A 106,639-nucleotide genomic window follows, 5' to 3' on the forward strand; every position below is an offset into this window, starting at 1 on the left:
GATACTTTTTTCTGCTAGCTGTTTTCAGCAATAATAGTCGCAGGTAGTAACATAATTATAGTGGGTACAAAATTTTCAGACAGAAATGGAATTTTCAGTTTGTTGGCATCCCTTTCAGCTGAAACCTCGTTTCCATTATTGTCTAGAGAATTTAGTACAAATAAACTGTACTCATTCACTACTATGAGGTTTTGGTACAAATGAACAGCAGGGGAGAAGGAGGGCACTTGGCTACACATGTTAAGGACAGAGATTAAGGCTTAATATTGAATTACTTGTTTTTTGTCACTATCCACAACTGTGATTTAAATATAGTTTTCTGTATTGACTTTCCTTTGTTTTGGGAAAAAAGGGGCAAAAATTAATCTTTAAACACTTACTCTAATGTGTCTTATTCACTAAAGAGACCATAATGCATAGCTAGGCCCAAAAATTCTGTGTGACTGACTTCTGCTATATGGTTGAATGAACTGGTACAGATAAAATAAGAATTGACTCAAATATTATTTTAGAGATTGTAAAAGTTCCTCACTTGTCCCACCTTCCCTTGTATTTTTCATTGTCATACTTCTTTGCATTTTTTGGTTTTAAGTGGACATAAAGTTCTGAAATACAAGGACACCTGTTATCAGAGTATTTCCAGACTGAATTAAAGACTGTATTATTGGAAATCTCACAAGCCAGCATATTTTCATGCTATCTTCATACCAGTTTTGCTTATCAAAGAGATTTGGCTAGTTTGGATGAACAACCAGTGAGCTTCCCAACTCTTCCAGGTTCACCCATCAGCTAATTATTTATTTGAGAAACCTTTTAACAATCAAGTGTTGGAGAACAAACATAAATTGTGAAAGGACAGCCTCTTATCTGGCAGCTTAGCGCCTAGTTGGTTGAACTCAACCTTCTGCATTAATGGGCTATCCTTTTACTAGTCAGAATAGAAAACACAAAAGATGCACAGTATATTAAGATCTACCTGAGAGAAATTTCAGTGACTGAAGATCCAGTTTAAACTTCAGAGAAGGGAATTTTGGAAATCTCTGCAGATAACCCATGCATCAACATAGGGTCTTATCTACTTTCAGGAGCCTTGACCACATAACTCCTAACCTCTTCCTTAAATTATCTCATATAACAGTAATGCCTGTGTTATCATTGAATTTGGGCAGGGAAGATGTCACTTGCATTTCTAAAGCAAAGATGGAAGAAAATAATTGGATATTATCCACAATAGAAAAGTAGCAAGAGGCACTGTCAAGATGTAATGGAGCTAGAATTCGGAATCTTATATTACTGTACCAAGAGGTACTGGTCACCATTCAGTTTGGCAGGAAAGTGGTGTATTTCTTTATGCTAGAGATCTTTCAGGATAAAAGTGACATTTATTCATCTTTTAATCATACCTGACAACTCATCCTTTGATGAACAAAACTCCTCCTTTTATGGGACTTATGTAGGATACTAGAATCCTAAAGTATGTAGGCCAAGATTTGCAAAAATAAGAGCCAGAAGGTAGGAAAATTAAGGAAAAATTCTACTGACTTCAGCCATTTCCCATGTACAAATAATATGTTATAAACTTATCCAGTGCACATATGCCAACAGTGTATAAATATTAATATTCCTGAGGGTGGAGTTAGTTTTTCATTACAACTTGAGTTAGAGGAATTTAGTGTCTGTTTTGTGTTTCTTTATATGTTGTGAGGTGCAAAGGAGGCTCCTTGAAGAGAGGAAGAATGTGTCAAAGTGGGTAATGTAGGCATGTGTCTGAGTGTATTTGAATATCCAGCATCTTTTTACTGTTGATTATCATACTTTGAAAGGCTTAGTTAAATTTTAAACTGTAACATTCCACTGTTATAGTCATAGTACTAACCTTAAATTAAAGTTAACAAAATTATTTACCTGTTATAGTGAGCAAATGATTAGTTGTTTCAAAGTTAACTTGAGGTAAGGTGTGTTATTTTCTATACATTTTGAACAGTAATTTCAAGGAGTAATGGTAGCTTTACATAGGAAATACACATTACAATGTTGATATTCTGATATTTTTATAGTCTTTTTATTTTATTTTATTTTTGTTCATTTTGAAAATGTTGCTTTGGGGCCTGCCTTTCTTTTATTACGCCTCTGCTTCTCATACTTCAGATCTGTGTCCCACTCTGGGAACTGGACCCCTATAAATAATTGTTCAAGGCAATTTTAAATCTTTTGAGTCAATTCATGGCACAGAATGTAATCCTTGCTTGGAGAATTTTTTCATCAGATGCTTGTTCTTTGCCCTGTTTGATTAGGGGAAACAACAGAAGATGCTGTTCGAAGAGAAGTAGAGGAGGAAAGTGTAGTCAAAACTGGCCATGTTCAGTATGTCTCTTGTCAACCATGGCCAATGCCCTCCTCCCTAATGATTGGTTGCTTAGCTGTTGCAGTGTCTACAGAAATTAGAGTCGACAAGAATGAAATAGAGGATGCCCGTTGGGTCACTAGAGAACAGGTAAAGTTCATTTCTTTCTCTCATTGATTGTTCTGTGCCTGTATCGGTTCTGGTGTACAATAGGAATGCACCCTTTTTCAGCAAGTTAAATAGGTGTTTATACGCACCACATCATACAGTGATTACATTGTAATTGTAAATTACACATCGCCAGAGAGAGAGAGCTACTTATAAAAGACTTTGTGATGAATGCTGTGCCCACTGCAAGCCCATTTCAAGACATTGTTGCCATGCTTAACTATTCAGTGCTTCTCTTTGGGCAGTATCTATTGTTAGTTATTCTAATACCTTTCTATTTACTTCCTTGAGTTTTGTTTGGATCTAGACAAGAGAACTGTTAAGTAGCATTAGTTTTTGAGCTTTTTCTAAAAAAACAAAATTTAGAAATACTTGTACTCTTCTTTTTTTTAGAGATTTAAAAAAGAGTTATTTTTTTGGCTTTTTTTCATACAGTTGTAGGGCTCAGTCATCCAATTCACTGTGCATGGGCATGCCCTGTGTACTGTGCAGAACACTCCAGGATCAGAGTCTAAATGGGGAAAACTAGAAAACTAATGAAAATCACAATGGATGGAATTTTAAATATAACTATTAAACAAATTACATGAGGCTTTTTTGTTCTTGCTGAATTCCTTCTGCCACCTTTTCTGTCGGTTAGCATTTACATTGTTATATAAACTTTAAATGGCAAGTACTTTGCAGTCGGGTCCTTATTGTCTTATACAAGTAAAGCAAATGTGTGTCTATACATTTGTATAAATAACAAACTACATTCAGCAATAGTGAAGGTGGCATCAGGCCGTATCCCTCCACCTAAAACCTTAAAAGCATGGAAATAAGTTAAGGGGAAAGATATGTGCATTCTTTTCCACCTTCATATTGCTTTCACTTCCACCTCCTACAGATCTCTGCTCTGTTTTTATTATGGAATTCTTCCTTATCTGAAGTAAGGAGGAGTCAGTGTGTAGCATCAGGGCAGCATTTATATGCTAACAGTCATGTGTTTTATTAGCATATTAAAACAGGACCGGGTGTGGGGTGAAGAGGGGCTATATCCTGTATGGTCATGATAGAAATTAAAATAAAGTTTATTGAAAAACACATGTATGCATCCAGTGCAGTCTGAGTAATACAACAGTACTTCAGTTATCTGAATCACCTACTCATCTCCATTTCAGTTTGAATAATCATAAATTTAGTATATTGGGATTCTCCTGTCTTCAGACTGTAAATTTCCTTGCTGGTTTCAGTCTTCTGTATTACCTAAGTTGTGCAGGAGTGAAACATGCAGCTCCAGTCCCCATGTACTGAAATTGTATGTGAACCTCCATTTTTTACAAGGCAACATGCCGTAGTTTAGTGAATAGGCAAGTTAGGGTTATCAGAGTTCAGTAAATTAGAATTCTACTCTACATAGGGCCTAAACCTAGCCTTCCTGTGCATTGCTTTCTTTTGTTTCTCTTTCTACATTTGTAATGGAAATGGAGAATAATTTATTTTCAATTTTTTTTCAAAAGGGAGTGTCTAAAATTAGGTTCTTAAACCTGTATGTAGGCACTGAATAAGAGTGGCCTGATTTTCAGACGTGCTGAGCTCCCACAAATTTTATGAAAGTCAAGTGCTCAGCACCTTTGAAAATCAGGCCACTTTTGTTTAGAAGCCTAACTTCAGATGTCTGTTTGCCAATTATTTTCATAAAACAGAAAGTAGGATGAACCGGATACTTTAAATACAATAGTGATTTCTCAAAAGATGATTGAAAGATTATGGGGCAACTGTAAACTTTCAGTGAAGTTTCACAGCCTTACACCAGTTCTGAATTTGGCTTTACATGTCAGAGATTTGTGTATTATAAATAAGGTTAAGATTTTGTCACAATTATGTTTTGTAACAGTAAACAGTGACCTTTTACTAAAAATAACGGGGGAGCGGGGGTGCTGACAGCTCCAGGGCCCCCACCACCCTCGGGCACAGGGCTGAAGCAGAAAATGTCATGGAAGTCTCTGAAAGTCACAGGATCCATGACTTCCATGACAATATCTTATCCTTAATTATAAAGAATCTAGCAGAAACTAGTTTTAAAGTAGTGCAAATATATCCATAGCATGTAAATCAGTTTTATAAGGTGATGGTACTATGTGACTGTCTTACTGTAATTGTAAGGTAATGCACATTGGAAGGAGTAATTTTAACTAATGTACTCATTTCTGGGTTTTAAATTAAATGTGATCGTGTTGCAGAGAATTCAGTGAAAATATCTCTCAGTCCTCCTTGGAGGTCGATGCCTCACACTCCAAATGGTAGAAAAAAGAATAAAATAAAAAATATTATAATACCACTGTATATATAAAAGATCATGTCCTGTCATCTTTCTTCTGGTGGAATAACAGACTAGAAAGTGGTACTAAGACAAGTAGTGAAAGTGGCTAGAAGCACAAAAAGTCTTCCATGTTAGGAAAGATTGAAAAGGATTGGTCAGTTTAAGGAAAATACAAATGAGAGAGGTATAAATTAATGAATGATATACAGAAAGTAAATCAGGAGCACCTCGTTACTGTTTCTCATAATACAAAACCAAGGGAGCCATTCATAAAAATAGACAGCAAATTTAAAATTGATAAAAAGAAATGCTTTTAATAAACACACCATGTAATCTCTGCAGCTCATTGCCCCAAGCGACCGTTAGGCCAAGATCTTTATATTGTCACGCATCTTTCAGAACAGTAGCAAATGTTGGGGCTTTGCAAGTCAGTTTCCCATTAAAGAAGAAATCAGTGGTATGGAGTCTGGGTATATTCTTAGAGTAACTTGTTTATTTTAAACAGTATATGCAGGTTTTGAACACAGATGGTCACAAACAGCATGTTGGATAGTCCCTTTTTCTAGGGATCTCAGCCCAAACACAAATACCTACTTTTCAGGAACAACTCTGCCTCAAGAATTTGATTAGCAAATTCCATTGCTGCTTACCACAGCTCCCTAAAAATCTGTATCAGAAAAATAAACAACACAGCATTTTCTTCCCAAACTAAAAGCTTGTTCACACACAAAGAAAAAGAACGTGTAGAATAGTGTAACAGTTCCATGTGGTGATTCCTGCCCTAGCAATCAGCTACACAAAGATTAGTCATGTATATGGTTAGTGAGTGTACACAGTTACTTTAGAATAATAAGCTTGCAGGCTTTAGGGTATAATTCACTTGCTGCCTGATGGGTTAAAAAGCCTTCCCTCTTTTTTCTTGCACCTTCCTCTGATGCATCTGGTAATGGCCTCCATCAGAGAAATGATACTGGACTTGGAGAGGGCCACTAGATCACTCCAGTATGGAAATTCCTATTTTCATAAAATGATTCTGTGTGTTTATAAGACTAATTTACCAAAACAAAATCTGTATGTATTGCAGGTCATGGACGTTCTCATTAAAGGAAACCAGTGTTAGTTCTTTGTGCCGCCGAGTCGAGCTATTGCACACCAGCTGATAAAACCCTGGATTGGAATGAACACTAATCTTTAAATTCAAGGAACTGAGTGCTTTGAGTTAAATGACTGTTTCCAGTGACTGCTAATGTAAATAAATTTGAAATAATTGGTCATTTAGTGAAGTGGTGAATATTGTGTTTGCAATCAATGTGGGTGAGGATGGCTGCTCCAGAAGCCTAAATATCTGATACTGTTATAAGCAGCCACAGACTTGTTGACTGGTAGACAGCAAACAAGATTGCAGTTGATTGGCTTCTTTGGTCAGTGCAAATTAGTATAGAGACTTCAGAAGACAAGTAGATTAAACTAGACAAAAAAGACACAAGAATTAATGACATTTCATCTAAATATCATATATAATCAATAATGTTAGGTAACTTAAATATACCAAATCTAAATTGTAATGAAGAGAAGACAAGATTTTTAAACAATAAAATATAAAGTTATTGATATGTTTAACATTAGTAATTTACAGCACTGTTTCAGATCTTGTGCGCCACCCCTTCTGAAACACCCTTAACACTTCATACGCCTTTGGTCAGACAACACTCCCAGTAACAGCAATAGCCGCTTAGGAGCAACATAGCAAAAGGGCACCGATACGTTGCTACTAGCAAGCATCATACTGGAAAGATTTTTATTTAATAAGCTGATTACACAGAGAATGTAGTGGTCTGAAGAGAAATGCAAATGACCTGAAGAAATTGTAATTATATAAGACTTAAACATAGAAATAGTGTATTGCTTTATGGGATTCACTTATTCATAGTAAATTAGAGATCTTTGTAGAAAATGGGAGACCAAACTTGACGTAAGTGGCTCTTTCAGTGATTAAAGAGTCTGAGTCCAACAGGAATATTTGTATGGCCTCTTTCAAATCCCAGTAGAAATAAATTTTCCTGTGCATTGTTTGCAATGCCAACACTGCAGTATTTTACTATTATCAGAGTGGTTCTCAAACTGTGGTCCAGGCAGCACTTCTGGTGGCCCACAGGGAGCTAACAAGTCATATGTTGCTGACCTGTGTTCCAGCTGCATCTTCTGTTAAATCATCTGGAAGAGAGGAGTGTGAGCTAGACTATCTGCGTACACTAGGAGCTTCTGCTACACAAGTGGAGAGGATATAGGAAATGCTTTCAGGGGCCCGAGCCACCAGTAGGACTGGAACCAAGTGTAACCTATGGAACTGCTGCTCCTGTTGACAGGAGGTGGAGAGAAGGAAATCGGGTAGCAGTATGTTCAAGACAAGCAAAAGAATAATAGGCAGCATGCGAAGCAGAGAGGAAGATTAAGTGATTCGGTAAGCATGGGCAGGAGAATGATAAGCCAGGGGAGAGACTGGAATAGATGGGAGTGGGGAGAAGAAGTGAAGAGCAAATGTAGACATGGTAAAGACAAATCACTTATCACATTAAGCAGCTAAAAATATGGATGTACGGACCTTTCCTAATAGTTTTTCATGGTAGTTGCCATAGGGATAGAATGAATAGTGAAGTTCAGGCAGGCATTCACAAGACAATCTCTTTCTTAAGATGCAGACCACACTATGAAAAATTTGAGAATCCATGTACTACCGTAAAAGAACCTGAAAAACCCATTATATTCTACTCACTTACACTATTTTTTATTTCTTCCCCCAAAGACAATGAAAGGTAAATTGTGAAAAACAAAGTAATGGTTTAATAATCTTTCAGTTTTAATCCTCTCTGGTTTTATTTGTAACATAAGGACATTTATTTTTTAAAATATTACATTATATAAATGTTAAACTGGCAGGCCATTTTAACCCTCTTCTCTACTACATGTGAATGACCATCGCTTCTCTTGATCCCAAAAATTGTGTATTTCAAGAAGGTGCTGATGTGTCAAAAAGGCTACATTCACTCTAATTTAGGAAACAAGTGGAATGAAACATTAACACTTGTATGTTATTATGGGAAATAAAGGCTATTTTAGCTAGCTGTTTGCCATGGCTTTCTTTGTATTCTGCTGCCTCTTAATTATTGCTGGAATCTTCATTTTGAATTTTTCTTGAAAAGTATCTGCTCCGCATATCTAGTAATTTTCTTAAGAATAGTTATTTGCAAATATATGGGCCAGCTAACTGAAATGCTGCCACCTCTTGCATGAAATGCTGCGCTGCAGCACATTAGGAATGAACACAACTGAAATTTAGCATGGGGAATTAAAGTAGACAGAATATAATTATTTTAATGTTTTGTGTCTCATTCAGTAGAGTGCACTTACACCAGCAGAGTATTCCTGAGAACCATGACGGTGCATTGAATCAGTGCTGATGGAGAGAGAATAATACCGTCTATTGAACTGCTAATACTGTTTAGTGGTTTTGCTTCAGTCCCAATAAGGATGCATCTCTATGGCTCAGTGTATGAAATGAAAGAAACCTCCTTGGAGTTTGTTTAAAACACTTTCATTTTGATACAAAAGCAAACTGAAAAGCATTTGTGATTGTATGGAAATGTGAGAAGGGCTGTTTCAGAGGATAAATACTTTTTATTTCCTAATCACTTTTACATTGATTAGTATTAATGTTTATCCTGGATAAAATACCTTATTATAAACAGAGAAATAAAATACATGCAATACTGAATGTATAAAAGTCAAAAACAGAAAAAACAATAGAACATAAATATATGAGGAAACACTGAGCAATCAGGATAACCTCACATTAAAAATATAGCATATATGCCCTGAGGCTTCAGAAGTGGCATTTGTATACAAAAACTATATATTTATTGTGTACCAGAGCCCTTCTCTTAAGCATATTATATTATAGTGAAGATGTAAATTTGTGAAAAATGTCAGTAATTTCAATTTGCAAATTTTGGTGAGCTGCACATTTGAACATGGTGAATAACTATCAAAAGTTTCTATAAGTCTCTTAAAAGTTTGAATAGTGACAAAAAACATCTCTAATTCTTATCTTTCAATCTGTAAAATATGTGAAGGAAAAAGAAGGTGGATGCTAATAGGCTGATTAAAGGTAGACCATTCCTGATGCAGCATGGAATTAGATATACTAACCAGATTCTGTGCTTAAGGGACAGGAATAGAAATCAAAAGAAGTGGAGCAGGCCAACACACTTGAACAATTCTGCCTCTTCTCTTCTCTTTATTTTTAATGTAACTAATTGTATGGACCCAGACTTTCCAGAAAAGATGGACAGTTGATAAAATATTTATCCAGGTGAGTTGTATGTTTTTCCTGTTTTATTTTAGCCACCAGTGGTTTCTTTCCTTCAGTAATTGGAAAGATATATGTCTATAGTTATACTATTATTGCTGACCTGGACTGAGAGTACAGAAAGGGATAAGTGCAAAGGGAAAAATGTTTTAACTTGTTAGCCTGTTTAGCTCCAACAAGATCCCAGCATGTCCTTATCTTAGAAAACTCATGAAGCTTCTGTGTTAACACATGGGGAATGTGAACAGCTAAGAAAAATGGCTCATATGACAGTAAATGCGTCTATAAACATCTTTTGTGTTTTAAAATAACTGGCCTAAATGTCCAAAATGGATTGTGTAGCTATACTATTATTGTAACTCATATTCACATCTGTATTTTTACAAAATATGGAAATTCTATAGTAATTCTACATAATAAGAAATAAAAGTTCAGTTTAAGGAATCAATTACATTTGAGTGTGTAATTTAATATTGTGAATTAAATGTGAATGAAGTTTTGCTAAATAGCATCAGATATTTTGAGTAGATTTTGTTTCCTGGTGTTAAATATGATATTTTATATATGAGACTTAATTCTAATATACAAATACTTTGCACAGCAGAAGGCATAACAAGCTAAAGTCCGTCTGCCCAGTTATTTAAATTGCCCTTATCTGTAATACTCCTGAGCACTTTTCTGAAGGAAGTATATCTGTATACGAGTGACGGATGGTGGCTGTGAGGACTGATACCGGTAGAATGGAGAAGTGCAATGCTTAACCAGCAGTGCCTGTTGCACTGCAGAGTTGGTTACTAGTTTACCAACTCAGCAATATATGATGGTAAGTTAACTAAAGCTGCTTATATATTTTCTTGTCAACTCTTTTCTCTGCCTATTTAACCTCTTTAGAGGAAGTGTTTCCCCACTCCTGTATAAGACGACAAGCACTCTATCATTAACCCTAATAAAAACAATTTAATCAAGAAACAGGTGTTTTCTCAACATATCTAGATTGAACTAAAAGTCAATTCAGGCAGGCCTCTGAAGTATGAAACCCCACTGCATTCTGTCATGATCATCCCCCTCACTCACCGTTGAATCCTGTCCCGTACAGACACTCCAAAGAGTGACCCCAGAAGTTCACATCAGGGCTGCTCCATGGGCAGAAGGTGCTGTACAATATAACTCAGCTGCTCTGGCTTAGGGAATCAGAGCCTTGAGGATATTGCAGGAGCTGTGGTGCCACAAGCTACCACGATGGAGTTTTAACTCTTGTATTTTATCTAAAATTGGTCTTTTTGTTCTTTTTCTGTTTTTTACTTAGAATCATAATGTTATTTTCCTGTGTTCAGTAATCTCTGGTAAATGACAACCTGACTCTCATCCAAAGAAAATTGTAACTGCATTGCACAGTCTTTTTCTGTGGGTCTTGTGAATTGTAAGTGTAATCAGGAAAAGATTTCAGATTAACAATACGCATGTTATGGTTGGAGGAAAAATAAAATGGACGCTTGCTAAGTGCCTGGTTACAATAGACACCGATGATTTGGAAGTCAAATAGAGAGTAGCTTTTAGTGAGTAACCAAATAAACCAGACACTCCTTTACCCATAATATTAGTAACTACACTCAGGAGGCCACAATGTGTTTTGGGTCTGTGGCCCATTTTGCAGAACAGTCACACTGTCACTGAAGCATTTGAGATGTGCAAAGCCAGAGCTGGCTGACGGTATGGGTGCCCCATTTGTGACTGGCTGACCAGGCCACTGTTACAGCAATCATGCTCTCCCTTATTAAAGTTGATGAAGATTTAGCCTACAGCTACTAATAATTTCACATCCTTCTGCCCTGCCAAAGGATCGCCTGACCTGGCAGCTCTCTGGAATCATGCTTTATTATCAAGGATTATCTGCCAAGCAAAAATGAATATAAAAGTTACTATAAAACACGTGTGCAGTACCACAAATACCTTAGGAGCTTTGACAATCTCATTTTCATCAAAAGGAGCTAATCCTGCTCCCATTTAAGCCATTAGGAGTCTTTCCATTGACTTCATTGGGAGCAGGATAGTGCCAAGATTTCTGAGACAAAAATGGCAAAAGACGGAAAAAAGAAATGCAGTGAAAAATTTATTAAACTAACAGAACTTTTACCAAAAAAAATGAATTCAATATAACAGAGAGTGTAAGGCAAGGAACTTAACATAACCTTTTATTGTTTTTTTTAAATTAAGCTAAGTGCAGAAGCCCTTCAAGTCAGTTACAAGGCATATATACAGTAATGGTATTATGAACATCTGTCATTCTTCTGAATGAATATTGGTCAGTGGAAAATGTTTGAAGCCCCATCCCAGAACCTTCAATGTACAGAACTCCCATTAAAGTCAACAGGAGCTCTGTTTATGGAATGTTTGAAGGGTGGGGGAGGAGGTATCTTTATTGAGTTCATTCCTTTATACAACGAAGGGAGATGTATATTTTCAAATTGATGCAAAGGCTAAGTCTTGTGATGCAGGGCTAAAATGGGTCTCCACACCTTGCCATGGGCAAGACATGGGGCCCTTGTTATGTATAATTTCTTAATCTTTTTTTCCCCCACAAAGTTTCAAAATAATTGAAGAAAAAGTCAGCTTGGCTTAATAGTAAAGGGGACTCAGAGCAGATATTTAGCTTTCGCAACAGAAAATGTCAGACGTGGCTTGATCAGAGATGATGAACAATTGAAAGCTGAAGCTAGGTCTTTTTCCTTTCTTAAAAGGAAAGAGGGAAAAAAAGTCTTCCCTTTCCTGTCACCGCCCCCTAGTGACAGCCCAAGTATAATTTTAAATATAATGTTGCCTATATTTAAACTACTTCTAATTTTCAGTTAAAATCAAGTCCTCTTTGTAACATTGAAATAACTTCTACTTTCAGCTCTTAATACTATGAAGGGATTTGGTTCTGTGTGAAAGACTACATGAAAGCTACCATCAATTTGGCACAACCAGCTTCCAAGCTGCCAATCTAAATCTGTTTCACACTATCAGTCTGATGTTAGATTATTCCATGTTCATTTTGTTACAGTATTAGCCATGCTAAGTTTGAGTAATTTGTTTGGGGGACCTCTGGACAAACCCTATGTGCTCCCTAAGTGATGTTATGAATTCTGCAGGTAGTACTCTTTCCTGCAATTCAGTATGGTGTTGAGAGGCACTGTGCAATGGGAGGTATCTTGTTTTGGGTGAGATGGAAAACCAAGACCCAAATATCTTTGGCTATTAAAAATCCCATGGGATATTTCATATGGACAGACGTGTTAATCATGGTGTGTTGGCCTGACCTCAGTCTGAGAATAATTCCCATACCTACACTTTCATTTGGATATGCTATTCTTGTTTATTGCCTGTTCTGAACCAGCACGTAGTGTTGTTGGATGCTTCAAATTGTTGAAGAGTTCTGTCTAAGTGGAGGCTGTATTTCTGTGAGCAAATTATTTTCTTGTTGAACAAAGGTCTCACCCATATGCCTTGCTTCCCATTTCTTTTGTGGTGATTTTATAGTACCAGTGAGTGTTCCAGGCAGTCCACTGAAGATATTTTAAAGAAAGCCAGGTCTCTTCTCTTCTCTGGCGAGCATACAATATAAGTGGGAATAAAGTGTAGAGCAATAGAGGCAAGAGATAAGAATAAAATTACTTAATTAAGGCCTACATGTCTTGGCAGCATGTGTTTTTTCTTGGGTGTGTGAGTTTGTGCATTTAACATAAAAAAATTATTTTTGCAGGCCATCCTGCAGAAATGGATATTTAGGAGTGATTTAAATGAGCTGACAGTGATGGTTTGGTGAACAGATAGATGTTGGAAGAGCATTCCTAGAATAAGAGGCAGTGTGGAAGGAGGCATATGAGAAAATATGAAAGGTATCAAGAATATGAATCTCTCTGCCTACATAACTTAATGGAATGAAGTATCAGAGGGTAGCCGTGTTAGTCTGGATCTGTAAAAGCAGCAAAGAATCCTGTGGCACCTTATAGACTAACAGACGTTTTGGAGCATGAGCTTTCGTGGGTGAATACCCACTTCCCCTAATTAGAGTTATCTTAAAGTTATCAGTGTTAGTGGTATGTACCTGGCACTTTACAAGATGAAGGACTAGATCTGCTCTCTAACACAAAGAGTTTAAATTTGAATACAGACAAGATGCAACAGAACAAAAAATGAGTGTAGAGATCAACTGATTTTGGGTGGGGAGAGCAACAATGTGGGATTTAAGAATGACTTCGAAGGAGGAGGGTGAGAGAGAGAGGATACTTGGGAAACAAGCAGTGACCGACTGTTCCAAACGTAAATGGAAATGTTTTTACAAAACAGTGTCAAAATTATCTTGACACATAGCAAGTTCTTTAAATATAGAGGACTGATTCATACTGTTAAATTTCAGTGTGCACCAGCTTTTCCTGGATAAATTCCTGTTCATGGGGTGGAGGGGTGTTTAATTCACCCAAGAAAACTCTCCATTGTCTGAATTTTGGCTTAACAGCAGTAGTTCCAACATCAACTGTCACTATAAAAAGATGCAGCCTTAACAGCAAACATTTTGCAAATGAAAATGTGTCATAGTCATAGTTTTCAAGGTTTTTTTAGGGATTGCTGTCTGTCCTGGTGCTGCTTAGAAGTTCCATCTGTGAAATAAGGATTTCAGGTCTTTGGGGGGTAAATACATGCATGTGCTGATAACATCAAGGTATTATATGATTATTTTAAAATAGTATCATAGAATAGCATAGGAGAATCTGATCATGAAATTGTATTTTCAGCTAGCCTAGCAGTCTAACATCCCTTTTGAGCAATTCCCATCAGCCAATTAAGGAGCAGGTGGGAGGGCAGGGACAGTGCACATGGGGCACATATCCAGTACTCCATAGCCTGGAGGATGGTTGAGACAGAAGTTGTGGCAATCCAGGAGGACCCCTACATGCAAAGAAAGAATCCCAAGGAACATATTTCAGAGATTAAAAGCTGAAGTTTCACAGGAGCTTTCTAAGCTGCACTCACAACATTTCTGTGTGAACTAACATTTCTGCACACAAATCTGGATTTGGACTTAGAAGTGTCCCCTTCAGGTATATATGCAGTTACCAGCTTTTCCCCTCAAATGTAGGCTTTGCAACCTCATTGAGGTACATGTGAAAATGTGCAGGCCTAACTTCAGGAGCTTCTTTGGAAACTGGGTCCTGAAGGTACAGTGCTATCTCCAGTACCAAATGAGTTCAGATTTTTTTTTCTGTTCATTTCTTGTTTTATATTTCTACAAGGAAGGAGGATACACTTTTAGTTTAGTTTAATTGTTATTTCCATTTCTTCTCCACTCTCAAATCTTTGTAATGAAAAATTTCAGGCCCTGATATCTTGACCCTCTTGGTTGGATCAGACATTAGCCGCTGCCCCAACACTCCCAGGCCAACATGTTGAGGATATTTGCACAAGCGAACTCACTCAGGGTTACTGAAGGGCTGGAGGAAGAGATGGTTTGTGCTGAAACATGATGGCTGCCTTCACTACTACAAACACAAGAAGGTAAGGAGAAGAGGGTGTGATGAGAAAGCAAACAGTGCCATAGTTTACAACGGAGAGGTGCAGCAGTGTTGTACTCAAACATGTAATGGAAGTGTGCTCAGATATATTGACATCTAATGCCTAGGACTGCTATCACCTGGATGGGTATTTTCTGCATAGATGTTAACAGGAGGCTCCCTCACTTCAAGCTCATGGCCAAATTCTACCTTCCTTTACACCCATGCAACTCCTTTGAAGACATTACTTCAAGAATAGTAATGTTAGGCTTTGGTGGATTCTAATTCTATCTTGTGGTTAGGGTTCTACAGTGTGTTATGAACAAAGACAGAACACAGGCTCAGAGAGACATGAAGTGAGGTGGTAATTTTAGAAGTGCAGGAGCTCTAGACCCACCTACTGAGATAAATATTTTTAAAATTAGCCATGAGCATGGGACTTCTGCACACAAGTGCAAAATTGTGGAGGGGCCAGCCACAGCAAGGCTGGGAGGTACAGGTACTGCACAAGATTTATGTCACAGTTAGCACTAGGCTTCCCCAAAAGAAAGCCAGATGGTGCCCCATAAGGGATAATGTTTGAACTGGCCAAAAATTCTCTCAAGACTTCCACCACAATGTGGACCTCTGTAGGCACTCTTACATGCTGTCTCTTAATGGCATAATTGAGGCGTAAATCAGCAGACTGGCAAGATGGTGGCTTACTGTTTGTGTCAAATATAAATATATGAGTGCTTCTAAGTTTCTTCTTCTTTGTAATTATATTAATTGCAGTTTTCCTTTAAATCTGCTTACCCTGAGCACCACCATAACAGAAGTTCTAGATCTTAAACGCTGCTGGACAGTTCCTAAAGGTTCCAATGGTTGCATTTCAACTTGTATCCAGCAGATGGAGGACTTTGATAATGGATATTTTTCAGAGTTGCTATGCCTAGAAGAGCAGCCGAATTCATCTGTTCTACAATCCTATTATAGCACAATTTGCAAGGCACTTTAGTAGGTGTTGCATATAATGACAAGTTTCCAGTCCCTTCCTTTATGTAACTTTGCCACAAAGTTACTCAAGCAGAAAGTTATGCTTCCAAAATTACATATACTGATTTCCAAGTGTGTCTATTTTTGATCTTTTATAGTCAAACACTTCATAGCTTATAAGAAGATACATGTCCATGAGCTCAAGCATTAGTTTCCCCACTTTTAAAGCAAAATTAAATGCAGGAAGATATGAGGGTCAAATTCAGGACTAGAGCCTTAGCTCTGTGCAGCTATGCTGAGTTACACCAGCTGAGAATCTATCCATCCCTTGGTCTGGAGTAAACCCAAATCTCAGGGCGGTCTCTAGGCCAAATAACATAAATGATGGTGTCAGCTGGTCAGAAAATATTTGTAAGTAGATGGAAGGGATAAATTAGAGTAATTGGCAGTGACTTGGCAGTCAATGGATGTGCAACGTAAGTGTAATGTATACAGTAAGGGGTGCAATGAGAGGCATAGCAGGCAGAAAATAATAGGAACATGCAATATACAGCAAGTCCCACTCTCTAACATACATCCTCCTTTCAGCTGCTTTTCCTATTACTACCATTTCTCCCCCCCCTCCAGTGCACCCTCTCTCAGATGTATGTTACACATCTCCTGAATGATAAATCACTGGAGCACTACTGACATAAAACTGGAATGAAGCAGGGATGAATTCAACTCTTCATGTTCTCGGTTGTTCCTAATTTTCTCAAATATTTTATAAAATGTCCTTTACATAGAACTAATATGTCAACTTCAGACAGATAAGCAATCACCCAGAAACTGTGGTCCCTTTTGCAGCATTCTAACTTGTGCCCACGGTATAGAACTTTTAGGAACAGGAAAAAGCCTACTGTTCCAAACACACAGATGCTTTTAATTGGCCTATCGTCATTGTACCTTCTTGTGTAAGTGGTTTTTTCTCTTGCATAATTGCAACCCTTAATCCCATTTTTCTAAGGAAACAAATCTAGCTCCGTTTTGTACTAATTTATGCCTTAGGCTTCAACAGTCTTCTCTGGGAACTTATTCTAGGGCCTGTGCCAGCTTCCACCAACATAGTCCTGGCATAGGCCCCTGTAATGGAAAGTCAAATCATGGGAGTAGGAATGCAGCAGCACATAGCACCAGAACCCCTCAGCCACCAGCCAAAAAATGTACACTGCAGGCCAGGGAAGGTGTATTGCCAAAGCATTTGGGGATGGAGAGATGCTATGAATCAGCACATCTCCACAGCTGCCTCCACTAGCTAGCAGAACTCCCATAGAGCCCCAAGTGGAAGAAATACCACCCACATTGAATTCTCCTGGTGGGCATTGGTCCCAGTGCAGTTTTCACCTTCATGTGGTAACATCTGACAGCAGATATTTATTATGCTTTTACATAAAGAATTTGAATTACTCTGTCATGATGCGGTTCTGGTGGGACCCAACTGAGAGTGCCAATTCAGGACCAATTGCTCAAACAGGGCAGTTACAGCCCTAGGCTGGGGTTTTTCCACCTCTAAGGCAAACCAAACCAGCCAGACAAAAATGACTTTGGTTTCACCACATTGGCTAACCACAAGTCACACAAGCAATTTTCTTAGACACTCCAGTCTTCCAGTATCACCATCAGTGCCACCCGTCCTGGGGATGAATGGTTATGAAAACCAACACCCCAATAAAAGAAAAAGGTTCTCTTGATCCCAAAGGAAGAAGCCCCAGACCCAGGTCAATATACACATCAGATCTTACCCCACAAATCACGCTGTTGCCAATCCTTTAGAATCTAAAATCTAAAGGTTCATTCATAAAAGGAAAAAGATAGAGATGAGAGCTAGAATTGGTTAAATGGAATCAACTACATACAGTAATGGCAAAGTTCTTGGTTCAGGCTTGTAAAAGTGATGGAGTAAACTGCAGGTTCAAATCAAGTCTCTGGAGAACATCCCCCGCTGGGATGGGTCATCAGTCCCTTGTGTAGAGCTTCAGTTTGTAGCAAAGTCCCTCCAGAAGTAGGAAGCAGGATTGAAGACAAGTTGGAGATGAGGCATCAGCCTTTTATAGGCTTTTCCAGGTGTAAGAACACGTCTTTGTTGTTACTGTGGAAAGTTACAGCAAAATGGAGTTTGGAGTCACATGGGCAAGTCCCTGCATACTTTGCTGAGTTACAAGGCATATCTGCCTCCTCTCAATGGGTCAATTGTGTAGCTGATGGTCCTTAATGGGCCATCAAGCAGGCTAAGCAGAACTAACACCAACTTGTCTGGGGTGTTTCCCAGAACTGCAGCACCAATTGGAAATACAGACAGTATAGAGCCAATGCTTATAACTTCAACTACATAATGATACAGACATACAGACAGCATAATCATAACCAGTAACCCATAACCTGGTCTTAGACACCTTATATGACCCCCTTTACATAGGATTTGGTGCCACTACAGGACCTTGGTTGCAAACCATGTTCTATATGGTCCCAGTTTATATCAATAACGTCACATACTCCAGCGTAAAATGGTGTGACTCAGAACAGATATTAGTACTGTATATCTAGGCTTATAATGGAGTTTGTGCAATGGACTAAAAGGCCCCTTTACAGTAGTTGTAACATTTAGTTATCACTCAGGAAGTAGATTGGTCAGAGTGGGGCACATCACTTCTCTGAACTACATGAGCTGTCATCTCAGCTTGACTCTGCCCAGGCCTCTGTTGGGTATGCTTAACACAAGTATTAGCATATTAACTCTATGTGATCTTATTTGCATAGTCACAGCTACAATTAGGGTTGCCAGCTTTCTACTCACACAAACCTGAACATCCTTGCCCTGCCCCCTGTCCCGCCTCTCCTCTGAGGCCCCGCCCCTGCCCCACCCCTTCTCCTAGGCCCCGCTCACTCCATCCCCCCTCACTCACTCGCTCATTTTCACTGGGTTGGCTCAGGGGACTGGGGATGCAGGTTCTGGGATGGGGCCAGAAATGAGGAGTTCAGAGTGCAGGAATGGGCTCCAGGCTGAAGCAGTGGGCTGGGATGCGAGAGGGGGTGAGAGCTCTGGCTGGAGGTGTAGGCTATGGGATGGGGCCAGGGATGAGGAGGGGGCTCTGGGCTGGGGGTGGAGCTCCAGGCTGAGGCAGGGAGTTGGGGTGTGGGAGGAGGTACAGGCTCTGGGCTGGGGGTGCGGGTTTTGGGGTGGGCCCAGAAATGAGGGGTTCAGGGTGCAGGAGAGGTCTCTGGGCTGGGGCAGGGGTTGGGATGCAGTGGTGTGAGGGCGCTGGGTGGGGGTGCAGGCTCTGATGTGGGGCTAGGAATAAGGGGTGTGGGGTAAAGGAGGGTTCCAGGCTGGGATGGAGGGGTTCGGTGAGTAGGAGGGAGATTAGGGCTGGGGCGGGGGGTTGGGGTGCCAGGGGACTCAGAGGTGCAGGCTCCAGATGGCGCTTTCCATGTCACTCCTCTGGCTCCTACATGGAGGCAGGGCCAGGCAGCTCTGCACGCTGCCCCATCCACAGGTGCTGCTCCCACAGCTCCCACTGGCTGCAGTTCCCAGCCAATGGGAGCTCTGGGGGTGGCGCTTGGGGTGGGGACAGCGTGCAGAGCCCCCTAGCTGATTCTATGCCTAGGAGCTGGAGCGGGGACATGCCAGCTGCTTCCTGGGAGCCGCACAGCATAGATGCTAGCAGGGAGCCTGCTACCGGACAGTCAACCGGACAGTCAACGGCCCCGTCAGTGGTGCTGACTGGAGCTGCCAGGATCCCTTTTCAACAGGGTGTTCCGGACACCTGGTCACCTCAGTTACAATAGTCACTTGATACCTGTCCTTGCAGTAGCAGAAGATGTTGCATGTCTACTTTATTGTTTAGCCATTTTTTACATGAATATTAGGCCTAGATAGAAAATGGAAGTGATTTCTGTGGAAATTTCTCCTTTTCGAGGGGTGGGGGGAAATCAAAGTATTTTGATTCAGAAATGCTGTGGTGGTACCTCCTGCTTCCATTTGAATAGGTTAGGCTTCAGGATTGGACTACATCTCTCATAATGCACCACAGTCTCTCCTCTTGTTGAGCAGAGGCAATATATAACCTGAGTCCCTGGCTATGGTGCAGAATGGAAGATATAGTTCAGCTGAGGAGGACAGCCCATAGAGGAGAATGGAGACATGAGGAAACCAAACTACCACTCCCATGAAGTACCATGGTAGCATATTCAAACTGAAATATTTTGGTGTTCAGGTATTCTTTTTTTGACAAAAAAAAATCCATGGAAAGCAGGCACTTTTTGTAAAAAAAAAATTATTTTTCAGAATTTTCTCCATAGATACAAGAGCTCACATTCAAAACCCAAGTATAAGATGATGAGAAGATTTAGCTGAGGATGTTCCTGCTTTGAGCAGGGGGTTGGACTAGATAACCTCCTGAGGTCTCCTCCAACCATAATCTTCTGTGATTCTATGCTTCTAAGAAAAAAGGATGGGCTTTCTGAAATCTCTGGAGCAGAGTTTATTTTTAGTTTCAGATTCAGAGTCAACCACCCACACTTTGCTGCCACAGCTCTAGAAAGGATTCATTTCTCTAGTCAGGACTGATTAACTTCTGCTAGTTACACTAAGGGAGCAACAACCTTCAATCACCATCCTTAGGAAGTTTTCATATAAAGTAGGATTCTCGGTGTAGAAAGTTGAACAAACCTCACAGAGAGTGAGGGGGAAAACTTCACAAAAGGGTCTGAGTCCAGCTTTCTTTTTTGTAGCTTGGATAATCATTTGAACAATACCATCCTTGGAAGGTCCTGCAACCCTCCTCCCCACAAAACTCCTTTCCCCAAGAGGCAATGGCTCCTCCTATGTGATCCTGCTTTCTTGGTCATGAGCTATAACACGACAGCTATAACACGACATGACAATTGCAGGGAGAGCCTGCTGTACCTTCTTTCTCCTGACACTGTCAGTAGGCAACCTGATAGGCCTTTTTCTCTGCCTCCACTGAGATTTCTATCAAACACTAACCAACTAGTAATGGTTACACTAGAGGGCAATTACAGCTAGCAGAGTTTATTGAATTATTAATAAAACAAAAAACTTGGAAATGATACAGACCCATCAAACTGTACACATAGCTCACCTATGTAACTGCATGGTCTTATTTTGTTAACCCTCTGGTGAGCCCCTGTTCTTTTGTTATCCTTGCTTCTTGCATAATAGATTCTTATCTGGTGGGGGAAGGGTGTCAAGCTATGTGTTTGTACAACTACTAGCACAATGGGGCCTCTCTCCTGACTGGGTCTCCAGAAGCCATGACTATAGAAATAATAATAAGAATAATCTAGCAGGGGAAGGTAACAGCATGGTAGGCCCTCTCTAGCTCTTGGGAGAGGGAGGATGTCTTCCCTCCCCATTGCCCTGTCAGTCAATGACCTGTAGGCCAGAAGGGACAATTGTGATCATCTAATCAGACCCCCAGTGTAACACAACCCATAGAACTTCCCCAAAATAATCTCGAGAGCATAGTTTTTAGAAAAAACATCCAATCCTGATTTAAAAATTTTCAGTGATGGATAATCCACTACAACCGTTGGTAAATGGTTTGAATGGTTAATTACCCTCAGTCAAAAACTGATGCCTTCTTTTCAGTCTGAATTTCTCTGGCTTCAATTTTACAGCCATTAGCTCACGTTATAATCTGCAAGACTGGGGTTGGGGGGGCTGGTTACACGGCTCCCCCTCGCCTGGTGCCAGGATGCGGCTGGCTCTGGGGTGGGGCAGGGGGCTGCTGAATGGTGACACTGAACAGGTGTTGATGGGCTGTGAAAAGGGACCCCAGGCCGGGGGGGATGTTTGTTTAATCCCATCCTGCCCCCAATACTTCCCCCCCAAATTGCTTCTTGCATGTTTATCCTTTCGATCCTGCCTCAGTGAGCTCCCAGCTGCCGCCCAGCCGTGACAGGGACCGGGTCCTAGGCGTGAGCTGATCCAGAATAAACCAGGTGTTGCTCGTGCTATCTAAACGCCCTGGGACTCTGGTTCCAGCGCCGGCCCTCAGAGCACGGTGAGTGGGTGCCAATCAGTCACCGACAAACGAGCGAGAGATTCCCAGAGGCTGGTTTCTGCCTTATCCAACGCCCCCCTGCAGCAAAGTGCCAGGGACCCCCGGAAGCCACTGCAGAGCTCTGACCTCAGGTTAATAATTAAACCAAAATAATTACCCAGAAGTCACTCTGAGCCCAGGCTGGGCTAGCGAGGGGTCCGGGTCCGGGAGTGAGGGGCACGGCGGAGCAGGCTGGGGTCGGCGTGGGGGGGGAACCCAGGGGGCTGCTTGTCGGGAATGAGGGGCACTGGCCGGGCTGGGGGCCGCAGGTTGGGAGTGAGGGGCGCTGGCAGAGAGAAGGGGCGGGACCAAGGGCGCTGCAGGTCGGGAGTGAGGGGCACAGGTGGCGCTGGGGAGGGGGCTGTGGGTCGGGAGTGAGGGGCATTGGCGGAGCGGGGGGCGGGTGCGGGTCAGGAATGAGGGGCACTGGCGGAGCAAGGGGCTGCGGGTCGGGAGTGAGGGACACCAGTGTCGCGCGGGGGAGGGCTGCGGGTCGGGAGTGAGGGGCACCGGCGGAGCAGGGGGCTGCGGGTCGGGAGTGAGGGGCACCGGCGGAGCAAGGGGCTGCGGGTCGGGAGTGAGGGGCACCGGTAGCGCTGGCGGGGGGGGGACTGCGGGTCGGGACTGAGGGGCACCAGCGGAGCAGGGGGCTGGGAGTTGGGAGTGAGGGGCATCCTGCGTCACGCCTATCTCTCCAAGGCCTTGGGGGCTTTATATCCTGCAGGCGCCCCCACGCCCCAGCGATGCTGTTGGCGGCTCTGCTCCTGCTGCTGCTGCTGCTGGCCGTGGCCGTGCTGGGAGGCGGGTGGGGAACTCATGGGGGGGGGTGGCTTGAACGTCTTGCCCGGCCCCTGGGCCCTTCCCCTGGTGGGGGGGACTGCCACACATGCTGCACCCAGAGCTGCCCCTGCAGCTGCTGGAGCCAAGGGTGAGCGGGGCCGGGACCCCACTGCCAGACCCCTGGGGCCCCCCTTCCTGCCCCCCCTGTGCCTGGCCCCTCCCCCACCAGGCCCCCTTCCTTCCCCCCTTCACTCCTGGGCTTACCCCCCCCTGCTCTGTCCCAGGCGGGGTTCCCTCCCCTCCTGGGTCCCCCATTAACCCCCCCCCCTGCATGTGCCCCCAGACATGGTGATGCTGAACAGCGTGGAGTCCATCCGCCAGGTGCTGACCCAGAAATGGTCCGATTTAACCGGGCACCCCCCCAGCTTTGTTGGTAATGGGGGGCTGGGGTCTGAGATGGGGGTTAGGGCTGGTTTGGGAGGGCTGGGGATGGGTGGGGGATGTGTTGCCAGAGGGTTGGGGGGGCTGTTCATGAAGGTATTGGAGGGGTCAGCCCCTCCTCCAGCTCTCTGAGCTCTGACTCCCCTGGGCTCTGCCATCAGTAGGGTCCAGAGTTAACGCTGGACCGGGAAGAGGGCAGGTCCCGGGGGCTTGGGTGCGGGTGGGAGTCTGAGTCTCTCCCCACCTGGTCACTATCCCCTCCCCCCCCCGCAGCAGATCTCATCTCCCTGGGGGTCCACGATCTGTCCCTGGGCGACTTCACCCCCAGCTGGCGGCTGCAGCACAAAGTGGCTCACTCGGCCCTGGCCCGTGCCCAGTGTCTGCAGCTGGACCCAGTTCTGGGGGCCCAGGCGGCCGCGTTCTGCCAGGTGAGGGCTTCGCTTCGGCCCCCCCGGGACCCCCTAAGCCCAGGGAAATACCACCCCGGATAGGGACCCGCTTCATCCTAGAGACCCCCGGGATTCCCCTCAGGAACACCCCTTCACCTCCGGGGACCCCCCAGGGACCCCCTAACCCCAGGGAATACCACTCCCCATAGGGACCTGCTTCATTCTAGAGGTCGGGAGTGGGGGGGGTGTCGCTGTGGGGGGCCAGCAGGCGGCAGGGGAGCTGCAGGGGGCGCTCTGGGGCGGAGGTGGAGCAGGGAGAGGGGTGTCGCTGTGAGGTCCAGCAGGGGCCAGGGGAGCTGCAGGGGACGCTGTGGGGCGGGGGTGTTGCTGTGGGGGGCCAGCAGGCGGCAGGGGAGCTGCAGGGGGCGCTGTGGGGCGGGGGTGGAGTGGGGAGGGGGGTATCGCTGTGGGGGGCCAGCAGGAGGCGGAGGAGCTGCAGGGGGCGCTGTGGGGCGGGGGTGTCGCTGTGGGGGTCAGCAGGGGGCGAGGGAGCTGCAGGGGGCGCTGTGGGGCGGGGGTGGGGAGGGGGTGTCGCTGTGGGGGGCCAGCAGGCGGCGGGGCAGCTGCAGGGGACGCTGTGGGGCGGGGGTGTCGCTGTGGGGGGCCAGCAGGGGGCGGGGGAGCTGCAGGGGGCGCTGTGGAGTGGGAGTGTCGCTGTGGGGGGCCAGCAGGCGGCAGGGGAGCTGCAGGGGGCGCTGTGGGGCGGAGGCGGGGAGGGGGTCTCGCTGTGAGGGTCAGCAGGGGGCGAGGGAGCTGCAGGGGGCGCTGTGGGGCGGGTGTTGGGTGGGGAGGGGGTGTCGCTGTGGGGGGCCAGCAGGGGGCGGGGGAGCTGCAAGGGGCGCTGTGGGGTGAGGAGAAGGTGTCGCTGTGGGGGGCCAGAAGGGGGCGGGGGAGCTGCAGGGGGCGCTGCGGGGCGGGGTGAAGGTGTCGCTGTGGGGGGCCAGCAGGCAGCGGGGGAGCTGCAGGGGGCGCTGTGGGGCAGGGAGGGGGTGGCGCTGTGGGGGGCCAGCAGCGGGCGCTGCAGTCTCAATCTCGGGGTCCCCACCAGGTGTTCCCCGGCGGCGGCTACTGCAGCAGGTTCGGTTCCGAGACGCCTTCGTCCGGGCCCAGATCCAGCAGCACCAGGTGGGGGCTGTGGGGGGGGGGGCTCCCCGGGGATGGAGCCGCTGGGCGGGGCTGGGAGTTCTCGGGGTTGAGGGGTGTCCCTGGGGGCGGGGTAGGGGGTGAGGGTCTCTGGGGTATGCGATGTTAGGGTCCCTGGTGAGGAGTTTGGGGGCTGGGGTGGGGGTCTCTGGAGGGTGGGAGTTGGGGCTTGGAGGGTCTCTGGGGAAAGGGTGGGGTACAGGGTGGGGGTGCTCAGGTGGGAGTGGAGGGTCCCCGGTGTTGGGTTTCGGGGTCTCTGGGGCAGGGGGGAAGCATCCCCAGTGATGGAGTTGAGGGGGTCTGTGGGGGAGTACAGGGTGGTGGTGCTCTGGGGTCGGGTTTGGGGGTCTCAGGGGCGGAGTTGGAGGTTTCCCGGTGCCGGGTTTGGGGGTCCCCATATCTCCCCTCACCCCCACATCCCCCCAGGAGTCGCTGCTCCCCGAGTGCCCCTGGGACATGGTGGATCACGTACTGGGGGAGCGGCAAGGGGCCGGGGGGGACCCCGCGGCCGAGGGGGGCATCACCCCGGAGCACGTTCACATGGTGCTCGTGGACCTCTTCAGCGGGGGCACCGAGACCATGGCGGCCCTGCTCATCTGTGAGCCCCAAACCCCTGTGCCCCCAAACCTCCCTGTACCCCCAACTTCCCCTGTGCCCCCAAACCTCCCCGAACCTCCCCATAGGTGCCCTGCTCACCTGGGCCATGGCCTTCCTGCTGCATCACCCCCAGCTGAGCCCCAAACCCCAAAACCTTCCTGTACCCCCAAACCTGCCTTATGCCCCCAAACCTTCCCCTGGCCGCCCTGCTCACCTCGGCCGTGGCCTTCCTGCTGCGCCACCCCCAGGTGAGCCCCGAACCCCCAAACCTCTCCATACTCGCAAACTTGCCCTGTGCTCCCAAACCCCCTCTACCTCCAAACCTTCCCATGGCCGCCCTGCTCACCTCGGCCGTGGCCTTCCTGCTGCGCCACCCCCAGGTGAGCCCCGAACTCCCAAACCTCTCCATACCCGCAAACTTGCCCTGTGCTCCCAAACCCCCTCTACCTCCAAACCTCCCCATGGCTGCCCTGCTCACCTGGGCCATGGCCTTCCTGCTGCACCACCCCCAGCTGAGCCCCGAACCCCCAAACCTCCCTGTGCCCCCAAACCTCCCTGAACCTCCCCATAGGTGCCCTGCTCACCTGGGCCATGGCCTTCCTGCTGCGCCACCCCCAGCTGAGCCCCGTGTGATGTTATGAGTGTGATCTAATATCTCACAGAAAGGTGACGGGCGAGAAAGAGTTAATTACCTCACCTCACCCACTGACCTGACCCATGGGTGAACCTTAAGGACTGGTTAGGAAGATCTGTAAATGAACAGAGCTTTGAAATGCAGTCTGTATTGTTAGAGGTAGAAGGGAAGGTGTCTGCTCAGGGCTTGTGATGTAAGCAAACAAGTCTTGTCTATTGCTATAGTTTTAATTCAAAGATCAAAAAGGAATATTAACATTTATGATGATACTTGAGGGAAATAGTATTATTGTCTCTGTGTCTCTTTGAAGGTTGTGGTAACCTGTATCTGAACTGTTTAATGGATAAATTCCCCTGTGCTAATTGCCAGGAGATTTGGGAGAAGGAGTTAAGCCTATTGTTTTCTGGGGCTGAAAGGCTGCTGGAAATGTATAAAAACCCTGGGACGCGATCCTTCTTCATCTCAGTTCTGCTTTGGATTTCAAGAGGGGGAAACCTTAAGCCACAAGGATTGAGATCCCCAGTGATCGACTGGAGCCTCCCTGAATATGGACATTGGATTATAACCTGTGGACTATTTCTAAAAGGACTTTTGGCAACTCCAAGCTCACCTCGGCTATGTATCTGAACCTCAAGATTTGAATTCAAGTCTGTATGTAGATTGATCTTTTAACCAGCACTCTCTTTTCTCTTAATAAATTTTAGCTTAGTTACTAAGAATTGGCTGTAGCGTGTATTGTGGGTAAAATCTAAGTTGTAATTGGACCTTGGTATGTGGCTGATCCTTTGGGATTGGAAGAACCTTTTCTTTTATATGATGAAGTAAGATTATTCAGGAATCATCATCACATCTGACAGGTGTGTCTGGAGGAGGCCTGAGGCTGGGCACTGTAAGGGAACTGCGCGGTTTGGACTTCTAAGTGACCGGTGAGGTACTCTAGAAGCTGTTCTGTGCTGGTTGGTAAATCTAAGTAGTGGAATAACCACCAGCGTTTGGGGTTTGTCTGCCCCGTTTTGTTTGCAGTTCACCCTGATTGAGTGACCTCAGCTGGCTCCCACGGGCAGCACCGTCACACCCCAAACCCCCCAAACCTCCATGTACCCCTAACCTCCCCACCACCTGCTCCAATCGCCTCCTGCCCCCTCACTGTGCTGCTCGTTCGGGGTGGGCAAGGGCACTCAGTGCTTGGGGGGCTGGTGTCTTGGGGAGAGTTTTGGGGGGGTCTCTGTGGGTGACCTTGGTCAAGTCCTATCTCTCCTTGCCTCAGTTTCCCCATTTGTACAGCAGGCAGGATGATCCTGCCCCACCCAATAAAGCACTGGGCAATCCCTGATAAGAATGGGGGGAGGGGCATCAGTCTCCATGGGGGTCAGTGTCCATGGGGTCCCCCCACAGGTCCGGGACAGGATCCACACGGAGCTGCAATGAGTGATGGGCCCCAAGCGCCCCCCCAGCTATGGGGACCGGGATCGGCTGCCCCTGCTCAGCGCCACCATCTCTGAAATGATGCGTCTGCGCCCCGTGGTGCCCCTCGCCCTGCCCCATAGCACCACGTGGGACACCAGGTACCCCCCCCCGCCCTGCCCCACGGCCTGCCCCATAGCACCATGCGGGACACCAGGTACCCCTCCCCCGCCCTGCCCCACAGCCTGCCCCAGAGCACCACGCGGGACACCAGGTACCTCTCCCCCGCCTTGCCCCACGGCCTGCCCCATAGCACCACGCGGGACACCAGGTACCCGCACCTCCTCCGTCTGACCCCCCCCATCTCTGCAGCCTCTCAGGCTTCACCATCCCCGAGGGAACCACCGTGATCCCCAATCTCTTTGCCGCCAACCACCACTCGGGTCCTGCCCCCTCCAGGCCCCTCCCCTGCCATGGGGCTGGGGGCTGAGCTTCCCCGGACTCCTGGGTCCCGAGTTCTCATGGGGAACAGGGGGCTGATACCCTCCCTCCTGGATGCCTGGGTCCCTGGTTCTCATGGAGGGGCTGGGGGCTGATACCCCCCCTCCTCGATGCCTGGATCCCCGGTTCTCATGGGGGGCTGGGGGCTGATACTCCCCTCCTGGACGCCTGAGACCCCGGTACTCATGGGGGCTGGGGGCTGACCTCCCCCCCAACCTGGGTCTCCGACTCTCTCATGGGGTGGGGGGCTCCCTGCCCGGATGCCTGGGTCCCGGATGACGCCTCTCTCCAATCCCGCAGAGCGGTTCCTGGCCCAGCACAACCTGCTGCCCTTCAGCTGTGGGGCCCGGGACTGCCTGGGGGAGACCCTGGCCCGGGGCGAGATCTTCGTCTTCCTCGGACACGTCCTGCAAGAGTTCCGGCTGGAGCCGCCTGCGCCCGGTGCCCTCCCGGCCCTGCGGGCGTGTTCGGCACCATGGTGCGGTGCCCCCCGTTCCGCATCCGCTTCCTGCCCCGGGGGTCTCCGAGCCTCCTGGGACCCCCATAGCCCCCCCTTCCGCATCTGCTTCCTGCCCAGGGCCCCCCTGTGCCCTCCATACCCGATAACCCCCCTTCTGCATCCGCTTGCTGATCCGGGGCCCCCTGAGCCCCCCGTGACCCCAAAGCCCCCCTTCCATGTCCACTTCCTGACCTGGGCCCCCCGAGCCCCCTGTGACCCCATAGCCCCCCTTTTGCGTCCACTTCCTACCCCGTGGGTCTCCTGAGGCCCCTTTGACCCCATAGCTTCCCCTTGCATGTCCGCTTCATGACCTGTGGCCCCCCATGCTCCCTGTGACTCCATGGCCTCCCTTTCTGCATCCACTTCCTGCCCCGGGGGTCCTCTGAGCCCCCCGTGACCCCATAGCCCCCCTTCCGCATCTGCTTCCTGCCCTGGGGGTCCCTGAGCCCACTGTGACTCCATAGCCTCCCCTTCTGCAACTGCTTCCAGCCCCCGGGCCCCCCTGTGCCCTCCATATCCCATAGCTCCCCCTTCCGCATCTGCTTCCTGCCCTGGGGGTCCCCCGAGCCCCCCGTGACCCCATGGACCCCCTTCCATGTCCACTTCCTACCCCGCGGGTCTCCTGAGACCCCTGTCACCCCATAGCCCCCCCTTCTGCATCCGCTTCCTGACCCGGGGCCCCCTGAGCCCCCCGTGACCCCAAAGTCCCCCTTCCATGTCCACTTCCTGATCTGGGCCCCGCGAGCCCCCTGTGACGCCATGGCCTCCCTTTCTGCATCCGCTTCCAGCCTCGGGGGTCCCCTGAACCCACTGTGACTCCATAGCCCCCCCTTCCACTTCTGCTTCCTGCCCCAGGGGCCCCCTGAACCCCCTGTAACCCCCTAGTCCCCGAGGGCCCTTCCGCAGCCGCTTCCTGCCCTGGGGGTCCCCCGAGCCCCCTGTGACCCCATAGACACTCTTCCATGTCCACTTCCTACCCCGTGGGTCTCCTGAGCCCCCTGTCATCCCATAGCCCCCCCTTCTGCATCCGTTTCCTGACCTGGGGAACCCTGAGCCCCCCATGACCCCAAAGCCCCCCCTTCCATGTCCACTTCCTGACCTGGGGCCCCCTGAACCCCCTGGGACTCCATGGCCTCCCTTTCTGCATCTGCTTCCTGTCCCGGGGGTCCCCTGAGCCCCCCGTGACCCCATAGCCCCCCTTCCGCATCTGCTTCCTGCCCCAGGGCCCCCCTGTGCCCTCCATAACCCATAGCCCCCCCTTCCGCATCTGCTTCCTGCCCTAGGGCCCCCCTGTGCCCTCCATACCCCATAGCCCCCCCTTCCGCATCTGCTTCCTGCCCCGGGGCCCCCCTGTGCCCTCCATACCCCATAGCTCCCCCTTCCACATCCGCTTCCTGTCCTGGGGGTCCCCCGAGCCCCCCGTGACCCCATAGACCCCCTTCCATTTCCACTTCCTACCCCGCGGGTCTCCTGAGCCCCCTGTGACCCCATAGCCCCCCCTTCTTCATCTGCTTCCTGACCCCTGGCCCCCTGAGCCCCCTGTGACCCCATAACCCCCCTTCCATGTCCACTTCCTGACCTGGGCCCCCCCGAGTGCCCTGTGACCCCATAGCCCCCCCTTCTCCGTCCGCTTCCTGCCCCGGGGGTCCCCTGAGCCCTTCGTGACCCCATAGCCTCCTCTTCCATGTCTGCTTCCTGACCTGGGGCCCCCCGAGCCCCCTGTGACCCCATGGCCTCCCTTTCTGCATCTGCTTCCTGCCCCAGGGGTCCCCTGAGCCCCCCATGACCCCATAGCCCGCCCTTCTGCATCCGCTTCCTGCCTCGGGGGCCCCCTGAACCCCCTGTGACTCCCTAGTCCCTGAGGGCCCTTCCACAGCCGCTCCTGCCCTGGGGCCCCCCTGATTCCCCCTGAGCCCCTAATGACCCCATAGCCCCCCCTCCAAGTCAGCTTCCTGACCCGGAGCCCCCGAGCCCCCCCCATGACCCCATAGTGTCCCCCAGTGCCCTCCCACATCCATTTCCTTCCCCGGGGCCCCCCTGACTCCCCCGTGACCCCACAGCTCCCCCAGTGCCCTCCCACATCCACTTCCTGCCCTGAGGGTCCCTGAGCCCCCCAAGACCCCATAGCTCCCTCCTCCGTGTCTGCTTCCTGCCCCGGGGTGCACCCCCTGAGCCGACATAGCTCCCCTTCCCGAGACCCCCTGAGCCCCTGGCACCCCCATAACCCCCCCATCCCTGGGAGCCCTGCGGAGCCTCCTGGGACACCCTGTACCTCAAAGCAGCGCCCTGTACCCCCGTCTCTGGCCCATCTCACACCCAGCGCCCGTGAGCTGCTGAGCCCCGCTGGCCTGGCCCAGCGTGGGCAGCGTTGGGGGGCAGGGAGTTAGGAGCTGCTGCGGTGGGGGCGTTACTGGAACCGGCTCTGAGCCACCCCCAGGCAGCCGGATTTGCAAGTCCCCGACGGCTGCCCAAGCCCCACACGCCGGGGCTGCTCCGTGTTGATAAACCTGCTTCCTCCTGTCCCTCAAGCAGGGGGTTTGCTCGGGGATCTCGGCTCCGTCCCAGGGCTGGGGCATGTCCTCCCCAGGCTCTAGGGTGCAAGGCCGGGGCTGGGGGGGAACTGGCTGGGGTCTGTGTGTGTCGGGAGCGGCTCGAGCCGGGTGTGGGGCTGAGGGATCACAAGCACCCGTGGGTGGGGGTTGCTGCAGGTCACTGGCCTAGCTCTGGGAGAGGCAGCCCAGGCTGGGGAGGGAAGGGGGCCCAGCAGTGCCATGGTCCTAGGCTGCACCCCGGGGACCCCATCACCTCCCCACAGCCCCAACCCCCTAGTGATCCTCTAACTCCCAGTGACCTCCCCTTCATCCCCCCAGTGACCTTCTGGCCACCATGAACCTCCCACCAATCACCACTACCCCCAGTGATCCCTCAACCCGCATTGTCCCCCCATCCACTCTGTGCCACAGGGACCCCCACCAAGCCCCAAGACCCTCATAGTCCCCACCCCACACACACTCCTGCATCCCTCCAGGCCATGGGGAGTGCCCCTGTCCTCCCCCACCCCACTCCTATCCCCCGCCCCATTCTCCCCCACCCAACAGCTATCCCCTGCCCCCGTTCTCCCCTGCCCAACACCTATCCCCTGCCCCAACAGTTTCTCACTCACTGGGGTTTTTTTGGTAACATTTCTCAGCTGTTTTTTTATATATAAACTATATCGCTCAACAGACTCTGTACAGCCCCCTGCAAACCCCCTTAACTCTGCCCTCCCCAGATTTCCCAGCAAACCTCCTTAACTCTGCCCCACAACGTCCTTTCCCATCCAGGCTGTTTCAGTCAGAATACAGGTGCTTTGGGCCCATCCGTCTCCGTCGCTCCACCGGGGGTGGGGTCACCACTTGCTCCCCTGCCTCCCCATGGGCCCTCTGCTCAGGGAGGGGACAGGGGAGCCCCAGAGGAGCTGGGGGTCAGGATTCCTGGGTTCCATCTGCCCCCCGCCCCAGCTGGATGGGGGTGCTCCCTTCAGCCTGGGCCTGCTGCACTGTGGGGAGCAGGGACACCGCAGGGGTGTGTGGGAGGGGCTAAGTATCAGATGGGGAGCCGTGTTAGTCTGGATCTGTAAAAGCAGCAAAGAATCCTGTGGCACCTTAGAGACTAACAGACGTTTTGGAGCAGGAGCTTTCGTGGGTGAATCCCCACTTCGTTGGATGCATGGGAGGGGCTAGGTGAGTATGGAGGGAATTAAGCATTGGGGGGGCTCTGTGGGGAAAGGGGTCTCTCGGGGGGGGTGGAAGGGCCCCATGGGGGGGCTCCTCGTGACGCCCCGGCTCCCCCTGGTGGCGCCCGGCAATGCTGTGCTCTTGCTCGCTCACTCGCTCTCCCTCCCTCGGGTCCACCTGTCCGTCCGTCCGCCTCTGCTTCCCCGCAGCCACAGCTTCATCTCGGTGAATGGGATGGAGAACTCGAAGCCTTTCCAGTTAAACCAGTTCACGCCCTGGGGGGGCAGGAAAGGGGGGTGAGAGACCCCCCCCCAGCATGCCCACCCCAGTAACTTCTGTAACAGTGCTAGGTGCAATCCGTGACTCAGTTTCCCCACTGGCTTGGACTTGCTGGATAGGAAGCAGTTAATTTCCTCCCCGGGGATGGGCCAACCCAGGAGTCCTGGCTTTCAGTCCCCACCAGCTCCCCTGCCCCCCACCGAGCCGGGCGAGAACCCAGGTGTCCTGCCCCCCACCGAGCCGGGAGAGAACCCAGGCGTCCCGCCAGGAGAGAACCCAGGGGTCCTGAACCCCCAGCTGGGCGAGAACCCAGGCGTCCCCTCCCGGAGAGAACCCAGGCGTCCTGTCCCCCCTGAGTTGGGCAAAAACCCAGGCGTCCCGCCAGGAGAGAACCCAGGGGTCCTGACTCCCCAGCTGGGCGAGAACCCAGGCGTTCCCTGCCGGAGAGAACCCAGGCGTCCCGCCCCCCTCCCCGCCCCAGCCGGGAGAGAAGCCAGACGTCCCCTCCCGGAGAGAACCCAGGCGTCCTGCCCCCCCCAAGCCGGGTGGGAACCCAGGCGTCCCCTGCCGGAGAGAACCCAGGCGTCCGCCCCCCCTCCCCCCCGGAGCCGGGAGAGAAGCCAGGCGTCCAGGCAGCCATACCTGGTGGTCCCAGTGGCTTCCGTGAAGCCCGTTGAGGTTGGCATAGTGGCAGTTGCGGTACCACCAGGCCCCGCGGTAGGACACCATGCAGCGGATCAGCAGCCGGTTCGGGTTCGGGTCCCGGGTCAAGAAGACGCTGCCCGAGTGGTAGCTCAGCACGTCGCCTGGGCGGCAGGGAGTGCCGGGGGTTGGGGGGGCAGCACCCCTCCCCCAACCACCGCCAGGACACAGACCCCCCAGGACACAAACATCCCACCCACTGTCCCTCCAGACCCCAGCCATCCCCCCGTTTACCCCCCCACTCTGTTCTCCCCGTTTGCTCACCATGCTGCGGTAGCTGCCCAGATGCAGGCGATAATGCTCGCTGGGGGGGTCCATTCGGAACCGCTGGAACTGGGTGAACGCAGCCTCGGTGCCGGCCCGGAGATCCACCCGCAGCTCCTACTCCCCCCCCGCCGTCAGCTCGTGCAGGGCGTCATTACCTGGGGGCAGGATGCCTGGGTTATCTCCATGCTCTGCCGGGGGCAGCCCAGCTCTGGGAGGGGAGTGGGATCTGGTGGGTTAGAGCAGGGGGAACTGGGAGCCAGGACACCTGGGTTCTCTCCTGGGCTCGGCGGGGGGAGGGCTCTGGGGATGGCAGGGCTGTCCAGGACTCCTGGGTTCTCACTCACCCAGCCAGAACTCCTGGGACTGGTTCCCAAAGCCCTGAGCATAGTCCTGCCAGTCGCGCCAGAAATCCCTCTCACCGTTCATGCGACACTGGAACACCTGGGGGAGTCGGGGGGATCAGAGACAGACCTCGGCCCTGCTGCCCCCCACGCCCGCACTCATCAGCCAGCCATCCCTGTCGGGCTTCATGTCACAGTACACCTGCAAGGGGCACTGCCTGTTGCCCCCTAGGTAGATGGTCACCTCGCGGGAGGGGCCCAGCCTGTTCAGCTGCTCCTCTGCGCAGTCCCAGGGGAAGGGGGTAGCTCAGCCAGACTGCCAAGAGAGGAGAGGATGGAACCCAGGAGTCTGGGATCCTGGCTCCACCCCCACCAGCCCCCACTCCCCTCCCCGAGCTGGGAGAGAACCCAGGAGTCCTGGCTCCCAGCCCCCCCTGCTCTAACCCACCAGCCCCCACTCCCCTCCCCAAGGTGGGAGAGAACCCAGGAGTCCTGGCTCCCAGCCAGGCTAGAACCCAGACGTCCTGCCAGGGCAGTAGCAATAAAGAACGTGGCCCCCTCCGAACATAGGTCCAGGGCCCCTTACAATGCAGAATCTGGAATGCGGTATTTATTTTATACAATATACAGGGTTCATATTATGTATACATAGGCCTACAGTGTACATGTATTCCGTATTTACACAAAGCACTTCTTTCGAGCCTTGTTCTCCGCAAACTGGTTAATCAATGCATCATAGTCCAGAGATCTGGCAATCTTGTTTTCGATTGAGATAACTGCAAGCGCAGAAAGCCTGTCATCTGTCATGGTTGAGCGCAGGATATTCTTGATCAGTTTCATTCTGCTGAAGCTCCTTTCAGCACCAGCGACAGTAACTGGTGTGGTCAGAAGAATTCTGATGCAAATGCAAAGATTCGGATATATCTCCTGAAGGCTGTTCTTGTATATGTACGTTAAAAAAATTGTTTGCCGTGACAAGTCCTCTCTCTTTCTCGATGACATAAATAAAACTATTCCATTCCATTATAAGTTCGTTGGCATCAATGTCTCCCATTTTTCTTTCAAAATTTTTGCTGTGATTCTCCAAGCAGATGTCCCACGATGTAGCGGTATGTCACCAGTGCCAAATAATTTACAACAAAAACAAAAAATGGCATCTTTCTGAACTAAGTACATTAACCATGAACGTCTTATTTTCTCGCTATTTGCCATGGTTCGATAGAAATGAGTACTTGTGAACCTCCATCTTTCCTTGTTAAATGGAAATTCGTAACTTTCATTCTGCTGCGGTGGGCCACGTGCAACAATGTCACACACTTGCCTGTCCGATATTATAGACGGCCAATCTCCTGGATCATCAGTCAGTGGTTCAGATTCAGATACTTCTTTCCCGGCAGCAGCTGGAATATCTGTCACAGTTTGTTTGGTAGAACAACTGGCTTCACCTTCGACCTCACTTGAAGCACTTCTGGATACTTCTGGATACGACTCGTCGCTGCTAGCGCTGTCCGTTTCATGTGCCTGTACCTGTACGTCGGATTGCAGTGCAAAATACGTTGACAACTTTGGAATTTTCTCAAGTTCCTTCTCGGCATCTTTTGCTGCCTTTCGTTTACTAGCTCCGCTCTTATACATGCTCTTAGACATCACAAAGCACGCTTCTGCGTTGGGAACGATAAAAAACTAAACTAAATTAATAACATTTATCTGCCGACTGCCATTATGAACGCAAATACACATTCTTTGAATGGGTCCAACTAAAATTCGAAACTGACTGACAGACAACTGACGTAGCCAATAGCATTATGATGTATCATAAAGACTTCATGGTTTTGTCAGTAAAACCGACATGGATTGTGCAATAGTGTCAATAAATGTCACTTACCTAGTTATACCTTACATTTTTTTTGCCACTTTTAGGGGCCCCCTTCCTTGCGGGGCCCCCTCTGGTCGGAGGGTACAGAGGGCACTTGCTACACCTCTGCGTCCTGTGGCTCACCCGTGTTGAAGGAGGTGATGATGGGGATGCTGGGGCGGCCCCCCCGGATCGCCTGCACCTGGAGCTGGTAGCGGCTGGACGGGGTCAGGTTGCTCAGCTGGTGGGAGGCGGCGTCGGTGCCCAGGGGTATCTCCCGGGGGGAGAGGGAGTGAGTTGGGAGGGGGGGTGATCAGCTGCAGGGAGTGGGAGGGAGCAGCGATGGGTCTGGGGGGGACTCCTGGCTCCACAGATGGGGATGTGGGGGAAGCTGGGGGGAGGGCAGAAAGTGGGGAGAGGCATTGGGGGGGTGGTAGGAGGTGCTGGGGGGTTCAGCAGGTTGGGTGGGGGGGTTGTAGGAGGGGCTGGGGGACGGGCAGGGGGTGTCCCCGGTACCTGCGTTTGGCCGGAGAGCATCTCGTAGCTCAGCAGGTAGCCAGCGGGGCGGGGATGTGGAGAGGAGGTCCAGCAGAGCTGGGCGCTGCCGGGGGTCACCTCGGTGGCTCGCAGGTCCTGGGGGGCATCCAGCCCTGGGGGAGGGGATAGTGAAACAGGGCCCCCTTCCTCTGCTGCCCCTACTCCTTCTTCTCTCTCTCCACTGCTTCCCCCACCCTCCCCCTGCCGCCGCCACTCCTTCCTCCCCCCACTGCTTCCCCCACCCCTCCCCCTGCTGCCTCCACTCCTTCCTCCCCCCAACCCCCACTGCTTTCCCCACCCTCCCCTTCCCTCCCCCTGCTGTCCCACTCCTCCCCCTTTTGCCCCCACTCCTTCCTCCCCCCACTGCTTCCCAGCCCCCTCCCGGCCCCCCACAGCGGTGGTGAAGGTGGCACTGGTGGGGAAGCTGCGGTTGCCGTCACCCCATGGACGCTGAGCAGATACTCAGTGTCCAGCCGCAGCCAGGGGGTGCTCGGCCCGGTCCCCGGGGAGCTGCAGCATCACCGAGGGGCCTGGGGGGAGAGCTGGGAGGAGGGGGGAGATGAGCTTGTGGGGGAGCCGGGGGGAGGCCGAAGGAGCCGGACACAGGCGCCAGGGTCGGAGCCACATGCCAGGGGAGGGGGGTGCCACCCTGCCCTTCCCTGTCCCCGCGCTCCCCCTGGGGGGGGGGCCTGTAGCTCTGGACGGGGCCCGGGGCGGGTGCCAGCGCAGCAGGGCTGAGATGTCAGTGACGTTGAGGGCGCTCAGGTCGGAGGGGCCGTCAGGGACTGCGGAGAGAGCGTGCAGCGTCAGGGAGAGCAGCCCCCTGAGGGGACCCAGGCGTCCGGTCACCGGGTGGGGGGAATCCAGGCATCCAGAGGGGTGATGTGATGGAGTAGGGGCTGTCTGTGTGGGGGATGGGAGAGTCGGGGATGTCTTTAGGGAAGGGACAGGATCTTTAAGCCTGTAACCTGAGCCAGGTAGGGGGGAGGGGGTTAGCACCTTGGCCTGGGAAGCTGGACAAAGGAATCGGACGGCTGGAGGAAGGGCAGTTCAGTTTCGGTTTTGGGCGGCGTGGGGGGAATTCAGGGGATCCTATGCTGGACCCAAGCACCCTGAAACTCCAGAAGGACTCGATTGAGGGGTACTGACTGTGCCTACAAGCTCTGCTGTAACCTGTATTCCTGTTGTCCAATAAACCTTCTGTTTTACTGGCTGGCTGAGAGCCACTGTGAGTCCCAGGAAGAGGTGTGCAGGGCCGGACTCGCCCACACTCCGTGACAACTGGTGGCAGCGGTTGGAGATACTGCACCCCGTGGACGGTGCTTCCTGCAGTAAGTGACTGCAGAGCAGTAAAACAAAGGGGTGATTGTAGGGGTGATTAACCCCTGGGAGTGTGTGACCAGTGAGAACTTTGCAGTAACAGGGTCCCCTGGAGGATTGCAGTGAGTGGTCCCAGGGGCAGAAGAGTCTGCAGCTCCACCCTGGCAGAGAGGTGGTGACCTCAAGAAGGGCTGGTGCACTAGGGGGTCCCCCTGGAAACCGTGGGGAGCGGCGAGCACCCCGGCCTGTGAGTGGCCAGCAGGAAGATGTATGCCCAGCGGCGCAAGTGTGACCTGCTGGAGCTGTGCAAGCAGAGGGGGCTGCACAGTGGGAGACTCACCAAGGACCAGCTGATTGCCCAGCTGGAGGAGGGAGGTCGCTTGAATGAATGGAGCCCTGTCTCTGAGGGAAGCAGCTGGGCAGATGCAGCGCAGGCATCTGTGTCTGTCCCCGCTCGGAGTGGTCAGCCAGCGGCTGAGGGCTTCCTGAGACCCCCTCTTCTTATGCCTAGGGGAAGGGCGGGGAGGAGCCCAGTGAATACCGAGGGCACCGTGACCCCCCCGGCCAGCAGGGGATCCTCCCAGCGAAGCTCACCTCCCAGCAGGGGATCCTCCCGGCAAAGCTCAGCATCCTTGGAGCGGATGCGGCTGGAATATGACAGGGAGCTGAGACGGGAAGAGCTTGAGTTATGGAGGCAAGAACTGAAGGAGCAGGAGAACCAGTGTAAACATGAGGAGAACCAGCGCCAGCGTGAGAACCAATGCCAGCGTGAGCTGGAGGAGAAGGAGAAACAGCGTAAACATGAGCTGGACCTGGCCCAGCTGGCGAGCAGTGGGGCCCTGGCTGCGGTGAGTGAGGGGGGACCCAAGCCTACAAAGAGCTTTGATAAGTGCTTGCTGGCCCAGTGTAAGGAGGGGGAGGACATAGACACCTTGCTGACAGCCTTTGAGAATGCCTGTGAGCTGCACACAGTGGACCCTGCAGACAGGATCTCATTTCTCACCCCCTTACTGGACTCCACAGCCGTGGAGGTGTACAGCCGACTGAAAGAGGCGGAGGCAGGGGACTACGAACTGTTCAAACAGGCCCTGCTCCGCGAGTTTGGGCTGACTCCTGAGATGTACCGGAAAAGGTTCCGGAGTCAGCGTAAAACTTGTGAGGTCACATACCCACAACTGGCCAACCGGGCGCAGGGGTATGCCCGCAAGTGGACAGCTGGGGCCCAAACTAAAGAGGACCTGCTTGACCTGTTCATACTGGAGCATCTGTACGAGCAGTGCCCGTCCGACCTGAGGCTGTGGTTGATGGACCAGAAGCCGGAGAACCCGCAGCACGCAGGCCAGCTGGCCGACCAATTTGTGGACAGTCAGGCAGGGGATAACAGGGAGGAGTCTCGAAGGAGCAGGCCTGCCTCAACGCAGAGAGAGAGTCACCATAGGACCTCCCAGCGGGGGCCTATGGAGAACCCCACCAAAGGGGAACCTCCAGCATCAGGTCCATCCGACCCACTCGAGGAAACCCACGAGACATGGGCTGCTATCACTGTGGCCAACGAGGCCACATACGGGCCCAATGCCCCAATCTCAGGGACAGACCGAGCAGACCCAACCCGCAGAGGGTTGACTGGGTAAAGACCCAATCGGATGAGGGGCAACGTTCCCAGGAAAGGGGGGCTGGCAGTGTACAACCTGTGAAGGGGGTAGGAGGTCCCCAGGTCAGCTCCTCTCGGGGGCTGGATGCTCCAGGCTCCAGGTTTTTGGTTTACAGGGTGGGCGCAGGGCTGCCCCTCCAGAAAGAGTGCCTTGTTTCCCTGGAGATAGATGGGAGGAAGGTCACTGGATACTGGGACACGGGCGCAGAGGTGACGCTCGCCCTGCCCGAGGTGGTGGCCTCAGATCGGATGGTGCCTGACACCTACCTGACCCTGATGGGCGTGGGCGGGACCCCATTCAAGGTGCCCATGGCAAGGGTACACCTGAAGTGGGGGGCCAAGGAGAGCCCCAAGGATGTGGGGGTACACCCACATTTGCCCATGGATGTGTTAATGGGAGGGGACCTCGAGGACTGGCCAAGTAACGTCCAGAGTGCCCTGATCATGAATCGCAGTCAGAATCAGCAAAGGGCACTGTGCCCCGACAATGGGGAAGGGACTCTGCCCGAGGTGCAGGACCCTAACCTGGTGTGGGGGGAACGCCCAGGGGCACGGCTCAGAGAGGCTGTGGCCTCAGACTCAGCCAGCGAGATAGAGCAGGTCCCCATCCCTGTCCCAGCTGCTGAGTTTCAGGCTGAGTTGCAGAAAGATCCCTCCTTGCGGAAGCCCAGGGACCGGGCTAACCTCAGTGCGGTACAGACCATGAGGAGAGGTTGCAAGGAGAGGTTCCTGTGGGAGAAGGGGTTCCTGTACCGAGAATGGGCTCCCCCAGGGGAAGTAGAGTCATGAGGGATCAGGAGGCAGCTGGTGGTTCCCCAGAAGTTTTGCCACAAGCTGCTGTACCTGGCCCATGACATCCCTCTCGCAGGGCACCAGGGAATCCGGCGCACCAGGCAGAGGCTGATACAGAACTTTTACTGGCCTGGGGTCTTTACCCATGTCCGACAGTAATGCCAATCCTGTGACCCCTGCTAGAGGGTGGGGAAGGCCCGGGACAAGGGGAAAGCAGCTTTGAGGCCTTTACCCATCATAGAAGAACCTTTCCAGAAGTGGCCATGGACATAGTGGGACCTCTCAGCAAGACGACCCGGTTGGGGAAGAAATATATCCTGGTGGTGGTAGATTTTGCCACTCGCTACCCCGAGACGGTGGCCTTGTCCTCTATCGAAGCGGACACTGTGGCAGATGCACTGCTGACAATTTTCAGCTGGGTGGGGTGTCCCAAGGAAGTCTTAATGGACTAGGAGTCCAACTTCATGTCGGCCCTGCTCCGGTGCTTGTGGGAAAAATGTGGGGTCCAGCATCAGCCTTTATCACCCCTCTGGGGCTCTACGAGTTTCTAACCCTGCCCTTCGGCCTCAAGGGAGCACCAGCCACCTTCCAGCGCCTGGTGGATCAGCTACTGCGGGAGATGGAGAGTTTTGCTGTGGCGTATATTGACAACATCTGTGGCTTTAACCGGACCTAGGAGGACCACGTGTCCCCAGTTAAACAAGTGCTGAACCGACTCCAGGAGGCTGGGTTAACCGTAAAGGCTGAGAAGTGCAAGGTGGGGATGGCTGAAGAATCTTACCTGGGCCATCGTGTGGGGAGCGGCTGTCTAAAGCCGGAACCAGCCAAGGTGGAGGTGATCAGAGACTGGTCCACTCCCCAAACCAAAAAGCAGGTCCAGGCCTTTATTGGGATGGCGGAGTACTATCTAAGGTTCGTGCCCCACTTTAGTGCCATAGCCGCCCCCGTCACTGAGCTGTGCAAGAAGGGGAAGCCAGACAAGGTGGTCTGGACCGAGCAGTGCCACCAGGCTCTCCGGGCGCTGAAGGAGGCTCTGGTTAGTGGCCCAGTTCTGGCAAACCCAGATTTTGACAAGCCCTTTATGGTGTTCACCGACGCCTCGGACACGGGACTAGGGGCAGTGTTAATGCAGGAGGATGAAAAGGGGGAGAGACACCCCATCATGTACCTGAGCAAGAAGTTGCTACCCTGGGACCAGAACTACGCAGCCATCGAGAAGGAATGCCTGGCCATGGTGTGGGCCCTTAAGAAATTGGAGCCAGATCTCTTTGGGTGACACTTCACCATGTACACCGACCACTCTCCCCTGACCTGGCTGCACCAGATGAAAGGCGCCAACGCCAAGCTCCTGAGGTGGAGCCTGCTCCTGCAGGACTATGACATGGACGTGGTCCATGTGAAGGGAAGTGCCAACCTGATAGCAGATGCATTGTCCCGGAGAGGGGGCCCTGAACTTCCCCAGGTCACTAGGCAGAGTGACCCCGCTCAGTTCAGTCTCGAAGGGGGGAGAGATGTGATGGAGTAGGGGCTGTCTGTGTGGGGGAGGGGAGAGCCGGGGATGTCTTTAGGGGAGGGACAGGATCTTTAAGCCTGTAACCTGAGCCAGGTAGTGGGGAGGGGGTTAGCACCTTGGCCAGGGAAGCTGGACAAAGGAATCGGCTGGCTGGAGGAGGAGCAGTTCAGTTTCGGATTTGGGCTGGGTGAGGGGAATTCAGGGGATCCTATGCTGGACCCAAGCACCCTGAAACTCCAGAAGGACTCGATTGAGGGGTAGTGACTGTGCCTACCAGCTCTGCTGTAACCTGTATTCCTGTTGTCCAATAAACCTTCTGTTCTACTGGCTGGCTGAGAGTCACTGTGGGTCCCAGGAAGAGGTGTGCAGGGCTGGACTCCTGCACACTCCGTGACAGGTGGCAAGGGGGCAGGACCCAGAGATCCAGGTGGCAGGGTGTGGCACTTGCCCTGCATGGGAAGGTAGGGGACCCAGGGCAGGGGAAGGGACCCAGGCATCTGGCGCTGGCCCTGGGGCAGGGGAAGGGACCCAGGCGACCGGCGCTGGCCCCGGGCCAGGGGAAGGGACCCAGGTGTCTGGTATTGGCCCCAGGTGACCCAGGCTTCCAGCCCTTACCCGTGGTGATGTAGCCCGCCAGCGGCTCGCTCTCCTCGAAGCCCCGTACGGCCATGATGCTGGCCCCAGGGATCAGCCCCTCGAGCGTCATCTGCAGCCAGTAGGGGGCGCTGTTCTGTATGCAGTTCCGGGGGTGCTCTGGGGGCTGCAGGGGGCATTTCAGGTCCTCAGTGGGGGGCGCTATGGGGGGTCACAGTGCTGCAGGGGCCAGCAGTGGGGGGGGGGTAGCAGGGGTGGAGGCAGTGGTGGGGGGCATTGGGTTGGGGCACTGCAAGGGGCCAGTGAGTGGCGCTGTGGGGAGTCAGTTTGGGGTGTTGTGGGGAGCAGCAGGGGGCACTGTGGGAGGGCTGGTTTGGGGCACTGGGGGGCAGAAGGGGACACTGTGGGGGCCGTCAAGGGACGCTGTGGGGGGGTTGGTGTGAGGGGCCAGCGAGGGGCATTGTGAGATTCAGTTTAGGGCTCTGTGGAGAGCAGCAGGGGGCGCTGTGGGGAGTCAGTTTCGTGTGCTGTGGGGGGGCAGCAGGGGGTGCTGTGGGAGGTCAGATGGGGCAGCAGGGCGTGCTGTAGGAGGTCAGATGGGGGCAGTAGCAGGGGGTGTGGTGGGGTCAGTTTGGGCTGCTGTGGGGGGCAGCAGGGGGCTCTGTGGGAATTCAGATGAGGGCAGCAGCAGAGGGTGCTGTGAGGGGGGGCAGCAGGGGGCGCTATGGGAGGTCAGATGGGGGCAGTGGCAGGGGGCACAGTGGGAAGTTGAATGGGGGCAGCAGCAGGGAGTGCCGTGGGGCATTTACCCCCGTGGCGCAGTTGGAAGGACACCTTGTAGCAGTCGACGTGGGTGGACGAGGCCCCCAGGTCACTCCCACCGAGGTCCCTCGGACGTCGCTGAAGCGCAGGTCCTGGGGGCTCTCCAGCTCTGGGGAGACATGGGGATCAGGGGGCTCCATGGGTCCTCAGGCGGAGCCAGCTGGGGGGCCCTTCCCAGCGTGGCCACTGGGGGGCAGCACCAGCCTGCGGAGCCCCATCCCCCCCCTCAGCCACCAGGGCCCTCCCCATCATCCCCCAGCTTTTATCCCTGTGCGCGCCCATCCAGCCGCCTGTCCCTCCCTCCCCCTTCCCTCCCTCCTTCTGTCCATCCATCCATCCATCCCTCCCTCCATCCCCCCTTCCATCCGTCCCTCCCTCCCCACTTCATTCCTCCCTCCTTCTGTCCATCCCTCCCTCCATCTCCACTTCCATCCCTCCTTCTGTCCATCACTCCCTCCATCACCCCTTCCATCCCTCCATCTTTTCATCCCTCCCTCCATCCCCCCTTTCATCTATCCCTCCCTCCCCACTTGATTCCTCCCTCCTTCTGTCCATCCCTCATTCCATCCCCCCTTCCATCCCTCCTTCTGTTCATCCCTCCCTCCATCTCCCCTTTCATCCGTCCTTCCCTCCCCACTTCATTCCTCCCTCCTTCCGTCCATCCATCCGTCCCTCCCTCCATCCTCCCTTCCATCCGTCCCTCCTTCCCCTCTTTGTCCACCCCTTCCTCCATCCCCCCTTCCATCCCTCCATCCTTCTGTCCATCCCCCCTTCCATCCATCCATCCCTCCCTCCCCTCTTCATTCCTCCCTCCATCCCTCTTCCATCCCTCCATCCGTCCCTCCTTCTGTCCATCCCTCCCTCCATCCCCACTTCCATCCCTCCTTCTGTTCATCCCTCCCTCCATCCCCCCTTTCATGCGTCCCTCCCTCCCCACTTGATTCCTCCCTCCTTCCATCCCCCCTTCCATCCCTCCATCCGTCCCTCCTTCTGTTCATCCCTCCCTCCATCTCCCCTTTCATCCGTCCTTCCCTCCCCATTTCATTCCTCCCTCCTTTTGTCCATCCATCCGTCCCTCCCTCCATCCTCCCTTCCATCCTTCTCTCCCTCCCCTTTGTCCATCCCTCCTTCCATCCCCGCTTCCATCCCTCCATCCATCCCTCCTTCTGTTCATCCCTCCTTCCATCTCCTCTTTCATCCGTCCCTCCCTCCTCACTTCATTCCTCCCTCCTTCCATCCATCCATAAGTCCCTCCTCCATCCTCCCTTCCATCCGTCCCTCCCTCCCTTCTTTGTCCATCCCTCCCTCCATCCCCCCTTCCATCCCTCCATCCATCCGTCCTTCTGTCCATCCCTCCCTCCCCTCTTCATTCCTCCCTCCATCCCCCTTCCATCCCTCCATCTGTCCCTCCTTCTGTCCATCCCTCCATCCCCCTTCCATCCCTCCATCTGTCCCTCCTTCTGTCCATCCCTCCATCCCCCTTCCATCCCTCCCTCCATCCACCCTTAAATCTGTCCCTCCCTCCCCACTTCATTCCTCCCTCCTTCTGTCCATCCATCCATCCCTCCCTCCATCCCCCCTTCCATCCGTCCCTCCCTCCTTCTGTCCCTCTCTCCCTCCATCCTTCTGTCCATCCGTCTCTCCATCTATCCTGTCCCCCCACCACTCCCCATGGCTCTAGCTTCCTGGGTTGGGAGAGGCCTTTGGCCCACCCAGCTGCCCAATTCCCCCCCCCAGCCCCTCTCACCAGGGATGGGGCACGGGGCAGCAGGGAGCACTGGGCTGCAGGGATAAGGGGCAGCAGGGGGCACTCGGCTGCAGGGACACGGTGGGGGCAACAGGAGGCGCTGGGATGAGGATACAGGCTGGGGTCTGCAGGGGACACAGGGTTGAGGGGGCAGCAGGGGGCGCTGTGACGAGGGGCAGCAGGGAGCACTGGGCTGCAGGGATGAAGGGCAGCAGGGGGCACTGGGATGAGGGGAGAGGCTGGGGGCTGCAGGGGATGCTGGGCTGCGGGGACAGGCTGGGGGCAGCAGGGGGCGCTGGACTGCAGGGACAGGCTTGGGTCAGCAGGGGATGCTGGGACAAGGGGCAGCAGGGGGCGCTGGGCTGCGGGTACAGGCTGGAGGCAGCAGGGAACGCTGGGCCGTGAGGACAGGCTGGAGGCAGCAGGTGACACTGGGACGAGGGGCAGCAGGGGGCGCTGGGCTGCGGGTACAGGCTGGAGGCAGCAGGGGGCGCTGGGACGAGGGGCAGCAAGGGGCGCTGGGACGAGGGGCAGCAGGGGGCGCTGGGCTGTGGGAACAGGCTGGGGCAGCAGAGGGCGCTGGGACAAGGGGCAGCAGTGGGTATTGGGCTGCGGGGACAGGCTGGGGACAGCAAGAGGCGCTGGGACGAGATGGCAGCAGGGGGTGCTGGGACAAGGGGCAGCAGGGGGCGCTGGGCTGCAGGGACGAGGGGGGCTGAGAGGAGGGGCAGCAGGGGGTGTTGGGATGAGGGGACAGGCTGGGGGCTGCAGGGGACGCTGGACTGCAGGGTTGAGGGGGCAGCAGGGGGCGCTGGGACAAGGGGCAGCAGGGGGCACTGGGCTGCAGGGCCGAGGGGCAGCAGGGGGCACTGGGCTGCAGGGACAGGCTGGGGGCAGCAGAGGACGCTGGGCTGCAGGGACAGGCTGGGGGCAGCAGGGGGCTCTGGGCTGCGGGGACGGGCTGGAGGCAGCAGGGGGCTCTGGGCTGCGGGGACAGGCTGGGGGCAGCAGGGGGCGCTGGGACGAGGGGCAACAGGGGGCGCTGGGCTGCGTGGACAGGCTGAGGGCAGCAGGGGGCGCTGGGCTGCAGGGACAGGCTGGGGGCAGCAGAGGGTGCTGGGACAAGGGGCGGAAGGGGGCGCTGGGCTGCGGGGACAGGCGGGAGCCAGCAGGAGGCACTGGGCTGCGGGGACAGGCTGGGGGCAGCAGGGGGCGCTGGGACGAGGGGCAACAGGGGGCGCTGGGCTGCATGGACAGGCTGAGGGCAGCAGGGGGCGCTGGGCTACAGGGACAGGCTGGGGGCAGCAGAGGGTGCTGGGACGAGGGGCAGAAGGGGGCGCTGGGCTGCGGGGACAGGCTGGAGGCAGCAGGGGGCGCTGGGACGAGATGGCAGCAAGGGGCGCTGGGCTGCAGGGACAGGCTGGAGGCAGCAGGGGGCACTGGGACGAGATGGCAGCAGGGGGCTCTGGGCTGCGGGGACGGGCTGGAGGCAGCAGGGGGCTCTGGGCTGCGTGGACAGGCTGGGGGCAGCAGGGGGCGCTGGGACGAGGGGCAACAGGAGGCGCTGGGCTGCGTGGACAGGCTGAGGGCAGCAGGGGGTGCTGGGACGAGGGGCAGCAGAGGGCTCTGGGCTGGGGGGACAGGCTGGAGGCAGCAGGGGGCGCTGGGACGAGGGGGCAGCTGGGCTCTATGCCTCATCCAGCTCAGGGGGGCCGTACCGAGGCTGCTGGTCTGCGCGGCCCCGGGGACGTTGGCCGTCTCCTCGTCCTGCCACAGGCTGTACATGGCCAGGCCATATTCGGTGCCAGGCCGCAGCCCCCGCAGCACAGCCGAGCGCTCGGCCCCCGGCACCGGCACCTCCTAGGCTGGACCCCGGCCCGCTACCCAACGAGGAAGGTGTCAAAGTCGCCCTTGGGCGTGTCCCAGCGCAGCTGCAGGGAGGTCGGGGTCACCACGGAGACGAGCAGCTGCTCCAGCTGGGCAGGCATCACACTGGAGGCTTCCGGGAAGGCTGCGGGGGCAGGAGGGGGCTTAGGCTCCTGCAAGGGCAGGACGGGGTTAATTGTTCCTGGGGGAGACGGTGCCAGGGGCCAGGGCCAGGCAAGAGGGGGTTAATTCTATCCCATCATGCACCTGACTGGGACCCAGGCCCTGACCTGGGGCTCTGGCACAGAGTGGAAAGGGTTAACTGCCGGGTTGGGGGAGGACGGAGGGAGGACAGGAATGGGGAGTCAGGAGTAGGGGGCACGGGGTGAGACCCAGCAGAGAAGGGTCTGTCCCCACAGCTCGTCAGTAGCGCAATGGGATCATTAGCCCCATGTTACAGGTGGGGAGACTGAGGCAAGGGACAGGTATGGGGCTTCTTGCATGGTCACCCGGAAGGTCAGAGGCAGAGCTGGGAGGGAACCCAAGAGTCCTGGCTCCCAGCCCCCCGTGCTCTAACCCACCAGCCCCCACTCTCCTCCCAGAGCTGGGAGAGAACCCAGGAGTCCTGGCTCCCAGCCCTGCCTGCTCTAACCCACCAGCCCCCTACTCCCCTCCCAGAGCTGGGAGAGAACCCAGGAGTCTGGCTGCAGAGGGAAGACCTGAGGCAGGGAGGGGGCTGGTAGAATCCAGCCAGGCGCCCCAGGCTGTCGAGGGGCCCTGCCCCCCCGCCCCCGACCTGTGATGGCGTCAGTGGAGATGGGGCCAAGGCGCTTGTGGCCGGAGACGCCATAGAAGTTGAACTTGTACTTGCGGGAGGGGAGCAGGTCAGAGACGACGAGCGTGCGGGATCCCCTGTCCACGGGCAGCACCTGGGGTTTCCCCTCCGTGTCCCGGTACTGCAGGAGGAAGGAGTCGAAGGCCCCGGCCTGGACGGTCCAGGAGAGGTGGATGGAGTCTTTGGTGACCTCGGAGGTCGAGAGCTCCCCCAGCTTGGGCTGTGTGGCCCCTTCCTCCTCCTCCTCCTCAGCCGGCCAGCCTGGGGAGAGGGGAGCAGCTCAGACCCAACCCGGCCCCCCACGTCTCTTGGCCCCACCCCGTTCGGGATCGGGACGAAAGCTGCCGAACGTTGGCAAACGCCCCCAAGCTCTTTGCAGGTGGCCTGGCTGCTGCTGAGACGTGCCAAACCCCACCGGCCCTGGGCTGTGCTGCCGACAGGAAGGTGGATCAGAGCTGATCGTGGCTGGCGGCACGAAGCAGGGAGGGGAATTAGTCGGCCACACAATCCCCACGGGCCAGGCCGGACTCTCCGTCCCCAGCTCACGTGTTTCCGGAAGAGCTGGCTGCTGGCCGGGGCGAGGGCCAGTGCGACGCAGCTCAGACTCATAGACTCATAGACTCATAGACTCTAGGACTGGAAGGGACCTCCAGAGGTCATCGAGTCCAGTCCCCTGCCCTCATGGCAGGACCAAATACTGTCTAGACCATCCCCGATAGACATTTATCTAACCTACTCTTAAATATCTCCAGCGATGGAGATTCCACAACTTCCCTAGGCAATCTATTCCAGTGTTTGACTACCCTGACAGTTAGGAACTTTTTCCTAATGTCCAGCCTAAACCTCCCTTGCTGCAGTTTAAGCCCATTGCTTCTTCTTCTATCATTGGAGGCTAAGGTGAACAAGTTTTCTCCCTCCTCCTGATGACACCCTTTTAGATACCTGAAAACTGCTATCATGTCCCCTCTCAATCTTCTCTTTTCCAAACTAAACAAACCCAATTCCTTCAGCCTTCCTTCATAGGTCATGTTCTCAAGACCTTTAATCATTCTTGTTGCTCTTCTCTGGACCCTCTCCAATTTCTCCACATCTTTCTTGAAATGCGGTGCCCAGAACTGGACACAATACTCCAGTTGAGGCCTAACCAGCGCAGAGTAAAGCGGAAGAATGACTTCTCGTGTCTTGTTTACAACACACCTGTTAATGCATCCCAGAATCATGTTTGCTTTTTTTGCAACAGTATCACACTGTTGACTCATATTAAGCTTGTGGTCCACTCTGACCCCTAGATCTCTTTCTGCCATACTCCTTCCTAGACAGTCTCTTCCCATTCTGTATGTGTGAAACTGATTGTTCCTTCCTAAGTGGAGCACTTTGCATTTATCTTTATTGAACTTCATCCTGTTTACCTCAGACCATTTCTCCAATTTGTCCAGATCGTTTTGAATTTTGACCCTGTCCTCCAGAGCAGTTGCAATCCCTCCCAGTTTGGTATCGTCCACAAACTTAATAAGCGTACTTTCAGACTGGGGTCCTGGGTCCCTTGGCCAAGCCCGACACTCCTACGAGCCTGGTTCCCGGCCAGCACCTCGAGAGGTGAATTGGCATCTTCCCTATGCAAAGCATGTCCCTTGCACCCTGCCCCCCCGGCCACAGGCACAGAGACGCGGAGAAGGGGGCGATTCAATCCCATCATGCACCTGCCGAGGGAGGAAGGCGGGAGGAGAGGGGGAATTTCCCGGCACTGACCTGTGACGGCGTCAGTGGAGATGGGGCCGAGCGCTTGCGGACGGAAATGCCCTAGAGGTGGAACTTGTATCTGTGGGAGGGGGCCAGGTTGGTGACAGTGACTGTGTGGGATCCCCCGTCCATGGGCAGCGCCTGGGGTTTGCCGTCCGCGTCCCGCTACTGGAGGATGAAGGAGTCAAAGGTCCCTTCCTCCATGGTCCTGGGCAGATCGAGGGAGTTGTGGGTGACCTCAGAGACCGAGAGTGGCCCCAGGCGGAGCTGCATCCCGGCTCCCTCCTCCCGCAGCCTGTGGTTGGAACAGAGGGGGAGGGTTACAGGTGAGGTAACCGCCTGCAGGGCAGACAGAGGCAGCTTCCCCCACTGCGAAGCGATGTGCTCAGGCTCTCTGCAAACTCAGGCAATCTCACCTCTGAGGTCTGGGACAAGCGGCCCCTCTTTGGGGTGGAAATAGGGGAGCAAAGTGACCGATGGAGGCAGGGCCGGCTGCAGGCACCAGCTAAGGAAGCAGGTGCTTGGGGCGGCCAATCCAAAGGGGTGGCCCTCCAGCTGCTATTGGGGCAGAACGTGTGGGTCTTCGGTGGTGGGTCCCTCAGTCTCTTTCCTCTTTTGAACTGCCACCTAAGTGGGAGAGGGGGTGATGGGCTAGCGCTGATCTGCCGCCGAAGCATGAAGCAGTGCGATTTAGCTGCCGCCAATCGGCCTTCTCCCCCCGCCCCCCCGCTGCTTGGGGCGGCAGGAAACCTGGAGCTGGCCCCGGATGGAGGCAAGATCCCTTGGCTGTGGCCGCTGGTGGTGTGATCGCACCAAGCAAAGGGATGTGGAGGAGGGCGGCCGGGAGCAAAGGAACGTGGAAGGGGCCCTGCAGAGGAGGGGCTGGACAGAGGAGCGGTGGGAAGAGAGGAGGGCGAAGAAATGTGGAAGAGAAGAAGGGGCCAAGGGACACAAGGAAACGCCGAGCAGGGCTGGGAGTGGCAGGGCAGTGGGAAGCCAGGGGCAAAGCAAAGCGCTGGAGAGGGGGCAGGGAAAAGACCTGGTGGGGACCAGAAGGAAGGAGGCAGCTGCTGGCTGGGACCCTCCCCCCAGGCACAGCCGCTGACCTGTGATGGTGTCGGTGGAGACGGGGCCGAGCGCTTGCGGCCGGAGATGCCATAGAGGTGGAACTTGTATCTGCGGGAGGGGGCCAGGTTGGTTACGGTGACCATGTGGGATCCCCCATCTACGGGCAGTGCCTGGGGTTTCCCCTCCGCGTCCTTGTACTGCAGGAGGAAGGAGTCGAAGGTCCCCTTCGCGGTCCAGGAGAGCAGGATGGAGTCGTGGGTGACGTCAGAGGCCGAGAGCTCCCCCAGGCTGGGCTGCGCCGTGGGTTCCTCCTCTGGCAGCCCCAAGGCTGGAACAGAGAAGGGGGGTGAAGGGCGCAGATGGGGTGTTGGGCAGCTCACCCCGTCCTTGGTGGACACATAATTCCTACCCAGAGGGGATCTGCAGAGGATTATTTGGGAATGGGGGTGCAAGGAGCCCCAGGGACGAGCCCCAACACAATGACGGATCCTGCTGCTGGGAAGGAGAGCTGGGGACAGATAGATGGACGGGGCAGGTCTGCAAAGAGCATCCCACATTCCCGGGTTCCCGCGGCGACCCCGCCTCGGTGTGCAACCGGCACCAACCTCGGTGAGAGCTGAGCTGAGACGGGGGGAAGGAAGAACAAACGAGAGAGAGAGAGAGAGAGAGAGAGAAGGGGGTGAACCAAAGCCACCAACATCAATGGAAAGATCCCCATTGACCCCAGACACTCCTCCACCCACCTCTGAGTGCAACCACCCACCCACCCGCCCGTCCATCCATCCCCAAACACTCCTCCACCCACCCCTGTGTGCACCCACCCACCCGCCTGTCCACCCATCCCCAACCACTCCTCCCCATCCATGTGTGTACCGACCCATCCATCCACCCACCCCCAACCACTCCTCCACCCACCCCTGTACGCACCCATCCACCCATCTGCCCGTCCATCCAGCCCCAACCACTCCTCCACCCACTCCTCCATCCACCCATCCACCCACCTGCCCGTCCTTCCATCCCCAACCACTCCTCCACCCACCCCTGTACGCACCCATCCACCCACCCGCCCGTCCATCTATCCCCAACCACTCCTCCACCCACCCCTGTATGCACCCATCCACCCACCCGCCCATCCATGCAGCCCCAGCCACTCCTCCACCTACCCCTGTGTGCACCTGTGACGAACTGGGAATGTTCTTAGTGTTCCCTCTGAATACTGTGTTGGTGCCTCAGTGTCCCCTATGCAGTTCTTAAGTATCTAGGTGGTTGAATAAGAGTGTGTGATTGCTGCAGAGCAAGGAGCCAGTGCACCTAAATGCCTGACACTCTGTCTCCTAGCAACTGATGGCCTGGACCCCTCCCCTGCAAAGGTGCCAGCTGAAGGTGTTGGAGACAAAGAGATCAGGTGACCTCCTGGCCCGGGAAAGAAGCTGAGCAGAGAGGAGGGGCTGGAGGGGGTTGTTAGTCTGGAGCTGGCTGTGGACGAGGAGTGAAGTATAGATGTGGGGGTCTGGCTCACTGCCCCCCAAAATGGACTCAGCTGAAGAGTCCAGTTCATTGTATCTATAAGCTCTGTTTTAGACCCTGTTCCTGTCATCGAATAAACCTCTGTTTTACTGGCTGGTTGAGAGTCACGTCTGACTGCAAAGTGGGGGTGCAGGACCCTGTGGCTTCCCCAGGACCCCACTGGGGCGGGCTCACTGTGGAAAGTGCATGGAGGGGCAGAGGATGCTGAATGCTCTAAGGAGAGACTCAGGAAGTGAAGCCGTGTGAGCTTCTTGCCCTGAACAAATCTGCTTCAAGGGAGAGGAGGCTCCCCAAAGTCCTGACTGGCTTGGTGGGGAGCAGTTCCAGAGCATCGCCCGGTGACTCTGTGACACACCCATCCAATCCTGTAAACACCATCCAACCCCATACGTATCCATCCATCTATTCATCTGCTCCAGCTCCACCCACATCCCCATCCATCTCCTTATCCACCCATCCCCTTACGCATCCATCCATCTATCCATCCATCCATCCCCATCCCCATCCCCATCCTCCCATCTCCTTATCCAGCCATCCCCATATGCATCCATCCATCTCCTTATCCAGTCATCCCCATATGCATTCATCCATCTATCCCCATCCCCATCCATCCCTCTCCATACACATCCATCCCTCTCCTTATCCATACATCCATCCCCATCCATGTCCATTTGTCTATCCATTCTCTCCATCCCCATCCATCTCCTTATCCAGCCATCCCCATCCACATCCATCCATCTCCTTATCCATCCATCCCCATCCATCCCCATACACATACATTAATCTATCAATCCATGACCATCAATCCATCCATTCCCATCCATACCAGTAGACATCCATGCATCTGCTCATCCATCCATCCATCCATCCATCCACCCCCACTGACGGCCTTCCATCTATGTATCCATCCATCCATGACCATCCCCATCCATCCATCCCCACTGATCCCTATAGACAGCCATCCATGTATCTTTACATTCATTCATTCACTCCATACTCATCCATCTATTCATTCCATCTGCTTCAAACACATTGATCTCTGTGTCTGTCTGTCAATCCACCCACACACTTCCATCCACACTCCTCCATCTGTTGAGTGGCTGGTAGACAGGTCATGGAGGTTGGAATCTGGGAAGCATCCTCCCAGGAACGTCCCCGCTGGTGACTGCTGTCCTCCCCCACTGCAAAGCAAAGGGGGGGAGCGGAAGGGGCCTGCATCCCAGGAGCAGCCGCTGACCTGTGATGGTGTCGGTGGAGACAGGACCAAGGCGCTTGCGGTCGGAGACATCGTAGAGGTTGAACTTGTATCTGTGGTAGGGGGCCAGGTTGGTTACGGTGACCATGCAGGATCCCCCGTCCATGGCCAACGCCTGGGTTTTCCGCTCCACGTCCTTGTACTGCAGGAGGAAGGAGTCGAAGTCCCCGGCCTGGACGGTCCAGGAGAGCACGGTGGAGTCGTGGGTGATGTTGGAGGCCGAGAGCTCCCCCAGGCTGGGCTTGCAGGGGCAGGTTCCTCCTTCCATCGTGCTGTGGCTGGAAACAGAGAGAGGGGGGTGGAGGGTGCAGCTGGGGTGGGAGGTGGCTTACCCGATTCTTGGGAAGCCGGATTATTCCAAGTGAGAGGGGATCTGCAGAGAGGATTAGTTGGGGGAGGGTGCAGGGAGCCCCAGGGGCTTGCCCCAGGACACAGCCAAATCCTGACTCTGCGAAGGAGAGATGGGGACAGACAGACAGAAGGATGGGACATGTCTGCAAAGAGGATCCCACATTCCTGGGTTCCCCGCAGCCACCCTGCCTCCATGGAGGGATTGCCCCAGAGTGACCGGCACAAACCACGGATACAGCTGAGATAAGATGGGAGGAGACAGGGGGAAGGAAGAAGAAATGAGAGAGAAAGAGAAGGGGGTAAACCAAAACCACCACCATCAATGGAAAGATCCCCAGTGACACCCAGCCAGCCCTATACACATGCCTCCATCCCCATCATCCATTTTCATTCACATCCATCCACCTCCATTAACACCCAGTGTCTACCCGTCCCTTCCCACACATCCTTGTACGAGTCATTCATCTCACACACCCAGACATCCATCTTTTCAAACACATCTATCCTTCTACCCATCCATCATTCCGTCCATCCACCAGCATCTATCCATCTGCTCCACCCCCATCCATCCCCATACACATCCATCCACCTCCTTATCCATCCATCCCTCTCCTTATCCATCCCTCTCCACACACATCCATTGATCTATTCATCCACTCCATCCATCCACATGCATCTATCCATCTGCTCCACCCTCATCCATCCCCATCCATCTCCTTATCCATCCACCCCATTCCCATCCATCCCTCTCCTTATCCTTCCATCTCCATCCACATCCTTCCATCTCCTTATCCATCCATCTCCATCCCAATCTATCCCTCTCCTTATCCATCCATCCCCATCCACATCCATCCATCTCCTTATCCTTCCATCCCCATCCACATCCATCCATCTCCTTATCCAGCCATCCCCATACGCATCCATCCCTCTTCTTATCCATTGATCTCCATCCCCATTCATCCATCTCCTTATCCATACACCTATCCCCATCCACCCATCTATCCATCCATCCCAATCCACATCCATCCACTCCATCCCCATACCCATGAATCCAGCCACTCCATCCCCTTACACATCTATCCATCCAACCCAATCAACATCCATCCACTCCATCCCCATACACATCAACCCATGAATCCAGCCACTCCATCCCCTTACACATCTATCCATCCATCCCAATCCACATCCATTCATCTATCCATCCGTTCCATTCCCATCCATCCCCAAGCACATCCATCTATCAATCCATGACCATCAATCCATCCATTCCAATCCATACCAGTAGACATCCATGCATCTGCTCATCCATCCATCCACCCCCACTGATGGCCTTCCATTTACATATCCATCCATCCATGACCATCCCCATCCATCCATCCCCACTGATCCCTATAGACAACCATCCATGTATCTTTTCATTAATTCATTCATTCACCCCATACTCATCTATCTATTCATTCCATCTGCTTCATACACACTGCTCTCTCTCTCTGTCTGTCAATCCACCCACAGACTTCCATCCACATTCCTCCATCTGTTGAATGGCCAGTAGACAGGTCATGGAGGCTGGAATCTGGGAAGCATCCTCCCAGGAATGTCCCTGCTGGTGGCTGCTGTCCTCACCCACTGCAAAGCAAAGGGAGTGGGAGGGGAAGGGGCTGGCATCCCGGGAGCAGCTGCTGACCTGTGACGGTGTCGGTGGAGATGGGGCCAAGGCGCTTGCGGCCGGAGATGCCATAGAGGTTGAACTTGTATCTGCGGGAGGGGGCCAGGTTGGTTACGGTGACCATGTGGGATCCCCCATCCATGGGCAGTGCCTGGGGTTTCCCCTTTGCGTCCTTGTACTAGAGGAGGAAGGAGTCGAAGTCCCCGGCCTGGACAGTCCAGGAGAGCAGGATGGAGTCATGGGTGATGTCGGAGAGCTCCCCCAGGCTGGGCTGGGCGGTGGGTACTGCCTCCATTGGTGCTGCGGCTGAAACAGAGAGAGGGGGGTGAAGGGCGCAGATCACTGTCTGGGATAAAAGACAACAATAGGAGGGAAGAGAAAGCAGAAGAGTGGAGAAAAAAATAAAGACTCAAAAGCGAAAAAAAGAAAAAATGAATGAGGAAGGAGGGGAAACGTACAAGGCAACGGAAGGGAGAAAAGGGCGAAGCAGCAAAGGAAGAAAGAGGAAGGAAAGTAGAGGAAAGAATCTGAGGGAAGTGGGGAGACAGAGAGAGAGAGATCGGGAAGGGAAGGGGAGAATGAAAGCCTGAGAAGGAGGACACAGAAGAATGATGGGCAAGGAATATTGAATAAACAGCGTAGAGGAAGAAAAGGAGAGAACTGGATGGAGCAGATGAACAGAGAGTGAAAGCAAAGGAGAAGGAGATATGAGGAGTAGGTTGGTGAGGGGAAGAGGAGGGAAGGGGAGGATCCCTAGATTCAGACATGAGAGTGAAAGCGGAGGAGAAGGAGATATGAGGAGTAGGTTGGTGACCGGAAGGGGAGGATCCCTAGATTCAGAGACGATGGACAAAGACAGAAAGAAGGGGAGGCAGAAGGAAAGGCGCAAACCATGTGAAAGGCAGAAGCAGGACAGTGATGGAGATCAAAGAAGGACATTGGATGGACAGAAGGTAGAAGGGGGAAGAAAGACCCGTTGCCTGAGATTGAGAGAAGCTGAAGGCAGAAAGAGAGAGAAGGTGGAAGGAGTCGGAGAGTGGAAGGAGAAGGAGGACGCAGCCCCGGGACCCTGGGGACAGTTTGGAGGCCGGGTGCTCAGCACAGACAGACACACAGTGCACGCCCATGCTGTGGGTTGTAGTGATGAGCAAGGGCACAAGCGGTGCCGGAAAGAGACGTGAAGGTCGAGGAGCCAGAGCGGCCGAGAGACCCAGGCGTCTGGGCACAGCCGCTGACCTGTGATGGCGTTGGTGGAGAAGGAGCCGAGGCACTTGCGGCCGGAGACGCTGTAGAGGTTGAACTTGTATCTATGGGAGGGGCCAGGTCATGGAGGTGGAGGGAGCACAGGGCACCGTCCACAGGCAGCGCCCGGGGGCTGCCCTCTCTGTCCCGGTACTGGAGGATGAAGGAGTCAAATGTTCCCTCCTCCACGGTCCAGGAGAGGTCGATGGAGTCATGGGCTGTGTTGGCCGCTGAGAGCTCCCCAAGGCGGAGCTGCATCCCGACTGCCTCCTCTGGTGGTGCCAAGGCTGGAAGAGAGATTGCGGGTGTGAGGGGCATGGCCACTCGCTGAGTCCAGTGGGGGACAATGAACCAGAGAGAGCAAGGGCAGGGCATGCCGGGGACTCCTCCCCATTACCCAGGGACCTGAAGGGCATGAAAAGTTAAGTGGGGGAGGTCGCATGGGAGCAAAAAGGAGAAATGGGACTCGGAGATGGGGGCCTGGGTGACCCTGATTGTATCCTGAATGGGAAAGATGGATAGATGGATGGAGATGTGGGTACATGATGGAGATGGATGGCTGGATGCTGTGGGTGGATGGATGGATGAATGGAGGTGTGGGTACATGCTGGAGATGGCTGGATGCTGTGGGTGGGTGGATGGATGGTGGCCAGCTGGCTGGCTGGATGCTGTGGGTGGATGGATGGACGGAGGTGTGGCTGCATCTGGGAGATGGATGGATGCTGTGGGTGGATGGATGGACGGAGGTGTGGCTGCATGAGGGAGATGGATGGATGGAGGTGTGGGTACATGTTGGAGATGGCTGGATGCTGTGGCTGGATGGATGGATGGTGGCCAGCTGGCTGGCTGGATGCTGTGGGTGGATGGATGGACGGAGGTGTGGCTGCATCTGGGAGATGGATGGATGCTGTGGGTGGATGGATGGAGGTGTGGGTACATGTTGGAGATGGATGGATAGAGGTGTGGGTACATGTTGGAGAAGGATGGATGGAGGGATGGATGGAGGTGTGGCTGCATGTGGGAGATGGATGGATGAATAGAGGTGTGGGTACATGTTGGAGAAGGATGGATGGATGGAGGTGTGGCTGCATGCAGGAGATGGATGGAGGAGTACACAGTCATGAGGAGGCACCATAAAGAGGTCCATGGACAGTCCAAGGAAGGGGGACTGGGGCAGACTCAGACAAGCAGGACAGAGGAACATGGGCTAGAAGCAGCCTCTGGGTCCCCCAAGCTCCTGTGCAATGGAGAGACAACGAAGAGAGATGGAAGAGAAGAATGTTTTCTCAATGGCCAGCTCTGTTACTGTGCTGCAGGGCAAAGAGGGGCACGAGGAGAAGGGCTCGGCACATGAAGGAGCAGCCGTTGACCTGTGACGGTGTCGGTGGAGATGGAGCCAAGGCACTTGCTGCTGGAGATGCCATAGAGGTTGAACTTATATCTGCAGGAGGGGACCAGGTTGGTTATGGTGACCGTGTGGGATCCACCGTCCATGGGCAGCGCCTGGGGTTAGCCCTTCGCATCCTTGTACTGGAAGAGGAAGGAGTTGAAGTCCCCGGCCTGGACGGTCCAGGAGAGCAGAGTGGAGTTGTGGGTGACCTCAGAGGCGGAGAGCTCCCCCAGGCTGGGGTGGAAGGTGAGTTCCTGCTCCCCGTCCGGCACCAGGGCTGGAAGACAGGGGGTGAAGAGCGTGGCCGTGGTGGGAGTGGCTCAACAGATGCTTGGGGGTCTGTGTTATTCTGAGCCAGAGCGGATCTGCAGAGAGGAGTAGTGGGGGGAGTGTGCAGGGAGCCCAAGGGACCAGTCCCAGGACACAGAGGGATCCTGCTTCTGGGAAGTGGAGTTGCAGACAGGTGGATGGTGAAAGTCTATAAAGAGGATCCCACATTTCTGAATTCCCTGCAGCCATCACACCTCCATGGAAGGGTCGGCCCAGCGCTACCAGCACAAGCCTCGGTGAGAGGTGAGCTGAGATGGGAGGAGAGAGGGGGAAGGAAGAAGAAATGACAGAGAAAAAGAAGGGGGTGAACCCAAGCCTCCAACATCAATGGAAAGATCCTCATGGACACCCATCCAGCCCCAGAAAATCCTCCGTCTTCACTCCCCACACACATCCATCCATCCATCACCATACTAGCCGTCCTTCCATCCAGCCGTCCCTCCATCCATCCATCCATCCAGCCATCTATCCAGCTGTCCCTCAATCCGTCCATCCAGCTGTCCCTCTATCCATCCATCCAGCCGTCTATCCATCCATCCAGCCCCAGAAAATCCTCTGTTTTCACTCCCTACACAGATCCATCACCATACCAGCCGTCCCTCCATCCATCCAGCCGTCTGTCCGTCCAGTAAGCCTTCTATCCGCCCATCCAGCCATCTATCCATCCATCCATCCATGCCTCCGTCCCTCAATCCCATCCATCCAGCCGTCTATCCACCCATCCAGCCCCAGAAAATCCTTCATCTTCACTACCCATACACATCCATCCATCCATCACCATACCAGCCGTACCTCCATCCAGCCAGCCGTCTATCCGTCAATCCAGCTGTTTATCCGCCCATCCAGCACCAGAAAATCCTCTATCTTCACTCCCCACACACATCCATCCATCCATCCATCACCATACCAGCCGTCCCTCCATCCAGCCAGCCCTCTATCCGTCCATCCGCCCCGACATACCTCCACCCACCCTTCCCCCCGTCTGTCCATCCGCCCTGACACACCTCCGCCCACCCTTCCCCCTGTCCCTCCATCCGCCCCGACACACCTCCACCCACCCTTTCCCCCGTCCCTCCATCCGCCCCGACACACCTCCGCCCACCCTTCCCCCTGTCCCTCCATCCGCCCCAATACACCTCCGCCCACCGTTCCCCCCGTCCCTCCATCCGCCCCGACACACCTCCACCCACCTTTCCACCATCCCTCCATCCGTCCGGATACACCTCCGCCCACCCTTCCCCCATCCGGATACACCTCCGCCCAACCTTCCACCATCCCTCTATCCGTCCGGATACACCTCCTCCCACCCTTCCCCCCATCTGTCCATCCGCCCTGACACACCTCCGCCCACCCTTCCCCCGTCCCTCCATCCGCCCCGACACACCTCTGCCCACCCTTCTCCCCGTCCCTCCATCCGCCCCGATACACCTCCGCCCAACCTTCCCTCATCCCTCTATCTGTCCGGATACACCTCCGCCCACCCTTTCCCTGTCCAGATACACCTCCGCCCAGCCTTCCTGCTGTCCATTCTCATACACATACACCTGCCCACACATCCATTCTAATTCACATCTGCCTTCCCACCTGTCCTGTCTGTCCGTCCATCCGTCCATCCCCATAAATATCCATTCCTCTATTTCTTCATACATCTTCATCCAACCCATAGACAGTCATCCATCTATCTGTGCATGCAGCCATCCATCCCCATACATAACTCTCCATTCACTCGACCTGCCCCATGCACATCCACACCCCCACCCACCCAGCCAGCCACCCTCTCTCTAGCCAGCCATTTTCCTCGGAGGGTCCCTGTGATGAACTAGAAATGTTCTTAATGTTTTCTCTGAATACTGTGTTGGTGCCTCAGTGTCCCCTAGGCAGTTCTTAAGTATCTAGCAGAGCAAAGGGCCAGTGCCCCTAAATGCCTGGCACTCTGTCTCTTAGCAACTGATGGCCTGGGCCCCTCCCCTGCAAAGGTGCCAGCTGAAGGTGCTGGAGACAAAGACGTCAGGTGACCTCCTGGCCCGGGAAAGGAGCTGAGCAGAGAAGGAGGGGCTGGAGGGGGTTGTTAGTCTGGAGCTGGCTGGGGACGAGGAGTGAAGTGCAAACGTGGGGGTCTGGCTCACTGACCCACAGAATGGACCCGGCCGAGGGGTCCGGTTCACTATATCTACAAGCTCTGTTTTAGACCATGTTCCTGTCATCTAATAAACTTCTGTTTTACTGGCTGGCTGAGAGTCACGTCCGACTGCAAAGTACGGGTTGTCATAAACAGATAGCTAAGGGTTAATGTCTCTTTCACCTGGAAAGAGGTAACAAACAACACCTGACCAGAGGACTAGTCAGGAAACAACACTTTTTCAAATCTGGGTGGAGGGAAGTTTTGGGTGTGAGTCCTTTGTTCTTGGTCTGTTCTTTTCTCGGCTCTGAGAGTGACCACAGGAATCTCCAGGATTTCTAATCTTCTGTTTCCAAGTTGTAAGTACAAGGATAGTAAGACAATAGGTTTATGTTGTTGTTTTTTGTATTTACATGTGTGTAGTTGCTGGAGTGTATTCTTTTTGGATAAGGCTGTTTATTCATTTTTTTTCCTTTAAGCAATTGACCCTGTATATTGTCACCTTACTACAGAGACCATTTTATGTCCTTTTTCTTTCTTTTTATATAAAGCTTTCTTTTTAAGACCTGTTTGAGTGTTTTTCACTGGTTAAGGCTAAGAAACGAAGGGAGGGGGAACATCTCTTTGTGTTAGATTTCCTAAGCCTGACTTTGCATACCCTCTGGGTGAGGGGGGAGAGAGATTAGATCTCTCGGTACTTGTGTTTCAAGGACTTGAAGCAGGGAGTATCTTAGGGTCCCCAGGGTGGGGAAATCTGGGAGGAGGTAAAGAGGGTGGAATCCCTTTGTTTAGATTCACGGAGCTTGAATCTGTATATCTCTCCAGGAACCCAGGGAGGGAGCACCTGGAGGGGAGGAGGGGGAAGGGAAATGGTTTATTCCCCTTTGTTGTGAGACTCAAGGAATCTGAGTCTGGGGGTCCCCCAGGGAAGGTTTTGGGGAGACCACAGTGAGCTAGGCACTGTATAATTCCTGGCTGGTGGCAGCGATACCAGGTCCAAGCTGGTAATTAAGCTTGGAGGTTTTCATGCTAACACCCATATTTTGGACACTAAGGTCCAGATCTGGGAAGAAATGTTATGACAGGGGTGCAGGACCCTCTGGCTTCCCCAGGACCCCGCTGGAGCAGGCTCACTGTGGGAAGCGCACGGAGGGGCAGAGGATGCTGAATGCTCCAAGGAGAGACCCAGGAGGTGAAGATATGTGAGCTTCTTGCCCTGAACAAGTCTGCTCCGAGGGAGAGGAGGCTCCTCAAAGTCCTGTATGGCTTGGTGGGGAGCAGTTCCAGGGCATCGCCTGGTGACTCCGTGACAACTGGTGGCAGCCGTAGGATCTACTGCACCTCGTGAATGGCGCTGCTTGCAGTAAGTGACTGTGGAGCAGTAAAACAAAGGAGGGATAATGAGGACCAGGCATGCTGAAGGCTCAGAGGGGGACGGTTTCAGGGAGCGGTTAACCTCTAGGAGTGTGTGACCAGCAAGAAGGACTGTTGGAGTAATGGGGTCCCGCTGAGGACTGCAGCAAGCAGTCTCAGGGGCAGAGGAGCTTGCTGCTCGACTCTGGGAGAGAGAAGGATTTTTGCAGTAGCAGGGTTCCCCTGGGGATTGCAGGAACAGTCCCAGGGTGGAGGAGTCTGCAGCTCGACCCTGGTAAAGAGGTGGTGACCACGAGAAGGGCTGGCACACCAGGGTTTTTTCCTGGAAACTATGGGGGAGCCAAGAGCACGCAGGCCTGTGAGTCCACAGCAACTTGGGAATGGTGAAGTGATGGCCTATCACCATCTCCTTAAGAAGGACATTGTGATCCTGTGCACAAAGAGAGGGTTATGCATGGGAAAGTGCACCAAGGCACAGTTAATCGTGCAGTTGGAGGAGGAGGACTGCTCTGAGGAGAAGATTTCTGACCCAGATGGGGCTACAAGAGGATCTGGGAGCAGCTGGAGCATCAGCCAGGCATCCCCGAGGGTCTAGTCCCCAACCAGATGAGGGTCTTCACGATCGTGTTCCCCATCAGGGGATTGGAGATGGATGGGATGGGAGCAAGAGCTTGAGGAAAAGCTGCAGGAGAAGCAGCAGCAGCATGGACTGGCGATGGTGGAGTGGAGAGACATAGGGGGCTGCCCAGGGGTCAGTGGGGAGACACGCCTGCAGGGGGAGACCCTGGGACAGAGAGAACTGTGGTGGTGCAGCCGCAGATGCTGAGGGCTGTGGGACCTGGGTGAAGGTCCCTGGGGTGAAGCACCTCACCCTGCCTATGTCCCGGATCCCTGTGCAGACCCAGGAGGGGTCGGGCTGGCTGGTAGCTGGGGTTCTCCAGGATATCGGCTGGGAGGCCCTTTTGGGGGGTGACTGTGTCTCTTTGGGACAGGATCCAGGCCTTGCTCCTATAAAGGCCGAGGGTTTGAATTCAAATCCAGGGAACCAATTGGCTAAGATGGAAATGGTCAGTGAAAATGCAAATGATCTGACTGGCAGGAGGCAGGGGCTGCTGGGCTCAGGATACCTGCCTACCTGTAACCAGCCCCCTGGGGCTGTGTGGGAGGGAGAGATGCTCCCCGCCGCCCTGCACACCGGAGAGGGGGCTCACGCTGGCTCTGATGCTGTGACCAGAGCAAGAAGCTCGCTGCTGCCCCCACTGGGACAGCAAGGGCAGCGCTGAGCACGGGGGGAGCTGAGACCCCAGCTGAGTGGGGGGACACCCAGGCAGGGAAGGTCGGCTGCCAACCAGGTTTGCCTGGTCCAGAGGTGCTGCTGGTAAGTGATTACACAGCAAGGAGGGAGCTACCAGGGACAGGGCTCAAGGGGGCTGTGACCCCATGTGATGTTATTGATATAAACTGGGACCATATAGAACATAGTTTGCAACCAAGGTCCTGTAGTGGCACCAAATCCTATGTAAAGGGGGTCATATAAGGTGTCTAAGACCAGGTTATGGGTTACTGGTTATGATTATGCTGTCTGTATGTCTGTATCATTTTGTAGTTGAAGTTATAAGTATTGGCAGTATACTGTCTGTATTTCAAATTGGTACTGCAGTTCTGGGAAACACCCCAGATAAGTTGGTGTTAGCTCTGCTTAGCCTGCTTGATGGCCCATTAAAGACCATCAGCTACACAATTGACCCATTGAGGGGAGGCAGATATGCCTTGTAACTCAGCAGGGTGTGCAGGGACTTGCTCATGTGACTCCAAACGCCATTTTGCTGTAATTTTCCACAGTAAGAACAAAGAAGTGTTCTTACACCTGGAAAAGCCTATATAAGGCTGATGCCTCCTCTCCATCTTGTCTTCAATCCTGCTTCCTACCTCTGGAGGGACTTTGCGGCAAACTGAAGCTCTACACAAGGGACTGATGACCCATCCCAGCGGGGGATGTTCTCCAGAGACTTGATTTGAACCTGCAGTTTACTCCATCACTGCTACAAGCCTGAACTAAGAACTTTGCCATTACTGGATGGAATTGATTCCATTTAACCAATTCTAGCTCTCATCTCTATCTTTTTCCTTTTATGAATAAACCTTTAGATTTTTGATTCTAAAGGATTGGCAACAGCATGATTTATGGGTAAGATCTGATGTGTATATTGACCTGGGTCTGGGGCTTGGTCCTTTGGGATCGAGAGAACCTTTTTCTTTTACTGGGGTGTTGGTTTTCATAACCATTCACGCCGGACGGGTGGCACTGATGGTGATATTGGGAGACTGGAGTGTCTAAGGAAATTGCTTGTGTGACTTGTGGTTAGCCAGTGGGGTAAAACCGAAGTCCTTTTTGTCTGGCTGGTTTGGTTTGCCTTAGAGGTGGAAAAACCCCAGCCTTGGGCTGTGATTGCCCTGTTTGTGCAATTGGTCCTGAATTGGCACTCTCAGTTGGGTCCCGCCAGAACCGCATCGTTACACCCTAGGCCCAGCCAGCAAGAAGGAGCAGGTCTCACTCCCTGCCCCAGCAGCTGAATTCCAGACCGAGCTGCAGAGGGATCCCTCCTTGGACAAGCTAAGGGAACTTGCAGGCCACAGTGCTACAAACCCCCTTGGGGAAGGCTGCAGGGACAGAGTCCTGCGGGAGAAGGGATTCCTGTACCAGGAATGGGCTCCCCAAGGGGAAGTAGAACTGGGGGGAATCGGGAGGCAGCTGGTGGTGCCCCAGGAATCCACAGGGTTCTTCCCATTCGAGCTGCTGTATGGGAGGAGAGTGAGGGGCCTCTGGACCTGGAAAGGGAGGATTGGGAGGAGAAGGGGGAAGAACCCCTGGTGGATCTCTTGCCTGAGGTGGGAGCCAATCTCCCCATCAGGTGTTCCCCATTCAGAGTCACTGGGAAAGCAGCCTAGAACCTGGAGAGAGAGGTCAAGGACATGCTGGCTTTAGATGTGATCCAGCCGTTTTACAAGCCATGGGCCTCACCCGTGGGGCTGGTCCCCAAGGGAGACAGGATGATCTGGTTTTGTGGGGACTATCAGAAGCTTAAAGCCATCACAGTGTCTGATGCCGACCCCATGCCTAGGCCTGGGGAGATTCTAGACAAGCTGAGGGGGATGGAGAACTTGGCTCTGGCAAACACTGATAACGTGCATCTTTAGCCAGACCTGGGAGGAACAGGTGTCCCAGGTGAAGAGGGGGCTGGGCTGCCTCAAGGAGGTGGGACTGACGTTAAAAGCTGGAAAGTGCAAGGAGGGACGGCAGAGGTATTGTATCTGGGCCACAAGGTGGGAAGCGGCTGGCCAAGCCCAGAGCTGGCCAAGGCCAAGATGGGGGCTCTTAACCAAGAGAGCCCGAATCGCAGCCCAGAGTGCTGGGAAAAGACCCTGTCCCAGTTTGAACCCCAGGGGTTCAAGCCGCATAAACCTTCGCACATGCAGCCTGCAAGTGCCATCAAGCACACCCGACCTAAGGGAGGGCGTGAAACTGGACTGTCTTGGTGTAACTCACACCAAGGAATGGGAGAGATGCTGGGGCATCCATGGGAACGTTGGTGGGTTCGAACTTCCCCGGGTCACTGGCTGGAGTGACCTCGCTCAGTTCGATCTCGAAGGGGGGAGAGATGTGATGAACTGGGAATGTTCTTAATGTTTGCTCTGAATACTGTGTTGGTGCCTCAGTGTCCCCATGGCAGTTCTTAAGTATCTGGCAGAGCAAAGGGCCAGTGCACCTAAATGCCTGGCACTCTGTCTCCTAGCAACTTATGGCCTGGGCCCCTCCCCTGCAAAGGTGCCAGCTGAAGAGATCAGGTGACCTCCTGGCCCGGGAAAGGAGCTGAGCAGAGAGGAGGGGCTGGAGGGGGTTGTTAGTCTGGAGCTGGCTGGGGACGAGGAGTGAAGTGCAGATGTGGGGGTCTGGCTCACTGCCCCCAGAATGGACCCAGCTGAGGGGTCCGGTTCGCTGTATCTACAAGTTCTGTTTTAGACCCTGTTCCTGTCATCGAATAAACCTCTGTTTTACTGGCTGGCTAAGAGTCACGTCTGACTGCAAAGTGGGGGTGCAGGACCCTGTGGCTTCCCCAGGACCCCGCCAGGGTCGGCTCGCTGTGGGAAGCGCACGGAGGGGCAGAGGATGCTGAATGCTCCAAGGAGAGAACCAGGAGGTGAAGCCGTGGGAGCTTCTTGCCCTGAACAAGTCTGCTCCAAGGGAGAGGAGACTCCTCAAAGTCCTGACTGGCTTTGTGGGGAGCTGTTCCAGAGCATTGCCTGGGGACTCCGTGACAGTCTATTGTACCGAAAAATCAAAAAAGTGGGTTCTTCATATTCATCTGCAAGACACATGAAGTCAGATGGCTGAAGGAGAACCCCAGTCTGACCCCCAGAGAGTCTTTGCATCATGAAGCCTCAATAATACTGAATTTTTAGGAGAGACTTTGAGGAGATAAGTGGAGTTGAACAGGTATTTGGAAAAGACGTTCTTGCAGAAAGTCTGAAAGGATCTGGCTTTTCATGTTGACCTACTGGGAGCAGAGAGGAGTTCAGAGATATGCTATCATGTCCCCATTTGTGAGCTGGCACAGACTGGCTCCATGGTGAGGGTATAGAAGAAAAGCCAATGAGTTAGCAGTGTACATCAGTGACCCCCTATTGCTTGATCATCCCTGCCCTACAAAAAGTGATGCTGAGAGGAGTCTTTAAGGGAGAAGGCAGGGAAAATATTTGACATTATTTAGCACTGTCTGGGTCAGTATTAAAATCATGCACTTTGCATCTTGCCTTGTTCTAGGGCATGCTGGGTTCTGGTTGCACACGAGGCTGCTGGGTCGCAGGGGCACATGACATGCTGGGTCACGGGGACACACAGGGCTGCTGGGTCGCAGGGGCACATGGGGCTACTGGGTCACAGGCACACGGGCATGCTGGGTTCTGGTGGCACACGGGGATGCTGGTTCACCGGGGCACATGGGCATGCTGGATTCTGGTGGCACACGGGGATGCTGGGTCGCAGGGGCACACGGGCATGCTGGTTCTGATTGCACATGGAGCTGCTGGGTTGCAGAGGCACATGGGGCTACTGGGTCCACGGGGATGCTGGGTCACAGGGGCACACGGGCATGCTGGGTTCTGGTGGCACACAGGCATGCTGGGTTGCAGGGGCACACGGGGCTGCTGGGTCATAGTGGGCACATGCGGATGCTGGGTTGCAGGGGCACATGGGGATGCTGTGTTCTGATTGCACACGGGCATGCTGGGTTCTGGTAGCACACAGGGCTTCTGGGTCACCGGGGCACACGGGGATGCTGGGTTGCAGGGGCACACGAGCATGCTGGGTTCTGGTGGCACACGGGCATGCCGGGTCGCAGGGGCACACGGGGCTGCTGGGTCTTAGTGGGCACTGAAGAGTATGCTTATGTTCATTTTGGATAAAATGTGGTTTGCAGGGTGCTTATGCCTAGGGAAGCAGGTTGTTACTCACCGTCCTAGGAACACTTTAGAGAAGGCCGGGGGGAGGGTGTGAGCTCAGCATGTGGAATGCAGAACTATGAGCATGTGATTAAAAACCCATATATGGAATGATTAACTCTGATTGGTTAGAGGTTCATGTTATGTAACTTGTTATGTAAGTGCCATGTGCTCTAAAATAGCAAGGGGAGGGGCTCCTTGCTGGAGGGAGCTGCCTGAGCTTTGTACCAGGGCTCTCCTTTTGTTCACACAGGTGTGTGCGGAGGGGCACCTGAGCCAAACCTGCATGGCAATGCCCCGGGAGCTCTGCAGTTCCAGCAGGCTCTGTGCTCCAAACGTTTCTCCTGTTGCTGGCAAATGCACTTTAACATGGGACTCTGAGGCAAGGGAGGGGCTGTTTGTGAAGTGACACCCCTCCCTCCTTGAAGGGAAGGGCATGAGCCAGGAGCTGAGGGGTTCCCAATGGATTCTTTACCGAGCACTGCCAGTGTGCTCAGCGCTGCATGGGGCCATCTCTGTCCCAGTCCCCCAGACCAGCCATGCAGCTCTGCCCCGGGCTTCACCTCCCACCAGCCTCGAGGCGGGCTGCGGGGGAGCGGGTTTGCAGGTGTGATCTGACCACAGAGAGGACGGTCACTGGGCCTGGCCGTCAGGGCCCAGCAAGAAGCAGAAGGCAGGGAGTGTGGGCTGGGGGCGAAGGGCTGACACCGCCTTTAGGATGATGTGCTGCTCCTGCTGCTGGAACCCAGACTCCATCCATGTCAGCTGCCTGGCGAGCTTTCTTCCCTGGGACACAGCCCGGCTCTGGCCTTGCCATGGGTGGCTCCCACGTGAACCCCAGTATGAGAGCAAATGCCTCCAGCCCCTCAGCCATGGAGCTCACAGGCCACTCCCCTCTCCAGTTCCTTGGGCACTGGCTTTTACTGATCCCTGAGCTACCCGCAGGGCAGGATAACTCTGCATGTCCCTGGGCACCAAGCAGGCAGGGATGGGAGGAAATGGAGAAGTATCTACCCAGGGTATTTATCAGCACCCTTGACTGGCTAAGCATCTCTCCTGGATTTAAACCCATGCCCCTGTAAGGTGGGGCAGTGCTCTTCTCCCCTGTACAGATGAGCGCTTGTGGTTGTGAAGAAAAGCTTGAAAAATGGCTCAAGCATGGCCAACATAGTCCCCATCTGCCTGAGTCTGCAGAGAGCCTGAGCCTATCACTGTGAGGGTGGAGCTGCCCCAAGTGACTGACGCAGCAATGCTGCCCGACTCTTTGGACAGCCCAAACAGGGAGGAGTGCCCAGTGAATCTCAATGGAGTGATAATAGCAAGCTCAGTTGCTCTGGGGGCACCTACCCCACCCCAGCAGTGACAGCCCAGCTCCTGGGGGAAAGAACTGGGGGCCCCTGCTGCTCCCAGCGGGAGAGGGACTCAGCTACCCATCCTGGGGGGAAGAAGGAACCCTGTGCAGCTTTCCCTGCCTCTCCAAGATGTTTAACTGAAATCGATGAGGAACAGGTTGGAACTGGTCTGTCCCGAGCCCCTGTGAAACCCAAATCAGAGCATCCACATGGGCTTTGCTCCGGTTTCAGTTTGCCCCATTGGTCAAACCGGTGCCACTTTCCCATGCAGAGAAGGCCTGAGAGTAAAGGCTTGAGACCCCGGGGAGCCCCTGGCTCAGTGAGGGGGCTGGCTGTTCTCAGAGTGCCTGAGAACCACACCCCCATGAGTCCCGATGTCCCTCTTCTTTGCCCATGGGGACGTACAGCTCTGAATCCTGCTGAGCATGGGGTGAGCCAGGTGGGCCAGGGACACATGGGGAGCACAGGAGCGACAGGCCCAGAGTGGGGGGCTGGTGTAAAGGGGAGACTCCATGTTAGCCCCTGGGATCCTGACATCCCCTTGCCTGCCGCCCAGGCTTGGATGGGGCCATGCTTTGGCCCTCCAGGCTCTGTTACACTGCTGTGGGTGTGGCTAACACAGTGGGCGGAGGCCTTGGGAGCCAGACACGTGACAGGCAGCTTGGGGCAGGCTTTAGGCAGCTGCGTCTGGAGTCAGTTCTGGGACAGAGGTAAGGGCAGCTGGCTGGGGGCCTCTGGGAGGCGCCTGGTCTGAAATGCAGGGCTGGTGCAGCCTGCTCCCCAACTGGTTTAAAAGCTCCCCTGTAGGAAGCAGCCCTGGTAGGGGTGCCTGGTGCTGGCTCCACACAGGGGGCTGAACCCATGAAGCCTCCAGCCCCACATGGCCTGAGTTTGTCTTGGGGGGCGCTGGACACTGTGTAACACTGGCAGGGCTAGAGCCAGGCGGCTGTGGAAGATGCCAGCGGGATGGGCTGGGTGCTGGGGGGAAATTAGCCTGGATTCCCTGCCCCCAGTCTGGATGGGCTGGGGTGATTCTCCTGAGGGGCCAGCTGGCTTCTGCTCTCCCAGCACCCCCTGGTGAGGGGCAGGGGGTTGGAGCGAGCGAGTTAGGGGTCTGGGGCTCATGGGCTGTGCTTGTGTAGGCCTCGCCCTGGCTTGTTGGTGTAGCTGGCCGCAGGGCTGCAATTCAGTCAATGCTGAAATGTCAGGGAATGTTCCAGGCACCCCCGGCTGCTCTGGGGGCACATGGAGCCCTGCCCCTGCCATCTCTTTAGCCCACCAGAGCTCCAGCTACCTGGGCAGCTGCCTAGAGCTCAGACTGGCTGATTGCACCCATCGCAGGATAACAGCAACTGGCCCATCCTCCCGCACACTGAATGCTTATCTCCTCAGGGTGGGGGAATGGGGGCATGGCCTGGGCACACCCTACTCTGGCTGGGGGAGGCTGGTGTGGAGAAAAGGGGCTTGGGGGACCCAGAAAGGTGTGAAGGGGGTGCACACAGACACCCGGGTCTGGGAAAGGGAGTGCAGACAGCTGCTGGCATGAGCCTGGTATGGGAGGGAGCACACAGCCCCCTGTCAGGGGGAGTAGTGGGGAGTCCCTGAAATAATAGGGGGCAGGGAAGGGGCTCCTGGAAGGAACGGGGAGATGCATGGCACCCCGGTTATGCAGTGAGCTCTGCGGCATGTGGCCCCCTGGCACTTTTCTGAGGGCATTAGCACCAGCACCTGCAGGCCTCTGAGCAGCCAGCCCCTGTGTGGGGACTGGCCAGCCCCCGCCGCATGGCTGCACTGCCCGTGTAATCCAGGGCTTGCCCCTCCTTGGGTCCCAGCGTCTCCGCTGGTGGCTTGCCCTGCGAGCTCCCTGGGTGCAGACACCCCCTGACGCTTTCCTGCCTCCCCCAGAACAGCAGCTGCTGCTGCACCGTGGCCCCATGAGCCAGACTCAGCTCCAGATCCTGGTGCTCGGCCCCAAGGCCTCTGGGAAATCCACCATGACCAGACGCCTGCTCTGCAAAGGGGGCTACAGCTGGAAGAGTCTGGAGACAGCCCAGAAAGAGGTAACCATGGCCAGGGGGTGTCCGCAGGCAGACGAGTGTCCTTTAGCCCCATTCCCCACCTCTCGCTCCCAGAGCCTGGGCTGGACGGTGTGGGCGGGAGCTGTGCCATGAGACAGTCCATGAAGTCCCTCGGCCTAACGCCCGTTCTATGGTGGACCCACAAACAGCGGGGCTGGGGTTAGGCCCCTCGCTGCTGCCTGGACAGGCAAAGTGAGCCTCAGCCTCCACATCAAAGAGAAGTGTTTCCACAGCGCCCCCCCCCCCCTTGCTGGCAGAGTGACCCGGGGTCTCCCTTCTCTGGGCAGCTGGAGTCACCGGGCGATGCTCTGGAACTGCTCCCCACCAAGCCAGGCAGGACTCTGGGGAGCCTCCTCTCCCTTGGAGCAGACTCTTTCAGGGCAAGAAGCTCACACTTCTTCACCTCCTGGGTCTCTCCTTGGAGCATTCAGCATCCTCTGCCCCTCCGTGCGCTTCCCACAGCGAGCCCGCCCCAGCGAGGTCCTGGGGAAGCCACAGGGTCCTGCACCCCCACTTTGCAGTCAGACGTGACTCTTAGCCAGCCAGTAAAACAGAGGTTTATTCGATGACAGGAACAGGGTCTAAAACAGAACTTGTAGATACAACGAACCGGACCCCTCAGCCAGGTCCATTGTGGGGGGCAGTGAGCCAAACCCCCACATCTGCATTTCACTCCTCATCCCCAGCCAGCTCCAGACTAACAACCCCCGCCAGCCCCTCCTCTCTGCTCAGCTTCTTTCCCGGGCCAGGAGGTCACCGGACCTCTTTGTCTCCAACACCTTCAGCTGGCACCTTTGCAGGGGAGGGGCCCAGGCCATCAGTTGCTAGGAGACAGAGTGTCAGGCATTTAGGTGCACTGGCCCCTTCCTCTACAGCAATCACACACCCTTATTCCACCACCTAGATATTAAGAACTGCATAGGGGACACTGAGGCACCAACACAGTATTCAGAGAAAACGTTAAGAACATTCCCAGTTCGTCACAGTCCTGCCAAGTGAGGATTTCTCAGCCCTTACGCCAATTGGAGGGGGAGTGGGAGCCTGACAGAGCTCTTGTCTAACACAATTGCAACCCTTCCAATGTGGCAGGCAGCTAGTCTCAGCCCGAGAATAGTGTCAGTGCAACTGTACCGACAGCTATTCTCCGAGGGGGCGAGTAACTGGGGTTGTGCCCAGGGGCGGCTCTAGCCATTTCGCTGCCCCAAACATGGTGGCACGCCACGGGGGGCGCTCTGCCAGTCGCCAGTTCCACGGCTCCAGTGGACCTCCCGCAGACGTGCCTGCGGAGGGTCCGCTTGTCCCGCGGCTCTGATGGACCTCCCACAAGCGTGCCTGTGGATGCTTCACCGAAGCCGCGGGACCAGCAGACCCTCCACAGGGATGCCTGTGGGAGGCCCTCCGGAGCCGCCTGCTGCCCTCCCGGCGACCAGCAGAGCGCCCCCAACGACATGCCGTCCCAAGCATGCACTTGGTGTGCTGGGGTCTGGAGCCACCCCGGTTGTGCCAGTGTAACTGTTACGGTCAAAATCACCGCTCACCGGCAGCAATGCCCCAGGATGAGGTCTGTGCCTAGAGCAGGCTAGTAAAACAGACGGGCCAAACAAAAGTGGGTTAGGAGCTGTGAAATCGACTCCCCTCCTGGCCTGAGGTGGGGGTCGCTTCTTTGGCCTTGGAGTTCCAGGAGCTCCCCAGTCGCCCAGGGAGGTTCCCAGGGAAATGAGGCTTCCCTTTCTAGTGTAACAAAACTGAACACATGGTGCTGGAACACCCTGCCCAGCCTCCGTCCAGCACAGCAGCGAGTAGCCACAGGAGCCCGGTGTTTCCACTTCCATGGAGCTTTGCAGCCCCAGCCCCTGGCTGGGTGAGGAAGGCCTGTGTGCTCTCTGTAGCGCATGGGGAGGGGAAGATCAGTAGTTCTGGGTGCCGCAGACCTGGCTGAGCCCCTGAGGGTGTGACTCCGAGGTCCGCGCTTGAGAATTGAGCCCAAGCATGTCTCAAAATGCATGCCCCGAACCAGTGCCCACCGATGGGAATTCAGCCCCAAGACCAGTGCTTCATTTGGGCCAGGGCTGAGCCCTGACATCTCTGGGTTTGCTGCATCAGTTATGAATGTAAAACAGCTGCTTAAGCCCCGGCACCTCTTTCCTTACAAATTAAGCACTGCCCAGGGCCAGCAGCTGGTGGCAGAAGCAGGAGCAGAACCACTGACTCCCAGGCCCACGTGTGTTTTTCAGCCAAGCTGCCCCAGCGTGAGCTCACTGTCCCATAGTGAGAGAACCTCCTGGTTGTGCCAGGTGCATCAGACAAAGGGCAACTGTCCCAAGGAGATCAGTCTCTGGGACACCCACAAGGTCCCCATTCCAAGAGAGTCCTGGCATGGAGACACCATGGGTGGCATGTCTACTGCATGCGGGGGAGGGGGTGGGTAATGGGCAGGGGAGTGAAAGGAGGCTGAGGTTTGCTGTGGCTGGTTGCTCTGCGAGCACCTCATCTAAGACAGGTGGCTCTCACTGGCTTCTACGAGAACTGTAACCAGCGTCCTCCCCATGCAGATAGGGAAGAGCCCCCCCACACCTGCCCGGATGCTGGACAGGCCGAGAGCAGAGCAGCGACAGGGCACAGCCCCTAGTCACCTCCTGCAGCCCTTCAAGACCCCAAAGCACAAGGTCGTTGTTGTCGATTCCCTGGAGCGTGGGGGGCTGCCCGGTAACCCGTTCTCAGGCAGCGCTCCGGTAAGTGCCAGGCTGGAGGGTGCATTACCAGAATGGCTGGGGCTGGCTGGTTGGTGGGGAGCTCACTGACAAACCCAGGATCAGCTGGCTGGGTGCTGATGCAGGATAGAAACCCACCCAGGGCTGTGGGGGCAAGGGGCATGGTTTTCCAGCACTTGAAGGCTCTGTCAAGGCTGGGTCTCCAGCAGGAGGCTGGCTGGGAAGATTTAACCATCTCTTCCGGCCTCAAAACTCTAGATCTTGCTTTAAATGCTTCCCGCCGCTAACCCGCTTTATCCTGTGTCCGTGTGCTGGTTATCGGAACGCTGGCCAAGGCTCGGTCAGATGCTGGGCCGTGGCCACCCAGGTACCTCTCACAGCCGAAAAGGGGGCTCGGCCATGGTGCCTTTTGTCTGACGGTAATTCTGCTGCTGCCCCTTTAATTCCCCCCCAGGAGGTCGCGGGGCATGTGGCCCTAGCAGTAAGTAAATGTTCAGGGCTGAGGTGCAGGGTGCGTCGTCAGGACATGGCTGGTGGCCCTTGGCTTCTCTACTGCTTCCTCCCCGCCACACACCTCATTCCTGTCTCCTTCCTCCCTTTCCTCTTCTCTGGGGGAAAAAGGGGTTTGCCCCCCTAGTCACTGTGCCCCTCACCCAGCACTCCCAGCCCACCCCAAAGAGGGTATTTGCATCCTGCCCTGCAGCGGAATCCCTACACCTGCCTCCCTGTCCTGTGGCCGTGCCTGGCACCGGATCAAGCACCCAGCCCCAGTGGGTGTGGGCCATGCACCCAGCATGAGGCCCCAATGGGCATGGGCTGCCCTGTGCTCTACATGGGCGCCTGTTACATAGCTGGTGCGTTACCCCAGCGCTCACGTCTGTGGTTCCCTGGCTTCGTGTGCATCGCGTCTCTAACACTCGGGTTGCTCTGGGCATTAACCAATTCTTGTCTCCCCTAGGCCAGCGCTGCCGTGCTGCTGGTCCCTGCGGCCGGGGGACAGCATGTGGCCAGCTGCGTTGTCACCTGCCAGCAGGTCCTCTTGGCCTGCAATCTGCCGGCCAAGCAGCTCATCGTCTGTGTGAACAAGATGGATGCCACGGAGCCTCCCTACAGTTGCCAGCGCTACCAGGAGATTGTCCAGGAAGTGTGCGCATGCCTCCGCCAGCTGGGCAAGAACCCAGCAACTGTGGCTTTTCTCCCAATCTCGGGCTTGCATGGGGACAACCTGCTGGAACCCAGCTCCAGGGTAAGTCTGGGGCCTAGCCACCCTGGCAAGGGCTGCAGGGCATTGGGCCAGACAGCCCCCCTTGTGGGAATGGCTTAGCCAGGCCGCTGGCTTGTCCATCCTAGCGACTGTCTAAGACCGGCTTTCATGATGCCACGTCTCTTTGCCTGCAGGCCCGGTGCCTTGGGGAAAGCAGGGGCTGGTACCATGGTTCCCAGGCCAGCTGCATGCAGAGGAGGTGGTGCTGCGGGCCCAGACCCACTGAGGCATTTAGGCACTTAGCACTCACCAAAATCAATGGGTGCCAAGCAGCAGGGTACCTCTGGGGAGCAGGACCGTAATGCCCAGGCTGTCTCCTGTCCCTGGTCCTCCAGGCCGCAGCATTAAACTGGCCATGCTGTGCCAGCCGGCCCACCAGCCAGGGCCCAGTCTCTCCTGTTCCAAGCGCAGGAGGCCTGTGGCTCTGAGGGGAAAACAGGTTCCTGACCCTGGCTCTCGGCTGGCCACCCTTCTCCCTGGTCACCCTCTACAGTGTGTCCGCAGAGCTTCCTGGGGCAGGAAATGTCTGGGCTGTGTCCGTGATGGGCCTTGGGCCACCGCTGGGGCTGCTAGACGTGCTAGGGAGTCAGTAGTATTGTCTCCTCTCCCTCGCCACACAGAGGCCATTAAACCCCGGGAGAGGTCAGGGGCATAACGCATGGCTGGAAGGAGCTCGATACTATGGTGATGGGCACGGGATGGAAACCTCCGTGGGTTAATAGATCCCTAGATTCCAAGGCCAGAAGGGACCACTGTGATCTGTGACCTCAAGAGACCTGCACTGAAATAATTCCTACAGCAGATCATAAGATCTGCCAGACTGGGTCAGACCAAAGGTCCATCGAGCCCAGTGTCCTGTCTGCCGACAGTGGCCAATGCCAGGTGCCCTAGAGGGAGTGAACAGAACAGGGTAACTTATCAAGTGATCCATCCCCTGTCGCCCATTCCCAGCTTCTGGCAGTGAGAATTTTAGGGACACCCAGAGCATGGGGCTGTGCCACTGACCATTGATGGACCTGTCCTCCAGGAACTGATCTAGGTGTTTTTTGAACCCTGTTATAGTCTTGGCCTTCACAACATCCTCTGGCAAGGAGTTTCCTTTTGTTTGTTTTTAAACCTGCTGCCAAATAATTTCACTGGTGTCCCTGGTCTTGGGTTTATGAGAAGAAAAGCATCCAATCTGGATTTGAAACTGGTCAGTGATGGAGAATCCATTACGACCCTTGGTTCCGATGGTTAACAACCCTCACAGTCAAAAATATACACCTTGTTCTAATCTGAATGTGTCTAGCTTCGACCTGCAGACATTGAGCCATTCCAGCAGGTGGAGGAGACGAGATCATTGACTGGGCGAGGTTCCCCTCAAGCTGGGAAATCTGCCCTCGTTACCCAGACAGTAACACTGAAATCCTGCCCTTTGCAGATGCCCTGGTTCCGAGGCTGGGCAGGCACTATGAAGCGAGGTGGTACCATAGCCACCAGCCTGCGGCAGGTCCTGGATTCTCTTGCCCCTGGGTGGCCCCAGTGGGACTCCAACTACACATGTGCAGGTGGGTGGTAATTTGCCTTGTTAGGCTGGCGGGAGGGAGTGGGGGGTCTCCTGCACAGTGCTGGGGACGGGCCTGAGTCGCACACGCTCACAGGAAAGTCTGCTTGGGCTGCAGTGACTGACGTGGCCACCCGTGGGCCTAGAGGTGCTATATCACCAGTTAGCTTCGTTCACTTCCAAAGCTAAACTTGGAATAAATCACACAATTCAGAATAAGAGATTTCACATGGGAAACTAATCCAGAATAACTATTCTGCCTTAAATTTGCACCCACCCTTAATCTGAATTAACTTCTCAGTGGAGACAAGCCCTTTATGACCTGGCATTAATATGTGGAGGGACAGATGGCTGGCACGGTGGGGGTGGCTGCCTGCTGTTCTCCTCAGAAGACTCTGGCCATGTACGTACCAAGCCCAGACAGTCCCACGAGCACTGACTGACACCAGGCTCCCAGAGAAGTGCCAGCCCCAGGCAAAGATCTGAGCAAGTGGGCCCTGCAGCTGGGACCCCTGTGGAGTAGCGGGGGAAGCCAGGCCTGGCCCAGGGCCTTGCTCTGAGGCAATTCTTGTGACTGTCTGCTCATGTGCCCCATCAAATCTCGCCTGCGAGGCTGGGCGCTCCCAGGGGCAGGACACCCCAGCAAAATCAGCCTGGGGAACTGCACCTGGAAACCCCACCCCCAGCCTGGGCCTGGCTTTTAATGGCGCACTAGCCAAAGCTGCCAGCTGGGAGGGAAGCCCCTGACTTAACGGGGCCTTTGTCAGGTGGCTGTAGGAAGGCAGAGGGCCTTGTCCCAGCAAGGGACAGGACATGGCAGGCTGAGCTCCTGCTCCTGCCTCCAGGGGCGGCTCCAGGCACCAGCATGCCAAGCGCGTGCCTGGGACAGCAAGCCACAGCGGGCACTCTGCCGGTCGCCGCGAGGGCAGCAGGCAGGTTGTCCTTGGCGGCATGCCTGCAGAGGGTCCACTGATCCCGCGCTTCGGCAGACCTCCTGCAGGCACGCCACCGAATCCGTGGGACCTGGGACATCCCGCAGGCATGCCGCCGAAGGCAGCCTGCTTGCCGTGCTTGGGGCAGCAAAATACCTAGAGCTACCCCTGCCTGCCTCTGCCTGTGACTGACAGGGAACTCAGGCCAGTGCCATCCGAAAATGGCCACTGGCTTCGGCTGCCTTGTAAGCCCAGCTCGAGACCCCAGGGGCCTGACTTCTCAGGTGTCCAAAAGCAGATGCACCCGAGTGCCAGGGCTGTAAACCCAGTGGGACGGGCTGTGTTCCCAGGCGGCTCAGTCAGGCCTGAGCCTGCCTGGGGCCTGCAGGCGTTGTTGTAACACAGCCAGCCTGTGTCCGTGCACGATCGCTAGCTCCTGCTCTGGATCCTCACCTCGGTCTCTGCTTCTCTGCAGGACTGGAGGGTGACCCTGTGAGAATGAGCAGCACCCCCGTGTCCAGCTTAGAGGAGCCCCTGACACTCTCATCTTCCCTCAACGGTACCACGTCAGCTGGCCTGAAGAGGAAGGACTTGGAGAGCCCCGTCCTGCAGCTACCGAAGAAGCTGCAAGGGGAATCCCTTCACACTGGCATGCAGTGGCTGGCACCATCCCAGGGGACTGACCTTGACACAGCACTAAACTCACAAAAACAGATCCTGGAGACCCAGTGCCCCCTCGCTTCCACCCCACTCACACAGCCCTCCCACTGGCCGCAGGCCCCACCCCTCCAGCTCCCATCCTCCCCCACCCACTGGCCACAGGCCCCACCTCTCCAGCTCCCATCCTCCCCCACCCGCTGGCCGCAGGCCCCACCTCTCCAGCTCCCATCCTCCCCCACCCGCTGGCCGCAGGACCCTCCTCTCCAGCTCCCATCCTCCCCCACCCGCTGGCCGCAGGACCCACCCCTCCAGCTCCCATCCTCCCCCACCCACTGGCCGCAGGCCCCACCTCTCCAGCTCCCATCCTCCCCCACCCGCTGGCCACAGGCCCCACCTCTCCAGCTCCCATCCTCCCCCACCCGCTGGCCGCAGGCCCCACCTCTCCAGCTCCCATCCTCCCCCACCCGCTGGCCACAGGCCCCACCTCTCCAGCTCCCATCCTCCCCCACCCACTGGCCACAGGCCCCACCTCTCCAGCTCCCATCCTCCCCCACCCGCTGGCCGCAGGCCCCACCTCTCCAGCTCCCATCCTCCCCCACCCGCTGGCCGCAGGACCCTCCTCTCCAGCTCCCATCCTCCCCCACCCGCTGGCCGCAGGACCCACCCCTCCAGCTCCCATCCTCCCCCACCCGCTGGCCGCAGGACCCACCTCTCCAGCTCCCATCCTCCCCCACCCGCTGGCCGCAGGACCCACCCCTCCAGCTCCCATCCTCCCCCACCCGCTGGCCGCAGGACCCTCCTCTCCAGCTCCCATCCTCCCCCACCCGCTGGCCGCAGGACCCACCCCTCCAGCTCCCATCCTCCCCCACCCACTGGCCGCAGGACCCACCTCTCCAGCTCCCATCCTCCCCCACCCGCTGGCCGCAGGACCCACCCCTCCAGCTCCCATCCTCCCCTACCCGCTGGCTGCAAGCCCCTCAGTTGTGCCACCAGTGCACCTCCCTGCTCCTAGCCTGGTCAAGGCAGCACTGGCAGGCCCCACCTCAGCAGCTGCCCCTCCAGCCAGAGCAGCACCAGCAGGCCCTTCCCGTGCATCCCAAGTACACGCAGCTGCTCCCAGTCCCCTCCCAGCCACCCAATCTGCTGCAGGAGCTGTCGGCTTCCACTCTCCAGTATCTGTCCCCTCTGCGGCCCTGCCAGCTGGCCCTGTCTCCCCCGTCGCCCCAGCACCCGCAGCCCAGGCCTGCCTGCTCGCCATCCCTTCTCGACAGCCTCCCCTTGCTGCAGGCACTCTGCTGGTCACTCAGTACCACTGACCTGGCCTGATGGCTCGGGTGCTGGCTTGCAGGCTGGACTTGCCAGGGCATTGCCCCCCACAGGCAGCCAAGGGCTGTGCCTTGCATCCCTCCAGTCCTGCTCAGGCCCCCTGGGCTCTAGCCGGGGGAAGGGGCTCTTGGAGCTGGCTATGGGCCGGGCGGGGGTACTCCACGCTGGTGAATCTGGCCCCAAATGGCCACAGGACAGCCGCAGCTCAGGCCTGCAGGTTGGTGGCTTCCAGCTGTGCTTTGTGTTGGTAAGTGACAATAAAGCGTTTTCCAAAGTCCTGGCTCTGGGATTTTCTGCCCCCCTCTATCCCACACCAGCTGAGGGCAAATAGAGGCTTGCTCAGCCCAAGCCACGATAGAGACAATCACGGGCCAGGCCTCCGGTGCAGCCACCAAGTGTTCACATGTGGGACAGAGGTGGGGTTTGGCTGCCCCTTTGGCTGATGACTGCCAGAAGCTGAGCTGGAGGGTAAGTGCTGTGGGGCAGGGACTTGTGGTCACTGAAGGGAGCTGGACTCCTGAAGGAGGCTTCTAGCTGTCAGTGCAAAACACACGGCTACTGGCACGGGCGTCCCTTAGGGCTGGACTCAGCAGTGCTGAGCACCCACCTGTGAGGACCAGCACCTCTCAAATTAGGCCTTTCCATGGCAGCACAGTCCAGCTGCCCCATGCTCTCTGCTGTGCTCTTGTGCAGGAACAAAGGGGGTTCAGCTGGCGGAGAGCTGGGGTGCCTTTTGGCTGGGAGTCAGGACTCCTGGGTCCTGCTCTTCGCACTGGAGTGGTCTGCAGGGCATGGCTGTGTCTGTGCACCCAGCTGCCATGGGCTACCAGCCTGGGAGATGTACTAAGGAGAACAACTACAAACCTCCCTGCAAGGGTCTGGCTGAGCCCTCCCTATGCCTGGCTCTCTGCCTCTGCCACCCTGGCTGCCCCTGTGAGAGCTGAGTGCCTAACGGCAGACACCTAGCCCTAGAGTGGGCATCTTGCCAAACAGCCTGCTGCATAGAGGGGCTGTGCCTCAGTTTCCCCCTCAGTTACACCATGGTTTTGCTGGCCCTACTGCTATGTTGATGCTTAATGAGATGAGCAATGGGCCCTGCCCAGAGTTCACAACCCAGTGGCACCGTTCACCCTCCCATGGGTCTGTTCCTGTGGCTGGGGGGAGGGGACTGAAGGAATCATTGGGGATGTGAGTGCAAATCCCTCCATGCTTTGCCTGGGGAGAGCTGGCTGCTTTAACCCTTTGTACACCAGCTCTTCTTGTGCCAGCCAGGGAGTGCTGGCCTGCCCTGGAGCAGGCCACCAGTCTATCTATCTATCATTCATTCACATGCAAGGGGACAGATCCCCAGGGTTCTGCACTGGGACCAGTGCTGTTCACATAGTTATCAATGATCTGGAAAAGGGGGTAAACAGTCAACTGGGGTAGGCTGCAGATGATACAAAGTTACTCAAGATAGTCAAGTCCAAAGTCGACTTCGAGGAGTTACAAAGGGACCTCACGTGACTGGGTAACACAACAGATGACATTCAGTGCTGATAAATGCAAAGGAATGCACACTGGAAAAATCCCAACTGTACATATAAAATGATGGGTACATTAGCTGTTACCGCTCAAGAAAGAGATCTTGGAGTCTTTGTGGCTAGTTCTCTGAAAACATCCACTCAGCATGCAGCGGGAGTCAAGAAAGCAAACAGAATGTCAGGAACAATTAGGGACGTGCTAGATAATAAGACAGAAAATATAATAATGTCAGTAAATAAATCCATGGTACACCCACATCTTGAATAGGCATGCAGTTTTGGTTGCTCTGTAAAAATTGGGGTATGGAACAGCTTCTCTATGAAAAGGGATTAATAAGGCTGGGACTGTATGGCTTGGAAAAGAGATGACTAAGGGGGCATATGCTAGAGGTCTATAAAATTATGAACAGTGTGGAGAAAGTGAATAAGGAAGTATTTTTACCCCATCACATAATACAAGAACCAGGGGTCACCCAATGAAATTAACAGGCAGCAGGTTTAAAAGAAACAAAGGGAAGTATTTCTTCACACAATACACAGTCAACCTGTGGAACTCCTTGCCAAGGGAAGTTGTGAAGGGCAAAAGTATAACTAGGTTAATAAAAGAACTAGGTAAGTTCATGGTGGACAGGTCTATTAATGGCTATTCACCAAGATGGTCAGTGATGCCACCTCATGCTCTGGGTGTCCCTAAAACTCTGGCTGCCAGAAGCTGGGAGTGGGCAACAGGGGATGGATCACTAGATAATTGCCCTGTTCTGTTCATTTCCTCTGAAGCATCTAGCACTGGCTACTGTTGGTAGACAGAATACTGGGCTGGATGGACCATTGGTCTCACCCAGTGTGGCCATTCTTATGCTGTGCTGTCCTACAGGCATATCTTCATTAATGATCTGGAGGATGGCATGGATTGCAGCCTCAGCAAGTTTGCAGATGACATTAAACTGGGAGGAGTGGTAGATACACTGGAGGGTAGGGATAGGTATAGAAGGATCCAGACAGATTAGAGGACTAAGCCAAAAGAAATCTGATGAGGTTGTCACGGAGTCCCTGGGCGATGCTCTGAAACTGCTCCCCACAAAGCCAGTCAGGACTTTGGGGAGCCTCCTCTCCCTCGGAGCAGACTGTCTTCAGGGCAAGAAGCTCACATGGCTTCATCTCCTGGGTCACTCCTAGGAGCATTCAGCATCCTCTGCCCCTCCGTGCGCTTCCCCCAGCGAGTCTGCCCAGGCAGGGTCCTGGGGAAGCCACAGGGTCCTGCACCCCCACTTTGCAGTCAGACGTGACTCTCAGCCAGCCAGTAAAACAGAGGTTTATTTAGATGACATGAACATAGTTCAAAACAGGTCTTATCGGTACAGACAACAGGACCCCCTTTAGTTAGGTCCATCTGGGGCCCCAAGGAGGCCACAGCCCCGTTGAGAGGCCCAAGCCCCCAGGTGCCACTCTCCATTTCCCAGCCAGCTCCAAACTGAAAAACTCCCCCCAGCCTCTCACTCAGCCTTTGTTCAGTTCCCAGGCAAAGGTGTCACCTGGCCTCTAACCCCTTCCTGGGTTCTCATGTTACATGCTCAGGTAGTCTCCCTCCAGGCCAGTCTCCCATCCCCCAATGTAGACCAGCCTCCCAGGACAACACTCCCCACTCAGCATTCACAGACCACATTAAGAATAGTCCCAGTTCATCACAGAGGTTCAACAAGGACAAATGCAGAGTCCTGCACTTAGGATGTAAGAATCCCATGCACTGCTACCGACTAGGAACCGAGTGGCTAGGAAGCAGTTCTGCAGAAAAGGACCTAGGGGTTACAGTGGACGAGAAGCTGGATATGAGTCAGCAGTGTGCCCCTGTTGCCAAGAAGGCTAATGGCATTTTGGGCTGCATATGTAGGGGCATTGTCAGCAGATCGAGGGATGTGATCATTCCCCTCTATTCAGCACTGGTGAGGCCTCATCTGGAGTACTGTGTCCAGTTTTGGGCCCCACACTACAAGAAAGATGTGGAAAAATTGGAAAGAGTCCAGCGGAGGACAGCAAGAATGATTAGGGGGCTGGAGCACATGATTTATGAGGAGAGGCTGAAGGAACTGGGATTGTTTACTCTGCAGAAGGGAAGAATGAGGGGGGATTTGATAGCCGCTTTCAACTATCTGAAAGGGGGTTCCAAAGAGGATGGATCTAGACTGTTCTCAGTGGTACCAGATGACAGAAGAAGGAGTAATGGTCTCAAGTTGCAGTGGGGAAGGTTTAGTCGGATATTAGGAAAAACTTTTTCACTAGAAGAGTGGTGAAGCACTGGAATGGGTTCCCTAGGGAGGTGGTGGAATCTCCTTCCTTAGAGGTTTTTCCTATCTGGGATGATTTAGTTGGGGTTGATCCTGCTTTGAGCAGGGGGTTGGACTAGATACCTCCTGAGGTCCCTTCCAACCCTGATATTCTATGATTCTATGAAAACTTTGTATCAAAGCCTCATGTAGAAACTTTGCATTGCCCTTGGTATAATGTTATAGTCCTTAAGGATAGAATCAGATAGAAGAAAAATGATTTAGTTGGGGATTGGTCTTGCTTTGAGCAGGAGGTTGGACTGGATGACCTCCTGAGGTCCCTTCCAACCCTGATATTCTATGATCAGGCAAGTGAGAACCAAGCCAGGTCCTGTCCCAGCAGCAAAGGGATTGGGTTTGGTCCTGCAGCACACACCCAGCATGGCACTCAGGGCCAGGCCCCAGATGAGCATAACCCACAGCTGCTCTACAGAACAGCCTGGGACCCTGGGGTGCCCCTCTGTCACACACATCCCCAGGGGGCCGGGGATATGGATGCCCTGGAAAGCTCTAGCCAAGCAGTGGGATGGCTCAGCACTGGCCAGCCCTTTAAGAACTGAAGGTACTTTAAGGTCAGGGCAGTGATGCCTGCAGTGGGACTCCACCCAGCGAGCAGGGCAGGCCTGTATGTGCCCCGGGAGCAGCCAGGGTTAAACATGGCCCTTTCTCCCCTATAGAACGCTGTGAGCTCTCCCCTTCCTCTGGTAGAGCCACTTGGGACAGGGGCATGCCCCTTCCCCCAGGGATCCTCACGGGTAGGGATCTCAGCGGCTGTGGGAGTAGGGCTCTGCGTTGACTGAGGATACTTTGCCCTCTGCTCACATCTGCAGGGGGAACCCAAACCTAGGAGCTGCCCCACACATACCGGGTACCTATCGCTGCTTCTCTGGGGGCTGACAAACTGCAGGCAGCTGCAGCTCCTCATATGGTTGCCCCCTCCCCAGGTGCAGGTCCTCAGGCCTGTGGTGCACCGCTGGCCCCACTAAGAGCCCCTCCAAGCTCACAGCCATTTGTTCCCCTGCACAGGCCTGGCCAGATTCAACCAGGCCTGTAGCAGGATGGTTCCTGGAGGGGCTGCTCCTAGCCCAGCTGGGAAGGAGGGAGTTGTGCTCCTGGGGGCCCTGCAGCCCCTATTCTGCCTGCTCATCCCCTGTGTGGTTCTGCTCTTCTCCTGCTCCACTGTCTTGCTGCCTGTCAGAGGGGGAGGTGGCTGCACTGGCAGAGGCTGCTGGGAGACAAGAGCCTCCCAGCTAGGGCAAGTATCAGAGGGGTAGCTGTGTTAGTCTGAATCTGTAAAAGCAGCAAGAATCCTGTGGCACCTTATAGACTAACAGACGTTTTGGAGCATGAGCTTTCGTGGGTGAATACCCACTTCCTCAGATGCATGGAAATTTCCAGGGGCAGGTATATATATGCAGGCAAGCTAGAGATAATGAGGTAGTTCAATTAGGGAGGATGAGGCCCTGTTCTAGCAGTTGAGGTGTGAAAAGCAAGGGAGGAGAAACTGGTTCTGCAATTGGCAAGCCATTCACAGTCATTGTTTAATCCTGAGCTGATAGTGTCAAATTTGCAGATGAACTGAAGCTCAGCAGTTTCTCTTTGAAGTCTGGTCCTGAAGTTTTTTTGCTGCAGGATGGCCACCTTAAGGTCTGCTATAGTGTGGCCAGGGAGGATGAAGTGTTCTCCTACAGGTGTTTGTATATTGCCATTCCTAATATCTGTTTTGTGTCCGTTTATCCTTTTCCGTAGAGACTATCCAGTTTGGCCGATGTACATAGCAGAGGGGCATTGCTGGCATATGATGGCGTATATTACATTGGCGGACGTGCAGGTGAATGAACCAGTGATGGTGTGGCTGATCTGGTTAGGTCCTGGGATGGTGTCGCTGGTGTAGATATGTGGGCAGAGTTGGCATCGAGGTTTGTTGCATGGACTGTTCCTGAGCTAGAGTTACTATGGTGCGGTGTGTAGTTACTGGTGAGAATATGTTTCAGGTTGGCTGGTTGCCTGTGGGCGAGGACTGGCCTGCCACCCAAGGCCTGTGAAAGTGTGGGATCATTGTCCAGGATGGGTTGTAGATCCCTGATGATGCATTGGAGAGGTTTTAGCTAGGGCAGTGTCTGCTCCCATGGCCCAGGCCCTGCTGTAGGTCTCAGGGGCAGCACTCCCTGCTCTGAGGAAGGGCTGGGTGCTCCCAGAGGCTGCCCTGCAATTCTAGGAGGCCTCCTGGAAACCTGCTGCAGCCAGGCTCAGCAAAGGGCTGATCAGGGCATCTCAAGGGACTGTCTCTTCCAGTGACCCAGATGCATGTCCCCTGCCATGGCCTTGGGCTCTGGGGTAAGTAACCACTGGGGAGCAGGGATTGCACAGCCTAGCTCCTGTCTATTCTGCAGCTCCCCTTCCTGGGCCCACATCCCAGGGTACTTCCTGGGTCCTGTCTCAGTTTCACCCCCAGCCTGTCCTTGGGGTAGCTGCTCCCAGCCTCCCACATCTGTTGGGTACCAGCCGTGCTCCCTTTGGTTCCCAGGCTGTGGCTAGCACTGCCCCCTGCTGGTGGGCTGACCCAGGGGCAGCCCCAACGCCATTTGGGATGTAAGCCCCCTGTCTCAGAACCTGGGGTGGGGGCAGAGGGCTGGCTGCTTGGGGACCCTCTGGGAACCCTGAAGCTTGGCTTTCCCTGGCTGCAGGGGAGGAGGCTTAGCAGCTATTAAAGCTGGGGTGGGCGGGGTAGCAAAGGGAGCTAGCAGAACTGGGCCTCAGGTGGTAAATGCCAGCCTCTCCCTCTGGGGTCTGTCTGGCTCAGGGGCCCTGCTCTGACAGTGGCAGCCTCAACTGCTTTGGAGGAAGGTGCCAGACTCCCTGTGGGAGCAGGAGTGGGCTAATCTGACCCCAGGGAGTCTCCTCCCAAACCCAGCCAAGCCCTAAAGCATCAGGCTTCCAGCCCTTCCCAGCATTGTAACACCTGGGAACTCCAGTCATGGGCCAGGGTCCTGTGGTGCTATGCAGAGATCTCTGCCCCAAAGGGTTTGCAGTCTAAGTAGTTGCTATGCAACGTCTGGCTAGTCTTGTGTCCATGCAAACCCCTGCTCCCTCTCCGAACTGCACCTCGCTCTTGCACCCTGCTCCCTCTCCGAACTGCACCTCGCTCTTGGCCTCCACAACATCCTGTGGCAATAAGTAGCACAGGCCAGTTGGCTGTTGGGCGGGGGGGAGGCGTTTCTTCATCCATTTGGAATATGCCCTTTGCGTTTTGTGGAGTGTCCTATTGCTCTTGGGTTATGGGAAGTGACTGACTATTTCTGCGCCTGCCCTGAGGATCCCAGTCATGGGGGAAGGGGGCAGCAGACAGGGCAGCTGCTGACCTGCCCCCTGTCTGCACAGGCTCATGGAGGTGGGTTGCTCAGTGCTGAGATGGCAGGTGGGCTGTCTTTTGGCATCTTCCCCACCCCCACCGTCCTTAGGGTCCTGGCTGTAATCTAATCCAGACACTGCCTGTCTCCCCAGAACATGTTCCCCTGAGTTGCTGGCTGGAGGGTGGGACTGGGCACATGCATGTACTGGCTGCTGGATAGAGGGGTGCATGGGGAGTGCTCTGCATCTGCCCCCAGAGACCACTGCCACTTGCTCCAGAGCTGGGGGGTGGTGGGTCTCTTCAAGGCACTGGGCCTTCACTTCCCAGCCATGCTGTCCTGGCCCCAGATCTGTATCTTACATCCCATCTGCTCCCGCGGCAGGTCACCCCACAGGGGACGTTCCCCCAGAGAGAGGCTTGCACCACCCACCCCACCTTCCCCACTCCAGTGGGCTCAGTGCCTTTTAAGTATGGTGGCAGCAGCATCTGGCAGGGGGATGAGGAGACGGCCTCACTGAACTCTGCCAACTTCACCGCCAGGCATGGACAGAGACTTCGGAGCCAGTGTGGGTGAGCTGCTCACCAGCCCTGAGCTGGGGGTGGGGAAAGGGGCTCGCCTGGGAGCTAGCAGGCTTGGGTCTTCCTAGCCCATGGGCGGATGCTGTCTGGCCTCCTGGCGGGCTGTCTTCCCCCATGAGCCCAGCTCGTTGGCTGGGCCTGGAGTCCTGCAAGAGCTGTGCCAGCCAGTGTGGGGCTTGGCAGAATCTCTCCTCTTTGGGGCAAGAGAGGAGATGGGGATTTTGACTCTTAAATGCTCCTTGGCTGCCTGTGTTGGATTTAAAGGGATCCTGTGGACTTGGGTATCTTAGGGCTTGTCTGCAGTACCACTTTCGCTGATGTAACGTGTGTTGCTCAGGACAGGGTGTGACTCTCTTGCTGTCTGCCTGTCCTAGCTAGCACAGCTGTAATTGCCAGCATCAATGCTGTGCGGGCCCCACCCTTTGCCTACAGCCCAAGCTGGGAGGGATGAGAGCTAGGGGAGGGGGGTGGCTGCCCACCTACCTTTCTGGCATCTCCACCTTGTGTCCCGCAGGCGTCTCACTGCGGGTTGTGTCATCGGACAGCAAGGCAGGTGCTGGCATGGTGGGGAAGTGCCCACAGGCCTTGGGAGGGCTGGAGTGGGACTACCATGACCCGAGCTACAAGAGGAGACAAGCCGGGCTCTGCTGGCCCCCCCAGCTGCCTCTCACCTGCAGCAAGCAGTACTGGCTGTAGCCGTTGCAGGGCATGGATGCAAGGCTGAGCCTCTGGAATGGCAGCATGGCCACACCATCCCAGTAGTCAGCCGCCTCCCTGAAGAGCTGACCTGGACACAGGAGGATATTGGTTTTACTGTGGATTTTATCTTACTGTATCCCAGCTGACTTGGGCTCTGGCTTGTAAAGAGCAGTGCAACGGAGCCCCTGAATGTCTGTCGTTGCCTACGTATTGTGCATGCCAATGTATCTCCCTCCTCCTCCGACATACACACACCAGTGCCCATCACGCAACCGGCAGCCCTTCCTCAGACACAGCCGATCCTCCCTGATCACTGCCACTAACCCAGCACTGTCCACCCAGCACAGCCTCTAAACCACTTTGTGTGGCTAAGGCTGCCTGGCTGCCAGAACTCTCTCTCCTTTCCCACTGGGGTTGCTCTAGATTTGGGTCCCCATTTCGCTGGAAGCATCTGGAAGGGTGCTGGAAGGACACAATCTGTGGTCACACTCACAAGCTCACAGCCCTACTCACAACCAGGAGCCCTATCAGAAAACATCTCAAACCACTGGGGCAGAGAAAGAGTCTTTGTAAATATTGGTGTGTCTTCTCTATTGAATTCAAGCTGCTGGAGCTTTTATTACTAGTGTGTGGGCTCTTCTTGCCGTGGGGAGGGGAACTCAAGATCACTAACCAGAAATGTGACTGGAAACTAGCCCCAGGGCTGCCAGGTTGGCTGGCTTTATTTTTAACAGCCCAAGAACTAGAAAGTGAAAGTCGTGCGTCTCTGCCTAAGCAGCAGCTCTGACACAAGGACAAGGTCTCCTCTGCTGTTAAAAACAGAAGGAAAAAGGGTGGGAATAAAGAATTTGCCAGACTGGGCCGGCTCCGGTGTCCATCTAGTTTGGTATCCTGTCTGACAGTGGACCAGAGCAGCTGCTTCAGAGGAAGGGGCAAGAAATGCCACCATAAGCAAATATGGGATAATCCACCCGACATCATCGTTTTCTAATTGATCACTAGCTGTTCACTTCAACCTGACAGGTTTCATTTGATTGCCTTTCCAAAACTAATTAACATTAAAACTCTAGATAGCTTTGGGGATAAAATGTCCCATTTCTTTTGGGATCTTGCTAATCTTGGTCCGACTTCCTGAGGCAGAGAGTTCCACAGTCTAGTCACATGGGTAGGAAAATGTCCTTTGAGCGGTTCTCAAATTCCCACTTTGTTGTGTGGGAGGCGTGCAGGTTGGCCATTTCTGATCTCCCTTCGCTAGACGTGTCCATGATGAGAAGTAAGATCCCCTCTCTAAGGCCATGTCTGTCTGTGGAGCACTGACACAGGTAGGCAGGGTGGTACAGGACGTTACCAGGAAAGCACTCCTGGTGTGCCTGCAGCTTAGACTGCCACTGCTGCACTCTCACCAGGCCAGCTTATTGTGCGTACACCCAAACGAAACCAGCTAAGGCAGAGACAATCTAACTGCATCTGCACTATGGATATTTTCCAGCACCCCTGACCTACAGGGCTGTGGTGGTAGCAGTGTGTAGTGTCGACCTGGCCTCAAACTAAAAAGTAACCGTTTTCATGGGGATTTTTCCAGGCCTCCTACTCGCTCTCGTAGCCTGGCTCTGAACCCCACTGAATTCTGCACTATCCTGTTGGGGGGAGGGGGCGCGAGCAGGATTGTGCCATGGACACGAAGGGATGTTGAGAGGTCTCTAGTCCAGTCCCCTGCCCTGAAGCAGAGCTTAGTATTATCTAAACCAGGGGTTCTCAAACTGGGGGTTGGGACCCCTCTGGGGGTCCTGAGTTTATTACAGGGGGGGTCATGAGCTGTCAGTCTCCACCCCAAGCCCTGCTTTGCCTCCAACATTTATAATAGTGTTAAATATAAATTAAAACCACTTCTTTTAATATAAGGGGGGGTCGCACTCCAAGGCTTCCTATGTGAAAGGGGTCACCAGTACAAAAGATTGAGAACTACTGAGCTAGCCCACCCTCAAGAGGTGTTTGTCCAACCTGCTCTTAAACCTCCAGTGAGAATCGGTTTCAGAGGGGTTGCCATGTTAGTCTGTATCAGCCAAAATAACGGCCACCTTAGAGACTAACAAATTTATTTGAGCATAAGGTTTTGTGGGCTAGAACCCACTTCATCAGGTGCATGGAGTGGAAAATACAGGAGCAGGTATAAATACGTGAAAAGATGGAAGTTGCCTTTCCAAGTGTGAGATTTTTTTTTTCAGTGAGATTCTGTAACTTTCCTAGCTAATTTGTTCCACTTCTTAAGTACTCTGACAGGTAGGAAGTTTTTCCTACTGGCCAACCTAAACCTCTCTTGCTGAAGTTTCAGCTCATTACTGCTTGCTCTGTCCTCAGTGGTTAAGGAAAACAATCTATCACCCTCCTCTTTATGACTGTGTTTTATGTACTCGAAGACTTATGTCCCCCTCAGTCTTCTCTTCTCCAGACTAAACAAACCCGGTGTTTTCAATTTTCCCCCACAGCTCATGTCTTCTAGACCTTTCATTATTTTTGTTGCTGATCTTGGCCCCTGTGTGTGTGGGCAGCGCCCAGCCCCACGGGGCCCTGATCTCGGCCGTCGGGTGTCTGAGGACAGCGCCCGGCCCAATGGGGCCCCAATCTCGGCCATTGTGTGTGCGTGGGCAGCGCCCGGCCTGACGAGGCACCAATCTCAGTCACCATGTCTGTGGGGGCAGTGCCCGGCGTGATGGGGGTGTGTGGGGGCAGTGCCCGGCCCCTCGGGGCCCCAAACTTGGTTGCCAGGTGTGCGTGGGCAGCGCCCAGCCCCACGGGCCCCAATCTTGGCTGCAGGTGGGGTTTGGGGGCAGCGCCCAGCCCGACGGGGCCTCAATCTTGGCCACCGGGGGTGTGTGCGGGTGGTACCCGGCCCAACGGGGCCCCAAACTCGGTCGCCGTGTGTGCGTGGGCAGCGCCTGGCCCGACGGGGCCCCAATCCTGGCTGCTGGGGGTGTGGGGGGGCAGTGCCTGGCCCGACGGGGCCTCGATCTCAGCCACCGGTGGTGGTGGGGGGGCAGCGGGTGAACTCCAGCGCCTAGGGCTGCACGCCCCTTCTGCCCCAGCCCCTCCGGACCATATGGCTTGCTCCGGAGAGCCCGGTGAGCGGCTGCTGTGCATCCCCTCACCTCCACAGCGTGTGAGCTGGGTGGTGCAAGACCACTCTCCGCCCCCCGCCCACTTAGCGTGTCAGCTGAGTATTGCAGTCCCGCTCCCCCCCAGGGTGTGAGCCGGGTGGTGCAGTCCTGCTCCCCCCACACACCAACGTGGTGCAGTCTGCCCCCCGCCCCCGCCCCAGGACAGGGCCGGGAAGCAGAACGGAGCTGAATCTGCATAGGCCACGCCCCTTTCCCCGATGACCACACCCTGTCCCAGCCCCGCCCTGTGAGCGCGTTTCTGCTGCAGCATCAGCGACCATGGAGAAGCCGAGCGAGGCCGTCGAGAGCGAGAGGTGAGGAGCGCTGCCTTCCCCTCCCCTCCATCCCAGAGCCACCTACGGGCTCCTGCACCCAATAAACCCCTGGTGCTCCATGACCCCCTCCAACCCATAGACCCCTGGCCTCCCATGGAGCAGCCCAGCCAGGTCCTCTAGTCCATCCTGGGACCCCCCTCCACCCCATAAACCCCCACATCGCCTATGGGACCCCCTGCACCCAATAGCCCTCTAGTGCCCCATGAGAACCCCCAGCCAGGGAATCGTCAGTCCCTCCTGGGACACCCCCCCAAAACCCCCCCAAGTCACCTATGGGACCCCCTGCACCCAATAATGCTCCAGTGCCCCATGAGAACCCCCAGCCAGGGAATCTTCAGTCCCTCCTGGAACCGCCCCATAACCCCACAGGTCACCTATGGGACCCCCTGCACCCAATAGCCCTCCAGTGCCCCATGAGAACCCCCAGCCAGGGAATTTTCAGTCCCTCCTGGGACCCCCCCTCTACCCCGTAAACCCCCAGGCCTCAACAGGATCCCCTCCTCCACCACATAGACTCCCGCGATCATAGACCACATGACCCATCTCCCACCCCATACAGCCCCAGCCAGGAACTCCCTGCCCTACACAGGACGCCCTTCCTCCATGCCATAGACCCCCCAACCAAGGACCAACTACTCTCCATGGAACCCTCTCCTCCATTCCCAGAGAAATTCCTGCCTGTCATCAGAACCCCCATCCAGCCCCATAGACCCCCTGCCCCACATGGGAACTCCCCTTCCAGCTTCATAGACTCTCCTCCTCCAGCCCCACCAAGCCAGGTCACCTCCTCCCACAAACATCCCATCTGTCAGCCCCCCTAAGTCAGGACCACCTTCTCCCGCAGTCCCCACAGGGAAACCCCATCCTATCCACATAGCCATCCCCAATCCTACACATACTCAGACTCATAGACTCATAGACTAATAGGTCCAAATTCATATGCCCCACAAACTCCCATACAGACCACTGCCCCTTTCTCTACAGACACCCGTTTCACCCCATAGCTGCAATCCCCTTTCTCCAGAATTCCCATCTGTTGGAGGGGGTGATATCGCTCTCTCTATTACCCTCTTTTCTGTTCCCCCCACAGCTCCCTCCAGCCCAGAGAGCCCAGCCCCACAGGGCCACCCACCTCGGACCAGGCCATGGTGGAGACGATGCCCGTTCTGCCTTCCAACCCCCTCCCCATCTCTGCCACACTTTGGATCCTGGATCACCCATCCATCAGGGGCCTGTCTTCCATCACAGTTCCTATCCAGCTGGATTCCCTCAACTTCCTGCTCAACCAGGCCCTCCTGGGGGCTTCTGTGCCCAGGAGCCTAATGCCCCTCTCTGATGGTCAAGGGCTACTGGCTGGAGGCCATGATGGAACTACGCCACATGCGATAGGCAGCAGGTGCCAGCCACACTACTGCTGCAGCCCCCAGTGGCCCTGTGCCAATCCCCTGCAGCCCAGTGGCACCCAGCCACCTTCGGTCGGCTTCTGTGGGTCTGGATCCCTGGGGCAGAGCAGCACTCATTCCCAAGAGATATCCAGGGGCCGTGCCGATTGGCAGAACTCCTTTCCAAGATGGGATCAGCGTGGGTCTGCCTTGGCTGTGGGGATAATTGGGGAACAGGGGGGCAGAAAGATTTTATTTGGCCCTTGGGGTGCTGGAAGCTGTGGGGCAAGGTGGGCTCCACCCCATAGAAGGTGGGACTTGGGGGTTCATGGAATGGTCCAGGGCTCAGGTTATGCACCCAGGAAGCGGAAACACGATGGCCACCCATTGGGCACCGCAGAGACCAAGAGATGGTCGGAGAGACGGGACTCTGGAGCAGAAGAAAGTGAGCCAGCCAAAGCCGAGGGGGAAGGTTGGGAGGGGGATTACAAAGGGTCCGCCACCCGAGGGAGTGTCTTGGAGGAAGCCACATCTTCCCAACCCAACCTCCCAGCTTCCCAAGGAGAAGACGACTGGGAAATGGAATATGAAGAGTCCTGAGAGCCCCCGAAATCAGCACCAGCCATTCCCCCTCTTCCAGAGGTGGCTTCAAAGGCTCAAACAGCTCCCCTCCAGGAGAAGACAACTCCCCTACCACCTAGCAAAGACAGCTTCTACAGCTATCTCGAGAACCTCTTCACTGGCCTGCCCAAAAAGTCTAGCACCGTCTCAGATCCACGCCTGGAGAGACAGCCCCACGGGAACACTTCCGAAAGTGGGATATGTTCCCCAGAAGAAGGAGGACAACATGGCCAGGTGTCTGCCAAGCTTGGTGATTTTTCCCATCCAGGCATGTAGACCCTTCTGCTCTGCCATGGAGAACGAGGACAGATTGTGAGCCCTGGGCCATGGAAAGGCTCGTGTCTGTTCCTAAGCTGGGATCTTGTGGTTCTCCTGTTAAACTGCACATCCATTGACAGCTCCACCAACCTGCTGGGCTCAGCCCAAAGGCCCCAGCACTGGGCTGGGGACAGTTTCAGCCAAGGGTTGGTTGGTTAATAACCAAGTTCTTTCTCATCCTTCAGACCCTCCATCCATTCCTTGCCCTCTACTCATGATCCTCCATTCCCAACCTCTGTCTTTCTCTGTCCAAAGATTTTGATGTTGAATTAGGTTTAAAACTGAGACGTGCCTAAAAAACAAAAACTAGATCCAGATTTCTGTTGTTTGTTTCTCTTAATTTGTTTCATTCCAAGATTTGGTTTAAAAAAAAACCCTAAACGCCAAACCCAATCCCATATATTCTCCCCTAGCAGAGTGTCAGTTCGTGGGGGTTTGTATCATTTAGTTAGAAACTCGAAGGTTTGCTTTTCTGTTCAGGTTAGAAAATGAAGCTCGAATGAGTGCCCCATATTCTGCTAGTTTACAATGTGGTTTACAGGTTTATAAATCCCCCAGATGGCAAATACTTAGCATGTGCTTACTGGACGTGTTACCCAGAGCACTCAAGTTAACTCCTACCTAATTTTTCAAGATTAGGGCCTACATTTTTAACCTCAGAGATCTGGGGATTAGTCCTAGGTTTAAAAACCGCCCCAAATATCCCATGTATTTTTACCAATCTCCCCACCCCATCCCTGATTTTGTATCATCACATTTGGAATTTCTCAAGATTTGTGGTTTTCTTTCTAGGTTTAAAAAAAACACCCAAAGAACCAGGGTGTTTTGCAGTCTTACTAGAGTTGCTCACCTGAAAGTGTGAAGTTGTGCTTGTAAATACAGTTGGATTTCAGGTTGTTTGAATAAGTTGAAATGTTTCTCTGTTTGGCAATGTTTGTCTCTGGGGTGATTTAACACTTTGAATTCAGCTCTCTGTATCAGTCTGTATTGACCTGCTAGCTACACCGGAAATCAGAGCGTAAAGTGGAGGGTTCGACTGATTGCTAAACTATAGATGTTAGACATGCAATACAGTTTCTCTTGACTGTATGGAGATTTAAAAAGTGAATTTAATTTATCACATATGCTCTATATGTCATATCTACAATGTAACTTCTGTGCACTACAAAGGAAAAAATTGTGAATTTAACGTACTACATTTATGGTTTATCAATCATTCAAATTGCCCATTTTCACCTCTCTGTATACCAGAGAAATGTTATTGCACTTAGAACGACATAGAGGTTAAATTTCAATATGATTGGTTGCATATATGACATGCAGGTGTAACAATAAAAATTTGCTAGTTTAATCTATATAGCCCAGACATTATATTGCATATGATAGAGAGAGAGCACAGAAAAATTGTATTGCTGTTATCTATATGAAAAATAATTCTACCTAAAACCATTTCTGTGCCACGTGTAGAGATTAGAATAGTGAATTTGAATTATTGCATATATATTTATGTTTGTATTACTGCATATGTACCCCAGACAAATTATAGTGCACATAGAACTATATCTTGTGATATGTGTAAATTAAAATGTTAATATGACTTATTGCAAATATGACATAGATGCATTAATGGAAATTCACCATTTTATTCTATCACATATATGATATATCTAGCACTGAAATTGTATTGCTATGATCTCAACATATATGCAATATAATTTCTGTGCTATGTAGAGATTAAAAAAGGTGAATTTGACCTATGCATAGACATATTGCATATATTATTTGCATATTATGTCATCATATATCTGCAGTCAAATTTCCCATTTGAATGTATAGCACAGAGAAATTATGTGTGGTATGTGCATCTTTAGCAATAAGTAAATTCACTGTTTAACTCCTTGTATAGTGGAGAGAAATTATACTGCATGTGTGAATATATATTCCAGCAATAGCATCTGACCTCAAAGAATGATTCATCAAAGATCCATGTGTATGAACACCAGGGGGCATTATTATTGGATTATGGCTTGGGGGATTATTTTTAACAGAGGCCGTGAGGTATTAAGAGCAAAAGATGCTTTCAGATTCATCATGAAACCTGTCCTTTTGAAATCCAATGAGTGAAGCATCACCCTTTGGTTACGGTGTTTGGTGATTTGTTTTAAAAAAAGCATTCGGCTCATGTGTGTGGTTTGTGTCAAGAAACAGCCTCAGATCTTCAGAGCAAAAGCCCAAGAGTTGAATTGGGTGTTTTATCTTGAAAGGGGACCAGTGTTGGATCTCTCAGGATGGGAGACGGTGACCACAGTGGGACCCCCACGATGTCAATATCGGCTGTGTTCCGAGGAGGCTTCATAATAACTGTAACTGAATGTAACTTAGGACCGGTTGGCATTGGTTGAGTTCTCTGCAGTTGTGAATAAAGGTTTTGTTCCTATTTCAGCTGCGTTGTGGTTTGAGGGATTATATTTTGGTAGGACTTTACTTGGAGGATTGGGAAAGTTAAAGGATTGGAGAATGGGACATGGGGCCTTTCCCCTCTAGGGGGCACTGGCTTTGATCCAGCCCCAGGATGAGGCCTGGCTGGCTCAGGGGTGCTGGAACTGAGGTGAAAAATGGCCTGTATTTTCAACAGGCCAGTTCCTATAGAAGCAGCAACGGACTTTCTTGGAGTGCTGGCTCCTACATAGCCCATCACTGAGCTGGTGTCTCTGAGTAGCAGGAAGAAGCACAAGTGTTTGGGATCAAATTAGCACCGTAGAGAGAAAATTGAAGGGTATCAGGAAGGGCTCTGTGCCCGACTCCAGAGGGGCTGCATCTCAGCACCAGGTGAGGGATCCCAGTGTAAACCGCCTCCACCCCAAGAGTGGCTGCCTCTCAGCACCAAGAGAGAGAATTCTGTATGAAACCTGGACACCTTTCTCCACCACGCTGCCAGGGATGCCCCTGTCTGGCCACGCAAGGCTCTCAATGGAACTGACTGAGTTGTCAAGTTGTGTTGAGCGTCCCTTGGGGCAGGATTGCTGGAACTGCAGATCCGGGCTTTCTCAAACCACCTGCTCCCTGCCATGCCCACCCCCTGCCATATCCACCCCCTGGTGTTAAGTCCTTGTAGTGGGTGATTTACATCAGTGGGAGCTACATTTTAGTGCAGATGCTTACAGAGTTAGGTCGACGCCGGGGCAGCTCTAGGCATTTTGCCTCTCCAAGCATGGCAGGCAGGCTGCCTTCGGCGGCTTGCCTGCGGAGGGACCGCTGGTCCTGCAACTTCATCCCGGGGTGGTGGTTGTGGGGGCAGTGAGGGGACAAGGAGCAGGATGGGTTGGGGATTCTGAGGGGAACAGGGGGCAGGAAGTGGGTGGGGGTCAGATAGGGGGCAGGTCCAGGCTGTTTGGGGGGGCACAGCCTTCCCTACCCTAAAGCTCATTCAGCAGTTTGAGGCTTGCAGACAGCTATTTAACACAAAGAGCCAAGCTTTTATCTTTTCCCTTAGGGCTACCATCCCTTTCACTTCTCAAATGCCAAATTATAGTTTACATTTAATTTCAGTGCCACAGGGAGATTCATGTCAGGGGAGGGTAGTTTCATTTCAAAGTAGCCACTTTAGATTAAGAGTGATAGAGCCAGGAGAGCCACAGGGTGGGATCACATAAGAGCAATATTGTACACCACCTACCTCCTTCCCAACCCTACCAAGGGAGACCCCCTTCCCCTACATTCCGCGAGGCTCCAGAGAGGTTAATTCAGTGGTTCTCAAACTTTTGTACTGGTGACCCCTTTCACATAGCAAACTTCTGAGTGCGACCCCCTCCTTATAAATTAAAAACACTTTTTAATATATTTAACACTATTATAAATGCTGGAGGCAAAGTGTGGTTTGAGGTGAAGGCTAACAGCTCGCAACCCCCAGTAATAACCTTGTGACCCCCTGAGGGGTCCTGACCCCCAGTTTGAGAACCCCTGCATTAATTTAATTTTGGCACCCTGTGTCCATTCACACGCATGTGCTATTTAGAGCATTTCAGTTTTCACAGCATAGGCTCGTCCCATATTCTGGAACAAGCTGAAATGCTCTGTTTGTGGAGTATGTACATAAGCTATACTAAAGACAAACCCACGGGAACCATCTCCAGTTTGTGAGGGTCCCCATGGAGCCAGTGCCTAGGAAACAGATAAATGCATGGAGCTAAAGTCCATCAATGGCTATTAGCCAGGATGGGTAAGGAATGGAGTCCCTAGCCTCTGTTTGCCAGAGGGTGGAGATGGATGGCAGGAGAGAGATCACTTGACCATTACCTGTTAGATTCACTCCCTCTGGGGCACTTGGCATTGGCCACTGTCAGTAGACATGACACTGAGCTGGATGGACCTTTGGCCTGACCCAGTGTGGCCATTCTTCTGTTCTCACATTCTAACCTAAATGAACCCAAAGTTATGGAGAGAGATATGAGTCAAGGAAGCCAGCAGAGTTTCAGACACCTGGGAAAATCTCTGACTGGATGGGCTCAGGTGTTTGGTCACAAGCTGAGGTGGTTCAAAAGTTTTGGATTTTTTTAAGCAGATTTTTTTATTGTTTCTTTAAACAATCAACCACAGCAAGCAGCAAATATTTGACCACACACTTCTGAAACCCCAAACCATGTTCAGGTTTTGGCAGACTAACTTCAGATTTTCAATTAAAAAAACACAACAAATTTTGAAGGAAAGCAGACATTTCCTTGATTTTTTTCTGCTTTTAAACCCCCCCTAGTTTTCGATCCAAAAAAAGTTTTGACAGAAAATATTTGTCCAACCCCTTTAATGAGCTTTAGTACCTTTTAGCACTAGCTGATGCTGAGAACCAGTGATACTTTGTAAAGGTGACTTGAAAAGAAGTTTTCTCAAAACTGGGTTTGTGCTGAGATGCAGAAGGTTTTTAAATGTTTATTTTTCCCAGGGCCGCCCAGGGGAGGGGAGCAAGTGGGGCAGTTTGCCCCGAGGCTGCAGGGGTTCCCACACAAATATAGTATTTTATAGTATTGCAAATTTTTTTTTATGAAAGGCCCCCAAAATTGCTTTGCCCCAGGGCCCCTGAATCCTCTGGGTGGCCTTGCTCCCCTCCTCCACTCCTTGTAGGCTTTTTGCTTGTTCTTAATCAGTCTAGGAATTGGGAGGCCTGTGCCTTTAAGAACCCAACCCCAGGAACCTGCCCTCTGCTCAGGGGCTGACATGCAGCATCCTGTGAGGAGACTGAAAAAAGCTTCTGTGCCCCCAAACCCCTAGATCTGCAAGCACAGCAGGTGGCTCATCCCATGGGGTCACTGTTCCCCCCTCTTGCCCTCCGTGGATGGGGGTTTTGTCCCCATACAGGATCTGGCAGCATCTCCCCCCTGGGCTTGACCCAGGCTCTCACACCCCACCCCTGCTTTTTCTCCTCTAGCCCCTCTTCTGCCGCTACCTACTGTGAAAGCTGGCTGACCCCCCTTAATAGATTACAAGTGGCCAGTAGATGGGAGAGGTGAGTACTGCTCATGGACACAGTAGCCTGAACTTTTTCACTATCTCTTTTCCTCTGCCTCAAAGCAGGAAGATCCTGCTCCAAACCAGTCAGTACTACCCAGATAAGGGGAACATGAGATTCTACACTTACCAATCAAGTATTAACATACAAGGGTCTTTGTCTGAATGTGTATAAAAGGTTTGTGAAATTTGTGTAAGAGAGAGTCTTTTGTACCAAGGTACAGGCTCTCCTTTTTCTGCAGAATAAAGCATTTTTCCTTATCCCTGTCAGGCTGTTAATTGGCTCTCAGCTAGGCAAACCCAATATTTTGGTAACAGTTTCTGGCGACTCCGCCGGGACTCTCCTAGCTCAGACTTTGGACTCCGGACGGCTGCGGCGAACTAGAAGTGGCACCACTGGAGTGCTTAACCCCTCTTCCTCACTTCTCCGCAGCCCCTGGGGTTCATGATCTGAAAAGGTGAGCCCTAATAAAATAAAAAAATACTATCTGGTTCTGATTAGAGGCGAACCTCTTATCTGGTTATCTGGTTCTAGTTCTGTTCTGTTTAACCGGTTACTGTTGTTTTTCTGCTCTGTATACATTTGAGCGTTAGGAGTGTGGGCGGAACTGAACCTCTCGTTCGTAATTCCTCGGAGTGAAAGCCATGCATGCGAGGAAGCTCTAAGGTTAAATTAAAATCCTTCTGTCCTGTCCCCTGTAGCGGTCAATATAATAAAAATAAAAAAACCTAAATTTAACTGTAATTTTTCGGTAACACTACAGTACCCCCGACCAGTACATTTCTGCCCCCTGCTCAGACCCTGACAGCTGTCCCACTGTGATTTCCCCCTTTGATCCTTTTTAAGCCCTCCAAGGAGCCGGTGTGAGGTTTTATTTTATTTTACTTGGTAATTCATTTTGTTCTATCTGTTCCTACTTGGAATCAGTTAAATCCTACTTTCTGTTTTTAATAAAATCACGTTTTACTTATTAAGTAAAAGGTGGATGCAGTGGGAGAATTAGCTGGGCTTGCAGACTCTTATGAGCAAGCACAAGCTGCAGTCAAACATAAAGCACTGGCAGAGGGGTCCAGGGTTGGGGGGAAGCAGAATCACCATTTTGCCCCTGGGAAGGAGGAGGTTGGGCGGTTACCTCCCCATTCCCCTGGTACTGGTCCCAAATTTCCTATGCAAGCAGAGGAGGCCAAGAGGTGCTAGCATTGTAAGTCCACTGAGCACCTGAGGAGTAAGTGTCCGGTGCTGAGTGAGAACAAGCAACAAGTAACTCATGAAGCTGCTGCTTCTCAGAGCCCAGCTGCTGCCTCTCTCCACACAGGATTTGTAAAGCTTGCTTCCACACAACCAGGCAATGAGCATATGCACGCTGTTAAATTGAATGGTGAAGTGCTTCTGGGATTGAGGGACACGGGTGCTGAGATTCCCGTGGTCAGGAGGGACCTGATCCAGGAGAAGGATTCGTTGCCAGGTAAAATGGCAGAATTAGAGCTGGTTGGGGGTTACAAAGTCCTTACAGCTTTAGCTAAGGTACACACGCAAACTCGGGATTTGCAGGCTGAACTGCCTGTTGCAACGGTGGCACACAATTTTGCACCATTTCTACTTGGGAATGATTTCTTCTATGTGGTAGAATCTGTCCCAGGCTTGGTTAGCAGGGAGCAGGAATCTTGTGCTAACAGCCGGGGAGTTGAGGGAGGTGTTGAAGTCACAGGGACTGCTGGGGGAATAGGAGGGTGTCTCTTAGGCCTGGTCTACACTATGTGTTTATATCGATTTTAGCAGCGTTAAACCGATTTAACGCCGCACCCGTCCACACTACGAGGCCCTTTAAATCAATATAAAGGGCTCTTTAAATCAGTTTTTGTACTCCTCAACAAGAGGAGTAGCGCTAAAATCAGTATTATCATATCGGATTAGGGTTAGTGTGGCTGCAAATCAATGGTACTGGCCTCCGGGCCGTATCCCACAGTGCACCACTGACTGCTCTGGACAGGTATCTGAACTCGGATGCACTGGCCAGGTAGACAGGAAAAGCCCCGCAACTTTTGAATTTCATTTCCTGTTTGGCCAGCGTGGAGCTCTGATCAGCACAGGTGACCATGCAGAGCTCATCAGCACAGGTAACAATGCAGTCTCCTGAGAATCGAAAAAGAGCTCCAGCATGGACCGCACAGGAGATACTGGATCTGATCGCTGTATGGGGAGAGGATTCAGTGCTAACAGAACTCCGTTCCAAAAGACGAAATGAAAAAAACATTTGAAAAAATTTCCAAGGCCATGATGGAGAAAGGCCACACCAGGGACTCAGTGCAGTGCAGAGTGAAAGTGAAGGAGCTCAGACAAGCCTACTAGAAAACCAAAGAAGCAAACGGAAGGTCTGGGGCAGGGCCGAAAACATGCCACTTCTACGCTGAGCTGCATGCAATTTTAGGGGGCTGCGCCGCCACTACCCCACCCGTCCTTGCATTCCGTGGTGGGGGTTGTAATCTCAGCCATACCTGAGGATTATGCAGACAGGGAAGGTGAGGAGGAGGAAGAGGAGGATGAGCTTGCAGAGAGCACACAGCACTCCATCAGCCCCAACAGCCTGGAGCTTTTTCTGACCCAGACAGAATTACCGTCCCAGCCTTCCCAACCCACTAGCCCAGACAGTGAAGCCATGGAAGTGACCTCTGGTGAGTGTACCTCTGTAAATATAAAAAATGATTTTAAAAGCAAGCTTTTTTAGATGATTGATGTGCTCTGAGGGCTTGGGATGCATTCGCGGGCAGTAAAGTTATTGGAAAAATTGTTAACATTTCTGGGGATGGAGCGGAAATCCTCCAGGGACATCTCCATGAAGCGCTTCTGGAGGTACTCCAAAAGCATTTGCAGAAGGTTTCTGGGCAAGGCAGCCTTGTTTCGTCGACCATGGTAGGACACTTGACATGCCATGCATGTAGCAAGTAATGGGGTATCATTGCATGACAAAGTATAGCTGCGTATGGTCCCGGTAATTGCTGGCATTCAAGAAACAGCCGTTCTTTTTCTTGCTCTGTTATCCTCAGCAGAGTGATATCGTTCATGGTAACCTGGTTGAAATTCAGGAATTTAATTAAGGGGACAGAGATGGCCTTTTTCCTATAGGGGTGTTTGCCTGTTGCTTACAAGAAATTCTTCCTTGCATGTAGCCAAGCAGGGGGAGGGGAGGAAGGATAGCGCTGAGCTTTCTCGCGTTTGGCTAGCGGGAAACTTCCCAGCTACCAGCCACGCGGTGGGAGGGAAGGGGGGTGATTAGCAGTGATCTTCCATACCACCAGCCATGCAGTGGTGGTGGGGGGGGTAAAGCGATCACCCTAGAGAATTGGAGAGGGGTAGGGGTGGCTTATGTGAATGGAAGTGAAGGCTGCAGAAGCCGAAAGACAATGGCTTACCATGGCCGCATGCAAGCTGAATTCTGATGCCCGGACCTGCATCTGTGAGATCTGTAACACCAGAGCCCAGGCACTCAAAATTAAGATGCAAAATGCGACCTTGTAGTGAAATCGCATGTGCTGTGTAAGGTGAATAGTGTTGTTCACTGTGAAAGAGTATAACCAGTGTTCTGTAAAATGTATCTTTTTAAATACTTCTCTCCCTTTTTTCCCTCCCTCATGCAGCTGCACATTTTTCAAGCCTCCCTACTCCATCCCGAAGGCTAGCTCAGATAAGGCGGAGGAAGAAGAGGGCGCGAGATGAAATGTTATCTGAAATCATGGAAGTAACCCACAATGAAAGAGCTCATCTGAATCAGTGGAAGGATGTGGTATCACATTACAGGAAAGATGCCAGTGAACGTGAGGACAGGAGGGATGCTCGAGATGAGAGGTGTAGGCTGGAAGATCAGAGGTGTAGGCTGGAAGATCAGCGATGGCGGGATGAAACGCTGGGGCTGCTGCGTGATCAAACTGACATCCTCCGACATCTGGTGGAGCTTCAGGAAGAGTAGCGAGGTCACAGAGTGCCGCTGCAGCCCCTGTGTCACCACCCTCAGTACTCACCATGTTCCATATCTTCCTCACCCAGACATGTAAGAACACATGGGGGAAGGCTTTATGCACCCGACCACTCCACCCCCGTGGACAGTCCAACCAAAAGGCTGTCATTACATTGAAATGATTTTAGTGGCCTTTTCCTTCCCTCCTATCCTCCTCCCAAACCACACACGGGCTACCTTGTCAGTTCTCTCCCTCTTTTTATAATGACCTTTTTAATAAAGAATATATGGATTTTAAACAATAGTGAATTTATTTCCTTAAGCAATCTGTAATCGAAGGGGGAGGGTGGGTTGCTTACAGTGAATGAGTCAATCAAGGGAGTGGGGTTCATCAAGGGGAAACAAACACAGCAGTCACACCGCACCCTGGCCCGTGATGAAACTCATTTTCAAAGCTTCTCTATGCGCACCGCTTCCCGGTGTTCTCTTCTAATCGCCCTGGTGTCTGGCTGCACATAATCAGTGGCCAGCTGATTTGCCTCAGCCTCCCACCCCACCATAAAGGTCTCCCCCTTACTCTCACAGAGATTGGGGAGCACACAGCAAGCAGCAATAACAAAGGGGACATTGGTTTGGCTGAGGTCTGAGCGAGTGAGTAATGTGCGCCAGCACGCCTTTAAACGGCCAAATGCACATTCTACCACCATTCTGCACTTGCTCAGCCTGTAGTTGAACAGCTCCTGACCACTGTCCAGGCTGCCTGTGTATGGCTTCATGAGCCATGACATCAAGCGGTAGGCTGGGTCCCCCAGGATAACTACAGGCATTTCAGCATCCCCAACTGTTATTTTCTGGTCTGGAAAGTAAAGTCCTTGCTGCAGCATTTTAAACAGAGCAGTGCTTCTGAAGACGCGAGCGTCATGAACCCTTCCTGGCCATCCCACGTGGATGTTGGTGAAACATCCCTTGTGATCCACCAGTGCTTGCAGCGCCATTGAAAAGTACCCCTTGCGGTTTACGTACTGGGTGGCCTCGTGCGCTGGTGCCAAGAAAGGGATATGGGTTCCATATATGGCCCCCCCACAGTTAGGGAATCCCATTGCAGCAAAGCCATCCACTATGGCCTGCATGTTTCCTAGAGTCACAACCTTTTGTAGCAGCAGCTTAGTGATTGCTTTGGCTACTTGCATCACAGCAGCCCTCACAGTAGATTTTCCCACTCCAAATTGATTCCCGACTGACCGGTAGCTATCTGGCATTGCAAGCTTCCAGAGGGCTATTGCCACTCGCTTCTCCACTGTCAGTGCTGCTCTCATCTTGGTATTATGGCATTTCAGGGCAGGGGAAAGCAAGTCACAAAGTTCCATGAAAGAGCTCTTACGCATGCGAAAGTTTTGCAGCCACTGCGAATCGTCCCACACCTGCAAAACTATGCGGTCCCACCAGTCTGTGCTTGTTTCCCAGGCCTAAAATCCCAGGCATTCAATGGGTAGAACCTGCCCCATTACCAGCAGGAGCTCCAAAGCACAGGGGCCCACGGTTTGAGAGAATTCAGTGTCCATGTCCTCATTACTCTCGTCGCCGTGCTGGTAGCCACTGCCTCCTCCTCACCTGGCTTTGCAATTCATGGTTCACCACAGACTGCACGAGAATGCGCGAGGTGTTTACAATGTTCACGATCGCTGTGTTGATCTGAGCGGGGTCCATGCTTGCTGTGCTATGGCGTCTGCACAGTTCACCCAGGAAAGAAGGCGCGAAACGGTTGTCTGCTGCTTTCACTTAGGGAGGGGTGAGGCTGTACCCAGAACCATCCGCGACAATTATTTTTGCCCATCGGGCACTGAGCTCTCAACCCAGAATTCCAAGGGGTGGGGGAGACTGCAGGAACTATGGGATAGCTACAGGATAGCTACCCACACTACAACGCTCCAGAAATCGACACTAGCCTCGGACCATGGACGCACACCGCCGAATTAATGTGCCTAGTGTGGCCGCGTGCAATCGACTTTATACTATCTGTTTTATAAAACCGGTTTATGTTAAATTGGAATTATCCCGTAGTGCAGACGTACCCTTATATTCTTCTGCAGCAGTAAAGGATGCAGCTTCAGGGGCAAGAATGGTTGTGGCCAGTTCCTGCAGCCTGAGGGCTCCAGGCAAGTTCCAGAGGGAGGGGCTGGACAAAGCCAGCTCTTGTTCCGTAATCATCTCCCCAGGGAAGGGGGAAGTACCACCTTGTAACCAGGAAGCCACCTCGGCTGCTGACTGCCAGGAAGTTGCAGGTCAGCAGTGGGCAGGGCCTGTCCTGGGGTGCACAGAGACATGTGTCCTGAAGGTGAGGGTTGGGGTCCTGGTGATAGCTGGTAGCTGTGAGCCCACAGCTGGACCAGGATCACCTTCCCTTTTGGGGGACACAGGGGTGTCTGATGCAGAGGGGAGCCCTGAGAGGAAAGCCCAGCCAGAAGATGAGGGGGAGAGGTGGAGGTTCCACCCACCTTTTATAGGGAGGGACTTTCCCAGGGGGAGGATGAAAAGTCTGCATTTCAAATGCCAGCCCCCTCTCCTGTGGATCAGGTTTTAAGGGAAACCAGGGGGTCAGGTATCCTGGAGTGGGGGGGTACATCCAGCTGTCCTGTTGGGAACAGAAATTGGGGTGCCCAAAGGGGTCCAGAGCACCCCACTGAAAGATGTTGTTCTTGCTACACTTGTAAGAGATAAAACTCTCCCTCCAAGATTGGGGGTGGGAGGGATCTCTGCATGGGTGGAGCTTCATAAGTGTGTGGGGACCAGCAGAGAGAAAATCCAGAGGGAGGGGCTGAAATCAGGCATGGTTGCAGTGCACCCTTTCCTGGCCAAAGCCCCAAACACAGGCCTGAATTAGAATCCTTCCCAAAGAGGCAGAAGAATCTGCATCAGAGTGTGTACCGGGGGCACAGAGAACTGGGAAAATGCAACAGACACTAAACAAGTCAAATTGAGTGAACGAAGCCTGTCCAGCGTAGATTTGCTGTGTCATAAACAGATTGTTAAGGGTTAATGTCTCTTCTACCTGTAAAGGGTTACAAGCAGGGAACTGGACACCTGACCAGAAGACCAATCAGAAGACAAGACACTTTTAAATTTGGGTGGAGGGAAGCTTTTGTGTGTGTTCTTTGTCCGTTGTGTGTTCTTCTCTCGGAGGGTCTGAGAGAGACCAGACATTACTACAGGTTCTCTAAGTTTCTTTTCAAATAGTAAGTAAAAACAGGCGGTTTAGGCTTTTTGATTGTTTTACTCTATTTGCAATTGTGGATCTGGCTAGTTAACTTTTATATGTGTAGTTGCAGGGAATATTTTGATTTGTATTGGTACTGGGGGGAAAGTCTCTTTCTGGTGTCTGTAAGCTATAGAACCCTGTAATATTTACATCTTGAAGTTACAGAGATAATTCTTTGCTTTTTCCTTTCTTTTATTAAAAGATTTCTTTTTAGAGAACCTGATTGATTTTTTTTCTTGTTTCCCTTGTTTTATTCCAGGGGACTGGATAACTCACCAGGACAGGTGGGGGAGATGGGAAGGAGGAGAGATAGAATCTCTCTCTGTTTTCCTTGAATCTGTTTGCCTCTTTGTGGAAGGGAAGGGAGATGCTTCTCTGTATGGTGATTTAAGAGGTTGGATCAGTATCTCTCAGGATAGCCCAGGGAGGGAAATTCAGGGAGGGGGAAAGGTGGGGGAATGGTTTATTTCTCCTTGTTTTAAGAACCCAAGGGATCTGGGTTCTTGGGGTCCCCAGGGAAGGTTGGGGAGGTCAGAGTGCCCCAAAACACCATATTTTTGTGTGGTGACAGTGCTATCAGATCTAAGCAGGTAATTAAGCTTAGAGGATTCAGGTGCTAGTATCTCATTTTCTGAACTCTAAGGTTCAGATCTGAGAGGGAATTCTATGACAGGGGTCCAGCACAGAGAAATTCCAGAGGGAGGGGCTGAAATCAGGCATGGTTGCAGTGCACCCTTTCCTGGCCAACGCCCCAAACGCAGGCCTGAATTAGAATCCTTCTCAAAGGGGCAGAAGAATCTGCATCAGAGTGTGTATTAGAGGGCACAGAGAACTGGGAAAATGCAACAGACACTAAACAAGTCAAATTGAATGAACGAAGCCTGTCCAGCGTAGATTTGCTGTTAACCTTGTGTCTTTTGCTAATTCATCTATGGGATAAAACAAAGGAATTCATATTTCATAAAGCCTTTTACAATGTGGGACATACCTTATTTGTAGAAGAAACTGTTTTACATGCTAGGGATGGTGACAAGACAGCCCCACAAGCATGATACTTTTCAACCTATACCTGTAAACAGACTGGAAGCTTGGCACAATAGCAAAAGCACAACAGGACCATGCTGCTGTGTAGAAGAGGAAA

At 53.7% G+C, this 106,639-nt stretch overlaps 1 protein-coding gene and 1 pseudogene across 1 annotated transcript; one reads left to right on the plus strand and one right to left on the minus strand.

Annotated features, from left to right (window-relative positions):
• The first annotated feature begins 22,533 nt into the window (after positions 1 to 22,533).
• On the plus strand, positions 22,534 to 29,671 carry LOC115643681 (steroid 21-hydroxylase-like). Its single transcript, XM_030547699.1, is given in 10 exon segments — positions 22,534 to 22,591; positions 22,914 to 23,003; positions 23,285 to 23,439; positions 24,535 to 24,585; positions 25,030 to 25,202; positions 25,418 to 25,448; positions 27,230 to 27,399; positions 27,611 to 27,681; positions 28,040 to 28,217; positions 29,551 to 29,671. Coding segments are annotated over 10 exon segments (1,098 nt in total).
• A 2,432-nt stretch (positions 29,672 to 32,103) lies between these two features.
• On the minus strand, positions 32,104 to 57,418 carry LOC115643682 (annotated as a pseudogene).
• Positions 57,419 to 106,639: the final 49,221 nt, after the last annotated feature.

The sequence above is a fragment of the Gopherus evgoodei genome, unplaced genomic scaffold (genome assembly GCF_007399415.2).
Source record: "Gopherus evgoodei ecotype Sinaloan lineage unplaced genomic scaffold, rGopEvg1_v1.p scaffold_67_arrow_ctg1, whole genome shotgun sequence".
Taxonomy (NCBI): domain Eukaryota; kingdom Metazoa; phylum Chordata; order Testudines; family Testudinidae; genus Gopherus; species Gopherus evgoodei.